The sequence below is a fragment of the Sciurus carolinensis genome, chromosome 1, assembly GCF_902686445.1.
Source record: "Sciurus carolinensis chromosome 1, mSciCar1.2, whole genome shotgun sequence".
NCBI lineage: Eukaryota > Metazoa > Chordata > Mammalia > Rodentia > Sciuridae > Sciurus > Sciurus carolinensis.
In genome coordinates, this window is record NC_062213.1 from 133,796,004 (window position 1) to 133,918,044 (window position 122,041).

Consider the following 122,041-nt stretch of genomic DNA (forward strand, 5'->3'; position numbering starts at 1 on the left):
TTCTCCTACCAGGAACTCCGGTGATCCACTGAGTTATCTTTCCTATATTTGTGTGTTTCTTTACCTTTCTTTCTAATCCTCTCACCTGTCCTGAGTTCAGGAAACTCAGGTAACATTGCATGGGTTGTGGTAAGTGATGTCTGGGACAGGGTCTTGAACTCTTGTGGGTACTCCCAATCATTAAGGTGAGTAGGACACTCCTCAAAAAGTGATAAGCATTGGTTAAAGGAAGGGGAGAAGTAAAATTTTATATAGCTCGGTGTAAAACCTGGAACATTCTATAACTAAACTGAAAAGGGAGAGCTCACTCTGTGTTGCAATGCTTAAGTTAAAGAAGGCAGTTGGTGCAGTTTTTAGAAATTGTTATTAAAACTTTTCTTTGTTTCCTTGAGAAGGGAGCAGTAGAGACAGAGTCATGGAGCTTGGTAGGGAGCTGCAAGTTAGGTAGGTGGCTGAGGTATCAGGCAAGATTTCCATGGGAACTTGTACTCTGTGGTCCTTAATATGAGATTGTCTAGATCCATCTCAGCACAGTGTGTAATGGTCATCTTCTGACTTGATTCTGTCTGTAAAATTGCCTTTGAAGAGAGGCTGGTTTCTGAAGTCAAACAAGTTCATAAGGACTCCAAGTAACTGATAATAGGGGATGCAAAAAAAAATTGCCTTTGAGGTCTGAAGACAGTTAACCAAGAACCTTCAGCCTCCTGGGGTTTCTTCCAGCCCCTCCCCTTCTCAGCAGTAGCCTTCGTCTTTTGTAAGCAGGCAGAGGGTAAAGGAAGAAAAAAAATTAAAACTCTGGCTGCAGTTTTTAGAAAAAGTCTGCAGCAGGCACATATAAACAGACTGCTTTTGCCTCCTTGGTTGCAACCTTACTGGGATAAGGTTTCCATAAAAAATATAAACTAAGGCACCACGTTTTCAGAGAATCCTGCAGACTTAAGACCACAGGGGGAAAAGAGTCCTTTTTAAATTCAAACTGTTTCTAACTTGAAATCTGAGCCTCTTCTACTCTAGTTTAGCTGACTGTCCTTACTACACTGGTTAACAAGCCCCTCTCTAATCCTACAGCACTAGGAGAGAAAAATGAAAAAATTCTAAATGTACATATTTTCCTTTTCTTAAAAACCCTTTCTGAGGATTTTACAGAGTCCCACATTCTTTAAACATCTGAACTGACTGTAATTTGAACTTAAACTCTAAGCTAATAAAGATGTTCTACATGCCCCTTTACTAGAGCATCTACAGATTCTCCTATAAAAAAAAAAAAAAAAAAAAAAGCCTGAACTCATGATTTTATGGTGAATTCACATTTGATCTTGCATACCTAAATTAATGTATTTTTCTAATCAGCTTCATTTTATCTAACTATAAAGGTTTTTACAATGTATTTGTTCAAAGGCCAATTTTTCTATGGATGACTGTGCTGGGATGAATCTGACAATTATCAGGACAAAAACCAGCAATCTGAAATCTTTTATTTCAGTGTCCTCATGGTTGTAGATCTTAAACCTGGCATTTCCATCTACACAGGCTTGCTCTATAATTAAGTCATGATGTAAAAATCTGATTGATTAATTTCTAACAGATTGAATCTAACAGATGCTTTAATAAAAATCTATAAATTACCTCCTAGCTGTGAGCTACACTTACAAGTTATGAAATCTTTGTTTCTTGTTTGTGTATGTGTTCAGTGTCTTGTATTGTTATGTGTGTCCATATATTATGTACGTGGTATTAAAATTGACATATAAATGAGTGCTCATAAATTAAATTTACAAAGTGTCCAAAGTTTTTTTAATTTAAATGACTTAAAAAGAAGTTTGGGAGCTGGAGTTATGGCTCAGTGGTAGAGCACTTGCCTAGCATGTGTGAGGCACTGGGTTTGATCTCAGCACCACATATAAATCAATGAATAAATAAAGATCTATCAACATCTAAAAAAAATTTTAAAAAAAAGAAGTTTGTTTTAAATTGGGTAAACAGAGATATAAAGATATAAAGATCTTTAAAATTACTAACTCACAAGTTTCACCAGATGGTCAATTAATAAAGTATTGGTTTCTACAAATATTTAAAATGTAATATCCATTGCATCTAACAATTTTCTTCAGCAAGAAAGAGATGGTTAATGCTGCTAACTATATGTGTTTCATATCTTTGTTTTTACAGTTAAAAATAAGTAAATTAAATTTAGCATAATTGGAATTAATCTTCATAAATGTGTTTGTTAAAGGAGACATCTAATTAACAAAGTTAAAGTGCTAAAACATCAAATGCTAAACATAAAATCAAGCACTCTTAACTAAAATATATTTAAACATTAGATGTGATTTTAGAAATTGGTTAATAAAAAGGGTTTGAGATTCCTTTGTTTCTCTATTATCACTAAAAATGGAATTTCTGGGAGTTAAGATTCTGTCAGGTGTGATTTATATACAAAGTCTAAAAATTTCGTTCTTAAAATAAAAAGTTGTAAATGTCTATGTAAATTTAAAAAAGGATTTGTGGAAAATAAATTTCAAAAAGCTTATATGTAATTAAATTGGCTATATATCATTAATACAATCGGCTAAAGTTATTTAAGGATTTTTTCTTCTTTTTAAAAGAAAAACTCCTAATCTACCAGGATGGCTTTGTGCTGAGTTTCTGGCATAAAATCTATTTACAAAAATAGATAACAAAAAGGGGCAGCTCTTTACATAGATATTTGTAGCTTGCTGATTAAAAGGCAGGGAGAGAAAAAAATCCTGACTCTTTCTCCAGATACAAGTCAACTATTAATGTACTAATATAAAACAAAAGTTTAGCCCTTTATATGTTAAAGTAATAAGAATTACTTAAACATTAATTTACTCTCATTCCAACAGAATAATTTCTTGTGTCTGTTAAGTTTTAATATTTAGAAAAACTAGTCTTAAAGGAATTAAGATTTGTACAATTCTGGTTAAACAACAACTGCTATTTTAAAGTATTATGCTACATTCCAGATTCCAAATTGTTTTTGGAAAAGCTAAATTTGGTTAATATAGGAACATCAGGGTAATTAACCTAAGATAATTTAAGATAATAAAACCATTACCTATAGGGCTTATTTGTATACTAAATGTATTCTTATCTCCCAAATATACAATTCTTCAAAGTATAAGATTTTAAAGAACATTTTACCAAGCAGATACTCTACAAACTAAAGTTTTCTATTTATGGCAATCGCTTACAGATTTCTATAAAAATAACAAATTTGGTTTAAAATCTACTTATGTCATTTAATGCTTTATAATTAAATCAAAAAATCTGTCATAAGTTATAAAATTTTTTGTTACTCTCTACACTGAGAGGTAAACCTAAATACATTTTAAAAATCAATAAAGAGAACCTGGTTTATTTAAAGGTTGACAATATGAGATATCAAAACATTTTGCGCTTTTACTCAAAAGGAGGCTAAAAGCTCTCTTAACTTATTTGATTCATGTTTCAAATGTAATGTTAAATTATGTTAAGTGATTCATATTGATTCAAAATTGATATATAAAAAATTAATAAAATAATATTTAAAAAAGAGACAGATTAGTTTCAAAAGTATAACACCTTACCTAAGATTATCAAGAGGCCACATCACCTAAGTTAAAGCTCTGCCTTGTACCTTATTCCATGTTAAGATGACCATTCAAGTTCATTTAAAATTGTTCAAAAGATAGACTTTTGTAACAAAAATTACTGTAATCTTAAACAAAAATACTATATATAAAACTAACTAAAAATTTTAAAAAACTCATGTTCCTTGATTCATAGCAACAGTACAAATTAAATGTTTTTAACTCTTATTAATTTCACTTTGTATTTTTCTTATAAACTTTGTAATTGTTGCCTGTTAATGCCTTATGCAAGTATAATTTCTAACATAACAGCCTAAGTTCTTTTAAGATAATAAGACCATCACCTATAGGATGAACAAGATGTAAGTCTGACTTTCAGTATTTATACTGACCCCATTTCATAATTTTTTGCTCAGTTTATTATTAAAGACAAAAGTCAAATCATATAATTGATGGGGGTTGAGCCTCATTTACTGTGGTACCACTTTTAGTTCAACATTAACATTGACTTTAGCCGTTATTATATGCCTAATAGGTGACTGTTACTCATTTTCCCAATTAAACAACAATATCCATTTACTCATTTCTTACTGTTTAAATACTTTTACAGTGCTGGGCCATTCTCTAAAATTCCAGCTTATACCAGCTCTTCTTTTCAACAATTTTATGAAAACAAAAGAGGGAGATAGGACCCTGCAAAATTGTTTGAGTCATGCTCTCCTGTTTAAATTTTTTAAATTGTGATTTTAAAGGTCTCACTGCTGCTGAGCAACACATAGCTCCTACTACAGTAGGCCCATCAGACTTATTCTGATGGAGAAACTTATAAACAGGACAATATAATAGGCCAGATTCACTAATAATATGGGGCAGAGGCTATGCTTGTATCTTTCCAGAAGCTGCAGCTCATCCTACCTGGGTACCTGAATGTGCTATTCATCATGGAAGAATTCAAGCTGCAGTTCAGACAACTAAAGAACCTGACACATCAGGCTGAACAGATAATTAACAGCAGGGAGGCTCTAAGTCTCCACCCACTATGTTTGTGATTATGTTGTCTTTACTGAGCTGTCAGGTAAGTAGAGTTCATGGGGAAACTTATTGGATCTATTTCCCACATCCACCTGTGGATCATTCCCAGTACACCCAGCTGTGTGGACTGCAGAATCCATTCCAGTATTTACTAATGATACTCACATGGTGGGAGGTTTTACAGACAACAGCATTATCCCTGCTCATGCAACTGGTTTGAATTCTATTGGATACAGTGGATATATGTTGGTCCCATGATAAACATGCTGGCTGTTTACAAGTAACCTTAGAGGAAGAGCTGCAATATGGGGGAGCCAGAGCAGCTAATCACACTGACCCTTGGAATATAACAGCATATGTCAGGAGAGTTACTAAAATTGGACTTCCCCACAACAAGCCAACCTTTCCCACAGAGCATCCACCACTACCTTACTGCCCTAATCATTCTGCAATAGAATTTGGTACCATTCCAAATGGATGGAATGTGCAAATGTCTTGCCAGTGCAGCATAAAGTTTCTGGCAGTGGTGGATATATTTTGTATTGATCTCCAAGAATTGATAAGAGACAGCTACATCAGGATTCTATGACTCCTAGAGGATTTTTGGTAATGTCCTGACTTTCAGTGGTAGTGACATGCAAAAAGATTTGTGACATTTGATAGCTGCCTCAGATTTTACCCATTATACAGATGGCCCCTTACCTGCCTTTATAGACAGACGTTGCAAAGAGGCTTCCTGCTATGGCCTGCAGGCCAGTGTTCAACTGCCTTATGTTTTAATTTCTGGAAAAGTAAAGGTAAAAAGAATTTTTTAAAATATTATGTAACTTGTAAAAAAATATTATGTAACTTGTAAGAGATGTAATCTGACCAACTGCATCAGTAGGTATAACAAAGAAAGTGAGTACTTCTACTATGTCAACCCTTCTTTGTTTTACTCCTAGCTTACATACAGATCCATGGTATTCCGATGATGGAGTTCAAGTCTTACTACAGATGCCTGCCCAGTTAAGCAGACCCCAGCATACTATTGGTCTTATTATACTTGGAGTAGTCACTTTAATATCTTTTTTGGCTTCTACTGTGATAGCTTCTGTAACCTTATCCCAAGACATTCAAAATGTCCATCTTCTTAACAATTTGGCTCAAAATTCTTCTAAAGCTTTACACAATCACATAAATGTTAATGAAAAGATTGAGACTAAATTTGATGTTTTGGAAGCTACTGTCATAAATATAGGAAATGAGCTTGTCACTCTCAAATTTAAGCAGAGACTTAGATGCCATGCTGGATATAAATGTTTGTGTTACCGCAGCCAAATATAATGCTTGCCAATGGAATTGGGAAAAAGTTAATAATCACTTAATGGGCATTTGACATACAAACAATGAAAGTCTAGACTTTAGGGAGTTACATCATCACATCCAGGATACTGAGGAAAGCTCATACTTTTTGGGTCACTGCATTGTAAGTTCCTCCAAGATTTCAGGCTACTGGAGAGGGGAAGATACATGAGCAATATGAGAAAACAAGGGAAGAAAGTGTCCCGAACAAACCTAGATGCTACATCAATAAAATCCAATGACAGCATGGCAGAAGGAATGTCTGCAAGGGAGTTCGGAATGTACATAGTTAAAATGATCAGAGAAGCAAGCAATGAGATAAGAGAGCAAATGCAGGCATTGAATGATTGCACCAATCAACAGTTAAAAGAGCAAATGAGGAAGCAAAGGATCATTTCAATAAAGAGATGGAGATTCTGAAAAAAAAACCAACCAGAAATTCTTGAAATGAAGGAAACAATAAACCAAATTAAAAATTCCATAGAAAGCATAACCAATAGGATAGAACATCTGGAAGACAGAACCTCAGTCATTGAAGATAAAATATTTAATCTTGAAAACAAAGTTGACCAAACAGAGAAGATGATAAGAAATCATGAAGAGAATCTCCAAGAATTATGGGATATCATGAAAAGACCAAATTTAAGAATTATTGGAATTGAGGAAGGCACAAAGAAACAAACCAAAGGAATGAACAATCTATTCAATGAAATAATATCAGAAAATTTCCCAAATCTGAAGAATGAAATGGAAAATCAAATACAAGAGGCTTATAGGACACCAAATGTACAAAATTACAACAGACCCACTCCAAGGCACATTATAATGAATATACCTAACATACATAAAGATAGAATTTTAAAGTCTGCGAGAGAAAGTAATCAAATTACATTTAGGGGGAAACCAATACGGATATCAGCAGATTTCTCAACCCAGACCCTAAAAGCTAGAAGGGCCTGGAACAGCATTTTTCAAGCTCTGAAAGAAAATGGATGCCAATCAAGAATCTTATACCCAGCAAAACTAACCTTCAATTTGAGAACAAAATAAGATCTTTCCATGATAAACAAAAGCTAAAAGAATTTACAAATAGAAAGCTAGTGCTACAGAACATTCTCAGCAAAATATTTCATGAGGAAGAAATGAAAAACAACAATGTAGGTCAACAAAGGGAGGAACTACCCTAAAGCAAAAAACAAACAAAGGAGAAATGAAGTCAAGTTAAAAACAAAAAATAAGCCAAAATGACCAGGAATACAAATCACATCTCAATAATAACCCTGAATGTTAATAGCCCGAACTCATCAATCAAAAGACACAGATTGGAAGATTGGATTAAAAAGAAAGACCCAACAAATGCTGTCTTCAAGAGACTCATCTTGAAGATACCCACAGACTAAAGGTGAAAGGATGGGAAAAAAACATATCATGCACATGGACTCAGCAAAAAAACCAGAGTATCCATTCTCATATCAGATAAAGTGGACTTCAAGCCAAAGATAGTCAGAAGGGATAAAGAAGGACATTTCATAGTGCTTAAGGGAAGCATAAATCAGCAAGACATAACAATCATAAATATATATGCCCCAAACAGTGGCTCATCTGTGTACGTCAAACAAATCCTTCTCAATTCCAGGAACCAAATAGACCACAACATAATAATACTAGGTGACTTTAATACACTTCTCTCACCACTGGACTGATCCTCCAAACAAAAATTGAACAAAGAAACCACAGGTCTTAATAACACAATAAATAATTTAAACTTAACAGACATATATAGAATATTCCATCCATCAATGAGTGAATACAGTTTCTTCTCAGCAGCACATGAGTCCTTCTCTAAACTAGACCATATGTTATGCCACAAAGCTACTCTTAGCAAATAAAAAAAGATAGAGATACTACTGCCTTGTATTCTGTCAGATCATAATAGAATGAAATTAGAAATCAATGACAAAATAAAAAAAACAGAAACTACTCCAACACCTGGAGATTAAATAATACACTATTGAATGATACATGGATAACAGAAGACATCAGGGGGGAAATAGAAAAATTCTTAGAGGTAAATGAGAACAAAGATACAATATGTCAAAATCTCAGAGATACTATGAAAGCAGTACTAAGAGGAAATTTCATTTCATGGAGCGTATTCAATAAAAGAAGAAAAAGTCAACAAATAAACCACCAACACTACAGCTCAAAGCCTTAGAAAAAGAAGAACAGATCAACACCAAAAGTAGTAGAAGACAGAAAATAGTTAAAAATCAGAGCTAAAAATCAATGAAATTGAAACAAAAGAAACAATTGAAAAAGTAGACAGAATAAAAATTTGGTTCTTTGAAAAAATAAACAAAGTTGATAAACCCTTAGCCACACTAACAAAGAGAAAGAGAGGGAAAACTCAAATTACTAAAATTCAGAATGAAAAAGGAAATATTGCAACAGACACAATTGAAATACAAAACATAAATAGAAGCTATTTTGAAAATTTCCAACAAAATAGAAAATCTCAAAGACATCAACATACAGACATATGATCCACCCAAACTGAATCAGGAGGACATACACAATTTAAATAGATCAATTTCAAGCACTGAAGTAGAAGTCATCAAAAGCCTACCAACTTCTACCAAGTCAAGAAAAGTCCGGGACCAGATAGATTCTCAGCCAAGTTCTACAAAACCTTCAAAGAAGAGCTCATTCCAATACTCCTCAAAGAATTCCATGAAATAGAAGAGGAGGGAACACTTCCAAACTCATTCTATGAAGCTAATAACACACTGATACCAAAACCAGAGAGAGACAAATCGAGGAAAGAATTTTTCAGACCAATTTCCATAATGAAAATAGATGAAAAACTTCTTAACAAAATTTTAGCAAATCACATACAAAAGCATATTAAAAGATAGCACACCATGATCAAGTGGGTTTTAGCCCAGGGATGCAAGGTTGGTTCAACATCTGGAAATCAATAAATGTAATTCACCGTATCAACAGACTTAAAGTTAAGAATCGTATGTTTTTTCAATAGATGCAGAAATAGCATTTCATAAGCTCTAGCACCCTTTTGTGCTCAAAACTCTAGAAAAAATAGGGATAGTAGGAACATCCCTCAACTTTGTAAAGGCTATCTATGCTAAGCCTATGGCCAATATCATTCTAAATGGAGAAAAACTGAAAGCATTCCCCCTAAAAACTGGAACAAGGCAGGGATGCCCTCTTTCACCACTTCTATTCAACATTGTCCTTGAAACTCTAGCCAGAGCATTTAAACAGACCAAAGAAATTAAAGGGATACAAATAGGAAAAGAAGAACTCAAACTATCCCTATTTGCCAATGACATGATTCTATATTTAGAGGAACCAGGAAATTCCACCAGAAAACTTCTAGAACTCATAAATAAATTCAGTAAAGTAGCAGGATATAAAATCAATGCTAATAAATCTAATGCATTTTTATTCATAAGCAATGAATCCTCTGAAAGAGAATTAAAGAAAATTACCCCATTCACAATAGCCTAGAAAAAATTAAAATACTTGGGAATCAATCTCACAAAAGAGGTGAAAGACCTCTACAATGAGAACTACAGAACACTAAAGAAAGAAATTAAAGAAAACATTAGAAGATGGAAAGATCTCCCATGTTCTTGGATAGGAAGAATTAATATTGTCAAAATGACCGTACTACCAAAAGTGCTATATAGATTCAATTCAATTCCAATTAAAATCCCAATGATGTACCTCATAGAAATAGAGCAAGCAATCATAAAATTCATTTGGAAAAATAAGAAACCCAGAATAGCTAAAGCAATTCTTAGCAGGAAGAATGAAGCAGGGGGTATCACAATACCAGAACTCCAACTATACTGCAAAGCAATAGTAACAAAACTGCATGGTATTGGCACCAAAATACACAGGTAGATCAATGGAACAGAATAGAAGACACAGAGATAAACCCAAGTAAATACAATTTTCTCATACTAGACAAAGGAGCCAAAAACATGCAATGGAGAAGATTGCCTGTTCAACAAATGGTGCTGGGAAAACTGGAAATCCATATGCAACAGAATGAAACTAAACCCATATCTCTCACCATGCACAAAACTAAACTCAAAATGGATCAAGGACCTTGGAATCAGACCAGAGACCCTGCACCTTATAGAAGAAAAAGTAGGTCCAAATCTTCATTGTCAGCTTAGAATCAGACTTCCTTAACATGACTCCCAAATCACAAGAAATAAAAGCAGGAATCAATAATTGGGATAGATTCAAACTAAAAAGCTTCTTTGTCAGCAAAGGAAACTATCAGCAATGTGAAGAGAGAGCCTACAGAGTGGGAGAAAATCTTTGTCACTCATATTTCACATGTGCACTTTGAGTTATTTTCCACTAATTCATTTTCTTAATTCCTCAAGTGGACACATTCCTTCAGAGTTTATTTACATGGCAATCTCCACAGGTCCTCTATCAGCTGAGTTGATAGAGATGTTGCAAGGTTGGTAATAGTTTTGTTTATAGCTTGAGGCAGTGTTTTGATGAGGGCTTTAAGGAACTCTGATCACCTACATATGTATTGAGATTCTATAGTCTTTGAAAACTATCATATGGCACAGTTATGCTTAAAACTAGTGATTTTAGCAACACATTTGTATCTCACAGAACATAAGTGTGTGATTTCTGTGTCTAAAGAGCCAGAATGCATAGAAACATCAGGCCTATCTAGGATCACATTACTGGGGTAAATTGTATCACTAAATAGACAAAACACACACACACACACCCCCAAAAAAGTGAAATTTGTTCTTCAGGTGGAAGAATTCTACAAAAATATATTTCTATATAAACTGATTGCAATCTACATCAAAATATAGAGCAGTCCTAGAATTCTAGAAGCCTCCCTCACACTCAATATCCAAATGTCAACCTGTATTCTGAAATATCTGCATAGACTACCACTTATTTCTTAGCTTCCTATGGCATAATGATGAAATCTTTTCTGGCTTCTTTTACCCAAGATTACCCTTGTGAGAGTCATCCTCTGGTATTCACAGTAGTTCATTCTTTTTCATCTCTCTACAAAATAGTTTCTCAGCGGATGTTGGGCAGCATCCTTCCCTGCATGGTAGCTATTCTGTAAATTGAAGGACCATTAGCAGCTTCCTGGTCCCACCTGATTCCACCAGCATCTGTTGTGCAAACTATCCAGTTGTGACAACCCAATATATCTCTGGACATTGTCAAATGTGCTCTGAGGGCAAAATCTCCTTCCCTGAGAAATAATGAATTGGGAAAATAAAAATCATCTCTCTCTAAGCATATTCCTGTTTCATAACAGATGTTCCAGATCAAAACAGCTATGAGTGCTGGGAAAAAAGGATAGAGCAATATCTAAGAAAGATGTCTCATTCAGTTCCCAACACATTTAAATTGCTATATTCCTGGAGAAAAGATAAAGGCAACATGATCCATGCTATAATTCCCCAGGCCTCACAGTTTTTTTTTTCTATTGTCTTACCAATGAGTAATAAAATTTATTAAATATTTAATTCTTTAGAATGAGTGAGTTTTCGTGTTACCTACTTCAAAATATTACTGTCATAAAAAGTCTCTTATAATTCTTTTTTATTTTTCATTGAGAATAATTTCTATAAGTAATTGAAAATAGAATAGAATCCAAAATTCTCACTAAAGATGCCTACCGTACCTAAGCAGTAACCTTAATCTTACTGCCTTTGGTACAATATACTTATCTCACAGAGATAAGTGTTTCTTTGGGGTTATAAAATCACCAAAACCAAACCTAATGAGAAGAAATAGTGAGGGTGACGATGACAATAATAATGTACACAAAATAATAGGTTGCTTCAGGAAAAAACAAATGAGTAACATGAACTTGAGTGAATGAGATAATGTATGGAGCATCATGGAAAAGAGTTTCTATATTTCCTCTTGTAAGGTCAAAAGGCCAAGTGGTGAAGAGTCAAAATCACATGCAGCATGATAGATCATGCACATTCAAACATGACTGCATTGATAGCTTGTTGACAGCTGGCCATGTGCTGCACTCTGGAAAGGCACTGGAGATACGGTAGGTAACAAAGCAGCCACAGTCCTTATGCTAATTCTGCTTTTTTTTTTTTCCCTAACTTTAGAAGTAAAACATTAACAAATATCATATCAAGAAATGTAATGCTTACATTTCCAAGGAAGTGAAGGAATAATGGAAGGAACCATGAGAGAGTGTAGAAAGGAGACCAATCTAGACAATCGGGCAGAGATGCATCAGATAAAAACAGAGTTAAGGTGAATTTTTACAATACAATTTGTTTCAGGACAGCAATGAGGAGTGAGTTCCAGAAAGAGGGGAGTTTGCAAAAGCACTAACTGGAGAAGAGCCTGGCCTGCTTGGTGCCTGCGTGAGGGCTGTGTGGCAATGCTGAGAGGCCTGGCCTGAGGACGATGGGCAGAAGCCAGACTGAGCAGGGTCTGGAGGTCACAAGGTGAGATTGGCTTTACCCTAACTGCAATGGGAAGGTTCTAAGACTATTGTGCAGAAAAAAATGACATGAATTTTGTTTTTAAAAATCATTACATAGGCCCGAATCTCCATCACGTTGGCTTAGGACCAGACTTCCTTAACAAGAACCCCACAGTGCAAGAAATAAAAGCAGGAATCAACAACTGGGATAGATTCAAACTAAAAAGCTTTTCCTCAGCAAAGGAAACTATCAGCAATGTGAAGAGAGAGCCTACAGAGTGGGAGAAAATCTTTGCCACTCATACTTCAGATAGAGCACTAATCTCCAGAATCTCTAAAGAACTCAAAATCTTTACACCAAGAATACAAATAACCCACTCATCAAATGGGCTAAGGAAATGAGCAGACACTTCACAGAAGATCTACAAGCAATCAACAGTTATATGAAAAAATGTTCAACATCTCTAGTAATAAGAGAAATGCAAATCAAAACCACCCTAAGATTCCATCTCACCCCAATTAGAATGGCAATTATCAAGAACACAAGCAACAATAGGTATTGGGGAGGATTTGGGGGAAAAGGCACACTCATACATTGCTGGTGGGGATGCAAATTAGTGCAGCCACTCTGGAAAGCAGTATGGAGATTTCTTAGAAAGCTTGGAATGGAACCACCATTTGACCCAGCTATTCCACTCCTTGGCCTATACCCAAAAGATTTAAAATCAGCATACTACAGTGATGCAGACACATCAATGTTCATAGCAGCTCAATTCACAATAGCTAGATTATGGAACCAACCTAGATGCCCTTCAACAGATGAATAGATAAAGAAACTGTGGTATATATACACAATAGAATATTACTTGGCCATAAAGAAGAATAAAATTATGGCATTTGCAGGTAAATGGATGAAGTTGGAAAATATCATGCTAAGTGAAATAGGTCAAGCCCAAAAACCCAAAGGCCGAATGTTTTCTCTGATAAATGGATGACGATAATATATAACGAGGGGGGTGGTGGGGAGAAGAGAAGAATGAAGGAACTTTGGGTGGTGTAGAGGAAGACGGGGTGATAGGGGGTGGGGTCAGAAAGATAGTAGAATGAAACACACAGTATTACCATATGTATATGTATAATTACATGAATGATGTGAATCTACATTGTGTACAACCCCTAGAAATGAAAAGTTGTACCCCATTTGTGCACAATGACTCAAAATGCAGTCTGTAAAGATAAAAATAAAATTTTTAATTAAAAAAATTAAAAATTAAATGAAATACCTGATTGAGCATTAAAAAAATCATTACAATTGCTGTTTGGAGAAGAAATTTTTTAAAAAATGAATCCAGGCCATGGCATCAGTCCTGATGAGCAATTCATACTTAGCTTCCTAAAGTGACCAGCCTGCTCATAGATTTATGAGAAGACTGCCATACACTGATCTTGAAAAACAATAGGGAGGCTTCAACTCACAGGTCACTTCTCCTTGTCCCCCTCCAACCTCCACACACTTCCACACATTGTGTTTCGAAGTGACATAGTATAAAAGTTTTCCAAGCAGGAAAACATTCTCTTAGTTCAATGCAAGATTACTTGAATAGGTATTTCTGATAGCACAGCTCACAATGAAACTGAAAGTATCAAAGAGCTATTTATAGGCAAATTTCTAGAAAATGGCTTTTTTTGTATTCGACCAAAACAAGAAAATGGTTTTCTACAATCTTGGCAGACAGCATAAAAAGTATTCAAGGAGAACAAAAACACTGTCCCTAAGCTGCTTCTGCAGTGTCTCTAGACATTACATTCTTCCCTGGAAGCATCAATATTTCATGGCATAGAACAATATCACAACATGCAGATGCTGCTATTCTGAGAACATCTTCAAAGTCCCAGAGTTCTCAGAATGTGCAATTCCATTTCAGTTGCATGTCTTCTCTTCTTCCTCCTGTGTTACATTTTGCCACAGAGTCTCCAAGACAAGGGTATCTGTGCTCTGTTTGAACTTTAACAAATCTAAACATAGTCTTCTCTCATGTAGCAGAACAGATACTGGGATAACATATTATGAGAAGATAAAGAGAAGTGTTTTTATTTTAACATCTGATTCAAAATTCTTGATGGAGAGATGTCATGTTGACATGTCTGTTGAAACTGATGATCATTTAAGAATGCAAGTATTGGCCAAAACCTAAGTAGTAAAACAGTAATGGTTAACTGCTTTGTTTATAGCAATTTCATCTGCTCTAGAACAAGGTAAAGGGGTAGAGGGATAAAATAGAATAAGGGAAATGAGCCCAAGTCAGTATGATGAACAGGTGAGAGCTCAATGGACTGGAGGGCTCCTGGTACCCCTCAAAGATAGGATGGGCAAAGAGATCTTAGGAAAAAAAGAGAACTCTTCCCTCTCCTTCAGTACCATCTTTTATACCCATGCATGTGTTTTTATTGCCTTAAAGGCAAAGACATGTTCTTTCCAGTTCTATGTCAGAATAAATTTCTATACAGAAGAAAAGGGTCACTTTCACTGTGCTGCAAAGATCAGTGTGATCTCACCTAGCCCTGGAAAACTATCCAAGGGTCACAGGAAAATTATGGATATCACTACATGACTGCTTTCTTCCTTGAGAGACTGTGCAGTGTGGGATGGAGTAGTGAATTCTCATAACTTTGTATGACCTGAACATCATCTTTAATTCAAGATCAGTTTTCTCAGACCAGAAGCAGTACTCAGTCACCTTTGGCAATCCTCCACTCTGTACCACACCCAAATGGCTTGATCCAGGTGCTGGCATTAGGCCAAGAGGCAGAAGGGGCTCCTGCTCTTCCTGCTGCTTTCTTTAAATGCACCATTCACACATTTACCCCCAAATTTAATGTGATCCCATCATACTGCCTCACGTAACCTGGGAAAAGAGGACTGTTCTCTCAATCATTGCACCCCCATGCTTATGGATCCATCCCCAGGATCCATAAGCCAGTCTTGAAACTTGTTTCCTATTGTGGTGGTAAACTGAATTTACACTTTCTCCCTGAAGAACTGGTGTTATGTGTAGTTTGTGCCAGGCTAGCTCAGACGCTGGTAAGGATGCAGAGTCAAAACCCCAGACTCCAGGGGTTGGGTAGAAGCAGGCTTGTGGGAGCAGCCTGCAAACTCATTTACTGAGGGAACAGTCATACATTTTGTAGGTTTCTTGCCCAATCACAATGTGCCAAGGAGGATCAGACCGCCAGGTTCCTACCCAGATTCCCTTGGTAACACTGAGTCAACTTGGGGCAGTTACTTTCCTAGGTGACCGAAGTGGAATGCTTCTCCCTGCGAGTTTTCTGTACACACTTGAGACATTCACTGCTACCAATCAAGAACTAGGATTTCTCCCAACATTTTCCCCATTTTTATTAATTTGGACAAGGGATTCCTTCAGGACTGATCTGAATCCTTGTGATTCTTTTGTTGAAAATGGACCACAAACATTTAAGAATTGCAAGTATTATAAGGAAGAGTATGCAGGCTTATCCTAACATTACAGTAGGATTTAGCATATTAAGCAGGTTCTATTTAAAGGTAATAACACAGACCTCTCCTTGGAGGGAGAAGCGGGTCATGGCTGATGTTCTAAAGTCCCAAGAAGTGAGCGCACCCTACACCCTTTATAGGTTAAGATCTCTTTTGTTCTCCAGTTCCTTTCCCCCTTATCTCTCCTTCTTGCCTATGTGACTAGGCGTGATTTTGCTGGTGAGATGCATAAAGTGAGAAGCAAATGGGCAGGGGAAGGGCCAAAATGATTCAGCCAGGTAAGTCTGGTAATCAATGGGCTCCGGAGATCCTTGACATTCCATTTCTCCCAGGGGCAGTCTCCAACTTCCAGAGTCAGATGACTTTCATGGCCTCCATTTCCTCCATTTGACTTGATCCCCTATTTCTATACTAACTGCCTGTCCCCAGTTCTAGGTTCATTCCCCCTTTTTGCTTTAGGAACTCTACTGCTGTAAGGAAAGGGGGCAATGACCACTCTGGCTGCTTTGAGATGGAAGGGGGCAGCATGGGGCAAGCAGTCTGGAGTTCCCTTTTAGAAATCGTGTCAATCAAGGGGTCCATGGTGAAGTCTATTTGGGGAGGAGCAGGTTGTAAAGTCCTCTGTGGGTGGGTGCTTCTATGAGAGAGAAACAAAAAGACATGAGTATTGAAATGAGATTAATACAAAATAAATGTTGCAAATCTGGAACATGTCAATGAATATCATGAAGATGACAGAAGTCAATAATCTATCACCAGGTGGTGGAAGAACTGCTAAATTGTTCCCATAACAAGGCCTAACAAAAGCTGGAGAGGGAAAGGCCTTCATGTGGGAAACTTAACATTGTCCAAGTTATCAGGAATGAAAACACCACATTTAACTCTTAATGTCATCTGATTTTGTAAAATATCCTTTTATTGGTATAACCAGTGTTTAGTACAGATCTCTATATTTCAGTTACTTAGGACTAGATAATCACACTAGCAAACATAAATTAAGCCTACCTGTGTAGCTTAGGAAGGTCTGTAGGCCTTAAACTGACTAAAAATTTGTGACTCTGGAAGTTTCTCTTGATAGTCATCAGGCACATTTGCCTAAGAATCTCTCTTTTGTAGCTTCCAGTCTTTATTCTAGTGGGCTAACACAAGTGTATAGTGTAAGTTACATTTAACTATTGTTTCTTTTAAATGCCCAAGAATGGCTATGTTTTGGTTTTAACTGTTTTGCTAGATGTTTAAGATCAAGCTGGTCAAAGTGACTTGTTCCTGTCTGTTAAAGAGTCAGCTGAGTTCCACAGGGGTCACTCGTGGTGAACTTGAAAGCAGCTTCTTAGCTCCTTTTGTGCCATTTGCTAGGTAGGGTCTCCTTGATGAGATGGCTTCCCTTGGAAGCATCAGGGATGTCTCCCTTTTCAATGACCCTCCTCTGCAGCAGGTGCACTGGCTTTTCATCCTCTAGTGGTCTCATCAATCTCCCTGATCTCCTGTGACCCAGAGTTGCAAAACTCCTTAGACAAGTCCTCTTATTCCCTGGATTCAGGTTGACTCTGAGGGCAAGAGCCAAATACTGGTTTTTCTTGGGCTCTGTATTTAATTTCAATCTCTAAGTTTGATGTTAACCATCCAGCAAGTCTGTCTCACCAGTCATAAAGAAAGAGTACTGGGCTCTAACATCAATGTCTATAACTTTACAGTTATTTACCATTTTCTTTAACCAGAGTCTGTATTAGTACTAGGAGTTACCATTACCTACTATTTGTTCTGTAAGTAATGACTTATTATCACAAGTTACCTAGGTAGTGTGTTGTTGAAGTAGTACCTCTGTAAAACTAAGAGGTAACAGTTTTACAAAATGAAATTAGCAAGACTAAAAATGCATTCAGCTTGTATAATAGCTATCTTGAATTTTGACTGAGCATTTTGGCTCTATATTATATACCCTGTTTGAGATCACAGTGATTCCACAAGAACCAATCCTTTGACTGTAATTTTAAATAAGCTGAAGTCTGGTTTACTTTGGAGCCTCTCTAACATGCAGTAAGGTGGGAGGCAGAGCCTTATCTGAGTTAAGGCATGGCCCCTCACAAATCTTAAGTGTTCTAATTCTGATGCTGATCTTTGACTTCCTTAAATATCACTTTAAGCTTACATATATTGTTTCCTGAGTCTATATGAACATTAGTCAACACAATTTAACATTATGTCCAAAACACAAATCAAAGAAAGGCTGAGAGAGTTTTTCACTTTCCTTTTGTGTGGCAAAGTGGCAAAATGTTTCTTATGTTTCACGATATGAAACTTTAAACAAATCAGACTCTCACTAACCTTTAGAAATACATTTCATTTGAAAGTTTTTATCTCAGTGTAAAAAGTAACAAATTTTACATATAGCCTACTGATAACAGGTCCTGTAATAGAGCATTAAATGATAGAAACAAATCTCCAATAAATTTTACTCTTTATAAGTTTAAAATTACCATTACAGACAAATTTAATTTGGAGACTAGCAGCTTGATAAATTTCTGCTTTAAAGACTTGTATACCTGGAAGAAACTTAATATAGAAATAATGACCATTCCAGTTACCTTAATACTTTTATATTAACCAAATTTAGTTTTTAAAGAAAACTTTACACTCTATAATGTAGTACAATACCCTAACAGTTGTTGTTTATTCATAACTGTATAAACCCCAATTTTCAAGAGTAATTGTTCTAAAGGAGAAAACTTAATGGACATAATGTTAAGAGTAAATTATTATTTCTAAGCAATCCTTGTCATTTTAACATATAGATTAAACTTTGGTTTATATCAGTACATTAGTATTTGACCTTTGGAAAAACTTTAAATAGCTTTAACTGATTGTCTCACAATCATACAACAAACTTAGTTACACACAAACTTGTTGAAATTTGCCCTTTAGTTACACACAGACTATCTTAGCACTTACTTAGACCCTCATGTTTACCACATAAGCATTTTCTTACCCAGAAACATTTTGTGTTTCACTAAATATATTTCCATATTTAGAATCCTTTATTTTTTCTTTCCTATCTGTTGACCCCTTATTGTTCACATCCTAAACCAAGTCTTATGAAATTTCTGAATTTAGCTAAATCACTCCATTTTAACAAGGTTAAACACTTTGTTGTTTATAGTACTCTAATTGAAACACAGCTGAAACTTTTGGAGCCCTTTGTATATATAATTGTACCTGTTAGGACTTAACTCTTACTTACCTTGTTATTAGTGATGACACAAAGCAATTTTGCACCCTTTTTATTCACCAATCTATGAAAACACCAATAACATTTAAGTATATTACCTGCTGGAATTTAAGGAGTTAAGAGTTACTCAATGTTATTTAATAATTAGCATTTTAACTTTGCAAATTAATCAGATGTCTCTAACAAACACATTTGAATAATCCCATACATGTCAAATTTAATTCACTTATTCTTCTGTAAAAAAACAAGATATTAGACAAGTGTACTAAACAATATTTGCTGTCTCCTGTTGAAGAAAAGTCCTAGAAACAATTGATATTAGACATTTATAAACATCAATATTTTATTAGTTTGACCACCTAGAGACTCACAAGTTATTTTCAAAGACATTTTACTTTTATCATTTACCCAATTTAAATTGAACCTTTTAAAATCATGTGAATTAAAAGTATTTGGATCCATTTTTAAAATTTTAATTTTATGCACGCTTAATTTAAGTATCATGTACACAATATTTAATTGCACCTAGACAACATGACATCAGACAACACAATATACACATAACACAAAAGCAAAGGCCTTGTAATGTTTATCTCCATTGTAATGTAACAGATGTTCAATAATAACTCTAGAGTTGAATAAAAAAATAAGTGCTGGTGGGACTAAACTTTAAAGTTTTTCCAAAGGTCAAATACTAATGTACTGATATAAACCAAAGTTTAATCTATATGTTAAAATGACAAGGATTTCTTAGAAAATTAATGCTTTGATCAACAAAGCATTAGCCTAGGTATGCAGAATCAAAATTGTGAGCTCAAAAAATATAGCATTTAAGAAAAACAAAACAAGAATCCTAGAAGAAAAAATGATAATGACCATTAATTATAGCATGAGAGAGTGAGAAAGAGGAAGGCAGAGAGAAGGAGTGAGAGGGAGGAAGAGGGAAAGAGACAGTGAGTTAGTTCTGTGTCGCAGCCCAGGAGAAGTTTAAAACAAATACTTTTTTTTTTCTTCAGTCTCAGGTTGGTCCCCCATTGAGCCTGCAGGCTTCAGCAAGACCAGGTGGGGGAAAATGCCTAGGGTTTTTTAATCCTTTTTCCAAGTTGGGAATCAGGTGAGGTTTGGATGTAGAAAATCATGAAACATTATCTCCCGCTAATTTTGAGGAATGGGGCTGCTATATCATACTCCTTACTGTGACATGCCATGAACTGTCCAGCTGGTTAGGATTATTCCCTTCACACCAGCCACCTCCCATGGGGATTTTCCTTTTCCAGTAGGTGGAGCTGTTGGTTCACTCTTTTGTTTGGGATTGGGGGGCATGAGGAATGCGACCAGACAAGTTTGTGAAATTGATTGCTTAGGAATGTCCTGTTCTCCAGTTACTTGCGGAGATCAAAGAAGAGTAGCTGGAGAGGGGTTATCTTTTACTATCTGTGCTGTGTCTTCCCCAGGGTTGGGGGAGAACCCTACAGTTTTTGTTTCACTTTCTTCTATAGTCCGAGAGAGTAAAATTTTTGGATCTACATTTTCTGTTGGAACTCCCTTTAAACAGGCATAAATCACTGTTATTATAGAATAAAACGGTGCTGGTGGGACTAAACTTTCTCTCACTTCTGCCTTCCTGAGGGGGTCCAGGTCTGGGAGTTGGGTGGGGATCCAAGGCCTTTCACTCCCATCAGGGCCCAAATTGACAGGGTATGCTGCAAATGGATTCCCGGGAGAAAAAGAAGACCCTTTTAAAGCTGTGTGCTTCATGGAGGGAATGAGAGAAGGCAATTCATTCCAAGGGTATGAGGGAGGCAGATGGCAGGAGGCCTTTGTTACTTGGTGAGAGGCCTCTATTATTATCAGCATCTGTCTCTTCATCCTAAGAAGTTACGACACTTGAAGCAGAGGCCTGAAGGGTCACTTTCTTGAATTTTGGTTTCACTTTAGGCCCACGCTGCAAGAGAAGTGCTTTAAAGTGGAGAGCTGCGGAGCTCTCTGCATAGGGGGGAGATTGGAGTAAACAAATCTCTCCAAAACAGAGAGAAGGACTGTAAAGTAACCTGCAATGAGTATCCCTAAACCTAAGATAGGAGACCCGGGGGAGGACAAAGGGAGCCTATCTTCCGACAAACAAAGAGGTGTTTAGGATCCAATGTCTCGTGCTTAGCAGGGAATTTCCATGAGTCATCAGTTCACAGCCATATGTCCCCACAGCGTCTCCAGTAAAAATCTCCACAGAGGAGAAATGATTCCGAATTCCGGGGCACCAATCCCTTAAGTGAATTCACTGGGAGAACCGAAAGTGAAAGTAGAGATGCTGGGGGGTGTAACACGAGCCAGTGGTGGTGTGTGCCTTTTCTTGGGGATCAGGACAATCAAGACGAACTGGGAAGAAAAAGGGGGGAGGGGTCCTGTGCTCACCCTCACAGCACCATCAGCACACCAAACTCAAAGGGGCCCTTACTGAATCCAGGGGGACTCACCAATCGCGAGGTGCATGAGTAGACGAGGCACGTGGGGCACCAAAATGTAGTTTGTGCCAGGCTAGCTCAGACGCTGGTAAGGACGCAGAGTCAAGACCCCAGACTCCAGGAGTTGGGTGGAAGCAGGCTTGTGGCAAGGAGCCTGCAAACACATTTATTGCAAGAACAGCCATACATTTTATGGGTTTCTTACTCAATCACAATGTGCCATGGGGGATCAGACCACCAGGTTCCTATACAGGTTCCCTTGGTAACACTGAGTCAACTTGGGGCAGTTGTTTACTTTCCTAGGTGGCCGAAGTGGAGTGCTCCTCCCTGAAAATTTTCCTTACACACTTGAGATATTCACTGCTGCCAACCAAGAACTAGGATTTCTCCCAACAGTTATGCCCAACCAAGTTTTCCCATTATCTCCTGGAAGAACACAAGGTCCTGCTCCCTGCACCAGACCTATGGCAGGCAGGTATAAACTACAGAATCAGGCAAGAGCCACGCTTCTGTCAGGATAAACAGTCCCTGGGTATGAGTCAGAGAACTCGTCTGCAGGCTGTGCCATGGAGAAGCAGTGTGCCAGGGAAGACAGTGAACACCTGTGTAATACAAAGCTGCTCCCCCGCCCTTTAGGTTGCCTCACAACCTAGCTTGTCAGTCTGAAAGCTGCTCTCCCTGCCCTTTACGCTACAGCCATTTCCCTGCCTCCCAACTACTTGTCAGTTTGTGAATGTCCTTGCTAGCTGTTGGTTCATCCGTCAGTTTGCAAGTATCCTTCTCCATTACTGGTCCCCTGTTAGCCCAGCGGAATTCAACTGCTTAAAGATAGCTTCCCACCATCTTTTCCATCTTTTCTCATGCTTTCTCTCTCCTACACACTTTCTTTCTCTCTCCTCACTTTTCCACTCTCTCTAGCATGCACCCTTTCTCTGTTCCTCTCATTTTCTCTCTTACCCCGCAGGGAGACACTCTGTTTGCTTAATAAACTCTCTTATGTGATTTCCCGTGTCCGGGTGTGGTTTTTGTGAGTTTCTTACATTGGTGCCATGACTTGGATGGGTTCTTCCACTGAAGCAAGTGGAACCCCATTTGATGCCCCAGTGCCCCACAGACACAGCCTCACCTTCCATTCTGCCTGGACGCTCTGCTCTGCTCTGCATCCATCACCAGACTTCAGATTGGTGAGTCCCCTAGGTGGATTCCCCTAGGCTGACTTAACTCCCAGTCACGACTTTTATAGTTATGGCTGGCTCCCTTAGTTGGTCTTATCTGCTGGGTGGGTTCCTGATTTTATGATGGAGATTCTCTCTCAGGGTCGAGGCTCATCTTCGTGTTCGCACTCGCCCTCAAAAACCCTGACGTCAGGTTCTCAACCTTCCTTGGCTTTTGCCTGGCCCCACATTGATGCTTGTGTGATGACGCAATCAATGTGCTGCCTCCTCGTCTCCAGACAACTACTCTGGCCTCAGGATGCCCTGGCCACAGACTCGACTGTATCAGTCTCCACCATGGGATCTGGGTCCTCCATTTCAGCAGATTCAACCCTGGGAACCCTTCGCCTGACCCCTGGCTTAAAGCCATCAAAACTTGATGATATTTGGCCATAGTACCCTTTAGATAAGCAATCCAAAATGGCCCCATAATGGCACACAGTTTCTGTGAGCAAGCGGGCAGATGGAAAGGGATTCCTTATCTTCAAGTCTCTTCTTTCTTGCTTCTTGGTTCTTCCTGCAGGCTTGGACACCTCCAGTCCCTGCTTCTCCATCTCCCCCTGCTTCTCCATCTCCTTTACCCCATTCTGTTTCTGCTTCTATTCCCCAGCCCAGCCCACCTAGTCCTCTTGCCATGAGGTCCCACATATGCTGGTGTGGAGGGAGTAACCAGCCCAACAGTCAGTTGTATGTTTCAGTAAGGAGTATGATATAGCAGCCCCATTCCCCACAAGTAGTGGGAGATAATGTTTCACAATTTTCTGCATCCAAACCAGGAAAAAGGGTTAACATGCCCTAGGCATCAAGTTTCTGCTAGAACCTGTTAGCCCCTTTCAGATCTCAGTCAAGGCTTACAATGAAATGTAAATGGAGAAAGCCAGAATGCACAGAGGGAGACCAGTCTCAAACCCCCCCCCCAAAAAAGTGTCCATTTTAAATTTCTCCTGGGTTGCAACTCAGGACACTTTCTCTCCCTTTCACCCCTTCTCTCTGCCCTTCTCCTTCTCATGCTCTCATGCTATAATTAATGGCCATTATCATTTTTTTTCTAGGACTTTTGTTTTTCTTAAATGCTATATTTTTGAGCTCACAATTTTGATCCTACATACGTAGTTAATGATTTTTGATCATTAGCCAACTCTAGAGTTATTTTTGAACATCTATTACATTGCAATGGGAGATAAACATTACAAGGCCTTCGTTTTTGTGTTAAATATAAGCGTGCATAAAATTAAAAATTTTAAAATGGATCCAAATACTTTTAATTCATGTGATTTAAAAAGGTACAACTTAAATTGGGTAAACTAATAGAAGCAAAATATCTAAAATTAACTCACAAGTCTCTAGGTGGTCAAACTAAAAAAATATTGGTGTTTATAAAATGTCTAACATCAATTTTTCTAGGATTTTTCTTCAGCAAGAAAGAGACGCCAAATACTCTTGATACACTTGTCTGATATCTTGGTTTTTTTTTTTTTTTTACACTTGTCTGATATATTGGGTTTTTTTTACAATAAGATGAGTGAATTAGAGTAGACATGTATGGGATTACTCAAACGTGTTTGTTAGAGACATTGATTAATTTACAAAGTTATTCCATGGAGTAACATACTTAAATATTATTCTTTGTATATTAAATGTATTCATATTTTCCAGGTATACAAGCCTTTATTCTCCAAATTAAACTTGTCTCTAATGGTAATTTTAAACTTATAAGAAGAGTAAATGTTATTGAGGATTTATTTCTATCATTTAATGTTCTATTAAAAGTGAGAGCCTGATTTGTTTAAAGGTTAATATTGTGAAACATGAAAGCATTTTGCCATTTTGCCACACAAAAGAAAAGTTAAAAGCTCTCTCAGCCTTTCTTTAATTCATGTTTTAGATATAATGTTAAATTGTGTTAACATTCATATAGACTCAGGAGTCAATACATGTAAACTTCTTAAAATGACATTTAAGAAAGAATGTAATGTGCAGTAGCAAAAATGGGACAACAGTGACTGAGATTGGGGTCTCTGACCTCATGACTATGGCATGCCTCATGCCTGGGAGTGTTCCTGTGCAGGGGCACAAGATGCCTAAGTGCTCTGGTAGTACCCTCTCTGGGGAGGTTCTATACAGGAGTCCTATCAGTTCTGACATTGATCTCAGGCACACAGCTCTTGGGCAGGAAGGAATTCTTTTGCTAACCAGTGTTTCACCAGCTCCCTTCTCTGGTTCCTGCCCACCTTACAGTAACTTTGGACAGTGGACTTCCTTGAGAGCTACACAGAGCTCCTAACATTGCACTTTGCAGCTGTGAAAAAAGTTATGTAGAACTTTCCTGAAAATAAAGAATAATGCTTACATAGTCTTTAACCTAATAATAAGACATATATAAAGATTGCTGACATAACTCTTTAGATCTGCATTTCCATCAGAGAACAGAGCTCCATCTGATCTCAACTTACTCTTCAAAATCTGTGTTTATAAACCTTTATTCTCTAATACTCCTTTGCCCCTCACTGAACTTGAGAATTTGGTCATGCCGGTCATGGCAAAAGAGGAAAAAATTAGCTTCAGGATTAGAACATTTTACCTAAGATTTGTGAAGATCCTCACCTTACCTGAGATAAGGCTCTGCCTCACCCTGCTGCATGTTAAAATGGCTCCAAAGTAAGCCAGACTTTAACTCATTTAAATTTGTGTTCAAAAGTTTGATGTTTGTTGTAAAGATTACTGTGATCTCAAACAGGGGATATAATGAGTAACTCAGCCAAAATTCAAGATAGCTATTGCACAAACTGAATGTTTTACTTTGGTGATTCCATTTTGTATTTTCCTTGTAAACTCTAACTGTTGCCTGATTAATATTTTGCAGAAGTACCACTTCAAGAGCAAACACCGTAAATTAACTTGAAATAAATAGTAAGCCATCACCTATAGGACAGATAATGTAGACCCCAATTAGATAAAAGGGGGTAAATAATTGTAAAGTCATAGACATTGAAATTAAAGCCCAGCACTCTTACCTTATGACTGGTGAGACTGGCTTGCTGGATGGTTAAGATCAAACTTAGAGATTGAGATTAAATACAGAGGCCAAGAAAAGCCAGTATTTGGGTCTTGCCCTCAGTCAGCCTGAATCCAGGGAAGAAGAGGACTTTTCTAAGGAGCTTTGCAACGCTGGGTCACATGACCTCCTGAACAGGGAGATTAATGAGGCCACTAGTGGATTAAAAGCCAATCAGTGCAACTGCTGCAGAGGAGGGTCAAGGAAAAAGGGAGACATCCCTGGTGCTTTCAAGGGAAGCCACCTCATCAAGGAGACCCTGCCTAATGGACAGCACTAAAGCTAAGGCTCTCAAGTTCTTGATGAGTGATCCCTGTGGGAACTCAGCTGACTCTTTAACAGACAGGAACAGGTCACTTTGACCAGCTTGATCTTAGACACCTAGCAAAACAGTTAAAACCAAAATATAGCCATTCTTGGGCATTTAAAGGAAATAATAGTTAAATGTAACTTAAGATGTACACTTGTGTTAGCCCGCTAGAATAAAGACTAAAAGCTACAAAAGAGAGATTCTTAGGCAAATGTGCCTGATAACTATCAAGAGAAACTGCCAGAGTCAGAAGTTTTTAGCCAGTTTAAGGCCTACAGACACAGGTAACCTTAATCTATGTTTGCTAGTATCTCTACTAAATGTTGTGTTTACATTCCTGATAACCTAGATAATGTTAAAGTTCCCAAATAAAGGCCTTGTCCTCTCCAGCCTTTACTAGGCCTTGTTATGGGAACAACTTCTCAGTTCTTCCAACCCCTGGTGAGGAATTATTGACTCTGTCATCTTTATGATATGCATTGGCATGTTCCAGGTTCTGTAACATTTATATTGTATCAATCTCATTTCAGTACTCATGTCTTTTTGTTCTTCTCTCATAGAAGCACCCATCCCCAGATGCCTTTACAACCTGCTCTTCCCCAACCAGACTTCTACCATGGACCCCTCAATTAACCAGATTTCTAAAAAGGGAACTCCAAACTGCTTGTGAAGCCAGAATTGGGGACAGGCAGTTAGTGTACAAATACGGGATCAATCAAATCAAGGAAATGAAGTCCATGAAAGCCATCTGCCTCTGGAAGTCTGGAAGTTGAAGACTGCCCCTGGGAGAATGGACTTTTTATATCTCACCTACAAAACCAGGCCTAGTCACATAGGCAGGAAGGAGAGATAAGGCGGGAAAGAACTGGAGAACAAAAGATTTTCTTATAAAAACAGAAATGGGGGAATGTAATACAAAGATGCTCCCCCGCCCTTTAGGTTGCCTCACAACCTAGCTTGTCAGTCTGAAAGCTGCTCTCCCTGCCCTTTATGCTACAGCCATTTCCCTGCCTCCCAACTACTTGTCAGTCTGTGAATGTCCTAGCTAGCTATTGGTTCATCCATCAGCTTGCAAGTATCCTTCTCCATTACTGGTCCCCTGTTAGCCCGGCGGAATTTAACTGCTTAAGGATAGCTACCCCGCCATCTTTTCTCATGCTTTCTCTCTCCTACGCACATTCTTTCTCTCTCCTCCTCGCTTTTCCACTCTCTCTAGCGTGCACCCTTTCTCTGGACCTCTCATTTTCTCTCTAACCCTGCAGGGAGATACTTAATAAACTCTCTTATGTGATTTCCCGTGTCTGGTGGGGTTTTCGTGAGTTTCTTACAACCTGCATCCAGCTTCTCCACTTCCCCTGGGGCAAAGTTGCCAGCACTTTGGAACTGAAACTCCAACTCAGCTGGAAGATCTCAATAAATGGTATGTTTAGGAGAAATGAGATTTGGTCTTAATGGATGGTTGCAGTAAACTCCATCATGAATTACCACGTGAAGGATAATTTTGAAACTGAATTTACAGGAACAGGAATGGGGATCCTTGATAGATACTCCAAGGAAAGGAATGGAGGTCCTTGCTAGATACTCTTGAACTGATCAGTAATGACTATATCAAAACAAAATAGAAGCTTAGTTCCCTGTGTAAATTTGAAACCAAGATATGCCATGGCACTAATCTTTAACCCTGAGCTAAAGATGATGTGCTGCCCCAAACAAGGGATAGAAACAAGAAAATGGAAAAATCAAAAGCCTAAATGTGTTTCAGTGACCAAATAACCAAGTAATTGCCATATTAGGCAGCTAGTAAAGACCACACACACCACAGAAATCTATAAAAATAAAAATAAGGATGCAAATATAGATGTGTTTATAAATGACATAACAAAAATAACAAAAAGATGATATCCAAATGGACAACAAATACATAAAAAGATGCTTATTGTGGGTTAAGACCACAATGAGCTACTACCACATGTTCCAAATGAAAACAAAGGCAAATAACAATAAGGTTTGGTGACACTGAAGAGCACCTGAGATCTCACATACTGCTGAAGGGAATATAAATTAATCCAACTACAAAACTGATGAACAGTTTGTATTAATTTGCAGGAACCAATTTGGAAACATACACACAGGAAGAATGTGCACATATGTAAAGGAAAAGATTCATGCCAGAACGCTCATACTGGCCCTTTTATAACAGGCAAGAAAATAAACACCATTTAAATGTGTATTAACAGTTGAGTGTCAATAAACAAATAACCCAATCAGCAAAGGAACTGAACAGACACTTCACAGAAGAAGAAATACAATGGATCAACACATACATGAAAAAATGTTCAACATCAACATTGTTAAATGTTCATCTAGCAATTAAAGAAATGCAAATCAAAGCTATACTGAGATTCCATCTCAGTCCAGTCAGCATATAATCATCAATAATACAAACAACAATAGGTGTTGTTGAGAATGTGGGGGAAAAGGCACACTCATACGTTGCTGGTGGGACTGCAAATTGGTGCAACCACTGTGGAAAGCAGTGTGGAGATTCCTCAGAAAACTTGGAACAGAACCACCATTTGACCCAGTTATCCCACTCCGAGGTTTATACACAAAGGGCTTAAAATCAGCATACCACAGTGATGCAGCCACATCAATGCTTATAGCAGCTCAATTCACAATAGCTAAGCTATGGAACAAACCTACTTGCCCTTCAACAGAAGACTGGATGAACTGTGTTATATAAACACAATGGAATATTACCGAGCCTCAAAGAACAATGAAATGATGACATTTGCTAGTAAATGAATGGAACTGGAGAATATCATGCTAAGCAAAATAAGCCAATTCCAAAGAACCAAAGGCCAAATATTTTCTCTGATATGCAGATGCTAAATTTGCAATAAAAAGAGCAGGGAGAACAGAGGTATTTTGGACAGAAGGGAGTGAAGGGAGGGGAAGGAGCATGGTGTAGGAATGACAGTAGAATCAATTCAACATTGTTACCCTGTGTGCTTATATGATTACATCACCTGCTTAACTCTACATCATGTACAACCAGATGAATGAGAAGTTATACTCCATTTATGTATGATGTGTCAAAATGCATTCTACTGTCATGTATGACCAACTTGAAGAAATAAATTTTTTTTTAAAAAAACAGCCACATCAATGTTTATAGAAAGCTCAGTTCACAATGGCTAGATTGTGGAACCAACCAAGATGCCCTTCAACAGATGAATAGATAAAGCAACTGTGGTATATATACACAATGGAATATTACTCAGCCATAAAGAAGAGTAAAATTATGGCATTTGCATGTAAATGGATGAAGTTGGAAAATATCATGTTAAGTGAAATACACCAAGCCCAAAAAACCAAAGGTTGAATGTTCTCTCTGATAAGTCCATGACAATATACAATGATGGAGCAGGGGGAGAGAAGAATGAAGGAACTTTGGATAGTGTAGAGGAAAAAGGGGTGGGAGGGGGTGGGAATGGAAAAACAGTAGAATGAAACAGAAAAAAAAAACACCAAATAATCTCAAAAGCATAACATTTGAGGGCCTTCTTTGTGACTCTATTTATAGAAACTGTCAAAGCAGGGTAATGGCCTCCCTTGAAGGGGTAATAGAGGCTCAACAGGGCAGGAGGAGGGCTTTGGGAGTTCTGCCATGTTCTGGTGTAGACACTAGCAATTCCAGGTCTCCTGTCATCAGATGGCCTGTCATTCACTTCTCAGCCTCCTTGATTTTGTGAGCCAATTTCCCTGAAAAACACTCACTTATGTAGTTAAATATCTATAGGTATATATAACCTATGTATCTATAGGTATACGGATATATAACTATCCATACTTGTGTACATACTACACATTGGTTCTATCTCTCTGGATAATACAGTATACAGTACCAATAAAACCATGATCTGTTGACTTTTTTCAGAACTTTATTATTTTATACAGAAAAAAAATCCATGCTATAGAAGTTCTTTGTATATCCTCTTACCCTAAATAGTCATTTTATAAAAGAATATGAAGTTTTTTGAAGGAAATTTTGATAGCGTATTAATGAGAGAATATTATTTCATATTTTGGAGGCTTAAAAGTGTTCCAGAAGGAGCATTTTATTTCAATATTAAGTGTGGAAACTGTGTTTTCACATTGAATAAGCCCAATGGTGTGTTAACACTTTTAAGTACATTATCTCAATTTGGCCTCACAGTCCTCCTGTGGTGGGTATTTATGAACCCATAAGGAGGACATTGAATTGAGACCCAAAGAACTTGGAAGTTTACAAACCTGGTGTGCCAGCACCGCCCTCTAGTGGTGCCTACACATACTTAATTTGAAAGAGACGGAAGTGGCATAGATTACATACGAGTCCTTCTTCCTCCCTATTTTAGTCACCAGGCCATTTTCTCTTCTTTCTTCACCTCCACAACTCCACCTACAGCAAACAAAATACAACAAACACCAACAAAATAGAAAAGGCATCTTGGAAACAGAGGTCATCGGGCTGTAGAACTTATGACTACCTTGTTCCAGGCATCCTTGATCTCCCAATCTCTTTATTCACCACTGTTTTAGCACCTGGCTTGACCTTTCCTTACCACCTTTTTTATGGTTAATTGTTGAGGTGTTTAACATGCAGTAATGAAGGATCTAATGCCAAAGCCTCCCAGTTTCACAACTTCCTTTTGTCCAAATTCCTTTATACCATTTCAACTCAACCTCAAACTTTCCCTGAGCAATAACTACCTTTGTTTCATAATCTTAATATCAAGCACCCTACCTATCAGCCCCTCTCATCACCTTCTCCAAGATGCTATGTTAAGATTGATTTCTTCTGTGACCCTAAACTTGGTCCTCCCACAGTCTCCCTCATCACTGTAAATATAACTCCATTGCCTCATCCTGGATTCACATATCCCCGATTTCCTTCCAACAGCAAGTCCTCTCAGCTCCAAATGTGAAATACATCTAGGGTCAGGTGGAATTTCCCATTTCTAGATTCATTCTGCAGTTCCCCCTAGACTCCAAATTTGCCACCTGTGTTCACTTTGGCCCTTCTAGGTCTACTACAGGTCTAGTGGATCCTTGTTAATAAATTAATCATACAGAGGGGAAAACAACTTGTAATCTGACAGTAAATGATTGTGGAGATGGAGATATGCTCCTGCGTTACCATAAAAAGTACTAGGAGCAATTACACACCCCCAAATCAAAATGGATAAATTATCAGAAATAGACTTCCTACCACCACTAAATCATGAAAATTTTTTTAAAAAACTGAATATACCTGTAACTACTAAGGATATGAAATCACTGATTAAGAAACACCTGTCAAAAAATAAATTTAAAAATTTAAATTTTCCTGAGAAAAGATTTCTCGGGAGAATTTTACCAAATATTTAACAAATTATCACCATTCTCAAGTTATTCCCAAAACTTGAACAGGGGGGAACACTTCAAAGTTCATTAAGGACAGCATTACCTAATGCCATAACCAGGAAAGATGCTCAAGGAAAGGAAAATCATACATCAATATCTCTAATGTGTATTGATACAAAAATTATCAACAAAACACTGGAGAACCAAATTCAACAACACACTGAAAGCCTCATGCAAGCTAATGAGCATGGGATGCAGTTCAGTGGTAGGGCATCCCTGGATTCAATCCCCAGTACTGAAAAAAAAAAAGCATCATAGAGTATAATCAAATGAGATTTGTTCCTAAAATACCAGGCAATTTCCACATGTAAAAATCAATCTGTGTGGCTGGCCATGGTGTCGCATAACTGTAAACCCACATGCTTAGGAGGCTAAGGTAAGAGGGTCGCAAATTCAAGCCAGTCTCAGTAATTTAGGGAGTCCTAAGCAACTGTGTGAGACTTTTTCTCAAAATAAAAATAAAAAGGGCTAAAGAAGTGGCTAAGTGGTAAAGCACCTCTGGCTAGTGCATGCCCCCTGCCCCAAAAAATCAATCACTGCAATTTACCACATTAGCAAAATGAAGGGCAAAGTGGCATGACCATTGAAACTGATTTAAAAAAATTAACAGAATTCTTTACTCCTTCATACTAAAAGCATGCCACAAAACAGGAATAGAGAGAAACTACCCAACATAATAAAAACCATATATGAAAAACCCACAGGTAGCATCATACACAATGGTGAAAAACGGAGAGCTTTTCCTTTAAGATCAAAAACTATGCACCACTTCTACTTAAGGTATCCACTAGCAGAGCTAACCAAAACAGTCAACAAAAAAAAAGAAAATATAGGAACCCAAACTGGAAAGATAGAACATGCAAACACACCAAGAAGTAATGCTTTGCCAGTTCTATAGGTACTTCTTAATCTAAACAACTAGACACCCAAATATAGCCACCAATAGTCAAACTCTTAGAAGTAAAGTAGAATAAATAGTGGTCGCCAGGAACAAGGAAGTAGGATGAAAAAGAATTGTTGCTCCATAGGCATAGAGTTCCTGTTTTCCAAGTAGAAACATTTCTACAGTCTGTTGCACTAAAAGGTGAGCACACCTAACACTACTGAACTGCACACACAGTGTTCTGATGGTAAGATTTATGTTGTGTGCTTTGAACACAATTTAAAAGGAAAAAAAATAATGTATAACATAACTGATATCAAAATCAATTTCTCATTATTAAAATTTTCAGACATTCCCTTTGGCAATCTTGGGCTGGGTTTCAGTATCAAACTTTCCCCCCTTTTGCACCTCTCCAGGTCTTTGCCTTTATTAGGAGGAACAAGACAATCTTACTGATTAGAATAAGTGCTCACAGAGCCACAAATTTTCATAGACCCTTCAGCAACTAGCAAGGTGCTGGGCACACAGTACCCTGTCTTTCTATACACACATGCCTCTTGCCAATTGTTTTCCTAATGTTCAGGTCTTTCTGGTTCTGTTCTGTGTGGGGCTCAGGGATCCCAGTTGAGTGAAGGAACCCTGCTGCTCACACTCTGCCGTAGGCTGCATGGAAGTCTCTATGGCAAAGCAGTTTCTTAGCAAACCACTCCACACCTGAAACTCATAGTCTACCTGCTCTTGGGACACTGATATTTGGGACAATCTTTGAAACCATTAAGCATATACACTAAATCCTGAATTAAGTTGATCTGTGACTACTATTTGAAGGATACAAGGATTTCATAGACTGAAAACTAAGTCAACAGGAAAAGGAGGAAGTGTAGCTTCCCGATATTCAACATTAAAAGGAAAAGTCCATAGAAAAATCTTCAAGCAGACCAGCACACAAACAAAAGGCACACACCTGCTCCCAGCTCATTCTACTGAGGAAGAATCTGTTTTCTCAGCATCCAGTCCATTTCCCAAAAACCAACAGCTTGCCCTGCTTTCACTTTCAATCTTCATGTGTCCAAGATAAAAATAGCTCAGTTTGACCTGAACTGACACAAGAAATTCCTTACTTATGTAAAAAACAGTGGAGGACGGCATGGGACTTTTTGTTTACTGGAGGACTGTTGGGAGACTTCAAACTTAGGGAGAGCAAAGGGAGAGACACACATGAGCAGAAAGTTTCAGTTCAATTTGGCAAAACATACAGGCATAGAGTAACAGTTTGAACTTCTTTTAACACGCTGACTCAGCTTTCGAAAAAACCCCAAATTGACCAGCTGTTGTAGCCTGGCAAACTGTGATTAAAAGCATATTCAACAATTTAAAAATATACTTACTGGTCTGTGAAATTCAGATAATAACACCTGCCTCATAAGCACACATGGAAGAAAAAATAAGAAAAAGTTATACTCATACATTGCTGGTGGGGTTGCAAATTGGTGCAGCCACTCTGGAAAGCAGTATAGAGATTACTTAGAAAACTTGGAATGGAACCACCATCTGACCCAGCTATCCCACTCCTTGGTCTATACTCAACGGACTTAAAATCAGCATACTACAGTGATGCAACCACATCATTGTTTCTAGCAGCTGAACTCACAATAGTTAGATTGTGGAATCAATCTAGATGCCCTTCAATTGATGAATGGATAAAAAACTGTGGTATATATGCACAATGGAATATTATTCAGTCATAAAGAATAAAATTATGGCATTTGCAGATAAATAGGTGGAGTTGGAGAATATCATGCTAAGTGAAATAAGCCAATTCCAAAAAACCAAAGTCGAATGATTTCTCTGATAAGTGGATGATGATACATAATGGGGCAGTAAGGCAAGAATGGAGGAAGGATGGATTGTGTAGAGGAAAATGAGGAATGGGGAAGGGGGCAGGGGGAAGGAAAGATAATAGAATGAGACAAACATCATTGCCCTATGTACGTGTATGATTACACAAATGGTGTGTCTCTACTTTGTGTACAAGTTGTATCCCATTTGTATACAATGAACCAAATTAATAATAATAAATTCTAAAAATTAAAAAAATAATAAAAAGAATTTAGCACAATGCCTGTAATGTGGACACACAATTATTATCACACTAAATAGGCTTTATTGCTTCATGGCAGCCAATGTACTACAAGATGTAAATGTAGGGAAAATAATTATATGTATATACATGTTCTTTTTCAGCAGTAATCAAAAATTGCCTATTAAAGCATGTCATTTTTCACATCAGTTGAGATAAAATTTAAAGCTTACTTCCACCTGTTGGAGAGGATGAGAAAAGGCTATAAAACAGAGTAGGAAAGAGACAACAAATGTTACCAGAAGCAACTGTCATAATACATCACAAAAATCCCTAAGAGAGCATATCTTTAAATCTGGGTGTGGTGGGGCACAGGTGTGATCACAGCTCATCAAGAGGCTGAGGCAGTGGGATCACAAGTTCAAGATCAGTCGGGACAATTAGGGAGACACTGTCTCTAAATAAAACATATAAAGGCCTGGGGATGTGGCTCAGTGTAGAGCCCTTGCCTAGCATGTGCAAGACCCTGGGTTCCATTCCCAGTACCGCCAAAATGCAGGGGTTGGGAGATCCAAGATGGCAGATTAGAGGGAGGCTGATTTCCTTGTCGCTCCATTAAGCCGGTTTCAAGCAGAGGATATCTGTTTCTCGGTGAGGCAGTTTTTGCTGCTTATCGATCCCCTGGTGTTTACCCATTTGTCTGCTGTGATGACCTGCAGTCTGCCAGCATATCAACGCCTTTTTTGAGAGCAGATTGCTCACTGTCAGGCGTCTATCATCCGCCATTTGCCTGCTTCTCGCCTGTCCATCGCCTGCCTTATTCCTATCCATCACCCAACGCTCGAGATTCACCTCCCAATCGTCCGGCAACAGTCAGCAAACTGATCACCAACTGCCAGAGGAGCACCAGCTGCCTGCTGCTGCCTGGAAGTTCACTGTTACAGTACCTGCAGGTTTGATTACACGTGGCTGCTGCCATTTTGAGACAACAGCCAGGCCCTGTAGGACCCCGGGCCGGACTGACTGAGCCCCATCTCCAGGATCCCTCAACCCGAACAATCACTCCCTGCCTCTGGGGCCCTCACATCGACTGACTGCTCCCTGCCACCAGGACCCCCAGACCAACTGACTGCGCCCTATCACCGGGACCCCAGACCGACTGATTGCACCCGGCCTCCAGGATCCCACAACCACACCAAACACACAGGACCTCCAGGACCCCTGCCAGACCAACTGCATCCCATCTCCAGGACCTCCAGCTGACCACATCCACCCCTGAGCTGCAGCTTTCCATTTGCCAACACATTTCAAAGCCAGAGCGGCCATCTTGGATAATCCTGGAAGCCATAGCTTCGATCTTTGGGTGGGGCAAATCCCATCCTGTGACACTTGCTGGAGGCTTGAAGCTCATTGTCAGGTACCTCTCATGCATCAGGCTACTGAACACTGGGAGGTTGCATTAGTATATCTGTTATACAGTAGATTTTCTTTTTTCTCCTTTTTAAAAAAATTTAAGTTTTTATTTCTTTACTTTTCTTGCTTTAATTTCCTTTTGTTTACCTGTTCCCTCAGAGTCTCTTTCTCCCTTTTTTGCATGCTAACATCCGATTTCTTTTGATTACACTCTCACCCTTTCTATTTTCTAGAACTTCTGTATATTCTTTTCTTATCCCATTAACAGCCACATTCTACATCCCTCTGCATCCTCTTTGTCCTCCATTAGAAACTGCAGACCTTATTGCAAACCTGTTTGTTTTACCGAAGATAATATTTGAACTCATTTTGTTTATTATGACAATTTTGTTATTGTCCCATAGGGGCTATTTGGTCTAGGATTGCATAGTGTCTGATTTGGGCACTGCTAATATTGATCTCCCCTTAAAGAAAGGGTTTTGGAAACCTATAGGGCCACTATAAGCCTATAGGGGAAAATCTGCAATACCCCAGATCTGCACTGCTAGAGGGGAAGATACATGAACAACATGAAAAAACAAGGGAAGAAAATGATCCAAACAAATCTAGATTCTATAGTAATAGAATCCAATGACAGTATGTTAGAAGAAATGTCAGAAAAGGACTTCAAATTATACATGATTAAGATGATTCGTGAAGCAAAGGATGAGATAAGAGAGCAAATGCAGGCAATGAATGATAATACCAATAAGCTGAAAGAGCACCTGCAGGAAGCAAAAGATCATTTCAACAAAGAGATAGAGATTTTCAAAAAAAAAAAAAAACAAACAGAAATCCTTGAAATGAAGGAGACAATAAACCAAATAAAAAACTCAATGGAAAGTATCACCAAAAGACTAGACCACTTGGAAGACAGAACCTCAGACAATGAAGACAAAATATTTAATCTTGAAAATAAAGTCGCCCAAACAGAGAAGATGGTAAGAAATCATGAACAGAATCTCCAAGAACTATGGGACATCATTAAAAGACCAAATTTAAGAATTATTGGGATTGAGGAGGGAAGAGAGATACAAACCAAAGGAATGAACAACCTATTCAATGAAATAATATCAGAAAATTTCCCAAACCTGAAGAATGAAATGGAAAATCAAATACAAGAGGCTTACAGAACACCAAATGCACAGAATCACAACAGATCCACACCAAGGCACATTATAATGAAAATGACTAACATTCAAAATAAAGATAGGATTTTGAAGGCCGTGAGAGAAAAGCATCAGATTACATATGGGGGAGACCAATACAGATAGCAGCTGACTTCTCAACCCAGACTCTAAAAACTAGAAGGGCCTGGACCAACATATTTCAAGCTCTTAAAGAACATGGTTGCCAACCAAGAATCCTATACCTAGCAAAACTAACCTTCAGATTTGAAGATGACATAAAATCCTTCCATGATAAACAAAATTTAAAAGAATTTACAAATAGAAAGCCTGCACTACAGAAGGTTCTCAACAAAATATTCCATGAGGAGGAAATGAAAAACAACAATGTAGGTCAGCAAAGGGAGGAACTACCTTAGAGAGAAACCACTCAAAGGAGAAACCAAGTCAACTTAAAAACCAAAAATAAGCCAAATGACTGGAAATACGAATCATTTCTCATTAATAACCCTGAACATTAATGGCCTAAACTCATTAATCAAAAGACATAGACTGGCAGAATGGATTAAAAAGAAAGACCCAACAATATGTTGCCTGCAAGAGACTCATCTCATAGAAAAAGACATCCACAGACTAAAGGTGAAAGGATGGGAAAAAACCTACCACGCACATGGACTCAGTAAAAAAGCGGGGGTTTCCATCCTTATATCAGATAAAATGCAGGGGTTGGGGGAGCATAACTTTGAAATGAGCTGCTCACTTCCAGTTTTAATTTTTGGTCCATAAACACTTATTGAAAGTTTGTTGTGTGTCGTGCAGTGTTTTGAGGGACTAGGGCCAAAGCAGTGAGAAAAAGACAAAAGCGTCTGCTTTCATGGAGGTGAATTATAACAAGCAATAAACACAACAGTAGAATATGGAATGTTAAATGACCACAATTTCTGTGCAGGAAAGTGAAGCAGAGAAGAGGGAGAGCAGGAGCTGACAATGTAGAGCACAGTAATTTTACACAGAACTAGCATCACACAAGATGGCATTTCAGCAAAGACCTGAGGTAGTAAGGGGTAGGTAACCTGGACATCTGGGGAAACAGCATAAGTGGCAGGAAGAACAGCAAGTGCCAAGAGCCTAAGGCACAACCATGCCAGTCCATTTGAGACAAGCTGGGGGCAGGAACAGGGACAGGTTGGGAAAGACCCATCCCATAACCTCTACACTCTCTTGTGAGGACATGGGTTTTACACATCCTAAAGCAAGACATTATCAGCCTGGGACTAGTCCAGGACTCCTGAACTACCTGCCACTGCCCCAGCTGGGATCAGAGATCAGACCCAGAGGATGCATCAGGTTCAGTCATGCCAGTTCTTCAAGTTACTGGCCAACTACAATTGTATAAAGGACTCAACACACAGGACTTAGAGTCATGCAGACTTTGCTCCTACAACTCCTCCCACAGTCATAATTGATGTCAATCATCTCCCTCCTCCACCATTCATTCCAGATTTTCCTCCTGTTGTCACAAACAAAAACAGATGCCTGACTTAAACTATCCTTTAAAAAATAGGGATTGGGTAGTAGTAGAACATGCTCAGTAACAGAACATGTGCTTAGCATGTGCAAGACCATGAGCTCAATCCCTAGCAGCACAAAAAAAAAAAAAATTAAAAAGAATGACATTGACACCAAAGGAGTCTATGAATCCTGAATCAAACTTCTATCATTTCACAATAAATAGGGTAGACATCAACAACAAAACAGTGGCTAGAGATGTATCTCACTGGTAGAGTGCTTGCCTAGCCTGCACGAGGCCCAAGGTTCTATATCCCAGCACCAAAAATACTGGACAAAAGATTTGACTGTTTGCTTTGTACAGGTGCGTGTCCATTTCACACGTGTAGTGACAGTCCTAAAAAGTTTGTTACATATTCAGTTTCCTCCCAAGGTAAAGGGGAAGAATTTTATTTTTTTGAAATAAACTACAAAAAAGCATACAAGCTCAGAAAGATTTATATAAGCATATTGTCCTTCTGTAAATTAATTTTTCTTTTATTTTTATGAAATTCACCCTGAATTATTTAGGAGTATAAGGCATTATGTTTATGTCAACTGAGTATAAAATTAACTGAGTTTAAAACCAAGAATATTGCATTATTTGGGGTGATTAGAAATTGCAGTCTGGGAAGACAGATTCAAGCAGTCTTGAAAATGTGCTCTGAGGTTTTACAAAATAGAAGCTGTATTTATACCTGAAACCCTTAAAGGGTGAGTAAAAACCACATCACTTGTAATGACGTATGATTGCAGCTGGCAAATGTTAAGGAAATTTTAAGAGATGGGATGCAGGGCTGGGTTTGTGGCTCTATGGTAGGGCTCTTGCCTAACATGTGTGAGGCACTGGGTTCAATTCTCCACACCACATATAAATAAATAAAATAAAGGTCCATTGACAACTACAAAAATATTTTTTTAAAAGAGATGGGTGCAGGGGCTGGGGAGATAGCTCAGTTGGTAGAGTGCTTGTCTTGTAAGCACAAGGCCCTGAGTTCGATCCCCAGCACCCAAAAAAAAAAAAAAAAAGAGATGGGTGCAGTCTCAGTCTCTGGGTATTTTGGGGAAGGAGTCCATTATACAGGTCAGCAGGGTGAGCAGTTTTTCAGGAAACTGAGATTAGAACCAGTTCAAAGTTTAGCTCCCTTCTAGGGCAGGCACACTGAAGCCCAGTTCAAACAGGGAGCAGACTTATTTGAGGTCAAATTTAACAGTGCTTCCTGACCCTAGTCCTGGACCATTGTTATTCCACTTTGATATTTTTCCTTGATATCAGTAATGTGGGGGTCTCTCAGTCATGTCCCAAGTGGATGAGAAAAGGGTTAACTGCCGGAGGACGATGTTGGCTATCAATTAATCAATTACCTATAAACTTATCTAATCAATAAACACACAGGAGCTAATACTCCTTTGAAATGAGAAGGGGTGTGACAGGTCTGACCATCCTATTCTGACCTCTAACAACATGGAGCAGCCTAACTCTCCTTTATTTTATAGTCAGACAGGTAAAGGTGGCCCAGACTGGGAGGAGCTTCTTCTGTGATGAACATGAGAGGGTGGAGTTAGGGTAGCCATTTTCTCAGGGAGACTATTGCAGAAGCAGACAGGGAACCACACCCACAGCATCACAAGCCATATGCCCCTTGGCAATCTGGGACAGACTTCCCTATCTGCCAGTTCCGGGAAGTCATGAGGCTTAACCTAGTCTGATTCTGCTAGATGAGAATGGCTTCCCACACTGTAACTCTGAATAGTTCAGAAAGTAAGAAAATAAATGTATCCAGATATTAACATTTGGAGAATTGGGATAAAAAAGGTACAAGAATTCTTTACACTATTTCAAATTTTTTCTGAAAGTCTGAAATCATGTCAAAATAACATGTTGCAAGACATTATCAGCCTGAGAAAGTTCACAGTTTGATCAGTGTTCCTATTATGAAGGGGTTTTGAATTTTGTCAACTGGTTTTTCTATAGCTATTGAGATGATCATTGATTTCCTAATGGTAAAATCAAACTTGGATTATTGGCATAAATCCCACTCAATCATGGGCATAATCCTTTCCATGCATTTCCATGCATTTGTTGAGGATTTCAGCAGTTCTTTTTTTGAGAGATAGTGGTCTGCACTTTAATTGTGATTTGGGACTTGGTAACATTGTAATACTGCCTTCAAGATGAGTTGCAAATTGTTCCCTCTCTTATTTTGTCAAGTTTGTGAGAAATCTGTATTAATGCATCAATTGTTTGGTAAAATTCTCTAGTGAGGTCATTTTGTCCTGAGTTCTCCTTGGTGATAATTTTTTATTAGTAATACAATCTTTTGTTTTAATTAGTTGTACATGACAGTAGCATGCATTTATACATTTTGATAAAGCATACATAAATGAAGTAATTTCTAATTTTTCTGATTGTATATATTGTAGGATCACATCAGTCATGCAGCCATACATGTACATGAAGTAATAATGTCTGTTTCACTCAACTGTCCTTCCTACCCCCATGCCCCCTCCCCTCCCTTCACTCCCCTCTACCTAATATAAAGTAACTGTATTGTTACTTTATATTCCCTAGCACCTCCCCCTTATTGTGAATTAGCATCTGCATATCAGAGAAAACATTTGATTTTTGTTTTTTGGGGGTTTGGCTTATTTTGCTCAGTGTGACATTCTCTAACTCCATCCATTTACAAGCAAATGCCATAATTTCATTCTTCTTTAAAACTGAGTAATATTCCATTGTATATATATGCCACATTTTCTTTATCCATTCATCTGTTGAAGGGCATCTTGGTTGGTTCCATAGTTTAGCTATTGTGAGTTCAGCTGCTATAAACATTGATATGGCTGCATCACTGTAGTATACTGATTTTAAGTCCTTTGGGTATAGATCAATGAGTGGGATAGCTACGTCAAATGGTGGTTCCATTCCAAGTTTTCTGAGGAATCTCCATACTGATTTCCATAATGGTTGCACAATTTTGCATTCCTACCAGCAATGAATGAATGGACCTTTTTCCCCATATCCTCTCAACAGACCCAAAATAGTCAAAATAATTCTTATCAAGAAAAGTGAATTAGACCTCACAATACCAGACCTCAAACTATACTCCACAGCATGGTATTGGCACCAGAACAGACACATAAACCAATGGTACAAAATAGAAGACACAGAGAAAATTCCACATAAATACAGTTATCTCATACTAGATAAAAGCACCAAAGACATTCACTGGCAAAAAGATAGCCTATTCAACAAATGGTGCTGGGAAAAATGGAAAGCCACACCACCCTACCTGAAACTGAACACAAAATGAATCAAAGACTTAGGCACTAGAACAGAGATCCTGGGACTACTAGAAGAAAAAGTAAGCCCAAGTCTTCACCATGTTGGCCTAAGATCTGATTTCCCTAACAAGACCCCTAAAGTGCAAAAAGTTAAATCAAGAATCAATAAATAGAATTGATTCAAACTTAAAAGCTTCTTGACAAAAGAAACAATAATGTGAAGAGAGCGCCTACAGATTGGGAAAAAATTTTTACCACATGCACCTCAGATAAAGCATTATTCTCTAGGATATATAAAGAACTCAAAAAACAAATAACACCAAAAAAAAAAAAATTAACCCAATCAACAAATGGGCTAAGGAACTGAACAGATACTTCACAGAAGAAGAAATACAATAATCAACAAGTATATGAAAAAATGTTCAACATCCCTAGCAGTTAGAAAAATGTGAATCAAAACTACTCTAAGACTTCATCTCACTCCAATCAGAATGGCAATTATCAAGACTACAAGCAATAGTAATACAATCTCTTTAGGTTTAAAATTTTTTCAGATGTTCTGTTTCTCTGTGAGAATGTCGTAATAGTTTGTGTTCTCTAGGAATTTATCTGCTCGTGTAATTTAACTTGTTGGCATACTCTTTTGGAGCTTATAAGCCTTTCCTTCTGTAAGGTCAATTGTAATGTTCGTGTGTCATTCCTGATTTTACTAATTTGAATCTTTAGAGGGTTGTTCGGGGTTATTTATTTGTTTGGGGTTTTGTGTTTTGGTTTTGTTTGCTGTCATTGTTATTTGGTTTCTTCCAGACTAGCTGAGATCCAGACATGCCTAGTGGAGCTTCAGTAACTCTGCACTAGGGATGGGAAGAAGGCAGGTGTCAAGCTTGCTGTTCCTTTCAGTGTTGTGCAAGATCTCCTGGAAGAGATGCTTCATTGTTTATGTGTTCTTTTAGGACAATTTGCAGAGACTTCAAATGGTTCAAATAATTTTGACAGAAGTAAGGATGAAATACCTTTAAAAAATAAGTTCAATGACTTTAAAGTAGCTTTGGGAATGATGAAGCTAGAGTGTTAGAGAAGGATGGAAAGAGTTTGAATAAGACTAACTTACAAAATGTAAGAAAAAAACAACACATATGTATTATGTACACATGTGATGGATAATTTTAAGTGTGTATATAAATGAGTTAACAAGTCAATGCTGCACACAGGTACTATTTCTTCTACACTTGAAAGTTTATATATTCAATGGCAAATAAAAGTGGGGTTAGATTCATAACTAGGATCTTTCTACACTTTGTCATATGTGACATCCATGGAGATTCCATCATGTGCCTACACCTGTTCTAGATGCTGGGGATGCATCTGTGAATGCCTGAGTTTCTCGATATGCTGAGCTTGAAATTCAGGTAGTCAGAAAGAAAATGAAAAACTAAAGTGTAAATGTGGTGGAGATTGAAAGAGAAGTTATCACTCCCCATGGAAAGGTCCATTTGTGGCAGCCTCAAGTACCTGAAAAAAACAGACCTCACCAAGATCAAGGATGGAAAAGGTTAAGATGTATAAAAGTGCTGTTACACAGACTTCAAGGCCAAGAAAAAGGGTGTGTTTCAGCAATTGAAAGAACCAGATGAACTTTAATTTCTAAAACAAGTCAAAAACTACTTACCCAGAGATATTCAAAAACATCATGGCAAAGAGGGAAAAGAGAAGACAGTTTCTATCTCTATTTGTCAAATTTCAGACATGGGTTCTGGGCAGGGAACAATAGCAGAGTGTGGTGGGATCCCCAGAGAACCTTGCAAATAACTCCCTTCTTTCTGCTTCCTTCTTCCTTTCTTAAGAAGTAATGAGGAAGGAATGAAAGTTCACAGAGTTTACAGTTAAACTGAGTTTACATTTACATCCCACCATTGTGACTTGCTCAGGGAATTGGGCAGGATTGTATTACCCTCTGTCAGTTTTGTATTGCTACAAAAATGGGAAAAAAAATACCTGAGGCTAAGTATTTTATACAGAAAAGAGATCTATTAGCCCAGAATTATGGAAACTAGGGAGTGAGGAAAGTTATGGGGCGTGATGTTGGCCAAATTATGTTGTTATATTGTGTGCATGTATAAATATGTAACGAGGAATCCCACCATTATGTAACATTATAATGTATCTGTAAAAAATATGGCGGGAAAAGAATTTGGGAAGCTGAAAGTCCAAGATTGGATGATCTATCCATTGAACTTCTGATGAGGGCATTTTGGGTACGTTACAACATCACAGATGGTAGCATATCAAGAAGGCCTATGGTAGAGAGAGATGTCACATGGAGAGACAAAGAAAAAAAGTTTCAAGCTCAATTAACAACAACAAAAAAAAAGGCACTCTTCTGGGACTTCCCATAAGAACCTCAACACACTGCCTCAAGAAAAGGATTACTCTCTCTTAAATTCCTAATCACCTCCCACTAGGCCCCACCTGTTAGAGGGTCTCTGACTTTTTAAATTGCTACACTGAGAACCGAGCTCCAGTACATAAACCTTTGGTGGGCACACTCAAACCATATCCAAACCATAGTGCACTCCTCAGAAACCTTGTACCCATTGCAAAATAGAGACAATATTATTTCCTTTGCATGACTGTAATCAGGATGAATTTGACACATAATATATGGAGCACCTAGAAAATAATCTCAGCAAACATAGAAACGGTGTAGTGTGGTGGTTCATGAGGAAAGTTGGAGAACAAAACTGCTTGGATTCGCATGACTTACTGTGCCATTAGTTGAGACAACTGATGAAGTCTATGCATGCCTCAGTTACTATAAAATCACAAGGAAAGATTTATTATGAGACTTAAGATGTACACTCCAAGTAAAGCAGTCAGCATTGGGTCTGGAACACCTGTGGAGTGCTGGGATCCTCCTGACCCGGCTGAGGACAAACACCAGGTGCTGGGTGTAAAACATGCACCTTCTCTCCTATAAGCTCCAAAAGGGTAACCAGCTCCACTGTAAGTGAGCCTCTTATTTTAGGAAATTAGACTTTAAAAATAAATGACACTTCCTCATTCGAGGATGCTTAAAGGCTCCCAGTCTTGGGAACCATTTTACTATATTCTAAATCTAATAGACATTTTTTAAAATAGCAAATGGTTTCTAGAATCTCTTCCAACAAGATGTCTGAAGGGTCTAGTTAAGAAATCCTGTCACCCCTCCCCACCAGCAGAGTGCTGGAAATTCCTTTTTTGGTTGTTGATTCATTTACTTGAACTAAGTACTTTCAGTTTCATATTACCCTAAATCTATAATAAAGTTGGCTGTACTCTTCAGTGTTTAGTCACTTGGGGAAATCCCAGGTGAGAAAGGCTCACGACACTGGAGATCAAAATAAAAGCCCAGCCATCCAGCAAGAGGAACTGAAGTGAGAGAAACCAGTTCACCGGCACTGAGCAGGAAGAGCAGGTAAGGCTTCCTTGCCTTCTCAGCCTCCGTCTCTGAAGCTCTGAGGCAGCTCTGCTCAGACACAGGAACCTAGGAGGCTGGGGCAGCGATGGGAAGGGTTTTATAAGGGTCAGTCAGTTTTCTTAAAAGCAGTCTGGGGGTGGGACAAAAGATCTGATGAGACCTTGAACTTCAACCTGACATAGGGCAGCACGTCCCTAAGTGCCACTACTGGGTTTGTGTGGCATTAGGCATCAGCAAACAGGGGCTAAACTCAGGGTGTGAGATGCACTGGGACTATCTTTCTCACTGTGGACACTGCTGTGCTGACTAGGGACACAAATGAATGACCAAGGTCATTAGGGGAGCCTGCTCAGTCCTGCTGGTGCTGCAGCTGAGAAACTGAAAGGGCTGCCTCAACAAGGGGCCAGGTAAACACCACTCACACTAAAAAGAACAAAGAGGAAAAACTGGAGCTAGGAGCACAGAAGGCCCCCAAAAGCAACGTTCTTTCTTTTCTTTTTTCTTTTCTTTTTTTTATATTACGGAATAAGTTTCATTGGTGAAACTTAAAAGACCAGAGCACAACCAAGGGCACGAATGTCTTGATCATCTCATCTTTTCACCATGGGTCCTCCCAGGGTCAAACAGAGGGACACTGCCTATTTCTCACTTTTCTTTGTTAGGGAGCCAGTGTGAGCACAGACTCATCAGAGCTGTGGTTCCAGGGGATCAGGGTTCCTTGGGAAAATCTAGGTGCCTTGTCTTCAGAAGTGCTGAGTACATGACAAGTGTACACCCACTCCTCTCGGTAGCAGGAAGTCATCCAACTTGGAGAAGCTGAATGAGGGTACAACACCTCCCCCTTATTAGAAGGAACTCCAGGTCTCAGCCAGCTTATCGCCAGGTAAACCAAAGTGAGCTCCAAGATTACATTTGGGCACTTTGGCTCATTGCCTCAAGATATTGCTTTTCATGATGTAGAAATGTCCTTACATTCATACGATTCTTAAAATTAAGCTATCCTTTCATTCCTGAGGTTGCCTTAGTTTTTTGTCTGCATATGAATTTATGGGTTTTCTTTCCCATAAATTCAGGTATTCTCGATTGGATTTAATTGAGATGCTATTGTGGAGAGATGATTGCATGTAGGTATGTGTATGCTTGCATGCACATGAAGCATCACGCTGTCTAATCATACATCTGAACCTGACTTCAAGGTGGATTTCCTTCTTCAGATGTAGTGCATACTCACTAATTTCCTGGTGCCCATCACTCCTTAGCCTTCCCCAGCAGGATCTGCCTGCATTTGACTGAAGGGCTTCCTCTGAAGATGCACTGAGGCAGCACCTTTGCTGGTCCAGCATCCCCAAACCCTCAGGCAAATTTTTCTACTTTCTGGAAACTCTGCCTCTGAATTCCTGAACAGGCACCAGCCTCACTCTCCGCCTTCATGTCTAAAAATTCTCTTTGTCGGTTCCTTCTCTTTCACCCTCTTCCCATTTTTCTTTCCTTTCTCTACCAAATGGAAAAAAAAAAAAAGAACAAACCTAAAATGTGGGGCTGGAAATACAAGTTTTTTTTTTTTTTTTTTTTATAAGAACTTCCTGTCCAGCTCTCTTGTTCTACTTCCTGTTCTCTTGATCCCTATTTCAGTAATTTGGGGGTTTTTTTTGCAGAGGAGGGAGGGTTATCAGGAATTGAACTCAGGAGCACTCAACCACTGAGCCACATACTCAGCCCTTTTTTGTATTTTATTTAGAGATATGGTGTCACTTCGTTGTGTAGGGCCTTACTAAATTGCTGAGGCTGACTCTGAACTCACAATATGCCTGCATCAGCCTCCAGAGCCACTGGGATTATAGCATGCACCACTGGGCTGAGCCAGATGATGTATTTGAGCATATTTGAATATGTGTTAAGCAACTTTTAAAAATTGTTTGCAGATCATGATTAAATCTTGGCATGATTTTTCCAATTTCACATTTTTTGAGTGGGATGGGTTTTAGTTGTAGCATATACTAATTGCATATGAATTCGTACACAATTGTGTAACTGAGTAAAATCCGTGTATAAATTTCATACGATTTGTCTTTTTAGTAGTATTATAATGCACTTCTAGTGTTGGTGTTTATGGAGAAGTAAATAATATATTGTTGCAAATGCTTTACTATTTGGATGCAATAGATCTTTGTGAAACTTAGTATGACTGTCTCAAAAAAAATATTTAAAAAAAAAAAAGGCATTAGGGATGTACTCAGTGCTTGCCTAGCATGTGTGAGACCCTGGGTTCAATCTGTAGGACTGTAAATTTTTTCCTATTTTTCATAGCAAAATTGACTCATCAAAATGTTATGGTTTGGATCTGGAATGTTCTGCAAAAGTTCATGTGTTAGGAAATGCAGCAATGTTCAGAGGTGAAAAGATTGGTTCCTGAGGGCTCTGACCTTACCAGTGTGTTAATCCATTATGGATTAATATGAATGGACTACTGGGAAGTGGTGTAAGCTGTAGGCAGGTGGGGCATGGCCGGAGGAAGGTCACTGGGAGTGTGACCTTGGGGATTACATCTGTCCCTGGGTCCTCTCTTTCTCTCTCTCTCTCTCTCTCTCGTGACTGTCATGAGGTGAGCAGCTTACTTTGACACACCCTTCCATGATGGTGTTCTGCCTTATCTCTCAGGGTCAGAGCAATGAACCAAAACAAATCCGTCCTTCTCGAGGTTGTGATTGTTCACTTACTAATTTACCATGCTAATTTACCATGAATCTCATGAAACTTAAGTTTCAGAGTGCTGCTCTGCTAAAGTAAGTTATGTTGATTCCACTTCTAGAATGTGAATTTGGGGTCCTCATTAGAGTGCAACAAGCATAAGTGGGAGAAAGAAACACATTTTAAAACATCTCGAACCATCCTAGGGGCATACATCAAACAATGAAAAAATTTACCCATGAAAGTCTTCATTTGCTTTAAGAATTAATGAATGAAAAAGTAAATATTTAATTTCTTAAATCTAGTGGGGTTATCCTATTCTATTTTTCATTTGGTGACTAATGTAAATTTTTTTTTTTTTTTTTTTTTTTTTTTTTTGCGGTGCTGGAATGTAAACTTTTAAATAAGAATCCAAGGTAAGGGGTGGGAGGGGTGGGGGGGAAGGGAAAAATAACAGCATGAATCAAACAACATTACCCTATGTAAATTTATGATTGCACAAATGGTATGCCTTTACGCCATGTACAGAGAAACAACATGTATCCCATTTGTTTACAATAAAAAAAAAAAAAAAGAATCAGAACATGCACCAACAGTGTGCAGGACACACAAAACCAGGAAGGAGACAAATCTTCAAAGCAGAGACTAACCCAGAAGGGGCACAAAAACACATAAACCAACAGGCGACGGTTTGGGAGAACCGAAGGTGAAAGGAGAGAAGTCCAGCGGTGCCGGTGAGGAGAGGGAATGGGCTTGGGAGAACAGCGGAGCGTGGGGGAGCGGAGGGGCAGGACGCCAGCACCCCAGCCGTTCGGAGCAAGAGCAGAGGAAACGGGCGGTCACAGGCCGCTGCCTCCAGGAAGCAGCCCTGAGGTGAAGAGAGAGAAGCTGCTTGTTGAGGGAGGGCGCCAGGGCCACGCCCAGAGCGGCCAGCACCGAACGCACCCCGGAAGGCTTCGCGAAAGAGTTGGCTGGCCTCAGACCAGGACTCGGGAGAGGACTCGGATGCTCACCGGGTATCTGGGAGCAAGAGTGTAATGGCAGAAGAGAGGGGTGGCATGGCACGGCTTCCTGACCCAGACTCGTGAGCCATGGGCCTCAAACCTAGGGAACCGCCATGGCCGTAAAGGGTGGGGTGGTGGTGCCGACACTAGGCTTCCAGGAGATGCTGTGCCCGCAAGTGCTTCTGCAGGGTCTCCAAACCCCAGAGCGGCCCGGGACAGCAGGCTGCTGGCCAGCACGAACCCCAGGATGGCGAGAGCGTTGTGCTCACCACCCTGGCTTAGGGTAGCCTGATAGGCTTTCTTCCAGTGGGAAGATGAAGAAATGCTTTGGAATTCCTCAGGGAAAATACTGAACGAGGCGGGCAGGGAGGGAGCAGCCGGGCACCGCAGCTGTGGGAGCTGGCCCTGCAGCCTCGGGAGCATGCAGAGAGGTGAGAAGTCCAGGCCTGGCCAGGAATGGGGCTGGCCCTGCTGAGATGAGCGTTGGACGCCACTGTTTGTATAACGCAGATGAAGTGAGGATAGGGTGCTCTGTCAACTCTGTTCCTGGAGAACAAAAATTCTCTGTGGGAGAACAGAGACGCTGCTGTAATCTGCAGGATAATCAGAAGCTCTGTAGCCCTGAATTTGAATTGGAAATTGTAAATGTCAGCGTAACATACACACACACATATGGGTGACATATGTTTCTAAAATATTTTGTTTAGCATAAGGTGTGATGTATAATTTTATATGTAGCATTTTGTTATATGTAATATGTTTTACATACATATATATAAAACCACACACACACAAAAAAGAATCCAAAGTAAGTTTCCCATGATAAATTAAATAGATGATTTGGGTTGTAAGAGCAATTAAATGTTGATAAGTCACTGTTACATCAACATTTTTTCTTACATCAAAATTTTTAAAGAACCACTCTGATAATATTTTCATAACTTGCTAAAATTTTACACTGAAATGGTTAATTTGAATTGTCAACTTGACTGGATTAAGAGATTCCAAAGATTAAGAGGCTTCTGGGTGTGTTAATGAGAGTGTGTCTAGGAATGATTGACATGTGGGACAGCAAACTGAAGTGGAGACCCTCCCTAAGTGTGGGCAGCACTGTCCAATAGGACGGGGCTTGGATGAAATAAGTTGGAAGAACAAAGAAGCAGCAGCAGATGCAAGCTCCATTCTTCTTAAAGGGGTTCTTGATTACCACTGCTATCACCTGAGGATATCAGACTCTCGCTTCATCACTCTTCCAAACTGGACTCTGCCAGTGATTCTCCAGGGAGTTTCCAGAGCCTTCAGCCTTGGAGTAGGGTAGCACCATTGATCCCTCCTGTTCTGAGGCTTCCACCTCTTGAACTGCCCAGCTACTGGTTGCTCCAGCTCTCCAGGCTGCAGGCGGACATTGTACACGATCCAGCTTCTGGCTGTGTAAGCCAATATAATAAATATCCCTTTTAAAATCATACTTCCTAAAAATAATAATAATAATAAAATAAAATAAAATAAAATCATACTTCCTGTTGATTCTGTTCCCCAACTAATACATACACAATTTTCCTCATCCACCTTGTTGATGCACACACCACTTTGGTTTATGCCGGGGAATTTTGTCTCTGCCTTCTGAAAGCAAAAGACTAGAAATTATAAAATACTCTACCTCTTCCCTTGCAGACACTCCTAGACATGGCCTCAGAGACCCACATGCTGGTCCCCATATGCCTCATTGAGAATGTTAAAGGGCAACTGATGGTCAACCAGGAAGCCCTACGGATCCTGTCAGCCATCACACAGCCTGTGGTGGTGGTGGCCATTGTGGGCCTCTACCGCACAGGCAAATCCTACCTGATGAACAAACTCGCTGGGAAGCAAAAGGGTGAGTGCCACCAGCAAAGCTCTGCTGAGCCCTCTGTCCTCCACACTGTGGGCAACCAGCCTGGGGCTAGAGGGGAGAAAGTTAGAGTCAGGGAGGGACAGTGAAGCTAAACTTCCACTCACAGTTGGACTTTTTATCTTCATTCATAAGAACTAACTCTCCCCACTCTGCCTTAGTTTCCCTTTTAAAAGTACAGGCTGTTCCTTTTCTAGAAGGAGGAGGCAGTAAAAAGAATAATTAATTTGTATGATAATAAATCATAATAAAGTATAAGACTTTTATTAAAATATTCACATAGTAAGAGCAATCTTCCACTGATTTTTAAAGTTAAAACAAGTTTTAGTTTGTATTAAATAATCTTTTTCATTGTTGAAAATTAGCATAACATAAAATTACCCTTTTAAACCTTTTTAGATTTACAGCTGTGGCATTAATTCACATCTTTGTGTAGCCTGTCTCATCTTTCCCAAGAGAAACTTTGGATCCATCAAATAATAACTCCCTATTCAGTCATGCCCCACCACACCATCCTACACTCTGTCTCTAAGAATCTGACTACTCTTGGCTCATCATTTAATTGGAATCATAACAAAATTTGTCCTTTTGTGCCTTACTACTTTCACTTAGCATGAGGTCTTCAAGGTTCATCCATGTGGTAACGTATCAAATTTGATTCCTTTTAAGGTGCAATAATTGATATACCCACAAATTTGTTTATCCATTCATCTGTAGATGAACCCTTGGGTTGCCTCCACCTTTTCACCTTTAGAAATAATGCTGATATGAACATGGATGCAAAACTACCTGTTCATGTCCATGCTTTCAATTCTTCTGGGTATATACCCAGAAGAAGAATTGCTGACTTATTTGGCAATTCTGTTTAATTTCCTTGGGAATCGTGTACTGTTTTCCAAAATGCCTGCAAATTCCCATCAGAAACGCATGAATGCTCTAATTTTTCCATATCCTTTCCAACGTTTATGATTTCCTGTTTTGTTTTTGTTGTTTCATAGTGGCCATTCTAATGGGTGTGAAGTAGTATCTCATGGTTTTAATTTACAGTTCCCTAAATGACTACTGATGTTGGGCATCTTTCATTCACTGTTGTCCATTTGTTTATCCACTTTGGAGAAATAGCTGCCCACCTCCATAGTCATTTTTTAATCTGGTTGTTTGTGTTGCATTGTAGGGATTCTTTCTATATTTTGAATGTCAACCCTTACCTGATACATATCTAATAAGTAGTTTCTCCAGTTCCATGAGTTACCTCTTTTCCTCTATTGATAGTATATTTTGATACTCGGAAGTTTTAAATTTTGATGACATTCCACCCATGTTTTTCTTTTGCAGTCCATGCTTTTGGTATCATATCCAAGAAATCACTACCAAATCCAATGACATGAAGCTTTTTCCCTAGGTTTCCTTTATGATTTTATAGATTTAGCTCTAATGTTTAGGTCTTTTATAACTTTAGCTCTAATGTTTAGGTCTTCCATCTATTTTCAGTTAATTTTCATGAGTGATAAGGTAACAATCCAACCACATCTCCTCCTCCTCCTTTTTCCTTGCATGTGGATCTTCAGTATTACCTAGGTCAGTTATTGAAGAAACTATTCCTTCTCTATCCAGTGTTCTTGGAAATCTCATGAAAATCATTTGACCATATACATGAGACTTAATTACTGGACTCTCTATTCTATGGCTCTATATATTTGTCTTTAAGCCAGTACCACACTGTTTTGATGACATAATTCTGTAGCATCAGATTTCAGAATCTTTGGAACCACCAAATTTATACTTTCTTTCTTTAAATGTATTTTGGGGGATTCTCCCATCCAAGTACTAACCAGGCCCAACCCTGCTTAGCTTCAGAGATCAGACGAGATGGGGCGCGTTCAGGGTGGTATGGCCTTAGACGGGGGACAGGTTCTGAGATTTCTGGAGATTTCACATTAAAATCAGGGTGTGTATTAATACTTCTAAAAATTCATTGGAATGTTAATAGAAATTCATGGAATATTTCACTTTGGATAATAGAAATATCTCAAGAATAGCAAATCTTTCTATAGATGTGGATTTCCACATATGGTTTTTATTGTATATGGGTAATTTCCTTATATTTCTAGTTTGTTGATTTTTTTGTTATTATTAGTATTGCATTATTTTCATGTATTGGATATCCTAATTTTTATTTCTCTAACTTTAGATCAATCAATTCAGGCTGTGTATTTTTCTCTTACTCTTGGTTATGCTTATATCACAATTTTCAGAACCTACTATTAAAACTCTACCCATCTTATCTCCTCTATGCTTCACAGGCTTCTCTCTGGGCGCCACAGTTCAGTCTCACACCAAAGGAATTTGGATGTGGTGTGTGCCTCATCCCAAGATGGCAGACCACACCCTAGTTCTGCTTGACACCGAGGGCCTGGGAGACGTAGAGAAGGTAAGGAAGGAGGATTCTAATTTGGATTAAGCCCCTATCTCCCAATATCCTTTCTCCTATGTAGTTTTTCCTTAAAAAAGAATGTGCACTTCACTATATCATTTCATTTTTCTTACATATAATGAGACTGAGTGTAACAATCAGAAATGAGGAAAATAATCATAATACACAATCCTAGCAGAAAAGCAAGATAGTAGACAATATCTTAACTATAAACAATAGGCTGTAAGTTCCTCAAGTTACCCCACAAGTTACCCCACATGCATAAATATGGCAAAAATAAAGTTAATGTCATGGGGCTTATCCTACATAGAACATTAGTTAAGAATTGGGGTTTTGAAGTCCTAAGACTTTGTGTTTAAATTAAACTCTGGTGCCACCTTAGTGTCTTTAAGCCAAATATCTGACTTCTTTTAGCCTTAGCTTTCTGATCTATCAAATGGATGTAACAGTTTTATATTTGCCTCATAGTATTGTCTTGAATATGAGATAATGTTCAGGTGCATAATAATTACTTGATTAAGTACCTAGAAGTATTATAAGTCTTATTTGTAGTTAGCTCTTCATTCCTGTGACCAAAATACCTGACAAGAACAACCTAGAGTAGAACAGATTTATTTTGATTCATAGTTGGTCAACTCCATTGCTCTGGCCTGAGAGATGAGGCAGAACACCATTATGGAAGGGTGTGGTCAAAGTAAGCTGCTCACCTCATGACAGTCACAAAGGAGAGAGAGAGACAGAGAGAGAGAGAGACAGAGAGAGAGAGAGAGAGAGAAAACCCAGGGACAGATATGACCTTCCTCCAGCCATGCCCCACCTGCCTACAGTTTACACCAATTCCCAATAGTCCATTCATATTATTAATTCATAATGGATTAACACACTGGTAAGGTCAGAGCCCTCAGGAACCAATCTTTTCACCTCTGAACATTGCTGCATTTCCTAACACATGAACTTTTGCAGAACATTCCAGATCCAAACCATAACATTTTGATGAGTCAATTTTGCTATGAAAAATAGGAAAAAAATTACAGTCCTACAGATTGAACCCAGGGTCTCACACATGCTAGGCAAGCACTAAGTACATCCCCAATGCCTTTTTTTTTTAAATTCTATTTTGAGACAGTCATGCTAAGTTTCACAAAGATTTATTGCATCCAAATGGTAAAGCATTTGCAACAATATATTATTTACTTCTCCATAAACACCAACAATAAGAACATATTATAATACTACTAAAAAGACAAAGTTTTTACTCACACAATTATGTACAAATTTACATGCAATTACTATATGTTACTACTACAAATGGAAAAATCATATCAAGATTTAATCATGCTCTGCAAACAAATTTTTAAGTGGCTTAACACATATTCAAGTATGCTCAAATGCATCATCTGGCCATGCACAGTAGCACATGTCTGTGATCCCAGCTATCTGCCAATCATCATAGGAGGACATAGTAGAATCAGTGTAAACCAGAAACACTAATCAAAAAAAAGTATTCTAAGTCCAAGTCCTACGATCATTTCTGTTTTTACTTGGATTCCTTTTATAGGTCATGAGTCTGATAAAACTCCAAGTGAGCATACTTTTACCACTGCTGATGTGGAAAGTACCATGTAATACAATATCTCCCTGGCAAAAATGTGTTCTGACTTTCAGGGCGACAACCAGAACGACTCCTGGATCTTTGCCCTGGCAGTCCTCCTGAGCAGCACTTTTGTGTACAACAGCATGGGAACCATCAACCAGCAGGCCATGGACCAGCTGCAGTATCCTTTCTGAGGTCCAGAACAGCACCAAAGTCAGAGGGGAGACTTCTATTAATAAATCAGCTGCCTGAGCCAGAATCTTGGTGAACCTAGCACAAAAAGAAAAACAAAACAAATACAACAAGGACAGGGAAAAAGCTAATATACCTACTAAATAATTGCCAAGTAGGTTAAGAACAAAGGAGAAATGAAGGTTTTGGAATATGTGAACTAATATGGGATGGGAAGCCCTGTTATTTTTGTCAGTTTTCCTTAGTTAGTTCCTCAGCTATGTGACAGAGCTGACAAATCGAATCAGAGCCAAATCCTCCCCTGATGAGAACGAGGTTGAGGATTCAGCTGAATTTGTGAGCTTCTTCCCAGACTTCGTGTGGACTCTGAGAGATTTCTCCCTGGTCTTGGAACTAGATGAACAGTCCATCTCAGCAGATGAGTACCTGGATAATGCCCTGAAGCTAAAGCAAGGTAACAGAGACTTAGAATTGATAAATGGGAATGTCAGAACCCAAAAAGTAACAATTTTTTTACTTTATTTATTTTATTTTAATTTATTTTATTTTATTTTATGGGTACCAGGGATTGAACCAAGGGGCTTTTACCTACCAAGTTATGTTCCTAGTCATTTTGTTTGTTTGTTTGGTTGGTTGGTTGATTTATTTTCTGTTTTTTTGAGACAGGGTCTCACTGAGTTGCTTAGGGCCTTGCTAAATTGCTGAGACTGACGTTAGACTTGCGATTCTCCTGCCTAACCCTCCTAAGTCACTGGGATTATAAGCGTGTGCCACCAGAACAGATTATTTTTCTACTTATAATTTTCTTACATTTACAATGTCATATTTCTTCCAAATATCTATTCCTAAGAATTCATGCTTAATATCTAAATTAATAGATTTGATTTTGTTATATTCTTCATTGCTTTTCTTTTTCTTTCACCTTTCCCTTTGCTATGATTACATAAATGTGAAGATTTGTGCTTTGATTTTGTGAGTCTATATTTAACCAAAGAATATGAATATAATGGATATAGATTTGAAAAAATAGATTAAAGCATAAGCATTATGCTAGGCCAAATGTTGAAAAACTACCGCCCAACACAATTGATGGCCAAAGGAGATGCCAGATGTCTTTGTAAATAAATTTTATTAAAAGAATGCTGTGTCCATTCATTTACATATTATCTATAAATGCTGTCATGACACAATAACTGAGTTGAGTTTTAGAAGTCTTGTCTACAAAGCTTAAATATATATACTCTTTTGGGCTTAAAATTGTATTTTTCAAATTATTATAGTATCCAAATTCTTTTTTTATCTTCTTCCAGGTACTGATAAAAAAGACAAAAATTATAATCTGCCCCGACTCTGTATCCGCAAGTTCTTCCCAAAAAAGAAATGCTTTATCTTTGATAGACCCACTCATAGAAAGAAGCTTGCCCAGCTAGAGACTCTGAATGATAATCAGCTCGACAGTGAATTTGTGCAACAAGTTGCAGAATTCTGCTCATACATATTCAACTATTCCAAGGTTAAAACTCTTTCAGGAGGCATCAAAGTCAATGGACCTCGTGAGTACCCTTTCCAGAAATTCCACTAATTGTTAAGATCAGAGGAACTTGAAATAACATTAACCTAGTTCAGTTTTGAAAAATACTTATCATATTTGTTGTATTAAATTTTAGATCGTATCAACATTTGTAATAGATTTGTTAACCAAGTGTCTTGATGGGAAAAGAAAGGGAAGGCAAGAAGAAAAAAATTTTATTGCCTAAAATTGACTTAGTACACTGGACCTACACTCTCCAATATGGTAGGCACTAGACAAACATGGCTATTTAAATTTAAATGTAAATTAATTAAAATGAAAGAAAATTAAATTTTGGATCACAGAGCTCTATTTCAAGGCCTAAAATCTACATGTGGCTAGTGCTATTGTACTAGCACATCCAAGAAATTCTCTTGGACAATACTATTTATTCTAATACACCAAATGGAGCACTCTATTTAATTGGGTTACAATCATTTGCTCCATAATAGCAATCAGGTACTTAATAAGGTCAGGACTAATAATAGACATAAATTAAAGAGGTATGCTTTCTGTTTTAATGGCATTTGATGTTAAAAATGGATGTGAACTTTCAATAAACACCAGCCCCTGTGGTCTAGAACCAGGATTCTCAACCCGTCACCTTAGGATCTTGCCAAAGAGGAAGGTCTAATTCAATAGATATGGGGCAGGACTGGGATGCTTCATTTCAAGGAACTAAGGAGATGGAGAATGTGAGGCAAAGTGGTGGTAACTGACGTGCTCAGAATTACACAGAATGAAGTCTTTCCTTCAGGTCAACAAATAGCATCATTTATTCTCTATATGTAGGCTTGGAGAGCCTGGTGTTGACCTATGTCAATGCCATCAGCAGTGGGGATCTGCCCTGCATGGAGAATGCAGTCCTGGCCCTGGCCCAGATTGAGAACTCAGCTGCTGTGCAGAAGGCCCTTGCCCACTATGACCAGCAGATGGAGCAGAAGGTACAGCTGCCCACAGAGACCCTCAAGGAGCTGCTGGACCTGCACAGGGCCTGTGAGAGAGAGGCCATTGAGGTCTTCATGAAACATTCCTTCAAAGATGTTGACCAACTATTTCAAAAGGATTTAGCGGTAATTTTTCTCTCAAGTTTTTATGGATTTGGATTTGAGAAGGCAAATATTATGAGAGAACAAGATGGGTCTTATTTTGAGAGAGGCAAATATTACTAGATTTTAAACTGATGACAGCTGCCTATTGATAATCATAATGAACAGGAGAATTGGTTTTATTATTAGGTACTCAAATCTTTGAAACCTTTTCTCTCTCATGAATAAGCTAATAATCTTCCCCTTAACTTAATTACATGCATATAAATAATAATCAGAGCTCCTGATCAAATTACATGCCTACTGTTATCAGACTGGTTTGATGTTCATGCCAGAAAAGCAAAGAAAATTTTAGGCTTAGTTGTCTGCAGCCTGGTTACATCAAGCCACATTTTTTCCATGTGCAATCATTAATCCAGTCTAAAAATGAAGAAGCTTACCTCTCACAATGTGGCACAAAGCTAGCAATCTCTGTTCTGAACCTCACCTCAAAGGAGAAGGGGCTTTAATAAAAAGTAGGGACCAGAAGAAAGGACCTGGTCCTGCTGAGGAAACTGTATGTTTTTCTAAGGGTCCAAGATTTTTTTTTTTTAAGAAACAATCTCAGAAATTCTGATTTTAAGCTAACACCTTTTTCCTGTTCTGTTTTTTATTTCCCATTTTAACATCAAAGGCCCAGCTAGAAACAAAGCGGGATGACTTTCATAAGCAGAATCTGAAAGCATCTTCAGATCGTTGCTCAGCTTTACTTCAGGACATTTTCAGCCCTCTAGAAGAAGATGTGAAGCAGGGAGTTTATTCTAAACCAGGGGGCTATCGTCTCTTTATTCACAAGATACAAGAGCTGAAGAAAAAGTACTATGAGGAACCCAGGAAGGGGATGCAGGTGACCAAGACCTATCTGTGTATATGGCAAACTGCTAATGTGCTTCCTTCCAATGGCACTGTGATCAAGACTAACTGCACAGAGAGGTGCCTTACTCTCTGCATGACATTCACACTTTTCATAACATGTACAAGAGCCCATTATAACTAGACATGTCCTAAGTACTCATCAAAGAAGAGTTCACCCAATTAACAATTAAGGTATAAAAGAAATTATCAGGTTAACCACCAAGTTGTTACTATCATCCACATTACTGCTGGATAGTTTGTGTTGCAAAGGACAGAAATGCAATGCTGCTCCCCTGAACAAAAATAATAATTCATCATTTGTGCTTCAAACTGGCTTTAAAGGACAGCTGGATCCAAGATTTCAAATAATGTCACCATCTGGTCTCTCTGTCCGTTACTCACCCCCACCCCCACACTGCCCTCCCTCTCTTCCTTCATCCCCATCTCTCTGATCAGCTCTCTCCATGAGGTCTCATTCTCCAGTAAGCTCACCCCATATAGGACCACAGCACTGCTAACTCCAAACTAACTCCTCAGTCTAAAAGGACTGAGTCTCTTTTCTTTAGTAAGGGACCCCTTAAAAGCTATGGATTAGTGGGTGCTTGACCAAACAGCCTGGAGCAAATGCCTATTCCTGGACAGGGAATCTTGGTCACCAGGCATGCCAGGGCCAAGAGGCACAATTCCTAGATACAAAAGTGCTGGGAAATTAGACAGGAACAAATACATTTCCAACTGCTAACTCTGTTTTTGGACTTCAAGGCTGAAGAGAGTCTGCAGACATACTTGAAGTCCAAGGAGGATGTGACTGATGCAATTCTACAGACAGACCAGACTCTCACCGAAAAGGAAAAGGAGATCGAAGGTGAGCAGCAAGTCAAGAGACTAGAAGGCTGAAAAGCTTGCACAGCCTTTGAAACCTAAGAAACCAGGGATCTCCAAACAAGAGCAAGAAGAGCAAAGATGTGCCTTCTTTTCCAAGTCACACTGGATAGAGTCTATGCAGGCAGTGGCAACAGTAGCAAGTAAGTGGAGAGGAAGGAGGCCAGGCAGCAGTAACCCCATTCACCTTTCTCTTCTCCCTTTTCCTCTTCAGTGGAGCGTGTGAAAGCTGAATCTGCAGAGGCTGCAGCAAAAATGTTGGAAGAAATGCAAAAGAAGAATGAGCAGCTGATGGAACAGAAAGAGAGGAGTCATCAGGAACACATGAAACAGTTGACTGAGAAGATGGAGCAGGACAGGGCCCAGATGAAGCAAGAACAAGAGAGGATCATTGCTATTAAACTTCAGGTATTGAGTTGCACCACCTCGAGGTTTCTGTTTTTCTCTCCATTCTCCCTGATCACAACTTAATGTGGCAATTAGAACATGAAGCCTAAACAATGACCTTGCCTGCTCACTCCTACTTTTCAATTTCTGTGTACCTGCCTGATGTGTTCATCGCCCATCTCTGGTTTTAAGTTTTTTATCTGCGGTTGTATTATTTCTAGTCCTTTATCAGTATATCCTTCAGTTAATGGTAGCTGTTATCTGCTAAACATAAAAATATTTTATCTCTTGCTTAATACTATCAAAGCAAGAAGAGTATCCCTATTTCTTAGGAGAAAAATAGTTTCAGAAAACATTAAATAACTGTTATAAGCTATTATAAAAATATAAAATATCTGAGCTGTCTTCACTAATAGAGAAACCCACAATGGATTTGTTTTGTTTTGTTTTTCTGTCATAACTGGTTATCACCTGAGCTCTAAGAGAACTTCTATGAACAGCAGGACTCCTTATTCCTTCCATCTCTGTGACAGACTGATGCTCCTACCTGGTTTCTATGCCCTGCTCCCAGTTTGTATTGGGTTGGAAGTTATGGCAGTAGTTCAGTAAGGTCTGTCTAAGAGTCTTACCTATCTTACGCCACCGTGCTACCAAGTGGTGGAGGCTTAGATCAAATCTCCTAATCTAAGTTTCAGATATTTTATCAGATTTTGAGAACACTTTATTTCTGTGTTATGTATATGCACATAACAATAAGTGGGTAGGTAGATGTATAGAGTTGAAGCCAAGCATGACTAAGATTTTCCACAAAGGTTTTATACAATTAATGGCAAAAGATCAAGACTGGGAATTTAGGCTCATTGCCATATCAGGAGGTATTGCTGAAACTATTTCTTAGCTAAAGAACACCCAGGAGGAGCAATCAGAGAGCTTAGATGACAAGGAAAAAGTACAACAAAAATTAAGGGTAGAGAAAATTTCACTAAGAAATTCAATACTTAAAAAAAATTAAAAAGAAAATCAATGAATGTGCAAACTAAATAGATACAGGGATTTACTTAATGCTATAGTTTATTCAATTTCCATTTTTCTTTTTTAGGAACAAGCACGGTTACTAAAGGAGGGATATCAAGAAGAGAGCAAACGACTTCATAATGAGATACAGAATCTTCACAGGATGATGGAAAAACCAGAGAGTACATGTGTCATAATCTAAAGACCTAAAGATTAGATGATTCCTGTTGCTGTTATGCAAAGGATAGCTAAAGTAATTTTAGATTCTGGAAAAGTATTGCTTCTTTTGATAATTGTGTCTTATACTATTAAAAATTCTCAAAGACAAACACTATGATAATTAAAATCATTGTTCCTTTTCCTTAAAAGATTATAAATTGTGTAATAAGGATGCATTTTATATCTGCCTCAACACAGGAAATATCACTGACATTACTCAAGAAAAGTTTGTTCAAGTTGCCCACCATTAGATAAACGGACACTGAGAAGAGTCATAAGTCTTGGCACACAGCTCGTAACCAAGTTACCCAAGTATATAATGGGTCCAATGTCAGAGGCAATCGTTCTAGTTTACTCCTGAAGACAATGTACATTACACGAAGGATAACCAAATTATGACCAATAATGGGATTTCTAGACACTTGGCAACAGATGATCCTCACTGGTGAATTCTAAGGTAAAATAAGCCACCTTATATAGAAATTCAGAATCTCTATATAATCTCTAAAGAAAGTGGAAGAAACCATTATCATGAGAAGGCATGAATTATAAACAAATGTTCTAAACAAGAAAACTTTCCCTTTTGGACCCAATTCATCCAGATCATAACACTTTAGAATTTTAGACAGTTGACAATGGATTACCCGGTAACATTATAACAATGATGTTCTGTGTACTTAGAGCAATGTAGAATTTGCAAATGCATATTCAGGCTTTAAATAATGAAGAATAATGTGTTAGAAAACAAACTAACTTAATGATTGTTTATAGTCATAAAGCTTAAGCTAGTTTTTCTTAACTCTGAAGTCATCTTTGAAATTCCATCAATTTTCCACAAAGAGAAAATGGAATGCTCTTGACGTTTTTAATAAAATATTGCTCTTATTACTTGGTATATGCATACTTTTCCCCAATCATCAGAAGTAGTTGAATTTTCTTAAAAGGATCAAGAATTATTTTTGAACTGGAAATAAAATGTGTTTCATGAGTCTTTTTATTTCTTTTTCTCAGTTTTTCACCAAAAGTAAGATTATAGACTTCATAACAATGGCTGGGTAACTTTTGTGGAAAAAAAAAAAAAAACAAATAGTAACTATTTATCGCTTTGCAAGTCATACAGTCTGTTTCAGCTTCTCAACCCTGCCTATCCTGCAAATTCAACAATAGATAATACATAAACAAATGAGCAGCTGTTTTTCAATAAAACACTATTTTAAAAACAGGTGGCACCCACAATAGTTCACAGACCTCTATTTTATAGAAACATTGGTTAAAGTTCTACTTGCCCACCTTATATTATTTAGATTTCTAAGAATCACATGGATTAAGTTGTATATGTTAGTATCTAGAAAAAATTATGTGATGTTTCAAAATATTATATGTTTAGAAAAAAGCAGGGAAGCAGCTAATACTATTAAATCCACATTAAAAACACTGCTTTTTCTAATTTCTTTGGGGCCTTCCATTGCCTTGAGTCCCTTCCCCTCCATCAGTTGGCAAATCCCTTCTTTAACAATTGAGCATGGACTGACAGTATCTCTTCACTTCATAGAGATCCGGGTAACATTTATAGCATATTTGATGGAATATTTATGTAGATATTATTTATGTTTTCTTTTCCAAGTTGCATTGATATAAAGGAATAAATAATGTATTTTTATTAGTTGAAGAAGCTTCATGGTAAAAAAGAGTAACTCTGCCTTCAAAACGAAGTAATGTAAGCACAAGGCCCTGGGTTCGATCCCCAGCATCCAAAAAGTTGAAACATGGCAAAATTAAGTCACTTCCTCCTTAGCTTGATAGCATCAAAGCCAAGATCAATTGTAAGTCATTTGCTTCTTGGTGTCATGCTTTTTCCATAGTATCACCAGGAATAAAATATAGCTCTCTCCTTAGGGAGGCATGTTACTGTCACCAGTGTGCTCCTGTGAATTAAAATCAACTTAATAGAGATTCCTTAGATTCCCTGGTTTCTTAACCCTCAACTTCTCCTCAACCTTTTCTTTTTTTTTTTTCCAGTTCTGGGGATTGACACTGGGGGCACTTTACCCCAAGCTATATCACCAGCCTTTTTATATTTTATTTTGACACAGAGTCTCACCAAATTGCTGGGACTGGTCTTGAATTTGTAATCCTCCTGCTTCAGCCTCCTGGTTAGCTGGGATCACAGGCATGTGCCACTGTGCCCCCCTCCCTCCCTTCCTGACGTAACACTCTGAGAGACTCACTGGGTATAATAAGTGCCAGAGAAGGAAGGACAGTGCCAGGTTATACACTTGAAGTCTGCTGGCACTGCTTCAGGCTGAGACCTCCGTTTCCTGACCCTATGATTGTTCCTGTGTCAAAATATTTATAATTAAGAAAAGTATATCTTCTCTCATTTAAGTGATAGGTTGCTACTTTTCTTTCTGTGTAATAGTGAAAGAAAATGTAAACACCCCTGATCTAGGAGGATCTAGGTAGAGGAAACACATCAAACACTGAGATCCTGACAAAGGCACAGAAAATCCCTCAGTGAAACCTGTCTCACAAATGCTCAGGCTTGAAAATCAACTAAGCTAAATAAAATCTATCTACCAAAAAAAAACCAAAAAAACAAAAAAAACATATGTAAAGGTTTAAGAAACCCTGCTGGGCTTGTTGTGTGCCTAGTAATCCCAGCAATTTGTAATACTCAGTGTTATGGTCTGGATGTGAGGTGTCCCCCAAATGCTCACGTGTGAGACAATGCAAAAAGGTTCAGAGGAGAAATGATTAGGTTGTGAGAACCTTAACCCCTATTAGGGATTAACTGAGGGGTAACTGAAGCCATAGAGTGTGACTGGAGGAGGTGGAATTGGGAGCATGGTTTTGGTTATATATTTATACCTGGCAAGTGGAGGCATCTCTCTCTGCTTTCTGATCATCACGTGAGCTGTGTCCCTGTACCACATTCTTGCCTGTGATGTTCAGCCTCATTCACCTGCAGCTCCAAAGAATGGTGCTGGACTTCTATGGACTGAGACCTCTGAAATTGTGAGTACTCAAACTTTTCCTCCTCTACAGTTGTGCTGGTTAGGTCTTTCACTAGCAGCAGTGAAAAAACTGACTAAAACACTAAGGCATGAGAATGCAAGTTCAAGACCAGCCTCAGAAATTAGCAAGACCCAGTCTCAAAATAAAGCACCCCTGGGTTAAATTCCCAGTACTAAAAGAAAAAAAAAAATTAAGAAATGCTTTTAATCTTGGATGCGTCAAATAAGAAAACTGACATTCTGACAACTCTAAGTGTATAATTTTGACAATTCAGTTAAATGAACCAATTCTTCAAAAAGCATTTAGTACTAAGACCAAATAAATATAAAACAGATAACCTGAATTACCCCTATAACTTCTCAAGAAATTGGATTTACAGTTTTAAAAAAATCTGAAAAACAATTCTCCAGATCCTGATGGCTTCTCCTAACTGGCAAGTTTTACTAAACATTTAAAGAAATAAGTTCTACATAAATTTCTTTCAGAAAGTACATTCCAGTACATTCTATGAGTACAGCAAGTCTACAGACCAAAATCCCTCATGATTATAGATACAAAACTCCTCAACAAAATTGTTGGCAAATTAAGCCAGTTATAAGGGTAAACACCTGTAGTCCCACTGTAATCCCTCTCAGGAGGCTGAGGCAGGTGGATGGAGAGTTCAAAGTCAGCCACAGTAAAAGCTAGGCCCTAAGCAAATCTGTGAGACCCTGTCTCTAAATAAAATAAAAAATAGGGTTGGGGATGTGGCTCAGTGGCTGAGTGCCCCTGAGTTCAATCCCCGGTTTCCAGCCCCCGTCCCCGCCCCCCACCCAAAAAAAAAAGACAAATCTAAAGCTAACAGCTAACATCATAGTTGATGAGAGACTAATATGGAGACTGAATGTTTGCCCCTCTGATCCAGGAGCATAGGAGATTCTGTGGAGAAGGCAGCTCAAGACCTTCTTTCCTGAGTTAGCACTGACAAAGGCTTGTGTCTCACATTGCTTAAGTTCCAGTGGGCAATTAAATATGTCTAGTGATGTGTATCAGGCTTTTATATAAATAGAAAGAGGAAAAAAATATAACTCAGAACAAAGAATGTAAAACACTTGTCAAGCCCACACTTGCCCTCCATTCTAACCCCTGACATCCACCAAAGACAGGAAGGCATAGAAGACAGGCAAACTCTCCCATTTTTAATTATAGAGATCTTTTTCTCAGTCTAATTCCAAAATTATTGTCCCCCTAGGAAGTGTGATAGGATTATAGAAAAAAAAAAAAGTTTCCCCAAAACAAACAAAAATCCAGGAATTGTTTAGGCTTAGGGATTCATTCATTCAAGAGAATTGGTTGAATATTTACATGGCACTCTGCCAAAAGTCTAGGAAACACAGTTGTGGTCCCCTCATAAGGAGCTAATAGTCTAGTGGTGAATACAGATTTTAAACAAATAATACAGAACATTAAATACCCAAGAAATCGAGGTAAAAAGGGTTTGATCTATTCACTCTACACCATGATTCCTCATACAACTCCTAATATGTCTCAACCGTATTTCTGTTTATAAGTTAGTAGAAGAAAAGGAATACAAACTGGGAGAAGAGAGAGAGTATGAGAGAGAACCTATCAACTTTATCCAAACACAACTTTAATAATATTCACTTGACATCTCTGCCTGGTTGAGTACACCAAGTCCATGAAAGAAATTAAGAAAACAATGAGTTTCTTCTAGTGGCTAGCTGTTTTTTAAATCTTTCTTCACAATATCTACCACTCACTTATATTACCCATGAGTTGGTTCATACTTACTGCAAATCTCCCCCATAAGACTTCAAGTCCCAGTGGGCAGGGAGGGCTTGTTTGCTTGTTCATTTGTTTTAATCACAGCATCAACAGAGTGTATAAGGCTGCCAGGAACATAGTAAACACTTCATCCAATAAATGCTTTTTAACTAATGGACATCCCATATCATCCCAACTCCATTCCTGATCCTTATCCCTGAAAGTTTGCCATTTGATTATAAAACATCATACTGAATAGTTCAGGAGGTTGATAATAACATATTATTCTCTTTTCCTCTCTCTGTCTACTCCCCACGAAAGTTTCATCATTATCCCCTCTTTAAGGACCTAGAAAACCTGGTGTTGACTTATACTCCTGACACTGCTTTCCGGATCTACCTGGCATGAAGCATGTGGCAATGACTTTGGACCAGCAGTAATGCTGAAAGGACACTGCTCACTATGACAAATTGAGGGAGCAAAGGGGCAGTCCCCTTAGAAACTCGCCAGGAGCTGCAAACCTACACAAAGCCTGGGAGAGAGACCTGTGAGAGCTGAGAGCCTCATTATGAATGTGGACCAGGACATCCAGAAGCAGTCATAATGACAGGAAACCTGCTACCTTCCTTAGAAGAACAATTGTCCCAGGTACTAACCCTGTGATGCTCACCTGTGTGTTGACATTTTCTGACATTATCAGCCAGAAGTTCTACACCTAGAGTTTTCACCAAGGACAATTTTCATTATTATAACTTACATATAGAGCCCATATTTTGAATGCCTTTTTCATACCAAACTGATTCATAAAGTTAAAATTCATTTTCCCTATTTACAAAATGTTCTAAGACTATAAAGACTCTAAGACTAACTCATTGGTTCCAATAACGAAGGCTAACTATTAAGTTACTATAAATTTAGCCTAATATATATATATGGATAGACAAACAGATACCAAATAGACCCTTAGTTACCCTGACCAGCCTTTCTATGGGGAAATCCATTAAGGTTTTAAAATACTTAATATTTCTACATCTATTACTACCTGGCTGGAAACATTAATTTATCTAATTATCTAACCACACACACACACACACACACTATTTCACTTAAATTAGCTACATAAGACTGAAAATTAAAAATAATTCTTTAGCATTTCTTTTAGCAGCTTTTTAGCCACTATGATAAAAAAAGTCTAACAAGAATAATTAGAGGAGTAAAAGTTTATTTGGGGACTCCATATTTCAGATGTCTCAGTCCATAGGTGGCCAAATCCATTCTTCAGGGCCAGAAATGAGACAGACCATCATGGCCCAAGTGTGTGGCAGAGGAAAACAATTGGGGACACCAGGAAGTAGAGACTTCACTCACTAGGGACAAAAATTCTTACCCCAAAGGCAAGCCAACAATGACCTACCTCCTGAAACATATCCTATCTGCCTACTGCTACCCCTCAGTTAATACCTATCAGGATTAATTCACTGATTGGATTAAGAGCTCATGATCCAATCATTTCACCTCTAAACCTTCTTGCTTTGTCTCACATGTGAACTTTTGGAGGGACACCTAATATTTAAACCATAACAGGGATGTGAGGTGGAAAAGGCTTTGGGAACCTACAAGCCTCACTTAACTGTCTTTTTCTACAATAGATATCTCTTGCACTGTTCTAGGGTTATGAGGTAAAGATAAATGTAGCTTTGCCTGCCTCATTCTTAGGACCAGAAGTCATAGATAGACCCCTAAGAAGCATTTCCAGATTATGAAGCTTGCTAACATCTTTCACTTTGTTCTCAAGGGAACTGAGCAACCTTACTGTTGTTGGGCACTTGCCATGGTGTTTCTGGTGAAACAGAACCATCTCAACAGAACACCAACCTCAGACAGTCATTCTGTGACCAGGACAAAATGACAACAAGCAAGATCACTTCATAATCTTACCCAAACTCAGAGGAAAATCATTGTGCTACACTACACTACATTCCTTCCAACAAAGATTATTGTTCTTTCCTGCAGGCCTAAATAACAATGCTAATGCTACCCCTCTATCATCTAGTCTTCTTACAATTTAAGAAAACGTGGCCAAGGCGTTGTGGCTGGAATCCCAGGGACTTTGGTGGCTGAAGCAGAAGAATGGCAAGTTCAAGGTCAGCCTGGGCAACTTAGTGAGACCCTGTCTCAAAATGAAAAATTAAAAGGTCTGGGGATATCACTCAGTGGTACAGAACTCCTAGGTTAAATCCCCAACACTGAAATATATATATATGCGCAAATATACGAAAGAAAATCTAAACATGCAACTTGATTCTTCACAAAAACTCACCATCGCCCACACCAAAGTGATCCATGAGGTTCTTCCTTTATTCCTAGTCCATTTTCGTTCTTTTTTCAAGTGTCGTATATCTGCCCCCTTAAGTCTCACGTCCTTCTTTCATTCTCAGTTCTTTGATCAAATTCATTTTAATGTTTAAAAGGTCAACTTGCTCTCTGCTTTCTTTCCCTCACCCCATCTCAGGTGACAAATACCTCTACATCTACAAACCCTTTTTCTCACATTCTTCAGGTTCGTTTTCTCTCAGAACTTCCAAACCTGAATTCACTCAGTGACCAAGTAGTGGGCACAGGAGCAGACCTTCCTTCTACACCAGTCTTCCTCCCTTAGCTCTCCACAATCAGGCTCACAGATCCAATCCAAGCACTCGGCCTGTGACATTCCTTGTCCAGTCTTCACGCACACCCAGTCCACGCCCCATCCCGCCCCCTAACTCAGGTCCCCTGCCTCCTGATCCGGTTTGTGATCCCAGCGGATTTCGCAGCCAATCTGTGCACTCAGTCCAGACCCCAGAGCCAATCCGCGGCCACATCCAGGCCCGTCTCCGCCCCATCCCGCCCCCGCACTCCCAGGCTCCTCCACCTCCACCCTCCACCCCTGAGGAATCCCCGCTACTATAGTCCGGGATCCGCCAACCTCGCAGCCAATCCGGGATCCGACTCTATCCCTCCTGTCTCCGCCTTGACGTTCAAATCCTTTCCAGCATTCTGCACGCCCCTGCGGGATTGGAGCCCTGAGGAGCGAGGTGAGTGTGCTGGTTGTGGCCCGGCGGAGCGCGGTGACGTTGCGGTCCCGGAGTGCGGAGTTTGCCACGCCGGCAGCCGCAGCAGCTCCCCTGGCGGGGTCGGGAAAGAACAGGAACTGGATGTCCTTGTAAACTCGAACTCACCCAGCAGAACCGAGGCGCCAGCGGGCGGCTGGACCCTGGGCCCGGGTCTGACTGACTGCCAGCGCGGCCTCCGAGAGTCCTCTCTGGGATTAACAGTTTTCTCTAGAGAAAGAATAATGCCTAGATGAATGGCCTCGCAGTGGCGGTACCCCTGGACCCAGCCGTCTTCCTGCCCTCTTTGATCTTGATTTTGCAATTGGGGCATTTGGAAAAGCAGTCTGGAAGTGTAACACTGACCCTGTTTCATCCGTAATCGAATTCTAAATTTGAAAAAGGAAACAAAGGCCGTTAACTTGCTACACAAGTGGATCTTAGTGAAATCCAAAGTTTTTAAAGGAGAAAAGCAGTCCAGTCTTGTTGCTTCTGAGGTCCGAACCATTCTAGAGGTCTGAACTTCTGACCATTGGGAAAATCCTGCATCCCACACGTGGGCTCCTAGTCGCTGTCTAGGACAAAATTGGGAGAATTGGGGCATCTTGCTCACTGTTTAAAAGAATTTGCCTCATGTCTAATATCAGATTCCATCTAACTTTTACCAGGCATCCACACTTTTTACCTTTGAGAACTTCATAATTACACGAATAACATAAGCATAACAGCGCTTCAGCAATTTCTGGATGCCTCTTAAATCTGCCAATTAAGTTTAATTCAAAGTTGCATTCTTGCTCTAAACGCATGACTTTGAGACTTCTTTCCACCGTACTTTCCAGCCAGCACCTTGTTGCCCTCCTACATGTACTCTGTTGCAATCAGTAAGCCTTATAAACATTTTAGAAGCGGACTAACAGGTAGAGCATGAAGTGAAAATAATCTGTCTTGGTCAGACTTTTGTAACAGTTTGTGCTGTGCTTTTACACTAGTCCTTTATGCCGTTGCCTCTGTTACTCTTCCTTGAGCTTGCAGTTAGCCTGAACCTTCTGAAATCTGTCAAATTAAGTTTCTTCCTACCTACCTCTTAGGCATTTGTACCCCTTATGCAAAATGCTTATAATGTCATAATTTGAATTTACCTTCAGAGCATTAAACAACTTTTTTCAAATTTATTTTCATTGCTTTGCCTACCTTTGAGCTATAGATCTGCCCCACAATTTACCACCCTTCTGACCTTCAGATCACCCCCAATTCTACACCTTCTGCCTTTAAACAATCTACTACAGTGATAATAACTTGATTTTTCTATTGATCATGTACATTTGAAGGTGCAGTTTACCTTATGTATGATATGTAATGATTAGATTGACTTGATCACTCTGATTCACATTTGCCTGGTTTTCTTCATAAGCGTTGCTTTTTTGGGAGAAACTAAAAATGAACTGAAAATATTACTCAGAATTAAAAGTCAGAGACATTCTGATTTTTTCCTGAGTTTCATGACATCCAAATTTATTAGTTTATTTTGACTAATCACCAATATGCAAAATAAGCTATTATATTACGTATATGTACACATATGCATTTATCTCTGTGTGTGTGAAGTATGGCCTGCAGAATACAGTAGAAAGACTGGAAGGTGTTGGGGACCAATTTGGGAGTGCTGAACATGTGAATTTGTGGTGTATCCAGTTCTATCTATCCATGATGTTTACTCCAGCAGTGCACAGCTGAATGAACCATGGTAAAACAGATGCCATAGTTGACTCCAACCAGTGATAGGGTTTTACAAACAGATGAAAGAAAGACAAAGGGGCTTACAGCACTATCAGGAGCCTTGTTGAAGTGGAGAAACTGTCAGGTAAACTGAGAAACCAAGGAAGATGAGGGCTGATTGGAAAAAAGGAGAGGCAGCTTCCTGAAGATGTTTATGATAGGGAAGAATACTGAAAGTTGGAATAATTAGGGATTAACCGAGTGATAACTGAAGGCAAGTAGGGTATAGTTACAGGAGGTGAGCATTGGGGCACAGCTTTGGGGTGTATATTTTGTATCTGGCAAGTGGAGATATTCTCTCTCTCTCTCTCTCTCTCCCCCCCACACACACACACACCCCGGATGCCTGTTCATCATGTGAGCTGCTTCCGGCTGCCATACTCTTCTGCCATGATGTTCTGCCTCAACTCCAGCCCTGAGAAATGGAGTCAGCTGTCTATGGACTAAGACCTCTGAAACTGAGCTCCAAAATAAACTCCTTCCCTGGAATTGTTCTGGTCACATCTTTTAGTCACAGCAGTGAAAAAGCTGACTAAAGGTCAAGGAGCAGAATGCTTCATTTAATTATTTTTAAATGAGATGTATTTGGGGTAGTGGCAAGGTGCAGAGTGACTGTAGGAGAGAGTGACCAAGTGGAATGGAGGACAGAGCAACAGACTGGGGATTGTCAGTTATTATGTGGGTCATCTTGGAAGGCACTAGAATTACCTAGAATACTCACAGTTTCTTTCTTCACAGAAGAAAACTGTTGCCTAAAGACAGATCCTTAATGAATGATAGGAAGTTGTCAGCAGGTAGGAGATAACATTAGTGAAGTCCACCTGAAAATTGTCTCAATGGCCAAACAGCAGGAAAGAGGTAGATAACCATGCTTCAGATGAATGTACTATAAAAGTAAAAATTGTTCAGAGTAGATTTTAGGTATTCTCATTATAAATAACTAGTGAATATGTGAGATTGAGAAAGAAAAGGGGGATATGGAGCCTACAAGAACTACAGGCAACACGAGGAATACAGACTTGGTATTTTCAGCAAACCATGAAATTTGAGTTAAAGCAAAGAGGTGGAAGATTCTAAGAACAAAAATAAAATTGAATATGCTGATTATGGTGCAGCTGTTCCAAATACACAGTGAAAGATTTGGAAAGTAAAAGAAAATGAAGAGACAGTTCAGTTAAGCAGGGGGTACATCACATTATGGAGGTGATGTGCTATAGAGGACCAGGGGAGAGGGATGTAGGATTTTGACTTTGTAATTTCTAGATTAAAGCAGATAGATGGAGTGGCAACCCCCTAAGATGGGTCCTGGGCCTGGTGGTTCAAGGGCATTGTGCACCATATCTGGAAGGAAATCTCATCTTCCATGAGCTATAGCCTGAACCCACAGGTGACCAACCAGTGTGACTTAACAGTACCTTCTAAGATTATCTTTGAGCCAGGGATTCATGTATAACTAACTAGAACAAATAAAACTAAATAAATAGATAAATAACATCAGTGAGGCAGAAGATTGATTTATTTAGCTATTTTGAAGAGGAAAAAAATATGGAAAAGAGACATCAGGTTCAGCAAGACCTTTCAGGGACAGAAACCTTTACTGAATAGAAGTTGTCCTGATAATTTAGTCCTTTTCTCCCCCTGGTTTATCTCAAGAAGTTAAAACATGTTTCTCTCATTTTTCTTCTTGCAAGAAAGTATTTTTCTCATACTTCATTTAAATACCAAAGAAATCATGCTGAACTTAAATGGACATTTATTTGCTGAAAAACATTTTTGTCCTGAAATTAAATGACTCTGATGATTGTTCAACATGGTTCCTATTCTTTGGCAATACCTTTCCTTAAAGTTGTTCTTATAGGCTAGTACAATTCATATCTTTTCCCATGCCTGTATTCCCAGCTTCTAGGGAGGCTGAGGTAGGAGGATATAAATTCAAGGCCAGTCTTGGCAATTTAGCAAGACCCCTTCTAGAAATAAATTTATTTTTCTTTTTTTTTTTCTTTTGTAATTTTTTTGGTAAAGTACCCAGGGGTACTTTACCACTGAGCCACATTCCCCCTTTTTTAAGTTGTTGATGGACCTTTATTTTATTTATTTATTCATATTTTTATCTTAAGACAGGTTCTTCCTAAATTGCCAAGGCTACTTTTGAGTTTGGGATTCTCCTGTCTCAGCCTCCTGAATTTCTGGGATTATAGGTATGCACCATCGTGCCTAGCTCAAAATGAAATTTAAAAAGGGATGGGGATATAGCTCAGTGGTACAGCTCTTGTCTAGCATGTACCACACACACACACAAAAAAAGTATTTCTAACTTTTTCTAGAACAGCTAATGTCATGAATATAAGCATGCCTAGATTCATGAAACCTGGTCTTAGTCTTGAAAGACATAAATGTAATGGGCAACTGTTTACAAAAAGTGATATGTCATAAAAGGATTTTTCTCATAAATAGCTAACTTAAATCTTTGATTCTCAATGTAATTTCATGTGTTAATTTAATCATTCAACAATTATTGGTACCTGGGATTGAACCCAGGGGTGCTTAACCACTGAGCCACATCCCCAGCCCATTTTATTTTTTATTTAGAGACTGGGTCTCACTAAATTGCTTAGGGCCTCACTAAGTTGCTGAGGTTGGCTTTGAACTTGGGATCATCCTACTTTAGCCCCACCAGCTGTTGGATTGCAAGCATGAGCCACCATGCCCAACTCCACAGTGGTGAATTTAAAACATCAGGTCACTCCTGATGGAGTTAGTTTATGTTCTAAATTTCTCAATGAGTAAATGAGTAACCAGCCAAATAATAAATGCTCTGCAGAGAATTGCTAATATGCTGGTATAACACAAAATAGCTGAGAGGCTATGACAAGTTACATGAGCAGAGAATACCTTTTTAGAAGCAATCATGCAAAGTGAGATTCTTAAGGACAAGAGCAGGATTTTACATTCTACTTTGTTTTGTTTTGTTTTGTTTTTTTGGTGGGGATTGCACTTAAGAGCTTCATGCATGCTAAGCACACACTATACCCCTGAGCTACACCCTCCACTTTTAAAAAGCATCCACTATATTCTTTTTCACAGCTGAAAAAATATATTCTGTACCCTTAACAATTTGGTAACTTAAAGTGATTCACAGCAAGCCCCAGTGGGCTCTGTGAGTCCACAAATGATATCACCTTGTGTAAGGTTTGATTAACTATGAGAAATAGAAGAAATGCCATCCCTGGCAAAACAGTCTAATATAGTTGAGAGAACATTCTTGGAATAAAATCTTTTTCCTATCTCCCATATGAGGATTTAACCCAGGGACACTCTACCACTGAGTTACATCCCCAGCCCTTTTTATTTGGAGACAGGGTCTTGCTAAATTGCCCAAGCTGGTCTTGAACTTCTGATCCTTCTGCCTCAGCCTCCCAGGTGACTGGGATTACAGGTGTGTGCCACCATGCCAGTTTTTTTGATTGCAGTCTTGCATAAGAACCTTTCTTTCATAACCTCCCAGCTTTATTGGGGTTGAACCAGACTCCATTTTAACTGTGATAGCTTGCACATTTCTTTCACAATACAGATTTATATAAGATAAGAATAAAGTTATAGAATGATTCTCGTGATGAGAGATTACATCACAGAAAATTCAAAGGAAGCAAGCACTCTAGTTGAGTTATCAGAAATGGCTATTTATATTTTACATACGCTTATGGTCTATTAGCTAGCTAGGTGTCTAACACTAATTTGACTGTCTATATTTACTGCCCTTTTCAATTTTCTTTTCTCCTTTAGCATGTTTTTGACCCAGAGGAGACTCTGTTCCCTTGGCTCTAGAACAAAATTTCTAAGGACAATTTATTCTTCAAAAATCCTTGGATTCTCTACTTCTGCTGTTGGTATCACTTATCACAGACTGACAAATTATTGTACATATTCTGCAATGTCACCAAAAAAGGTACAATTTCTCAGGTACTTCTTAAAGTGTCATCATGGAAAATGAAACCAATCTCTGGGTCAGACCACAGGATGGACAGCTGAGCCAGTTTCTTCTAGAAGTCAGTGGGAACAAGCAGGAAGGGGTGCTTTGGAGGGACTACTGTGGATGAGAAGTGATTTATGAGTCTTAACCACCAAATACAATGTGTGTGACCTCACTTATAAACAGGACACTTTCTACCCAAGTGTCAAATGACAAAATTTCAAAAAAATTAGTTTAAAGATCTGAATGACTTTAATTTTATGTGTATAGGAGTGTTATATATTAGATTGAGCTCTATCAAATTGCCATTTTTATAAGTAAAAAAAGTGATGGAGTATTAGAAATACCATGTTCAACCTAATTTTAATCTCTACTTTTATGTAGGTTTAAATTTTTCATTAAAAAATCATTAACTTCTACCTGTTAATTCTATGAACTCTTTCTCTAAAGCATCTTGAACCTCCTATCCTCTTTAGTGACACCATGGCTACCTTGGTTCTGACCAGGTGCTTTCATACATAGTTATAGCCATGGAAGTTTGTGTGACCACTGAAAGTGATCTTGGAAATGAGATACTAAGAAATGTCCACGTGTTTGTGTGCCCACATGCACGTACTTATTATTCATGGAGCTTTGTTAAACTACACGTGCCAGGGACCCATTCTGAGATATATAAGTTTGGTGTCATCCTATAAGTCTGGGGTGTTTTTGAAATAAATCTTTCCAGGTGATTCTGATGTCCATCCTCAGCAAGAACCATTAACAATACATTATTCAAACTTGCAGATTACTTGAGATATAATTCAACCCTTTCCAAACCCAGCAATAAAATGGTTGAGTTGTGTAGCACCTTTATGTTTAATTTTAAAGTAACTAAAAACCTTTTTCTATTATGGTAGTACCATCTTTAAGGATTTTGTCAAAAAAATCCCTACACTTTGTTGGAGGCTTTGCATCTAAAATAGCATGTACATAAAGAGAGAAATAACTATTCTTCCCACACATGGGCAAATGAAAGAGAAGCATGTGGGCAAATGAATGATCAGTGTTAGCAAGAGCAGTACCCACTGCTTAGGAGACTGAAGCTGGAGCATTGCAAGTTCAAGGCCAGCCTGGGCAATTTAGTGAAACTCCATCTCAAATACAAGAAAGAGAAATCAGAACCAGCCTGGCCATTTACTATAAACCTATCTTCATTAGAAATTTTGTGTGTGTGTGCTGCTGGGGATTGAACCCAGGACCTTATGTATGTGAGCCAAGCACTCTACCAACTGAGTTATATCCCCAGCCCCACACTATCCTTAATATCATTAAAAATGTACTATGAAGGTCACCTCTGAGGAAGGGAACAGAATGTGGGATGGACTACACTTTTCTGTTCTATTTGCTGTTTTTATGAAAATATCTTATTCTATAATTAAACATTTTTAATACAAAAGAAAAAATACTACTATGTAACAGGAAGAGTCAATAAGAGGAATCTAGATGAAAAATCGCTCTCAATCCCCTATTTTAGCACATAGATATTAAGGTCTAGAAATATGATAATAGAGCTGGGTGGTGGGGCTGGGTGGAGGCATTGGAACATGCCTATGATGCCAGCTACTCAGGAAGCTGGCAGGGGGAAAAGCTTGAGCCCAAGAGTTTGAGGCCAGCTTGGGCAAGATGGACCCTGTATCTTAATGTATAATATCATCTGGTACCAGAAAGCCAGACAGCACATATTAGTCAGTATAAGACAGGAAGTGAAGGATATGAAAAATAAAAACTCCCAAGAAAAGAGGGAATAACAACCCCCAGGGAGAAAGGTCAGTGTTGACCCGGTGTAGGGAAAAGGCAAACAATAATCTCCGGACTCTGGACATTGATTCATCTTTCGCAGCAATACTGGGTTTTGAATTTTTGGAACTGTTTCCTGATTTGGGCTTTGAACTGACATAACTGTTCCCTCTGATGGACCAACTGACACATTTTACAAAAGATTCAAATCTTGTTATGAATCAAATTTTATTCATTATGAATCAAAACTCACTCAAACCTATGAATCAAATCTCAAACCCTGTTAAAAAAAAAAAAAATTAGACCCCTACTGTAATCAGTTGCCATTTTCTGTCCTAAAAATATGCCATTTCCCTGCTTGATAAAGAAAGCTTGCTGATCTGTTGAGGTCTGCTCCCCAATTCAGTTATTTTTGCTTTCAGATAGACCAGAAAGAAAGGAAGCACAGGAGATTCAGAAAGTGATATGACAAATATTTGGAGATGTTTTGAGGAAATATAGTCAATCGATTACTAATAGCCAGTAGAAAACTTAAATGGTCTGAAAATTGCAATCTGAATGACTAAGCCTTACCTGAAGATCAGCGTAACAGAGGGTGGCTTGTTGCTGGTGGGGGAGTTTGTGTGGGTGCTGAAGGGGTGTGTGGGAACTATCTGTCCTTTGCTCTCAATTTTGCTGTGAGCCTAAAACTGCTCAAAAAAAAAAAAAAAAAAAAAAGTCTTTTTTTTTTTTTTAAAGGAACTTTTAAATTTTAAATTCCCATCAGAGAAGCTCAAAGGTAACATTTATTTTGTAGCAACTAGACAAACACTTTTCTTTCTCCTGCAGTCTGTCCTGCCCTAAAAAAATCAACCCTCTCTTTTTGATGTGGACACAGTACTTTTTTGTAGATTCAGCCCATATGCAACCTTCCTTGTCCTCTTTGATTACTGTTAATCATCTTATTTGTGTCTATAAGGATCTTCACCACTTAGTGGGTACTAACTTTTGGAATATATATGTGTCAACATCTGCTTTTCCATTTACACACTTGCCTCATTTAATCACTAGGGTACTGACACAGGACACTCATTTTCTTTTTTAACAAATGAGGAAATTGGATTTCAGAGAATCCATATGTCCTGCCTTCTTTGCACACTAGCAGTTTTGAAGTTTCATTTGGAATCCAGATCCATCTGGCTTGAGAGCTCTGTGCACTAAATAACCTTGGGGATTTTCATTAGAACAGAGGCAGATGTTACTTGGGCACAGGGCATGAGATGTCTGTGAGGAACTGCACATGCTTGCCCCAGGTATGGGTTTACCCGTCTTCCTGGTTTAGTGCCCAACAAAACCTAACCTCTCCCTTCATCTCAAATCCACAATTCCAGGAATTGTCCTGATTGGTTTTACCTGACTCTGCCCAACCCTAACGCAGTTAGCTGTGTCTGAGGGCAGGGAGACTGCACAGTCTAGACAGACAAAAGGGCCCACCCGGTGAGTATGGGTGAGGGCAATATTCACTTACTCCTCCAACATCTTTCCTGGGACCTAATTTTTAAAGGGAATAAATCCAGCTTTTTGTTCTTGGCTCACCTAACCCCCTATTTCCTGGTATTCCAGTTTTATATTTACCCATTTTTGTGGTGAGATTGCAATAAATCACCACATTGGTCTTAAATCGGGAGATGGAACCACCTTTATTTTACTGCCACCAAGCCCCCAACTGGTGGGATGAGGGCAGACCGCAAGCCTACATTCCTCAGTCCACTCCCAGGGCTAGAGCACACCTTCATAGTCCAACACCACCTTAACCATAAGTGGTTGTTGCTGTGATTCAAAACTACAAACACCATGAGATCTAAAATTATAAGCAGAAGGGGAAGTGGGTCAAAATGACCCTAGTTGAGTACAAGTTGAAGAATGGTTACTAATGTCTAGACAATCATTCTCTGACAGGATACATTGTCCAAGAAAAATGGGAACCAAAAAGAGGACAATTTTACATTGTTTAAGAAGAACAGAAACATTTGTGTTTCTAAGCAGGGTATGCTAAGCAGGATCAGGATAGCAGAGGTGGAATTTTCTCATGGAAGAAGCATTTCTTGTATGACATGGAGTTTCAGGTAAAATGGAGTCTTTTTGGTCATTGCCCATATAGCCTGCCCATAACACCACGCTATCAGCTTGGAAGCTCCAAGAAATGCTTGTTTCTGGTTAGCCTATTTCTCTGTATGATTAAAAGATGATTTTCAGAAAAAGTTAAATCATGATTCATGCAGATATAAAAATGAACATCTTTAAAGGTTTTTATTTTACTTGAATCACATGAGGAAAACAGACAGATGTTAGGATGAGTTCAAAGGAAAACTCAAAAAGCACACATGTATTTGAAATAAAGAAAATGAATTTCAAATGAAGGCAAAACTGGTTTTTCGCAGAGCTGAGAGAGAAGTCAATCAAAACTCCAGAACCAGAATTTGTTTGCCTATCAGTTACCTTCAATTTTAAAAAGTGCAAAATAGCTCAAAGGTAAATCCCAGCCCTGCTAGAATTAGCCCTCTAAGGGTATATAGTATTGTCACCAGGCAGAGGTGACATTGTCCCTTCAAGGGGGCAATGTGACCTCACCTCAGTTCAGGTGGGTTCTTACTCTGCTGAAAAGAATTTCAGAATGTGTCAAAAGCACAACAAAAGCAAAGATGTACTAAAGGACAGCAAAGCAAAGGTCTACACACCCCTTAGGCAGGGTGGAAATGCTCCTTGCCTCCCAGAGAAGAACAGTGACCACCCAGGGCTGAGCTCTCTGACTATACGTGGGATTTTCTGGAAAGAAAAGTGCAATTTCCCAGGCAAGCTTTTGTGAAAATCAAATCCCATGTCAATCATTTGATATTTGAGGTTTAGAAGGTTCTTGCTAATTAAGCAGTCAAAATTAATTGTGAGCACATTGTGTAGGTTGGTAACATTTAAATGGATTATGATTTTGTTATAATTGACCTGGTCCAAGCATACACTGGAGGTTTTATACATTTAATTAATAGAGACAATCATGACTGATCATGTTCAGAGATCTGGGTCTCCACCTAGTAAGGTTCTCTTTTCTCTCCCCAGAGCCCACCTATTTCAGTACAGCCACTGTATGGTTTTTCCACTGAAGTACACATTTTTTTTCCTTCGGTATATCATCTTAGAGGGAGTCCAAATTCCTTCCCTTTCATTCATTTAAATGTTCAGTCAACAAATGTTAAAAAGCTATAATATATCATGCAGAAATAAATCTTTATAAAAGAAAGCAACTAAATATGTGTTGCTTAAAAGTAGCAGTTAATTATGTACATCTTTAAGTTCATTATAATTGGCTTTTTCCTTGTATGTCTTTAAGTCATCTTGCCCTACCTTGCATTTCAACTTCTGTTAGTTTCAATTCTTTTGACCACTGCAGGAACATTCTGCTATTTTACTCTGCCATCTAGTGGCAAAGAAAGTAATTTGTCTGTTTGGATTTTTTGTTTTTATATGTAGTCATACCTTGGAAAGCAACTCAAATCTATGAAATAATTTTGTTAGTACCTGATTGCTTGAGGAGCATTTTGTCCAGAGGAAGAGGGCATGGTTTTGAAACATCATGGCAACTCTTTATATCAGCTTTATCAAGATACAATAATCTGCATCCATTTAGAATTACAACTCAATGATCATTTGATGGAGGGATGTACTATGAATCACTGCCGCAATTAACGTAGGAAGCTTTTCCACAGACCCTAAAAGTTTCCCCATGTTTCTTTGCAGTCCATCTCTCACCATAGATTTAGTTTGCATTTTTTAAATATAAATGGTGTCATGTAATATGTACTTTTGTTTATGGTTTTCATGATTTTGAAATTTGCTTCTGTTGTACTGTCAGTAGTTCCTTTTTTTATTGCTAGGTAGTATATGAACATAGTATTATTTGCTTTTCTGTTCACCTGTTGAGCCTTTGAGTGCCTCCAGGTTTTGGCTTCTGTGAATAGAACCATTTTGAACATTTGTGTACAGCCCACTATATGGACATTGGTTTTCATTCTCTTTGATAATTATCTAATAATGGAATGGCTGGCTTGTGTGGTAGATGTATATTTTATTTTTAAATAACTGTCCAACCATTTTCCAAAGTGGTGGTGCTATTTTCTATTCTCAGCAGATTGTAGAGAGTTCCAGCTGCCCCACGCCCTGACCAGCACTTGGTACCTACGGCCATTCTGTTAGATATCTTGTGCAATCTCACTGATTTTCATTTTCATTTTCCTGATGATTAATGATGTGGAGCATCCTTTAATATAATCTTTGGTCAGTTTATATTTTCTGTGAAGAGAATGTCAAATTTTTTGCATATTTTAGATTGGACTATCTTCTCACTAAATTTTAAAAGTTGTTTAAATATTCTTGTAAGATACATGTTTGTAAATATTTTCTCCCATTCTGGGACTCAACTGAAAACTTAAGACATCTTTGAGCCCACTAAATGATATCTTATTAGTTTTTTGTTTGTTTGTTTGTTTGTTTGTTTGTTGTTTTTGATACCAGCAATTGAACCTGTACCACAGGGTAGGGGGAAATTCACCAGTGAGCTACATCCCAGTCCTTTTTAGTTTTTATTTTGAGACTGGGTCTTACTTTGTTGCTTAGGGCCTTGCTAAATTGCTAAGACTGGCTTTGAACTTGCGACCCTCCTGCCTCAGTCTCCAGAACCACGGGGATTACAGGTGTGCACTATCATGCCCTGTTTAATAGATTTATTTTTAAGTCAAGCAATAATAGTAACTTTTTAAAAAAATTTTTCAACTCTCAGTTCCTCAAATAGTAAAGCTGGGAAATGCAACTGTTTCATCTATTATAAGGAAAAGTAAACAAAGTGTGTAGAAATGTACGTGCAACAAAGCCCCACGGTGCTCAAGCTCCTGGTCAGGGTTTCACAGTCACCTCTAGATTTGACCACACCTCTGCTCTTCCCATGTAACATGAGCATTATAATAAATTCATCTTTTTCTTAAGCTGTTTCAGATTCAGTTTCTGACTCATGCAAAGGGATCTGATCAATTAGTGTAGTATGGAGCCTCAAAGGAATCGGATGTGCACTGGTTTCTTCCCCTGTCAAACTGGAGCATGTCTCTGCCTTTAGACAGTCACAGTGACATCCCGAGAAGTCAAAGAATCTCATGGAAACATGAGAATCTCATGGAAACAGTTATGCTGCACAAAAGAAACACAAAATAGGAAAGGTAGAAAAGAGTATACCAAGGTTTCTTTTTAAAATAGATATGCATTTTAAACAAGACATTTAGGAAGTGGTATAAATGCTAAGGACGAAGAATTCTAAATATCACTATGGTTGATATTTGAGCCCACTAAAACATCAAAATATTCATACATATATATTATGTATACTTTATTATTTGTATTCTGGCCTTTTCTTGTCCTCATCATCATTACTAGTTGCTACTTTTTTTTTTTTGCTGTGGCCTTGATTTCTATGAATAAAGATTTTGATTTATAGCTCATATTATGTAGATATCAATAACCTTGATTTCTCCAGCTTCAGTTCAGCATTTGGGAAGTTTTTTTTCAGCACCTCTCCCATCCTACCTACCTGCTTCAGGTCTTGTAGATGTAGTCCTTAAAATATGTACAATTTAAAGTTAGGCGTACTAGGCTCTCAGGATCATGGGTAATTTTTTTCATCTTTTCAAACTTTCTAGCACCTTCACAGAAAACAAAGCTTTTTCTTACCTTTACCAATTTTGCCACCTAGTGGAAAATCTGTAGAACTGCATTTTCAGCTTCAAGTTAACAAAAGTCAGATTAAGGTCCTATGATTCACTGGCAGTTTGTGTTAATAACATAGCAGTGTGGTATATAACCATGCCAGGCCTGTAATCTCTCTGACAGCAAAAGTCACATTACAGGGTTATCTGGGTCCAAACATTATACAAGGCTTACAGATGTTCCTTGTGTCCCTGGGATTCACACCTAATTCTCCACTGGGTTCCAGGTTTCCTTTAATTTCCTCATAATGGTTCTATTCTGGCAAATAGTTCTTACACAGTGAGCATCTGCCTCTACTACTGAATCTTGGTGTCTTTTAACTTTGTAAGGTATCTTGTAAACTTTCACCAGTGAATTAATTTCCCTGGGATATTTTAAAGTACCACAAACTAAGTAATTTAAACAACAGAAATGTATTCCTTTACAGTTTTGGAGACTGAAAACCAAAGATCAAAGCAGAGTCATTTCCTCCCAAGGGCTGTGAGGAAGAATGTATTCAATGTCTCTCCTGTCTTCTGGGCATTTCCTGGCAGTCTTTGGTATTCCTTGGTTTGTCAGAAGCATCACCCCACCCCTGCCTTTACCTCATCCAAGGTTCTCAGGGTGAGTACCTGAGTTCAGGCTGCCACTTTATATAAGGACACCAGCCACAGTGGCTGAGCACCCACCTCGTGACCTCATCTTAACTAACTGCCTCTGCAGTGAGCCTATTTCCAGAGAAGGCCATATTCTGAGGTACTGGGAGTTAGGACTTAAACAAAGGGGAAAACAGTTCAACCTGTGACAGGCACCTATCTCTTATACCTCCAGACTTCATTCCTGCCTTGTTTTTTTACAATTATTTGCTGCTCTTTCCTGCTCCATAGCTTTGCCATGAAATCTCTGTGGAAAATAAAATAGAAGTAGGAATGATGTGTATATTCAAGCAGAAACTTTTACGAGTTTTTGTCCTCAAAATGGGTAGCATTCCAGATAGTGGCTGTTTCACTAGCCATGTCTCAGAACAATAGTGACAAGGAACAGCAGCAGCTGAGTTTAAGTGGACTTATAGTGTGAACAAGGAAGCAATCTTTGAGATTTTAAGCTACCAAGACTTTGGTGTCGTTTGTTATTGCAGCATAAGTTAACTTAAACTGACTGAAAAAAGAGCTGCCTAACTTAACTTGAATGTCACCATACATTCAACTAACTTGAGTGATCTTTTATCTTACCCATCAAATATTTATTTAATACTCAGTATGAGCTAGGTATGGGTGCTCCTGTTGGACACTGTGATGCTTTTATAAGGGGACAGATAGATGAGAATGATGGAAACGTGAGGTTAAAAGGATAATCCTAAAAATGGTTGCACTGTGCTGACCCCCACATGCTTTCTTTGTCAAAAAGCTGTCTGCCTGCAGTCTCACGTAGCCTAAGTGGAAAGGATATGTCACATTCAGCAAACTGAGGCAGGGTTGTAAAGGTCAGGCAGTCAGTGTAGGATCCAGAGAGATGATAACTGATTATCAAAGAGAGAACAATGGGCTGATAACAATTAACCTCTGTGCTCCTGCTCCTTCCTGTCCTCAGACACATACACAGGGAAGAAAGTGAAGACAGTAATTAAAAGGGGGTGGATTCCTAGGATCTAAAGGAGAGATGAGACCACCCCCTCCCACAGACACCCAGCTCTGGGACCCTTTCTCTTCAGAGAAGTCTGTCTCTGTCCCTTTCTTAAATAAAACTATCTTTCTACACTTGCCTCAGCATTTCTCAGGTGTTTAATTTTCAACACCTGGAAACATGGGTATCAATGTCAACCTAGTGAGGCCACAACCCAGATATCTGCTTAAACACCAGTCTAGGTGTTCCATAAGAGGTATTTTTTAGAGATTAACATTCAAATCATTGGAGATAGCAGAATACCCATATTGTGAGGCACCTTATTCAGTTCAATGTCTTAGGAGAAAAAAGACAACCCTGCTTAGGGAGAGAGAATTCTGCCTTCAGACACAACTTGAGCTGCAACCTCACCATCCTGAGTCTCCACCTGTGGCCTGCACTGCAGATTTCAGACTTGTTAGCCCATACATCTTACTGGTTGTGTTTCTTTGGAGAACCCTGACTGTTGTCGACACACATCAGTGAATAAGTTATTCTCACAGTCTAAGGGCAGATAGAAATAAGCAGAAAATTATAGTGTGTAAAAAAATGCTAGAAAGTACTGCATTTAATGGGAGCACATGGGAGGAGCACCTGCTCCTGATTTAGGGAATCAGTGAAGGATCTGCAGAAAACAAAGACTAACTTGAGACTGAAGGTGGCAGGAGGAAGTAGGAGTTAGGCAACTGCAGGGACAGGAAGGTGGGGACAGGGATTGGCTTGAGTAGGAAACCTGCCTTCTCAGCAGAGGTATTATCGCCCTTAAGGAAATCGGTGTTTGGCAGGGAGAATAAATTTTAACTGTTAAAGTGTTTTGCAGCCATCCAAAGCTCAGTTCAGTCCTATCTGACAAGATTTTATTCCTTATTATTTACTTAAGTCAAGGGAAGATGATTAGGAAATTTATTGCAAAAATGCTGTCAATCATTTTTTTATATTCACTAACTTGTGAATAGTAAACTCAAAGTTGAAAGTCCTTTTGGGCCGAGGAAAGATCACATACAGAAGTGAGAAAATATAGACTGCAAAGTAGAGGGACTGAGGCATGGAGCTGGGAAGGAGAGACAAGCAGGGGCAGCCAAGAGAGGAAAGACTCATCTAGATACAAATGTTAAAGAAAATTAAATCTGAAAGTGCATTTTGACTTCAATTATCAAAATTGTACTTGTGTCTAAATTATCTACTGTGCACCATGCTGACTTTTTTCTATTTGAATCTACTTTGTTTGCAGTCACTTACTGAATGAATCATTAAGCTCTCAACATTGTTTCAGAGATAGCAAAGGGCATTTGTTAAAATATCTTTTTCTCTCTATCATGCTGGGACTCTTTAGTTATATAATTAGAGTCTCCAGAGTAGTATCCTGTTCAGCTGGGACTTCATCATAATCTATTCTAGAAGACCCTGTAACCTCTGGAGAATTTGTGTGTGATTTACTTCACTGGAGTACCAAAGATTAAAAATGGGAGACTGAGCAAGGTATTTTTTATTCCCATTATTGGGATTAGAATGAGAACAATGGTCTATTTAATAACCATTATCATTATCTCCCTCCCTGATTGAATTAAAATTGCTTTAATATTCTATTATAAATTCTTTGCAAAGATGCTGTCAATCATTTTTTTGTATCTACCAGCTTGATAACAATGAACTCAAAGCTAATTTGGTTCTTTTGAGAGATAACATAAATTTAATGTTAGAATTTAAAGAACTAAAAAATAGCATGTTGTATGATAATTATAACTCATAATATTTTTCTACCACAACCTTAGCTTGCTTGGCGTGAGTAGGCCAGAACTAAATTACCAATATACTTTTAAGAGTCAGCAGCATCCCAATAATAGTTTTGGGAGTTCGTATATAAAAGATGATGGAAGATGATAGTTCTGAGTACAGAACTGGAGTCAGGGCATGGCTTCAAATCCTGGGCTGAACTATTTGGGTATGAATATTATTACTACTCTGGCTTGGGCTGTGTCTCCCTCTCCTCATATGTAAATGTGCTCATAATGGAACCAGGACATAGGGCAGATGTGAATATTAACCAAGGTAATTATGTGAAACGTGAGATCTGTGCCTGGTGCACACATACTACTTGATGTTAGCTGTAATTATTTGGAACCCCATATTGAGTAATTTGAGACCACTTGTTAACTGCTTCCTGGATGACAGACAAGGAACTATCTTGTGGAACTCTTGGTATATCCTATGATAAATAATCTGATATGCCTCAAAATACTTTTTAGACTGTCTTTTTTTTTTGATACTGCTGAGGATTTAACCCAGAGAATTTACCACTGAGGTACATCCCCCGTCATTTTTTTTTTTTATTTTGAGATAGGATCTTGCTAAGTTGCTTAGGCCTTTGCTAAATTGCTGAGACTAGCCTTGAACTTGCGACACTCCTGCCTCAGCCAGAATCACTAGGATTACAGGTGTGTGCCACTGTGCCCAGCTAAACTGTCTCTTCTTTTATTTATTTATTTATTTACTTTTACATGTTGCTGAGGATTGAACCCAGTGCCTCACATGTGCGAGGCAAGCGCTCTACCACTGAGCTACAGTCCCAGCCCTAAACTATCTCTTTTTAAGAATTATTGTTCTCTTTAGTGCATTTCAGGCCTTTAAAATGATTAACTTTTAGACTAGGATGATATTTTCTCATTAGATTAGGATGATTGTAGAGTACTAAAAGCACTCTAGAACAGTAGGTAGGAGATGAAATTTTCAGCACCTTGGGTTGTGTTCTAGAACTATCTCTGTGGTGATGCTATTTATACAGTGACAATAGGAAAAAGGAAGAGTAACCCATGATTTACTGACCTCAAATTTTGATTTCAGAAGTAAAATATCCTTTCAATATTTTATGTCTTTCAGGAAATGTCTTTGAAATTCAAAAATGCAAAACGAATTGAAGGACTTGACAGTAACGTATGGTGAGTATCTTAGAATAAACAATAGTAAATTAATGAAGTTTTCCAATTCTTCTTTTTTTTTTTTTTTTTGCAGTGCTGGGGATTGAACCCAGGGCCTTGTGCTTGTCCGGTTCTTTTTATTTCCTTATTTGAGGATTTTTACCTACATCCATAGTCAAAAACTGAAGCCATTCATTTAATATTCATTAGATAGAAATGGAAGGAAGTTAGTCATTCATACATTAATGTGTTCATCTAGCAAATGTACCAAGCTCTGCTAGGCACTAGGCACAGGGCACCCTAAAAACTGATTCAACTGATTTCCTCATCAAACTTTCCTTCTAATCCATGAACTTTTCTTATTAATTCTCTCTCTCTCTCTCTCTCTCTTCTTTTGAAACAGGGTCTCATTCACTAAGTTGCTGAGGCTGGTCTCAAACTTGGATGCTCCTACCTCAGCCTCCTGAGTTACTGAGTTACTGGGATTTCAGGCATGTGACACTGCACCCAGAATTAGTTCTATTCACTAACAGTTACTAACCTAGCAGTAGTTAGGAATGGTTGAGGGAATGCACACACACACACACACACACACACACACACACACACACACGCATGCACGCGCGTGTGTGTGTGTATTTAAAATATGGGTATCATGAAATTGGGGTCTATAAGGAACATTAAGTTCATTAATTCAGTCATCATCTTAATAGGTAAACTCAGTTTGTGAATGATAAAATTGTTGTAGGAAATCGAATTTATAAGTCTGAATTTAAGTCTTATTGTTTTAATCTTAGGATTGAATTTACCAAGTTGGCTGCTGATCCCTCTGTCGTGAATCTTGGCCAAGGTCTTCCAGATATATCCCCTCCCTCCTATGTAAAAGAAGTGTTGTCAAAGGTTGCATTGATGGATAGCCTGAATCAGTACACACGGGGATTCGTAAGTGCATTGAGACTCTAAGGGCATGAGTTTTATATTGTGCTGTAGGTGTGTATACTTCTGTCACATACATGTCATTGGGATCTGCTGTCCCAGCCTGGGGACACAGGCACGCTCCCCCTTGCCCTTATCTTGTAGGAGAGACCTTTTGGTCTAGGACTTTATTTTTCTATTTGTCCAAAACTGTGTATTAGGCCAACAACAGAAGGGAGAATATTTTCTTTTTTTAAAAAATATATTTTGTTGTTGTTGTTGTTGATGGCCCTTTATTTTATTCATTTATTTATACATGGTGTTGAGAATAGAACCCACTGCCTCATACGTGTGAGGCAAAGTGCTCCGCCACGGAGCCACAACCCTAGTCCAAGAGAATATTTTTTCTTGAAATGTGTGTGTGTGTGTGTGTGTGTGTGTGTGTGTGTGTGTGTGTGTGTTTTATGTCATTAACATTCATGCAGCCTCACTTTTGACCTCTTCATTAATATCCTGTTTCTAATTAGTTACTTTTTTCCTCTCTATCCTCCCCTTTCTTCATCCTTCTGTGGTAAAATGCCTGGAATTTCCACATTTTCTAGATTAAGATGAACCACTGAACTTTAGCCTTGTATCTGTTATGCCTAAAAGCAGTACAGTCACACAGCTGGACATTTGTTTTTCCATTTTATGATGGTGTGCAAATGGGGAGAGACAGGGTACAGAGGAAGTCATTCTGTGTCTTGTCTCTACTCATCTAACCATGTCCCAGGGTTGACAGGGTGGCATCCCTACTCCCGAAGGACCCTCATACCCTGACCTGCCCTGCGACCCTCCTCAGACCTGCTGCACACACCTCTTCCCCAGTCACGTTCAACTCCATGATGAACGTCTACAGGTGAACAGCAGTAGAGAAATTCAGTGAAACTGGAAGATGGTTCTTTGAAAAGATCAATGAGTGAAACTTGGGGCTGGGGTTGTGGCTCTGGAAGAGCACTCGCCTCGCATACTCTGGGTTCCATCCTCAGCACAACATAAACAAATAAAATAAAGATATTGTATCCATCTATAACTAAAAATTTTTTAAAAACCTTTAAAAAAAAAGTGAAACTTTTACCTAAACTAAACTAAAAAGTGCATATGAGGAATGAAAAAAGGAATTCAAACATTAAAGAAATAAGGAAATGGATATGCTAATTACCCTTTGATCTTTATACATTGTATACATGTATCAATGTTCCCTGTAATTGTGTACAGTCATTACATATGAAGTAAAAAGAAAATTTTAAATAGGGACATTCTTACATGCCTTAAACTTTGTACATTTATAATCCTGTCTTTCTTATGAAAGTGGTTATCAGTGGGTGTGGTGGTGCACGCCTGTAATCCCAGTGGCTGGGGAGACTGAGTCAGGAGAATCGAAAGTTCAAAGCTAGCCTTAACAACTTAAACGAGGTGCTAAACAACTCAGTGAAACCCTGTCTCTAAATAAAATACAAAAAAGGACTGGGGATATGGCTTAGTGGTTAAGTGCCCCTGAGTTCAATACCTGATACAAAAAGAAAAAGAAAAGAAACGAAAGAAAGAAAAGAAAATGGTTATTATAGGCAACTCCTGCTGTTTTTGTTTTTGTTTTGTTTTGGGTTTTGGTACTGGGGATTGAACTCAGGAGCACTCAACCACTGAGCCACATCTCCAGCCCTTTTTTGTATTTTATTTAGAGACAGGGTCTCACTGAGTTGCTTAGGGCTTTGGTAAGTTGCCAAGGCTAGCTTTGAACTGGAGATCCTCCTGCCTCAGCTTCCTAGCTGCTTGGATTACAGGTGTACACCACTGTGCCTGGCAACTCCTGCTGTCTTGATAGTCAATATGAGTAATTCACTCTGTTCCTCCTAACCTTTGCTATCACATCAATAGTAGCGTGCATGTCTTTCCCATAAATAAGTAGGTTTCATAATCAAATTCACGATTTTTTTCTTATTTTGTAATCCCACAGGGTCATCCGTCACTTGTGAAAGCTCTATCCTGCCTATATGAAAAGTTGTATCAAAATCAAATCAATCCAGATAAAGAAATCCTTGTAACAGTAGGAGCATATGGGTCTCTTTTTAATGCCATTCAAGGATTAATTGACGAAGGAGATGAAGTAAGTTTATCAACATCGTAATACTGTATTCCTCATTATCCTTTGTCCCATCTTTGAATCTTTCACTTATTCTGCATTCTCTTCTCTTTTAAATTAATTTTTGGAGTCTAATGTACACATAGTGAAGTTCACATATTATCCTGAATGGGGAGCTGGATAAATCTCCCTGTAACTACAACCGAGATAGAGATAATGTACATTCCCTGCAGCCCAGATACTTCTTCCTGCCCTTTCTTAGTCTATATTCTCCTGGAGGTAACTACTCTTCAATCATCTGTCACAACAGGTTCACTCTGACTGCTCTTTTATTTAGCATAAATAGAATTATACAATATATATTCGGGTCAGGTTTCTCTCATTTATAGTTATATCAATGAGATTCATCCACTTCGTTGCTTTAGTTTATTCTTATTTTTATAGCCTACTTAGATGAGGGTGGGTGGAAAAGGCTGGCAATGCTGAGGAAAAAGAATCCTTTGTTTTTATTGCTAAAAATGATCTTTAATCTGAACTCATTCAGCAAGTGTTTGGTCATCTTTTTTGTGCCCAGAATCATGGTTGCAGTGCAGTGTGAAGATACATAACAGGAAGGGCCAGCGCTTTCTGCCATTAGCACCGTGAGGGAAGATCAACTTGGGCATCTTTCATGGCCATCTCCCTCTGCCTCCCTGCTGTCATTCTAATATTTCTTGCTCTAATATTTCTTGACCTCTTTCGTGGATTCAGAAATTACTAAGAATCTCCTCTATATTAAGCACTGGGAGAAAGAACGTTTTAAAAGACAGTTTCCACCCAAAAGGGATTCACTATGTGTAGAGGAGACAGATTTGAAAATGGATTAAGAGGAATGCTGTGTCAGTCAGTGGTGGAGAATGTATAATTTATGGTGGTGATAAAAGGGAGAAGCAATCAACCCTGCTAATAAAGATCTGAAACACTCCATAGCAGCATTGCTTAAGCTGGGTCCGAAGGTATGAGTGTTCTGCTCTATATTGTTAACTTTCTTTGAACTCTTATAACTCTTTATCATAGCACCTTTATAAAAGATATTACTCTCTATCTTGAATTGTTACTTTGTATCTGTAATTCTCTCCCCGCTATGCCAGACAATGTGCTATTTAAAGAAACAAATTGAGGACTGCAGTCATACTTTTATATACATAATCTCTTTTAGCCAATAATGTAGCGGAAAGTCTCATCTCATGTCTTCATGCTGTTGATCCTTGGTTACTTCCTCTGACTCTGACTGTGTTGGAGTAGGCACAGGCCAGCTCTGGGACTTCTTTTCTCTATTCTTTCTTCCTTCATCACTTTATCTAATATTTTGAAACCACATTCATGTCCTTCTCTATTATACTAACTTTTTTTTTTTTTTTTTTTAGTGTATTATTATCTCATTTACTTACTTGCCTTCTCATTCATTGTCTTTCTTAGTGGCTATAAATCCCAGAAGAACTTGGCCATTGCTGTGCTGCCAGCACCTGGGATAGCGAGTGCGCAATGCGCACTCTCCAAAAAGAGAATTAGTTCATCAGAAAGATAAAGGATGTGAGGTGCACCCTGTCTACCCTACCACCCTTCTTCCTGGTTCACTTTCTTTCATGGAGTTCTCACCTTGTATTAGCACTGTTTCCCACCAGGGTTATCCAGGTGGCCATCTGAGTTCTGAGAACCTCATAGATGGATGAAGAGCTTATAGCCCACTTTGGGGAGGATCCATTTCTGCTCTGTTTCTTTTTCCTCTTTTGTTCCTGACACCAAGTTTATCACATTGTACTTGGCAGGCCAGGCTTAGCCTGAGTTGACTAGTGCCAAGGGGCTTTTAGGATGTACAACTCCCACGTGAAAGGCACATAATACAAGAAATACAGACAGTAAAAAGTGCATATTTAAAACCACCATTGGGTATCATTAAATTTAACCAGCAAAAAGTTAAATGAGACAAGTTATTATAGACTTATGAGATTATACATTGTCAGATTTTTCAAAAATAATTTGTCTACATATTTATCCATAAAAATATTTTTACCCTTTAAAGATAACAATCCTTTAAATATGGAAACTATAATAAGATGAAATTTAAATTGAATGTAATGAAACTATAATAAGATGAAATTTAAATTGAATGTATTGATGGTTATAAATTATGTATTCACTTCTTCTTACAGAAAGGTAAAAAGTCAGGGATGCTAGGCCAGACCAGCAGGTGGGCCACTCAACCTGGATGCTCAGTCAGGAGTGATGGAGAAAACTTGTAGGAACCAAGGCGTAGGAATATTCCAAAGAACTAGGGGGAAAAGACAGACTCCAGATACTACGTCCCTGGAGGGAAATTGTGGTTCTCAAACAAGAACAATAGCATCCTGACAGTCTCCTTGCATCTGCTCTTTGTTACAAGATGCTTTTGAGAAGAGAGAAACATCTTTACTCTCAAGATGATGTTTGTAAATTAGCAATCCAGGCCAGAGAGCATTGAAGTGTTATTTTTCCTTATGGTCTTGTCACTATCTAATATATCAATTATATTCTAGATTGTATTTTCTAACTTAAAATATAAAAAAACTCCTGCCAGTTGTGGTGGCACTCGTCTGTAATCCCAGCACTCAAGTAAGGCAGGAGGATTGCAAGTTCAAGACCAATTTCAGCAACTTTGCAAGACCCTCAGCAACTTAGTGAGACCGTCTCAAATTAAAAAAATAAAAAGAACTGGGGATGTAGCTTAATGGTTACGCACACCCGGTTCAATCCACAGTTCCAAAAAACAAAATAAACAAAGTAAGAAACTCTTAATGGTTTTTGTTAGAACATCTCTTTGAAAATGTAATGAAATGTATGGTCCCTTTCCCTCGATAAATCTACCTATGTACATGTAAATTTTATATGTATCTTAATTGTCCCACTGCAAGCCCATGCATAGGTCTCCCAGGAATACTGAGGACAGCAACTCCCTGAACCAGTTTTTAGGTCTTTTGCCCTCACACATTGGTTCCCTGAAGGCAAATCCCATACTTTTCACTGCTGCATCTCAGAATATAGTACAATGCCTTGTACGTAATAAATACACAATATTTTATAATGAACTAACGATTGACATGTTGTATTCTTATTTACTTTTATTTCAGGTCATAATAATGGTCCCTTTCTATGACTGCTATGAGCCCATGGTGAGAATGGCTGGAGCAACACCTGTTTTTATTCCCCTAAGATCTGTAAGTTTGCCAGCAAACTCGTGTGCCTTAAGAATTTTTGAAAATACCCATTGCTTTGTTAAAAGGAACTGTGAAGTTTCTAAGTCTTTTCAAATATTTAATACACTAAGAGAAATCACAGAATTTTCATTAGCCTTTCAGTACCTCACGTTAACCACAGTCATGGCTGGTCCCTGGGGAGGAATACAGGCACGTTAACAGCTATTATAGTTGACAGGTTCATTTTTTTTTGTAACAGTGTGCACGTAAGACTCTGGTCCTCGCAAGCTCTCAAGGCAAAACCAAAGCCCAGTTATTTTTATTTATGTTCTTTGTTAGTCATGTATTCAGTTATCTTGACCATGCCTTTCTCTAATTTTTTCCTTATTAGAATATTTATTTATAAGATAGCAAAATGAATTCATTACATTAAATCACATCTTCATTCTTTATGCTTAGAAACCTGTTGATGGAAAAAAATGGTCTAGTTCTGACTGGACATTAGATCCTAAAGAACTGGAAAGTAAATTTAATTCCAAAACCAAAGCCATTATACTAAATACTCCACACAACCCCTTTGGCAAGGTAAGCAAGTCTCTCATCTCTGTACAGTCTTTGACCTGTTGTTTTCCCACATGTTGAATAATAATTGGCTGTGCTCTTTCCTTTAATACATGTAGGTGTACACCAAAGAGGAACTCCAAGTAATTGCTGACCTTTGCATCAAATATGACACACTCTGCATCAGTGATGAAGTTTATGAATGGCTTGTATATACTGGAAATAAGCATTTAAAAATAGGTACTGATGATTACACAGAGTCACAAATATAAATGTGTTTAGGCACATGTGGAGCAACTGATGGGAAATGATCCCAGGCCAACTTTAAAATAGACCTCATAGTGGGCATCTGCCTGAGCACTTAAAAATAGCTATTTGAATGAATGTTCTCTCCCGAATTAACGAACATTGTGAAGGACAAACAGAACAAACTTAAACTTAGGGGAAGAGATTTTGCATCACAATGTAAAGCTGAGAAGATGGCAGAATAGTGCTCTTGTCCGTGTCTTTAGCCTCTTAGCACGAATCCTGCTGTTCTTCAGTACATTAGATAGAAGGAACACAATTGTTCCTGAAAGGTTCTGTACTCAGTGCTGTGCAAGTTGCCAGAATTAGGGATAGTAAGCTACTGCCTCTCTATCTTTACCTGGGTTGCTGCCATTACTACTGGGCCATCTCACATATACCAGTGTTTTCTAGGGCCTAAACTTGTAAGTTGGGCTGCAATATTTGAGTCTTTGCACTTGCCCTTCCTTTGCCTGGCAGCACTTTCCCCTGATTATGTGCATAGCTTGGTCTTTACCTCCTTCAGGCTTTGCTCTGAGGTCATCTTCCATGACCTTCACATTTAAGATAGTTACACGTCTCCCTTAGGACTTTGCTTTGTCCATTTTCTGCTTTATTTTGCTTTTTTCCTCTATTGTAAATATCAGAATCTATGTATTTTACTTGTTAACTATAAAATGATAGGAATTATTGTTCACATTGTCTCTTCTCAATCTCCATTTTCCAGAATAGGATCTTGTACATGGTAGACAATGAGAAAGTAATTGTTGAATAATTGAATAGGAAATAGAAAAAAAGAAATGGGAAGGATGACTAAAAGATACTGTGAGAGAAATAGATAAATTTAAAAATCAGTGCATGTGTCTATATGCACTGATTGTGCAGGTTTTGTGATTGTTCCTAACATATATTCCAAATAGATGTAGCAATAGGAGGAGAGAGCAGCTGCTAGAGTGAATCAGAAAAGCAGTGGGCAAAAGATGGAATGAAGGTAGACAAGAAATGAAATCCAAATTCCTATCAGATAATGAGCACGTCCTTGCACCCAGAGACATGAAAGATCAATGTGGACTTAGCAAGGCAAATGGTTTGATCTATAAGGGTATGCTATAGTAACTGGCACCAATGAGGGTAGGAAATTAGGACAATCCTAAAGGACTTTTATATGAGAATAAAAAAGTAAACTTGGTTGCAGAGATCATGTGTTCTGAAACTTTCCTAGGACAGCACCTTGAAACCATAGCACTCTGCATCATGAAATAGTGACGTGATAAAATAGAAGCAGTTTTATCTTGAAATTAGAAGTGATTCTTCCCAACAGAAATCTGACAATTAGAAATCAATATGAAAATCACAGTGCTATTCATACTTGTCAGTAACAAAGACCTATTGAAACCCACACATTCGAGTTTTTCTGATTCTGCCTTTAAGATTTGTTCACTAATGATTCATGTGTTCCACAGCACATAGCATTCACTGTCAGATAAGTCGCAGCGATTGCCAAAGGCTTAAGAGAATTGTGTGGAAGAAAACAAAATTGATTTTTTTAAGATCCTAGACATTGAATGATCACTAGGGTGCCAGTTAGCATACTTTGAGAACTACTGCAAAAGGTATGACAAGGCAAGTGAATTGGTTCCATGGTTGGATTTTTTTTAAATAAAGGTAAGAACCAATGTAGATGTGGGTCTTAAGCAAATCACATGCCCTGGTAGTGGAGGTGAAACATGGGGGCTCTTTAGCAGCAGGTAGTGCATAGAGCACAACATCTGAAGTTTGGAAGAAAACAAGCAAGTCTGGATCACTGGCCTGGATGATTCAGCAGTGATGAACCTAGGGATAGAATGGATATAAAATAAATCTGAGTATCTCTGAGACAGAGAGGAGGAGATATCTGGAAATAAGTGGAATTACAGTTCTAATGGTCAGGATCAGATTACAAGGGAAAATATCCTGGCAGGCATCAAAATGGTGACAGTAGCTGGACCCATGAAAGGGAATGAATTTTCTCAGGAAGACTTTTCTCAGAGAAGGGAGTAAAGGATTTGCAGGACATGCTACCTTAACATAGCAAAATGTTGTTATGTGTCTGAAATGTTTAGGAGCCTACCATCACCCTTCTTGTTGATGACCTCTGTCATTTAAACTTTTTCCCAGTCAAAAATCAGTTCAAACTGGGTGTGGTGGTGCACGCCTATAATCCCAGCAATGGGAACCTGAGGCAGGAGGATCATGAATTCAAAACCAGCCTCAGGAATTTAGCAAGGCCCGAAGCAACTTAGCAAGCCCTATCTCAAAATAAAAAATAAAAAGGACTGGGGATGTGGTACAGCAGTTAAGCACCCCAGGGTTCATTCCCTGGTACCAAAAAAGATGGGGGGACAGGGTGCTGTGGATATAGCTTAATGGCAGAGGGCCCAAGTTTAGTCCCCAGCACTAACAACAACAACAAAAGAAATCAGTCCATAATGAACAGTTATTTTGTAATTAACTCAGTTTAGCAATATTCATTTCAAAAGATTATTTTCAATGGTCTCAAATCTATTCTTTAAACCTATGAATTATAAGCCCTCAAGGGTAAAGTGCAACTGAGCATTGTTTCCTAAAAATATAAAAGACATATATTTTAACTCATTTATTTTTAGTTGTTATGACAGCCCACGAAGTTAAATGAAAAAAAATCAATCTATTATTATTTAGAAAGTGCAGTTTGTTTGTATTAAAACATAAGTATTCTACCATTACAGTGGTCTGTTACATGAAAGATGGAAAATGGTTATTGTTAGCACAAAAGGACCAAGCCGGGTACAAACTTCATGGATCAACATGCAGAGCCTTTATTCAGCAGTGAAACCATGCCTCTGATGGACCCACTTTGCTGATGGAAAATGAGCCCCTGGTCAAAGGAGGAATCTGTGCTTATATATGTTACACTGAGAAGTGACTTAATTATTGACAGAGCAGAGCATGTCAATATGGGCTCTCAGGAAACAGGCTGTGAGAATTTGAAATTTGTTTTTACTGGGACATATTTTTACTTGGGGAAGAATGGAGGGTCTGGGGTTAGCGTTCAACGCGCATATCTCTTTCCCTTCAGGGTCCCGTTGTACTATCACTGGGAAAGGATTTATTTGGGGAAGGATCAGTGCTTTGGCTTCCTCCCAGAGTCTTTTCATTTTAGGCTTGATGGATATCTCCTTCCCAGGGATTGTCTTTTCACTGGATGATGTTTGCTTTCCCCAGGACAATCCCTGGGATGGACATGTATTGGGAAAGAATGTATTGGGAAAGGATCAGTGTTATCAATGTGTTACCTTCTTCCTCACTCCCTCTTCCCAGGCACACTATTTTAGGGTTTGTCATTGTCCATATCTGACAGTTATCATATTAATTTGCAAAGTGGATAGTAGTTTTCTAATATAATAGGACTTTCTAACCATGCATCATGAAATTAGTATCTTCCTGTTACCACAGAGGCAGTTTTCCATGGAACAGCACCTTTTATCATGTCTCTAATCTTTATTTTACTTCTGTTAACTAATCTATGAATGACAGAGCTGCTTTGGCCAGATTAAACATTATTTGTCATAAATGAGAAATGCAATCTAGTTGACTTTCAGATGTAGCTGCAATCTAAACTTAAAAATATAATGAATATAGTTTTATAAAATCATCAGACCTGGAAAAGATTGTTTTAGTTTGTGTTTTTTTTTTCTTTTTTTCTTTTTTTAATAACTTATGCACATGAAAAGCTGTCCATGGTCATCTCTTGTCTGTCTGTTCACATTAACTTCTACGGCTTCTCAAATCTCTGAGATTGAGTGAACATTAACATCTGGATATTTTAACTTTAATTAAAGCTTATATATAATGGTAGAATTTGCTCTTATTGGATCAGATTCTTAGTTCAAATAATGTTTCTCAGTTAGTAAAATAACAGTTCAGTCAACAAAAGAAATCTCCCTACTGCCATTTATATGCTAATACACTGATATTTACAAAATTAGTATGAAACTCTTTATAAGCTGTTCAGCTAATCAGATCACTCCTTCAAAAAAGGTATCCACTTTTATATGACTAAAATAGTCATCAACAAATTACTGAGCTCTTCTTTTAAGTACTAGGGTTAGATTTTATATTTTTTGAAAGAGACCTCTGTATTATGTTTAAGTGAATAGTTTTGGTCCCTCTCAGATATAACTTATAGTAAGACATGTAAGAATTGTACTAGTTTCTCTGCTTGATTTCTATTTGCAAAAATTTATTGTTAAATATTCTTACTCATAAGCCTTCCTGATTTTTTAATGTATATTGTTGCTTTAAAGAAAGTGATATTCTGTTCTATGTGTTGTTTAGACTTTTCTCTGTTCAAATAGAAAAAAGTGAAGCATGTGTCAGGGTGCTCTTTAGGAATACTTTGGAAGAAATATCTCAAAACTTGAAGGGAAGTCGGGCACAGTGGTGCACATCTGTAATCCCAGCAGCTCAGGAGGCTGAGGCTGGAGTATCAAGAGTCCAAAGCCAGCCTCAGCAAAAGGGAGGCACTAAGCAACTCATGGAGACACTGTCTCTAAATAAAATACAAAATAGGGCTGGGGATGTGGCTCAGTGGTCAAGTGCCCTTGAATTCAATCCCTGGTACTAACCCCCGCACCAAAAAAAAAAAAAAAACTCGAAGGAATATAATTACTTTTGTGTTAGAATATTCCTTTTTCAGATGGACCTTCTAAATATTTTCCTCAGTTTGCCTTCTGGTTTTGTTATATTCCACAGAAAATACGTTCATAACTTTTATGATTTATATAGTGTTCCTACTGTCACAAATATTGGCAGATATTTCACAATGGGCTATACTTAGTTATGCATCATTTTAGAAATCTCTTTAACTACATTACATTTTAGTAGACACTTTTCTTACTTATGAGCAGATTAAGAAAGAAGAAACTCAGACCCGCCCCCCCAGAAATAAGCATTTATTTTCCCTTTGTATATGCCAATGCTTTAAGAATAAAACAAAACAAAATAAAACAAAAACTCCTGCTATCCCTCTACAGACAAGTGAAAAGGCTTGTGAGGTTGCATGTTAAGAACTTCACAACTAAATTAGTTGAGGAATTTAAAAATCAGTGTTGTAGGTAGCTTTTTCAGAAGATTTATGGAGGAGTAACTTACTTTATTAATGTCCAGCCAGATTCACAAACTCTTGTACTTCCAGACATTTGTTCCCTGCATTCCCTGAGCCCAAAGTACTTTCCCTCTCTTTTGCCTGGCTAAGACCCATGTGGTTGATCCAGTCTCAGCTTAGCCATCACTGGCTGTAGAAAGCCACCCTTATCCTTGTGTAACACTCCATTCCTATGCTCATCCAGCCCTTCTCAAACTGTTAAGTTTTATGATGTGTCTTATCCCTGCTCTCTGATAGACATTATTAAGGTTTTTGAATATAGGTGCTGTGTCTTACTCCTCTTCGTTTCCCCTGAACCTAACTTAGTCCTTGGCCCCTGGTAGTTAATTGCTAGTACATATCTGAGGGCTGAATGAGTAAGTGAATGAATGACTTTTGAAGATTTTATCAACTTGAAAACTTTTGCACAGTTGATTCTCATTATAAATTCTTTATTTGTAAATTCACCCAGTCCCTCAAATATATTTGCCACCTCAAAATTGATACTCATGGCACTTCATTCAAAGAAGGACCAGAAATTTGACTCACCGTACATACACATTCCCAGTTGAAGTTGAACAAGGTGATACTCTTCTTGTTTTAGCTCAGCTATAAGCAAGCCTCCATTCACGGTGATTTTGCTCTTTAAAATCCCCCAAAAGGATAGTGCTAAAATGCTGGCTAGTGTTCCTAAGCACAAAAAGGCTGTCATGTGCCTTTCAGAGAAAATGTGTGTACTCAATAAACTTCCCTCAGGGACAGCTTCTATTGTGGTTGGTGCTGGAGATATTAGAGGGTGAAGATAAAGGGTACAGAGCTTCTTTTGCGGTGGAAAAAATGTTCTAAAATTTTTTGTAGTAATGGTTGCACTAGTCTGTAGGTATACCAAAAACGACTGGATTGTACACTTTAAGTGGGTGAATTATATGATATAGGATTTATCTCTCAATCTTTGAGACATAAGCAAAACACATACACATAGATTAATGGGCCTGCCCTCAGGGTTTCTGATTCAGTGGTGTGGAATGAAGCCAAACAAATTCCTTCTTTACAAGTCCCCAGTGATGCTGACATTGCTGGTGTGGGCCACATTTTAAGAACCATTGCTCTAGGAAACTTAGAGAAACCGACTCAGAAAATGAACAGAATGAAAGGGGGGTTGTGCAATAATCAAGACTCGACCCCAACTGAAACCGTGCCACAGGATCATTGTGTTCAATGTACAGCTACTTCTCACATTGTGACGCTGCCACTTGGCCTGGCCCAGATTGCTGCCTGCTGATATCCCTGCCACTCCTGCCCATGGGAATAATTTTGCCACTTTAAATTATTAAATCTATTTACATGTTATTTTGGTACAGCATTGTGATATTCTAAAGCATTGCAACATTTTCAGCTGAGTTTGGACTTAGATTTGCATTATCTGAAAAAAAAAAAAACTATTGACATAACTATATTAACTACCCTGTAATTTAATACATTTATTTTCATTGAATTTATGTGCCTTTGTTGTTTTTAGATTATATTAAATGTAAATTGATTGGAAAGCAGTTATTTAACCTTTTTTTTTTTTTTCCCCAGCCACGTTTCCAGGTATGTGGGAGAGAACAGTAACAATTGGAAGTGCTGGGAAAACTTTCAGTGTGACCGGTTGGAAGGTAAGAGGAATAAGAATTTAACGGTGTAGCCCATGGTAGAGCATGTGCTTAGCATGTGAGAGGCCCTGGGTTTGATGCCAAGCACCCCCAGATTTGTTTTAGTTCCTTAAAAATAGGCATGTATTTACCTTTTGTAGTGTTTTGTGTGTTAAATGCAAATATACTCAGTTTACACAAGTTTTTATACTTAATCATCTTTTGCTTATTGATTTATTCAACTTTGATGTTGAGCTTCATTCTTTTTTGGTACCAGGGATTAAACCGAGGGGCGCATAGCCATGGAGCACATCCCCAGTCCTTTTTATGTTTTATTTTGAGACAGGGTCTTGCTAAATTGCTTAGGACCTCGCTAAGTGGCTGAGGTTGGCTTTGAACTTTTAATCCTCCTGCCTCAGTCTTCAGAGCTACTGGGATTATAAAAATGCTCCACCGTGCCCAACTTTGAGCTTCTTACTGAGATCTAATAACTTCTTTAAAAGTAAGAAAAATTAGGTAATTTTTCTGTTTTATAAGTGATCAACTGATGACACTTTTTCTTTGCAAAGGATGTTCAGCATAAAAGAAGAAAAATAATAATGGCTAATACTTTGGCATTTACATATACCAGACTCTAAAGTGTTTTACATGTACTAATTCTTTTCATTCTTATAACATTATAAGGTGGATTATGATTATTATTTCTGTTTTACAGATGGTAAAATAAAACACAGAAAAGTTAAATTTCTTGCCTGAGGTTATACTGCTGATAAATTCAAGCTAGGGCAGATAGTCTGGCTTCAGAATCCATGCACTTAACCACTATACTGTTTATTAAAAAATAAATTTATCCAGTTGAAACTCTTCTTTTCCAGCCTCACCCCTACTGAACATGGCTAAGATGCAAGGAGCATCAAAAGGAGACCTTGGGAATCAAAGGCTTTGATGTTTTGATGATGTGAGAATCCTTTAGGCCCTCCTTCAGAGTTACTTGTGTCTATAATTCAAACAAGCTTTCCCACTGGAAATACCAGAAGTCACAAATTAGAAGAGGGAGGAAAGGCTAACAGTGACTGTAGGCTTTGTTTACCTTCCAAAGGCAGAGCTCAGTGATGAAGGCATGGCTTAGTGACTCCATTTGGAAACTCACACAAAAAGGATGGTGTTGAAATGCTTTTAAGTATGAATACTGGCCTACTTTCATGGTGTGAACATTTCTTTTTTTTTTTTTTTTAATCTATTTATTCTGTGTATGTGTGTGCACACACATACAATATCAGGGATGAAACTCTGGTGCTCTACCACTGAGCTACATCACCAGCCCTATTTTGGAGCTGGGGGCAGAAGGTCTCAGGAAGTCGCTGAGGCTGGCTTTGAACTTGTCATCCTTCTGCCTTAGCCTCCTGAGCTGCTGGGATTTCCAGGCATGCACCACCATGCCTGACTTTAATATGAACATTTCTGAATTGCCTGTATTTAACAATTGCATTAACTCCTCTCTCCAATTTGATAGATACTATTAGACAAATTTTTGAAATCTGCTTTTATTTTTCCCTTTCCCAGCTTGGCTGGACCATTGGTCCCAATCATTTGATAAAACATTTACAGACGGTTCAACAAAACACTGTTTACACTTGTGCAACTCCTCTACAGGTAGGTGTTGGGGCAACAGAGGGTTGAAGCATGGATCATTGGTGCAGGTGTCACTTTTATGTGCATATTTGAGTTGACTTTGTTCTTCCCTTCAGGTCCTTCCTAAGTAGGGTCTTCTAAAATAATCTGGGAATCTAGGAGCAGATGCATATTCATTGTAATGAGGCGAGCTTTTTTTTGTTTTATTTCTTTTATACATCAGGTTTTAGCTTTGAACGCACGTGCATTGCTATGGGGAATACAAAGTACTACCAACGCTCTGAAGGATGGTGGTAGCACTCAGCAAAATTACAGATGTACTAGCCCTACAAACAGCAATCTGTCTTCTGAGGATTTACCCCAGTGCTATCATCTGCATATGCAAGATAGGAATGAATGTGGCTATTTATTGCAGATGATTGGGGGTAGTCCGTTACCCATCTATAGACAGGTGGTTAAGTAAACCATAATTTATCCAAATACCAAAATATTGTATGACTTTATTAGTTTCTTCTTGCTGCTGTAACAAATTACCACAAATCTAGTGACCTCAAACAGCACAAATTTGTTATCTTATGTGTCAGAAGCTGGAAATGGATCTTACCAGGGCTAAGCTGCAGGTGTCAACATTGCTGCGTTCCCTCCCCTAGTGCTAGGGAAGAATCAGTTCCTTGCCTTTTCTAGCTTCTCAGGTTGCCTGCATTCCTTGGCCCACGGTCACATCCCTCCAACCTCCACTTTTTGTCAACACATAACTCTGTGACTCTTAACTCTTCTACCTCCTCTTTCCCTCAAAAGGACCTGTGTTTACAGTAGCCCTGTTGGATACTCTCCTCATTCCTTAATTTAAATCACACCTGTGAAGTTCTTTTACCAAGCAAGATGACATATTTACAGGTTATGAGTTTGGAGATACAAGCATCTTTGGGGGTCATTATTCCATCTACTTCAATAGCTATTTAAAAGAAAGGAAAAAAAGAAAGGGAATAGGAAACTTTATAAGTACTGATAAGGAAAGTTTTCCAGAATATATTATGTATGAAGCAAAAATTTTTAAAAAGTAAGGTACACATATATTTATGCTACATTTTGTATATGAAGAGAAGGGGGACTTCTTATGTTTTCTTGAAGGAACTCTGGAAGGATCCTAAGAAACTAGGAAAAGTGGCTATTTGTGAGGTCAAGAGAAGTGGGTGAAATTAGTAGATAGGGACGGTAGGTTCCAGAACTTTTAATGTATTTTATTTCTATTTTTTGTGTTTTTTATTTACAGAAACAGATCTATTTATCATTTTGTGAATAACAAAATGTGGAAAAAAAATGTTCTATTTCTAGAGGGCAGTTAAAGGACCAAAGACTAAAGTGCAATGGCTTCACTGAACTGACAGGTTTTTTTTGTTGTTTTTTTTTTTTGCATTGTTTCAAAAAAAATACCTACTTAACAGGAAAAAAGTTTCATTGAAATTCTTTTTTATTTCTCTTTTCTTTTACTTATTACTTTTTCTTTTATTTTCTTCCTTTAAAAAAAAAAAAAAAGTAATACCATGATAAAGGCCAGTTCTAGTATTTGGATTCATTTGATACTTGCAGTTGAACCCAGGGGCTCTTTACCACTGAGCTCCATCCCCAGTTCTTTTATATCTTGAGACAGGGTCTCACCGAATTGCAGAGGCTGACCTTGAACTTGTGATCTTCCTCCCTCAGCTTCCTAAGTAGTTGAGATTATAGGAATGTACCACTATGCCCATTTTTATTATATATCAAACTCATATTATCCTTTTCATAAATCCATTCAGTTATGCAACAACTATTTTCTGAGTATTGGAGTTAGAGCAGACAACATTTCCTGCACTTGTGGAGCATGCCACCTAATGAGGGACACAAATAATACACAAATATTTTTAAAATGTAATGTATCAAAGGTTGATAGATGCAAAGAAAAAAAAATGAAGCAGAGCAGAGAAGAAACATAAAGTGCCAAGGGAGGAATATACAATGTTATATATGGTAATCTTGTGAGCCTCACTAAAAAAACATTTAAGCAACAAACTGAAGGATGTTTAGCAGTCACATGGTTACCCAGAGAAGAACCCTGTGGATTGAGAGAACAGCAAATATAAATGCCCTGTGGCAGACCACCTGACTGGCAGTTTGTATCTGTGACCAGAATAGAGGCTGGGATGAGATGATCAGGGAGAAGAGTAGAAGGAGGTAAGACCAGAGGGATAACTGGGAGTCAGATCAAGCTGAGCAGTGTCACTCTTAGGACTAAGTGACATAGGCAGCCACAGGAGAGTTTTGAACACAGTAGTGACATGTTCTGGCTTATGTCACCAAGGGGATCTGGTGCTTTATTGAGTGAGAAAGCCTTTCCAGAAATTCAGGAGAGAAGTGCCAGTGGATTCAACTAATAAAGGGATGGGAGACTTGGCAAAAAGTGATTGCATTCTGAATTTTGAAGTTAAACTAACAGTATTTGTCAATGGATTACTTATGGATATTGAGAAAAAGAGAGGAGTCCAGGATAATGCTGCAGTTAGGATGCTTATGCCTCTGCACTCTGAGTTTTCTAGGGCAATATCTTCTACAGAGAATGAATAAGTTTCTAAGAAAAAGATAGAGCTGAGAATCTCAGGCATCTTTTTCTGAATCACCTTATTCTCCATTTCAGCTTGGTGTCCTATTTTTCACTCAGCCATGTTTGGAAACTGGCCCCTGGTTTCTTGATACTGCAGAATTATTCATTCTATTCTATTTTTGCCACGAAGCCTGCTCTATGGTCTTATCTCTTGTCATGTGTGTCTTTTGCTGCTGTTCATCCACACTGAACTTTTCACAGTTCTTCCAACAAAACAAATTATATCCTGCCTTTTTCATGTATTTGTTTTCTCCTCTCTACCCCAATCCCTTTCAGAGTACACTAATTGGAAACTCTATAAAGCAAGGATTATGTCTTGTTAATTGTTTTTTCCTAACTCTTATCTGAATTCCAGGCTTAATATTTATATATCATCAGTACATATTTACTGAGTGAATGAATTTAGCTTTTAGTTCTTGACACCTTTTACTTTTGGTTCATTTCCTTAAATTTTGACTGCTTTGCTTCCTGTTCACAGAATGACATTTATTTCTTTATGTATTTTCCTCCCTAACTTATCTGCATATACTGGGTCCAGAGCCCAATACATAGTAGGCATATAAATGAAGTTTGACCATTTACTATTCAACACAGAATACTAAAATACAAAAATAAACTTTATGAACTGAGAAAACAATTGACTACTCTGCTCTTTTCTTCTCTCTTAGCTATTCCAGTTCTTTCTTTGCCTGGATCTCCTTGTTGGTTCCAATACCATCATTTCTAAGCCATCCCTTTTCACTTTGCCTACTGAGCTTCTGCTCTTCTGCACATCCAAGATCTTTGTTCTTTTTGCACATCTTGATTTTGACCTGTTTACTTGTTCCTGGCCTGTTGCCCTCCTCAGGCACTGCCTGATCCTTTACATCTTAGTCTGTTCAGGCTGCTATAACAAAGGACCATGAACCGGGTGACTTATCAACTAAAGAAATTTATTTCTTACAGTTCTGGGACTGGGAAGTGCCAGATCCAGGCACTGGCAGATTCCGTGTTAGATGAGGGCCTTTTTCCTCACGGATGTCACTTTTTCACTGTGTCCTCTCATGGTGGGAGGGGGAGTTAGCTCCCTTTTACAAGGACACTAATACAATTCCTGGGGGCTCTGTGCTCTTGATTTAATCACCTCCCAGAGGCCCCACCTCCTCATACCATCACCTGAGGGATTAGGATTTCAACATATGGATTTAAGAGACATAAACACTGCCCATTGCATTTAACATTAACTTGTTTCTTGACACAGCTTCTCCTCCTGGTTCTCCTGACTTGCTTAGAGAGAGGTAGAGGAGTTTCCCACCCACTCCAGAAACTCATCGCCGATCCTTATTTCATTTAGACTGCCTTCCAGGGTTATCAGCGATTACAGCGGGATTTGCACCCTATGGGGTGTGGGGAGTACATGTCCTCCTTGACACAGTGGGTCAGCTCTCAGTGCTCCCAGTGATAGGGAAACCTGACTGCTTTATCATTTCCCTGGTCAGTTTTTAGACTTAGATTTGGCAAATTATTCTGCAGCTCATCTCAATCTTAATGATTTTTTTTTTAACCAAATAAACCATCTTTAGCTAATACATCTTTTCCAATTTGGATTTTCATGATTCATTCTGAGTATGTCACATTACATTTAATCATTGTTTTATAACTGATTCCTCCACATAGATTCACTGGAATTTCCTGAATGATCATTTTGCTAATAATCAGATGATCTTTATTTATTATACCAATAAATTGAGCAATAACTAACATTACCATATTTCCTCTCCACATTTTCAACCTTAACATACAGGAAGCCTTGGCTCAAGCTTTTTGGATTGACATCAAGCGCATGGATGACCCAGAGTGTTACTTTAATTCTTTGCCAAAAGAATTAGAAGTAAAAAGAGATCGGATGGTGCATTTACTTGAAAGTGTTGGCCTGAAACCCATAGTTCCTGATGGGGGATACTTCATCATAGCCAATGTGTCTTCACTGGGTTTGTAAAGGTTTTCATTACTTCAATTAAACAGAAACTTATGTTTGAAATTATAGTAGAATTATGCAGAAAAGATTGGGGTCAAAACCATAGCAGCATTTTATTCATAGAAAAAGATGGATTTTCACAATGTGAACTTTTATGATTATCTTTATTTTTAGAACTTTTAGCTGAAATGTGACTGTTGCCAATGGTAGTATTAGGTGGAGTCAGTGTTGCTGGAGGTATTCTATTAAACGTAGAATTTGTTCTCATCCTGTTCTGGCATGTAATTTAAAACACCAATGTATGAACGAATATAGGTACCCTGTGTTCATTTAAACAACATTTTCATTTCCTTTTTGCTTAACATAAAAATTCTCGATAATTTTGTGTCTAAAAAAGAACATTATTTACTTAAAGCTGATAGATGTAATTCTCATAAACCATCAACAAATCTCGAAATTAAAAACATGATGTTTTAGATATAACTTACTTTTCTTTAAAAAATACTACGAACAATAATAAACTGACAGAAATTTATTTACAGAAATTACAGCTATTCTAAATTTAGTTTTATTTTAAAATTTAGTTACAAAAATACTGTATGCCACTGAACTTGAAAAACTGAAGTTTTTTTATTTATTCCAAATTTTAGAAAACTGGAGAAAGTAAAAGAAATCTTCAATTTTATGACAAAACAATGATTATATTTTTAAATTTATTTTCCTCAGGCAGGAATTATTTTCTAATATACAAATATGTGACAATACCAGTTTCTACATCTTGTAATGGTTCACTCTCACGTTTGGGGAGCAAGGTGTCTTGGTTTTCCTATGCTTTGTACTTGAGGTCTATCTCTGGAGAGTGACTGTAAATCCTGGTGGGGCAGCAGGAGAAGTGGACATGGGTATTTGCACTGTCCTAGAACCTTCCTTATCCTGGTGAGTGGCCCCATTGCTTCAGTGTCTGACCCTGGAAGCTTGTTTATACTAACAGACAGCCCTGTGGCTCTTGTCTGACCTGTGCTCAGTTTATTCCTAGCAAGATAGCCACTTTCTAGGAGAGGTCTTTTCAGAAGAAAAATTCAGTTTGGCTCTTTTGGTCAAGTAGGACACAGCAGAGGCAGAATAATAAAACATATGAATTGAAGAATCCATGCATTACTTACAGATCCCAGAAAGAAGAGGCTAGCCCTCCCAGGAGAGATCACAGGAAGTACTGGCCCTCTGGGAAATGCATGCTCAACCTGTGGGTAGAGAACCAGAGAGAGAAGGAAGGACCTGTAGACCAAAGCCCTTTTTTTTTTTTTTTTTTTTTTGCTTTTTGTGGTATTGGGGATTAAAACTAGGGACTCTCTACCTCTTAGCTACATCTCTGACCCCCACAACCCTTCGTTTTAAATTTTAGTTTGAGATAGGGTCTCACTGAGGCTGGCCTTGAACTTGCAATCTCCTGCCTCAGCCTCCAGAACAGCTGAGGTTACAATGGTACACCACTGCACCCTATGGGCCAAAGTCGTATTGAGGATGCAGAGCATTACCCAGGAAGGTTCCTTACACAGTAGGTGATTTAGAGGGAGTTTAGTGGGAGGTTAGTAGGTGTATAGAGGGAGCAGATACAAGCTGGATAGAGTTACACTTCAACTGAGAGGTTGTCAGTGTGTGGATCTTTGTAGTTCATGGCGGGGGCAGGGGCAGTCATGAGGGCAAATTAACTGGGTTGTACCTGACTTTCCACAGGGAAATGGTCAGCAGGAGGTGATTACATAAAGAAAATATCTTGAGAGGAACAGAGGAGGCAAAGTAGAAACTTTGAGGGTGCTGAAATCTTGCTTCTGATGTGAGAATGTCCAACTTATGTTCCAAACAGATACTGAGGTAACATGAAAGTATAAGAATTCACTACATAAGGTCTGACTCAACTGAAGCAAGTTTGTCTTTCCATACATTTCTTCATTTGTTGCAAGAGAATAAGAGGCTATGGCAAGCAGAGATTCTTGTGGTCCTATTGCCAGAGAGCTGTACTTGGCAGGTTCCCAGGCTCCATACTTACATAAAACCCTTTCAGATGTTCTGTACTCCAAGGTTTAGAAAGCAATCCTATATTGGGTCTAAACAGGCAACTTGTTTTATGGGATGATAAAAAAAAAATAGCTCAGTTTTCATCATTTATATTTTTGCCTTTGAATCAGAAATCCACAAGATTCTTCACCTGAATTATTTTATTTACAAGAAAATGATTATACTTCATATGTTTCCAAAAGGAATTTGAGCCTACTCACATTAAAAGTCTTGTACATAGTAATGTGGGAGTAGAAAACACTATATATAAATCAAAAATCATGCCATGTAGGAGGTCAAGGAAACCAATATTTCAGTCCCCAGGATTCATATGGTATTATGATTAGCATTAACTTGAGACTTTCATGGCAGAAAAGACAAATTGAAAAATGGAGTTGATTACAGCCTTCTTGGTTAAAGGAAACTTTACAGCTTCTTAGATAAGAATTGTTCTTATCTGGATCCAAATTTTTCCAGATAATAAATTCTAAAAAGGATTTATCACACTGTGACATTAATTATCAAAAAAGGACAATGATGGAATTCGGATTATTGCACCAAACTTTTAATTAGTTTCCCATGCTTTCCTCAGTCAATTCATCTAGCATGCAACACTGATTTAGGTCTTAGATCTTGAACTAGTGTAGTTAAAATAAGCTTTGGGATAGAGAACCTTCCTAGACGATGGGATGTGGGTGGGGGTGGGGCTTCCTTCTTTATGGTCCTCCACCCATACATAAAGAAAACTCCTCCTATACATAAAGAAAACTTTGTTTTATTTTATGCTTTTAATTACTTTGATTAATTTGCAGTGTGTATTAATAATACAAATGAGAATTCTACATCTATGGTAGACTTTTTCTAATTTTCCTTTTTCTTTATTTGTTAAGCATTCTAGAACCAATCTGAGTATTACTTTGAAATAACATATGGGTAGGAAAAAAGAATAAAGACAATACATCTTTATGTAGAAAAAAATTGCAGTGTGTAAATTCTTCATATACTACAGGTTGGTGCTATGCTTTGCTAAATGTAAAACAAAAACCTTCATTTGATGACAAACAAGGGACAAAAGTAAACCATAATATTTATAAACATAGTAAATATTTTGCTTTACAATTAACAACAATTGTTAACTGGTTAATATTTATTGAGCATTTACGATATAGTAGGTATTGTATTAAGAGTTTTACAAATATCACATTTTCAAGAGGTTATGAGATTTGTGCTATCATGTCCCCACTGATAGATAAGAAAGATAGAGAATCAAAGCAGGGCATGGTGGCCCACACTCTGTAATGTGAGTAACTTGGGAGGCTGAGGCAGAAGAATTGCAAGTTCAAGGCCAGCCTCAACAATTTAGTGAGAACCTAAGCAACTTAGTGAGACTCTGTCTCAAAATAAAAAAGACTGGGGATGTGACTTAGTGGTTAAGTGCCCCAGTGCTCAATCCCTGGCATTCCCTCCCCACCCACCCCACCCCTCACCAAAAAACGAGAGAGACAGAGAATCAAATTAATTTACTAAATTTTATCAACTAATAAGTAACAGAGGGGCTGGGGTTGTGGCTCACTGGTATAGCACTTGCTAGCATATGTGAGGCACTGGGTTTGATCCTCAGCACCACATAAAATAAAAAAATGAAATAAAGGTATTATGTCAAAAAAATAAGTAAACAGACTGTTTTCTGGACCTTGAGGTTCACATCCTAACCAATGTGCTTCATCCTAGAGTTTAAAATGGGAATTTCCTGCACTTATTCCTATTCCCATGGATAATGGTCCTAGGTACCTTTGTACCTCAAATACACTACTACTGTGCACTTACCACATGAAGTTTTCACATAATTTACAATTAAATTCTAGCTTTTTTTCAAGCTGTCATTTTTGTTAGTGCCAAAGTTGCATTAAACACCCACACACATATATCTTGAAATAGCACTTTAACTTCCTCATTCATAGAAGACTGTAAGCATCTCTCAAAAATATGACAACTAAATGAGATCAAGCATCATGCTTAGTGAATAGTAAGTGCTCAATAAATTGTAGTATATTATCAGTGTTATATGATGACTTTACAGTTTTCTTAAAGCAGTGGGCAAACTGGAGAGAAAAATAAGATAGAAGCAGGTTAAGACCTGGAAAAAAAACACAAGTGAAGCTTTCTTCAATGACAAAATTTTTACATAGTCGATTTGAAAAGATTCAGTATTATTAGTAAATAAGAGAAGTAAAATAGCTGCCTTGATTTATTTTGAGCAATATATAGATAACAGTACACATCAACATTAGTTATTTTGGGGTATTCCAGGAAATCTAACAGTATAAGTCAATAAATTTGAAATAATAGGAAATGTATTATTTTAGCCAAAACTGAATGTCAGAGAAATATCCTGCCCAGACTTTAAAGCAAGATTGATGAAAGTGATAAGAATAGGGATGCATATTCAAAGATTTTTTTCCCCAAATTTAAAATTTTTAAAACAGCCTACTATATGGAAACAAGAGATAAACAATAAGCATAGTATTTGGAAGATCTAAACAGACATTTTCTGTTTATAAACAATAATATGTACTGATTCAACAAACATGGTTTTCAAAATGTATATGCTGGTCACTAACCTGAGTGTTGGGGAAACAACAGATTTAAAAAATGGACAGTTACTCTCATGGAACTTAAAATCTATTGGGAGGTATAAATATTGCTTATGAATATAGAGATAGCTGTTATTTCCTTGGTAATTATCATGGAGTCTTATTTCTAGATAGAAAGGCAACACTCCTCTTTCCTTCCCCTGTCCTATGTAGTCCTATCCTAACAGCTGCATGTGTTGAGAAGTGTGGTTAGGTGCACATGTGGAGTGCTGCTGTAAAGTCATTCCTCACTTTGCACCTCACCAGCATATTCTGTAATTATCCTCTGAGAAAGTTCTAAGCTACACCTATTTAAATCAGAAAAAAATTTCGAATCTTGACAGACTTAAGTGAAATCCATGTTGTTTTAGATGCTGACCTCTCTGATATGAAGAATGATGAGCCTTATGACTATAAATTTGTGAAGTGGATGACTAAAAATAAGGTATGTTTATTGGCCTCTAGAACATCGTGTCATATTTGATACATAATTAGAAAGGAAACTTGCTAACATACTTTGAAAATTATTTACTATAGTTTTGTTACATGTTATTCTACTCATGGCTTGCTGGGGGATTTTTAGAACATTCTTATTTTTAGAAATTGTGAATATTCAGAAGCATGTATTTATTTCTAAAGCCCATGATCTCAAAATTAATATTTGAAATGTAAGTAGTTTTCCCACTGGATCATCCTCTTTCTTTTTCAGAAATTATCAGCCATTCCTGTTTCAGCATTCTGTAACTCAGAAACTAAACCACAGTTTGAAAAGTTTGTGAGATTTTGCTTCATTAAAGTAAGTTCCCTGTTATATCCAAAAACACATTTATAATATCTTTCCTTAGAATTTATAACACATTTTTCTTCTGTTGCTACAAATTATAGGTTCACATGCAGTTTTTACATTTTAACTGGTTGCCATGAAATTAACTGTGTATTAGACTCAGCCTACTTTGAGGGAAGGCAACATAATCCAGAAAACTTATCTATAATATAACAATGCCCAGCCTACAATAAAAAAGACATGTGAAAACACAAAAAAATGACCCATAATTTCTTAAAAAGTATTCAAAGTATGTTCAGGAAAATTAAAGGAAAATATAGTCATAGGAGTGCTCAGAGGAATTTAGAACTAAAAAAAAAAAGAGACAAATGAAAATTTAGGAACTTAAAAGTGTAATACCTAATCTGAAACATTCATAGGGCTTAACAAAGGATTGAAAATATCAGGGAAAAGAAAAAAAAAAGGTCAACTTATATACTAGAAATAGATTCAGTCTTTAAAAGAAAAGGAAAAGTATTTTAAAAATAAGCAGAATCTCAAATGCATGAGGTAGTATCAAGTTATAATATAAATGCCCTTGGTACCCAATGAAGAAGAAATATGGCAGAAAAAATATTTTAGGAAGTAATGGCCAAGCTAAGCTCAGTGGCAATGCCTATAATCTCAGCTAAGATAGGAGGATCCCAAGTTTGTGACCAGTCTCTGCAATTTAGTAAGACTGTCTCAAAATTTTAAAAATAAATAAAACAGGTTGAGGATATAGTATAGTGGTAGAGTGTCCCTGGTTCAATCTTCAATATGGAGAAAAAAGAAGAAGAAATCACAGCTAGATTTTTCCCATTTTGGTGAAAAGCAACTTAAAGATCTCAAAAGTTCACTGAACGTATATAGCAAGATTAAAAAACTAAAATGAACTGAAAAAAACCTACGCATATCATGATTAAACTGCTGAAAATCTATCAGCCTCACAGTCTATATCCAGGAAAATGTCCTTCAAGAATGAAAATGAAGGGCATTCCTGAAAATGAAGGCTGAGACCTGTACTAAAAGCTTCTGAAGGTATCATTCCTGTTTTTAAGATGTTACTGCGCTGGTCTTCGTGGTGCATGCCTGTAATCCAAGCAGCTAGGGAAGCTAAGGCAGGAAGATTGCAAGATGAAAGTCAACCTCAGCAATTTAGTGAGGCCCTACGCAACTTAGTGAGACCCTATCTCAAAATTAAAAAGAAAAAAAAATTGAAAGGACTGGGCTGGGGATGTTAGTCAGTGGCTAAGTGCCCCTGGGCTCAATCCCTGGTACCGGAAAAAAAAAAAAAAAAAAAAGATGTTACTGTTACTGAAAATAGCCTTACTGAGATCAAGGCACTCTATATCAACTGACTCTGCCATAATCCTAATCAGGATAATGTAAACATTGTTTTTCACCTCTAGAGATAACCTATAAACAAACTAAGGAAGACCTATTCAGAGTAGAATCTTAGCAATCTAACAGTGTAAATATCCAGTTGATTGTAATGAAGAAGAAAAAGTAAGGCTATTAATATTATCTTACAGTGGCTCTAGTAACAGGTACAAGTACTCCTTCACTTAACAGTGGGATCACATCTGGATAAACACAATTGAAAATATATATGTCAAAAATGCATTTAAGGGCTCAGGTTGTGGCTCAGTGGTAGAGAACTTGCCTAGCATGTGTGAGGCACTGGATTCAATTCTCAGCACCCCATATAAATAAATGAATAAAATAAAGGTCCATTAACAACTCAAAAAATTATTTTTAAAAAATGCATTTAATACAACTAACCTACTGAACCTCATAGCTTAGCAACACAGTACACTGGAGCACCAGTTGTTCAGCTTCATGAACACGTGGCTAACTGGGAACTATAGCTTATTGCTACTGCCCCAGACCTAGAGAGAGTATCTTACCACTTATCACTAGCCAGGGAAAAGATCAGAATTCAACATCTGATTTCTCCTGAATGCCTACCACTTTTGCACCATCGTAAAGTCAAAAAAATCCATCATAACTCGGACCCAATTTATAAGTTTATTATTTGAGTCTATAACTGGAAAAAAATAGTACAAAACTTCAGTTTTAAAATGGCAAACACAAGACTTTTCCTGTTCTCTTTTGGAAAGTATTCAAAAACAGCCAGCAAAATGGTAAACTAATTGAGATTCCCCACTGTGTGAGAAAGGGTTACCAAATACAGTGAAAGTAATGTCAGAGAGAAGATGGGTAGCGAGGATCCTGCTTCTACATCTGCAGATTGTAGGCAAAGCCAGCAGGTACGGAACAGCAGACACCCTGGCAGTTGAGCCTCTAGATTTGTGGATGAAACAGATAAAAAGTATATGGTCATGTCATCTAAACTGGAAGGCAGGGTAGAAAGGAGATCCTGGTTAGGCTGTAGATTTCCTTTTTTAGCCAAGTCATAGCTGCCAAAATTATGTTGATTCAATGTCAAGGAAATACATTAAATTAGGGACAACCATTTAATTAGTTGGGAAGAAATGAAGTCTGAAAGAACTTCCCCTTACAGAATTCTACCTCAATTGTATTAAACTTTGCTGTGAGCCAGTGTTTTCTAGTGCTGTCCCTGCTCCTCCCTACAAAACTGCAAATACATCTTCAAATCAGACAGAGGCAGAGGATAACCCCGTTGTTATGCAGAAACACAGAAACAGTGTGTGCATGTGCTGGGAGTGAGAGCTTACAAAGGGAATTCAGTAAAAAGTGATTAATAATCCAAAAGGTCCCGCTATGAATCTTTTAAAAGGATACTATAAGGAAAAGAGAAAGGCACAAGGAAAAACAAATGTCAGACCATTCACTGGAAAAATGTTGACATGGAACAAATAAAATTTGTGACATTTGAAACTCTAAACTTTTAAAACAATAGATTAATGCAGAGAATTTTAAAGTTCAGGGAAGATAGGATAAGATAATATAAGAAGATGAAATGATACTTGTCAGAGCTCAGGCAAGAAACCGAAGGGAAAATAAAGTTACTGGAAATTATGGGTGGCACTGGGAACACCACAAAGGACACTAAAACTCTATGGGCACATTAAGGATTGAGAAAAACAAGGAAATGGAAATGGAAAGAAACAAAGAATTTCACAATGTTAGAAAAAGCATGGAAGTGGAAGAAAAAAATGAAATATGTAGAGTCTCCGAAAAAAAACAAAGGTAGACTAAATGGAACCCAAAAAGAATGTTATAGCTTTGTTTTCAGAATGTTTTCCATTAAAAAAAAAATGAAAGAGAAAGAAAACACAAATTTGAAGATTAAAGAAAGTGCCTGGTCTCAGGAAAATCTAGGACATAATGAGTGACATGGGGCATGCCTTATTTGATACATTGAACTTCGAAGATAAAGAAATAATTCTTTGGGCCTCCAGAAGAAGTCAGCAAGGCCTCCTAGAGGGCCAGAGAGGAGGATCCCTGTAAATGGAAACCCTCTACACCAGCATCTGATACTGGAAGAGAGTGCAGCAATAGTTGGAAGTCCTTAGAGAAAAACGACGAAAACATGCCAAGAAAATGGAAATCTAAAGAAAACAGGTTGAATTCAGAGTTGATAAAAGTAAGGTAGAAAACAGCACTTTACAATGTTATGAGTAAAATCCTCAGTAGCTGTCAAACTTCTGAAAGAAAGGACACTCAGCTTTTCTCATAACAAGAGAAATTAAAATTAGAACTGCATGAAATTCTACTAATGTATTAGATTGGCAGCAATTAAAACTTTTCATAATACACTTGCCACACCTTAAGAGTAGGAGTATAATTTGTAAAATCTCTACAGTATTTATTTCAAATGTTTCCATCCAAATACAAATTCATATACCCTTTGACCCAGCAATACTACTTCTAGGGTTGTTTTTCTGTGGATTGTCTTGAACATTTTGACTCATTTTCTTGGATTTTCAGTGAAGCATTGTTTGTAATAGCAAAAGATTACAAGCAACCAAAATATTCACCAGTGGGGGCTGTTTGAATAAATTACAACATATTAACATCAAGAAAAGAATGATAGAGCACAAGCAAGGAGCAGAACAATTTGTTCAGAACACTATTATCTATTTAAAAGGAAAAGATAGGTGCTTATAAATGCCTGAGATATCTTTTGAAACACATACAATAAAATCTCAACATTGCCTCTGCAGAGGAGAACTGAGTGACTGAAGGAGATAGGTAGGAGGCTGACTTACTTTAAAAACATTTTGAAAATGCAAGTGTGAAGAACTTTTTTTTTAACCATTTCTGATAAATCATTAACTTACTTACGATGTCCCCTCACCCCAGATACTTTATCGTATATTTCCCATAAACAAGAGCATTTTCCAAAGCCACAATATAACCCTCAACATCATGATGTTAACATTGATATATTACTACCCCATCTAAGCCTCACATCTAATATATGTTTCATTAATTTTCCTAATAAGGTCCTTTTTATAACAAAGAAGTAAATCCAGGCCAGAATTGTGATCTTTTCAGGCCAGAACTATTCATTGCATTTAGTTGTCATCTTTCCTTCAAACCGGAATAGTTCCTCAGTTTTCTTTGACTTTCATGATCTTGATATATATTTTTTAAATTTTGGCCAATTATTTTGAAGGAAGTCCCTCAATTTAAGTCTGATATTTCTCTATGATTAAATGTGGGCTGTTTACTTTTTAAGTAAACCACAAGTGGTGTTTTTGTTGCAACAGATGGCACATAATTGTTCTGTTATTATTACTGGGGTTAACTTTAATCACTTAAGATGGTTTTTCCCCACCTTGTTTACTGTAAAGTTATACCTTTTCCATTAAAAAAAATGTTAAGTATTTTATGGTAAGGTACTTTGAGATATTCCATATCTCATCCAACAATTTATTCAGTTTATCTGTTTAGTGATAACCCATAGCTTTCAGTTTTATTCAGTGGGCTATAATGGCTATAATTTATCACCATTATTGTTACTATTACTACCCTACTACTACTACTACCCTTGGATATTTTGATACTCATTTTTCCCAGAGTTGGCCACTAGGAGCTCCTTTAAACTGGCTTCTGTTTCTCTTGACACGTCTCCATCATATTTGAGTATCTTCTTACTCTCTGGCCTCACAAGATGTACTAGTTTATCTTACCATTATCTACCACAATCTGGAGTCAACCATTTCCAAGGAGGCCTGGTTCCTTTAAGTGCAAAGGGTGTTTAAAAACCAAGATCTGAACATTAAGAATGTCACTGCCGTTGGGGTGTTGCTGATTCCAGACCCTCCCCCCCAATGGACAGAGGTAGGGAATATGTGAGTTTATACACATACATACATACACATTTATGCATAACACCCGAAGGGGATTGGTTTCAGAACCCCCACAGATTCCAAAATTCACAGATGTTCAAGTCTCTTAGGTAAATAGTATAGTATTTGCACATAACAAATACATATCCTCCTGTATACTTTAAATCATCCCTAGATTATTTGTAATCTAATATAATATAAATGCCATGAAAATAGTTCTTGTACTGTATTGTTTAGCAAATAATGACAAGAAAAAGCTATACATGTTCAGTATAAAAGTAATTTCTTTTTAAAAAAAAGTAATTTTTTTTCAAATATTTTCAATCAGCATTTGGTTGAGTTGCAGAACAAGTGGATATGGAGGGCCAACTGCATGCATACCTATCTAATATGTTAAAAGCCACAACGGGGTTTATTCCAGTTTTCTCCCTTCCCAACAGCTATTCCCATTATTTAATTACTTTATTAAGCAATACCTCTGTATGTGATCATTCTCCTATTGTTACTACTTTCCCCCAATCTCCAAATCTCTGAGTGGATGCCCTTTACCCCACTCAGGCTATTTCTATCAAGCTGCTGTCACCTTCCCCATGTGCTCATCATTCTCACCCTACCTTTGTGTCCATACCCCATGCTGACCTGCTCTGTCACCCTACTGCAGAAGTGCCCTCCACTAGGTCTCCAAACACTCCGCACCACACCCCTCTGTCACTCACTGCATGGGAACCTCCCCGCCCCTTTCTGGGCTCTGACAGGCATGCTGTGTGCCTCCCTGACCCTATCCAGAGCACAGAACCCTGCATGGAGGCCTCCACCTCACAGATGCATCACTTGCACTCTGACACTCTGTTTCAGGTTATTGCCACCACTGCTTCTGCCCACCTTTTGTCACCCAATTGGTCACCCTGCTCATTCCACTCGCTGCAACATCCTGCACTAGGCTGCCCAGGACCCTGGTCTCCACACATGAACTTCCAGTGCACCCAGTCCTACCTATTAGTCATACCGAATCATTCTAGTAGGAGGGAAGAGAAAGAAAAAGAAGTTAAAAAAAAAAAAAAAAAACAGAAGAGGAAAACCCAAAGCTGGATTTTTGCTGCTTACCCTTTAATTTTATGTTATCGCACACATAACCTATTCAAGAACTGATCAGATTATTTTCCAATAATCATAGCTGAAATTTTGATAGAAAAAGGCAAAGTCATATTTATAATTAACTAAATTTTTTTGGTTAATTATCATGAAAAATACATTAAGTTCACAAAGAAATAGAATCATAAGCTTATTATTTAGATTTTGTTGGTAAGCATTAGAACTAAACTCAGATGTTGCTTGCTGCAAAGGATTCTCTTGATCGGGAGGAATTAATAAGGAAAAATGGGGAGAGGGAGCAGACTGCTATTAATTTTCAATATAAGTTCTCTACTCTTTGATTTAATTCTATAATTATAATTAATTTAACTGTTTTCCTTTGGGGGGGTTCTGCATTTATATTTTAACTTTGAAGATTTTTCTTCACCTAAGATCAGTTATTCACTAAAATCTTCATTTTGTGCTATATGGTTCATATCTTTTCTATTTAAATCTTATTCATCTTGAATTTATGTTGGTATGTAATGATTGTAATCATTTCATTAATTTACAGAAAGACAGCACACTGGATGCTGCTGAGGAAATCATCAAGGCATGGAATAAACCGAAGTCTTGATGTGTACAGACTGTGCTGAGGGTTCCACTACATGGCCTAGTATGAACTTGTTACTCAGGGCTGCCCCCTGCTGTGTATTGAAAAACAAATATTTCAATACAAATGAATTTAAATAAATATTTTCATTGTTTTCCAAAGTTAAGCTCATTGCTAACAGTATTAAGGAGATCTAACATTTTTTTAGTTGGATTGTATTAAAACAGCTTTTATCATTTTATGAGAGTCAACCCAACATAGTGGATGAGAACTGGGAGATACTTTACCTGCTAAACCTCTGTTTCATTTTCCTCATTAAAAAAGAGGAGTAGAAATAGCATCAGCTTCACATGGGGATTGTTTGTGAAGATTGATGGCCTAATCTATGTAAAACCTGGTAAACAAGCTCTTGTAACAGTAGCCAATTTTATTTCTCCATTGTGTAAAAACTCCTAGCCAGTTACACCCCTCTGTCCCATATCATTATGCACCTGACATTCTCTACCTTTCATTTACCAATGCCCTAGAACTTTGCTCTATTCCAAGTACTGCATCATTTGGGGTGGCTTTGTGGACAAGCTAGGTTTTCTGCATATTGACCTCTTCACCTCTGGTCATATTCACCTCCACTCCACTTCAGCCACCCACTCCTTTGGGCACACCTTGAGGCTTTCACCATTCAGAGATATTTCAACTTTGAGATAATAAGTTCATCATCTATAACTACCTATCCTTCCAGCTCATGTTTGTGTGCTTATGTATATTCTCTCTCTCTCTGTGTCTCTTTCTGTGTCTCTCTCTCTCTCTCTCTCTCTCTCTCTTTCTCTCTCTCTCTCTCTCTCTCATTTCTTTAAACTTACTACAATTTCAAATCCACCATTTCTCAAAAAATGATCCATGCCCTTCTTACATAAAAGTCAACCAGGATGTGTATTACAAATAGATTCTGGTGCTCACCTCAGACTTAGTGAATGATAATTTCAGGATCTGGTCCTTCCAGATCTGCTTCTTACAAAGGTTAAAGTTTGATAATCACTGCTAAAATCCATAGAAACTTCCATTTTATTCCTAGTGGTGCTCTTTTAATCTCTACTCCCTTCCTTGCCTAGCTTAGATTTCATTGTTCATCACTTTAGCCAAAATACTTTTGCTGCTTTGAATTATTGCCCCATTGTTCTGACTTACTTACCTGGTCAAAGAAAAACTAAATAACCCTGAGGTTGAAGTTCCATGCCTGCACCTGGGATGTTGAGCACTACTGAGGCAAATTGCACAATTGGGCAAGTTCTAGCAACCATGAATTCATGTCATTAACCTAAACTAGACATAATTCTGTGCTCTTGCAATGAGCTCTCTCTACCTGTTACCACAGCAGCAATTCCTAATATTCCCCCATTCTTCATAATTAAAAAAAAAAAAACTAACCTCCCTGTCCTCCTACCTTAAAGCCTACCACCAACCAGCACAATCCCAATGTAGCACATGACCTCATCTGTGTTTGTTGGGGGGTGGGGGATGGAACAGGAAATGGAAAAACAAAGTACAGAACAGCACTTCCTCATGGGGTCCAATCAGTAACTCTGATTTATCTGCATCAGCACCCAGTCTTTTTTTTTTTTTTTTTTTTTTTTTTTTTTTGCAGTACTGGGGATCGAATTCAGGCCCTCGTGCTTGCAAGGCAAGCACTCTACTAGCTGAGCTATCTCCCCAGCCAGCACCCAGCCTTTGATCATTCCCTCCAGTTATAAAGTTATCCCTTGGTCTGTCTGGGACAGATAGGTTGAGGATGGCAGTAGAGTGGGGAGACTTAGTTAAAAATTGCCAGACCTAGATGTCAAGAGGGAGACTCAGAAACCCAGAAACCAACTATTGCATAACAATACATATCCCATGGAAAATTTTTAGCCTGTCCACCCTTGCTGAGGACTTGATGAAATTTTTACCAGGCTTTAAACCTCCATTTTGCAACCCTGGACTTATTTAGTGCTAATCCCACCACCTGTGCTCTGGATTCCATTTCTTCTCACATTCTCAGACAACTGGTCCAATCCATTCTCTTATATCCTTATCTTCTATGACTCCCACAGAAAAGGGGTATGTCCAGATTGCTCCCATCTTAGAAAATCCTTTTTAGGATTCTACTGACTACCCTATTATTTCTTCCTCTTCAGGGATGAATTCCTTCCTTGCTTCTTTCTCTCTTTACTCTCTCCCTCTCTCCCTCTCTTTCTTCCTCTTCTGCAAGTATTCATGAACTCCTGTGTGCCATGAAAATAAACAAAAATCCCTGACCTGTAAGCTTTTCCATCTATCCAGAGGAAGGAGACTGACTAAACCATAAGCAAAATGAAGTATATTGTATGTATTTATACAAAATAAATTATATGAAGAAAT

At 38.2% G+C, this 122,041-nt stretch overlaps 2 protein-coding genes and 1 long non-coding RNA gene across 8 annotated transcripts; 2 read left to right on the forward strand and 1 right to left on the reverse strand.

Moving 5' to 3' along the window:
- Positions 1-46,308: 46,308 nt before the first annotated feature.
- LOC124979890 (guanylate-binding protein 1-like) lies at positions 46,309-62,326 on the forward strand. The gene is given in 12 exon segments (XM_047544792.1): positions 46,309-46,400; positions 50,884-51,085; positions 53,404-53,531; positions 55,200-55,309; positions 55,578-55,774; positions 56,631-56,873; positions 57,683-57,963; positions 58,613-58,825; positions 59,596-59,698; positions 59,930-60,123; positions 61,202-61,283; positions 61,286-62,326. Coding segments are annotated over 12 exon segments (1,857 nt in total). The 5' UTR covers positions 46,309-46,337; the 3' UTR covers positions 61,327-62,326.
- On the reverse strand, positions 54,667-68,836 carry LOC124979982 (uncharacterized). Its single transcript, XR_007107719.1, has 2 exons — positions 68,435-68,836; positions 54,667-55,398 (listed from the first exon to the last, which is right to left on the reverse strand). It is a non-coding gene; the product is annotated as an uncharacterized LOC124979982 (long non-coding RNA).
- A 194-nt stretch (positions 68,837-69,030) lies between these two features.
- Kyat3 (kynurenine aminotransferase 3) lies at positions 69,031-121,239 on the forward strand. 6 transcript variants are annotated; one of them, XM_047541092.1, is made up of 15 exons: positions 69,031-69,188; positions 74,763-74,925; positions 82,940-83,115; positions 87,031-87,089; positions 87,866-88,010; positions 89,980-90,129; positions 93,252-93,338; positions 93,777-93,902; positions 93,998-94,118; positions 100,909-100,985; positions 102,525-102,614; positions 107,015-107,201; positions 112,248-112,321; positions 112,586-112,672; positions 119,609-121,236. In XM_047541092.1, exons 4-15 carry the CDS (start codon positions 87,034-87,036, stop codon positions 119,669-119,671), a joined length of 1,263 nt encoding a protein of 420 aa, XP_047397048.1. In that variant the 5' UTR covers positions 69,031-69,188; positions 74,763-74,925; positions 82,940-83,115; positions 87,031-87,033; the 3' UTR covers positions 119,672-121,236. The 6 variants fall into 6 exon arrangements, with proteins under 6 accessions (XP_047397048.1, XP_047397023.1, XP_047397038.1 ...); XM_047541073.1 differs by lacking the exon at positions 82,940-83,115 and adding an exon at positions 73,101-73,177 and having other exon boundaries at positions 69,036-69,188; XM_047541067.1 differs by lacking the exon at positions 82,940-83,115.
- Positions 121,240-122,041: the final 802 nt, after the last annotated feature.

Excerpts from the sequence above, each read along its gene's own strand:
- Kyat3 (XM_047541067.1), top strand. The coding sequence starts at position 74,764 with ATGTTTTTGACCCAGAGGAGACTCTGTTCCCTTGGCTCTAGAACAAAA. Across the intron at positions 102,615-107,014 it reads CTTGTGCAACTCCTCTACAG|GAAGCCTTGGCTCAAGCTTT; the intron begins GTAGGTGTTGGG and ends CTTAACATACAG. Across the intron at positions 112,322-112,585 it reads AGTGGATGACTAAAAATAAG|AAATTATCAGCCATTCCTGT; the intron begins GTATGTTTATTG and ends TTTCTTTTTCAG.